The sequence below is a fragment of the Aricia agestis genome, chromosome Z, assembly GCF_905147365.1.
Source record: "Aricia agestis chromosome Z, ilAriAges1.1, whole genome shotgun sequence".
NCBI classification, from domain to species: Eukaryota; Metazoa; Arthropoda; class Insecta; order Lepidoptera; family Lycaenidae; genus Aricia; species Aricia agestis.
Genome location: NC_056428.1, coordinates 30,413,825 through 30,558,003, shown reverse-complemented (window position 1 = coordinate 30,558,003; position 144,179 = coordinate 30,413,825). Strand labels below are relative to the sequence as shown.

The window sequence follows — 144,179 nt, the reverse complement described above, 5'->3', positions numbered from 1 at the left end:
TTCATCAGGTCACCACTTTTGTGAATATAGTGCCAAATTGGGATGACTATACCTACTTACACTAAAAGAAAATTTTTGAATATCGGTTCACAAACGGTTGAATATAAAAAAAAAATAACATAGCACCTCCCCTATTATGAAAGTCGATTAAAATTTTAGCCTATAGTTAATATTAGACCAAACTAGATTTAAAATAACAAATTATAAGCCACGTCACAATCGATAAAATTATCCATGTGTTTTTCCCACCATAGATTATATTATTATATTATGCCTTTCTTGTCAAACTATTTTTTTTTTCTTTTGTATTTTAATTGGCAATAATCTTAGTTCTTATGCTTGTACACCTGTCACGTATCTTTATTTATAGTAAGTGAGTAATAAGTTATTTCTTTGTTCTTTCTTTTTTCTGTCTATTATTTTTACTGTTGTAGCTGTTGTAGTCATAATTATTTATTGTTTATCCCTGCATGTTATGTTGTGAAGTCACTCTTTGGCTCCTGCAGAATACCAGTGCAGCAAGCTTGCTTGCTGCGGATAGCTGAGCTGGGGCCAATTTTTGACATCACATAACATATACCTATAATTATAATTGTACATAGCTTAAGTCCTTTTTACTTTTTATTTTCTATTCTGTATATGTTGTGTGTTGGAAAAAATAAACGTATTCTATTCTATTCTATTCTATTATTCTGATGTACTTATATGCTATATTATTGTAAAATTTAATTAAAATCCATTCAGTTTTTTTTGCATAAAAGAGTACCAAACATCCGTACATACATCGATACATACAAACTTTCGCCTTTATAATATTAGTAGGATACATCCAAGGTTTTGAACTACATTAGGTCAGTTCCTTAGTCACCGCATAGCCCTCGATGAACTCATCACCGCCCGCCATGACAAACTTAGTATTCAGTGTAGCCAGTTAATTAATTATTAATTAGAAAGTTACATAATCCGGCTAACCCCAATTGCGAGTCTAAACTAAGTAACGCAAGGATTTACCTTCGTTATGTAATATTGTATTCGCATCTTTATTGCCCATTATTTAATCGCTATTTTCATATTTAAAAACGTGGTATAATGGAAACGCTTTGATGCGAATAGCAGGAGATCGGTCATCTTGGCGTTCATTGAGAGAGGCCTATGTCCAGCAATGGACGACTATAGGCTGATATTATGATGAATATAAACAGCCCCGGCCGGGGCCTTATACAGAAAACTTATAAACTATAGCTAATTAATAAATAACTTAATTAAGAAAATAATTAGGTGATACTTTTCATGTATTTTACCCGACTCTCCTATATTATATTGGCGACAAAACAAGATAATATAGGAAGACTTTCTGCGTCGCAGAAGAGTAGCGTGCCTTAGTCGAGCCCCATATAAAATGTGTTTCGGGGCTCTTAAGAAAGGCTGCCTTTTTAGGGTTGCGTAGCCAAATGGCAAAAAACGGAACCCTTATAGATTCGTCATGTCTGTCTGTCTGTCTGTCTGTCTGTCCGTCCGTATGTCACAGCCACTTTCATCCGAAACTATAAGAGCTATACTATTGAAAATTGGTAAGTAGATGTAGTCTGTAAACCGCATTAAGATTTTGATACAAAAATTGAAAAATTATTAAAAATTTTAGGGGTCCCCATAGGTACAACTGAAACATAAAAAAAAAATTCATCTAACCTATACGTGTGGGGCATCTATGGATAGGTCTTCAAAAATCATATTGAGGTTTCTCATGTCATTTTTTTCTAACCTGAATAGTTTCCGAGAGAGACTCTCCCAAAGTGGTAAAATGTGCGCCCCCCCCCCCCCCCCCCTCTAACTTCTAAAGTAGGGGCATGATAAGTCTAAAAATAATATATGATGTACATTACTATAAAAACTACCAACAAAAATTATCTAGCAAGTAGTTTTTTTTATACGTCATAAATGGTAAACCTTAAACCAATTAAAAAAAAAAATTTCATCTAACCTATGCGTGTGGGGTACTTATCTATGGATAGGTCTTTAAAAATCATATTGAAGTTTCTTCTATAATCTTTTTGTAACATGAATAGTTTGCGAGAGAGACTCTTCCAAAGTGGAAAAATTTGTGTCGCCCCCCCTCTAACTTCTAAAGTAGCTACTACATCTAGTACGCCACAAATCCACTTCAAAGCTTGCGTTTACATTGCGTGCGCTGCATCAAGATAAGGACATTACGCTGTGTTATTTAATATTACGTTTTGACCGTAATACCGACGTCAGTATTATTGTCATGAGCTAAAATGGTTTCCCTTGTTCTTAAAACTGTCGTTAAAAAAACTGTCGTTACACTTTTGGGCCTTTCCACACGACGTATTTTTTGCGCACTGACGATGCGCGTTTCTGATGCGTTCCTGCGTGTTTTCATCGCGTTTTGGCAGATATAAAATTTAAAACGTGTCGGCTTCCTTCCGTTTGTTGAGCGCTCAATTTGAGTTTCTATCGATGCAAAGGAGCGTAAAAAAACGTCGTGTGGAAGGGCAGTTAAGGAGAGAAATTGGGGAAAAAATTTAATACCTAATTTTATTACATAATCATAATGAGATTCTCTCCTTAAATATTGATCATGTCTCACCAGTCATGCTGTATGGCTATAGCCTACCCCCGGGGTGCGTCAGCCAGCTGAGGCACATCCCCGACCCGGGGCACCCATGATAGGTTTCCCCTGCGCATCAAAAAAAGAAAAGGTTATAAAATGGCATTCACAAGACCTTAGAGTAATGACTAGGCATTAAAATAATATTTTATCTCTTACACTGACTTCGTCATCGCTGCTAGTTTTGTTGAAACCAAGAGTATTTTTAAACGCAATACAAGAACCCTCTCAGGTCCTTAATTACCCTTGCATAAAGCATAGGGCCTACTTTTAACATTCCCTGCAATGCCTGCCCAATACATGCGATACATGGATAATCTCCCTTGACAGACAATTAGTAGGCCTACTACGATTTACGAAACTGAAGGTCTACTACGAAACTGTTTTGAGACTCTAACAATCGGACGAGAATGCCGCGTCCTGCTCTAACAACGTCTTTCACATTTGTTAGGGTTGATTCAGACTGCAACGCGACGCGTAGATGCATTTCTAAATTAGTATAGATTTGACAGATTCGCAAGACGTATGACGCAATTGAAATCTGTCAAATCCATACAAATTTAGAAATGCATCTACGCGTCGCGTTGCGTTCTGAATTGACCCTTAGAGTAGGATGCAGCATTATCGTCCGATTGTTTGAGTCTCAAAATAGTTTCATGGTACAAGGCCAGGCGATTACTTAATGGGCCCATATTTTCGTAGTTCGAATCTAAATAGTTTTATAGTTAGTGTCGGTTCACGCGTACAATGACATTTCAGTGCCTATGAGAATGAATGCACGTCCATAGTGCGCTAAGTGCTGCCATCATTTGACGTGAAAAAGTCAAGTATAATTTGTAATCACATGAGTTATCTGCCTCTAAGGGCGCCGTTACGATGCAATACAAATCTCACTTATGTAGTGACAAAATCACACGAAATTCGAATTACAAGAATTGAGTACCTGATGTAATTTTCCAAATCAGCACAAACAAGCATACCTTATGCGAGTTTCACAAACCTTAGTGAAAGGTTCGTATGTTATTTAATTTAACAAAATCTTTCCACTCTACATAAGTACATAACTCTTGTTTCGTTTTAAAATTCAATTATAAGAGAGCATTGCACATTATAATATTATACTTAGTTCTAATTAAATAAATTTTGGGATCCAATAGTTTAAGAAATAAGGGATGGAAATCATTCATAAATTTATAAATATATACAGGGTGTAACAAAAATAAGTGATAATACTTTAGGGTGTGTACGTGTTCCTTGTAGAGAGTTCACTGTGAAAGTAGCAGCGCTGAAAGACCAAAAAATTTTTTCACTTTTGTATGGGCAAGGGTCCGAGCGTCACGAGTTTCCCCATACAAAAGTGAAAAAATTTTTTGGTCTTTCAGCGCTGCTACTTTCACAGTGAACTCTCTACAAGGAACACGTACATATTTATATATGCGTACCCCATATATATTTATAAATACGCACATAATTACTGTTTTCTCTACGAAATGTCCTCAAGAAAGAATCAGCAAAATACGCTATAAGTATTAGTACAATTTTATTGATTCTCAACCGGGTACCTATTACATTCAAACCAATTCATCTAAAGCTCTCTATGTGCTGGTGCTGGTTTGATCTCTTCGCTGTAAAATGTACGCCTCACTTATCGCGTTCAAAACCACGAGCAACATTTTAGTCAGGTACAAGATGGAAGCCGGCTACATAAGTTGCAGCAGACGACGTGTCGTCGCGACACTACTGGTTTCTATGTATTTCTATGAATAAGTGTCGCTAGCTTCGTTTTGCTAGCTGCGCAAGGTACCTATTTCATAGAAATACATAGAAACCAGTAGTGTCGCGACGACACGTCGTCTGCGGTTGCTTCATGTCGTTCGCTGCCAGCAGGCACCTTAATATTTTACATATTAAGTATGATAGCATAACATGGAAGTTTGACAATAAAACACGTGACAAGATGGAAGTTTGACAATAAAGCACGTGACAAGATGTAGTAAGACAGGAAGGAAAGGAGTGAATATGTCGTGTTCATCTCGTCATCATCATCATACTATTGCTGGCCTGAACATGCAACGAGCACCAAGTTCGCCGAGATCTTGGGCAGCTCTCATCCATCCACCAGCACTTACAGCCCAGCACTTTCAACTCTTAAAAAAAATTATGGACTCTAAATTAAACTTATGTTGTCTATTCTGACATCACATAACATATACTTAGTAAGTATACTTACCATAATAGTTATAATTTAAGTTAAGTTCTTTTTACTTTTTTTAAATTTATTTTCTGTATTGTATATGTTGTGTGCTGAGAAAATAAACGTATTCTATTTTATTCATTGTAAATAAACTTTTAAGTTTTACATTAAACAAAGTGTTAATACAATTATTAATACAATAATTAGCGACACTGAAAGAGTTATTTTGATTTTTTTTTTCTATGGCCCAACATCATGAATTTGCCCATTGCCCATACAATAATTAAAAAAAAAACATTTTTTTTTAAATTATTAAACACACTTTCAGTGAACTAACAAGGTACACACCACACTCTAGAATATAATTGCTTCTTAATTTTACACTTAGTTTAAAAGTCTGTCTGCGACCGGCAAAGAAAAGCAATAATATTAAAAATCTCCATCTAATTCTTATCACCAAAATAGCTGTTTAATTATCTACCTGTTAAAATACCGAAAATACAAAATCGGTCAAGCCAATTCGGATTTCGGAGTGGTTTTTTTAACAGCTACATTCAAAATTCCTATCTATGATTAAAATTAATCATATAGTTTTACGTTATATATTCAAAGAAAATATGAGATATTTAAAATTCAAGCAATCATTATCTAAAATATGTAAGTAATCTTAAGTGAAATCGAAATAAATAATAGTTAAAAAAATAAAAATAACACACTTTTTCATTAGTATTTATTAATTTTAACAATTAATTATTGCATTGTCATTGGCTCTTAATATGTGTACAAAGTTTCAAATTAATTAGACGAGACAGGTAAAAATCGTGATCAAAGATTCCGTTACATATCCTAGGATGTATGCCCACGCTTATTATTATAGCGTGTTAATAAAAGAAGCCATAAAAAAATTGGGCCCACTATTGGTAATTCCCCAAACCCTTGCATAAACTGAATCCTTAGTAAAAGGTAAACAAGTTAAGGTTATAAAACAAATCATGTTATATGACCAAAATAAACGATATATACATTCGGAACTCCCCTTTAATTATGCAGGAACGGAATCCTTAGCCGTCGGTAAACAAGTGAAATGGACCTTTGAACCGCCTACAGTCACGACGGGGTCGTCACGAGGCATCCTGTTCGTAGAGAGGGGCTCGCGGATAAATACACAAGCAGAGGCAGACTTGCCGCAGTCGCAGCGTTAACCAACTCCCAAAATGAGGACGCTGGCGATCACGGTGGGTGTTGTGATGTGCAGTGCTTGTGTATTTAAAAACGGATTAATAAAATAATCGTGAAAAATAAATCGATTCGAAATAAGAAAATCAGAGTAAAGTCACAGTGCATACGATTTTTTCGTATAGATTGATATTGTTTAAAATGTGGAGCTTTTAACATGTAGAGCTTTTAAAAAGCTAGTGAAAATAGATGAAAATTAAATCAAATCTATATTCAGTCAATACTTTTATCAAAACAATATAGTGGTCTTTAGTTAATTTGCTTTGCGTAACACTAAAATATTAATAAATAAAAAAATAATAAATTATTGTTTGTTATTAATTAATAACACTCCATTAATAAAAATTTTACATAATTTTGATTGAGGTTAGATTTAATTAAGCTTCGTTTAGGGTGTTATGTAACTTAAAATATTCCACATTGTTATAAAAATTGCTGTGAGCCAAATTACAAAGAATTTAAATATTAATTAAATAAGTGGGTAAATTTTATAGTGGCTTAATGGTAATTTCTTTTTTCTTTTCAGGTCCTATTGGCGCTAGCCGTTGCGGCTACATTAGCCGTACCAGTTCCGGAAACGGAAATAAGTGAAAACAATCGAGAAAAACGATCACCTGGCTGGCACTCGGAACCTGAAGGCGTCTGGGAGAAGAAACTCGTGTGGAAAGAAGATTGGAAGAAAGTGTGGAAAACTGAAAAGAAACTCATATGGAAAACTGAATGGAAAAAAGAAAAGGTACCAGCATGGAAAACTGAACAAGTGTCACAATGGAAAGAAGAGCAAGTTCCGGCATGGAAAGTAGTACAAAAACCCATTTGGAAGGAAATTCAAGTACCCGTGTGGAAGGAAGTGCAAGTTCCAGATTGGAAGAAAGTATGGAAACCAGTGTGGAAAGAAATCCAGGTACCAGTCACCAAAACTATTCAAGTACCAGAATGGAAACAGAACTTCGTCCCCGAATGGGTTAAAGAGGGAGTTCCCGGCGAGAAATATTTAGGTAAGGACCACCATGGATGGGAATACACCAGCCACGACTTATGGAGAAAGAAGCTGATCTGGAAACCTGTATGGAAGAAGATCTGGAGAACGGAACACAAGCAGGAGTGGGTGACTGAAAAGAAGCTGGAATGGAAAGAGGAGTGGAAGCAGGTCTGGAAGACCGTGAAGAAACAAGCCTGGGTGACCGAGAAGAAACAGGAATGGATCGACGAGAAAGTTCAAGTATGGAAGACGGTGAAGAAGGAAGTCTGGGTGCCAGTCCAGAAAAAGATTTGGGTCGAAAAATGGAAGCAGATTCAAGTACCAGTATGGAAGACGATAGAGGTCCCAGCATGGAAAAAGGTCTGGAAACCTGTTTGGCAAAAAGTTTGGGTACCAATCCATCATGAGCACCACGAGCACCACGAACACCACGAACACCACGGATGGGATTAAGTTTAGGTAATTGTTTACTTATTTGTACATATAGCATAATAAATAGTCATTTGTTAATTATTTGTTACCAGAAAACCCAAGATATCTTGAGTTATTGTTTTTTTTGTTACTTTTGTAAGTATATAAAAATCATCAGCAAATATATTGGTGCTGGTGAGTTTTTGCCAAGCAAATATATCTAAGACGAGTGCAAAGGCGATTTTATATCAGTAATACAATGTATTCTATATTATTGGCTAGCGAATTTGTGTAATGTTGTGTGTCTGTTGTCGTAGAAAAACTAAAGTCCAATTTAAAAATCGGACTGTTTAATGAACTGCTAAACCGTTTACGACAGATACAAAACAATATTTTTGTTTAGTCACCATTTTGTGATCGATTTTACTCAGTTATAATCGTAAGAGGCTATTAGTGTAGGCAGTATTAGGAAAGAAATCTGAATGTCATTGCCTATTTCTACTAAAAAAATAACGCTGCATATCTTATGAAACTAAATAAATTCGAAGGTGTAGTTTCATTTTAGATGATGCTAGATTGAAACAGTGTTTTCAGATTATTTTTTCAGTAGTAAAAGGCCGTACTTCAGGTTTATGCAAAAGGATATTAGCTGACCAAATAGGTGATATTATTTTAAGTGCATCGGACGTTAACATTTTTCACTATTTTTGTTTTTGCGTTTGTTTCTTAACCAAAAATATAACATGTATAATATCTATTGATTACGAATTTAGGGATATGAATGAACGTATGATAGTGCAAAGTTTAATAAAAATATATTAATGTAGTGAAAATAAACGAAAGATGAATATTTTACTTGTTTTTGTTTTCATCTCTCTACTTATTATCTTTTCATCATTTAATTTACCGACTTTTCTTTCATTATTTTTCTTATTAGTTCTTATCTTCATTCAGTATTATCTTAACAATCAAGACTCTAAGTCGCTTGCGCTTCTTTTGTTTTGATGGTATCTAGACCAACAACAAAAGCGCGTTGTGAGTGGTTAGCGAACCCTGTAGAGAAATTGGCCTGACTATACCTAGTCAAAGTAGTTAAGAGGACTCCACACCGCCCTTTTTTCCATACAAACGTTGTCCCCTGTTTCCTCCCTGGATAATGCTAGTAGAGTTATAATTTTTTTCCTAAATATCTAAGGCCACTAAAACAATGTCCCTATGTTTTCTTTTTTTTTCATAATTTAATTATTAAATAAATTATGAACGTTCAAAAACCCAAAAAAATGGCCAGATTTTCCGCTGTGTTCAAACATCCAGAACACAGATTTGGCTAGATTATACAAAAAAAAATAAAACATAGGAACACAAATCAAGCTTTTCTTTAATCTTTATTGAAAAAGTACTTAAATCGGTTAAGTTTTGGAGAAGTAATCAGGGGATAACGAATCGTTGATTTTCTGCAGTTGTCTCTATCGCGTTCTGCGATATAGGCTTGAGGTAAGGGAGACAGCAGCTATAGATATTACACGTACTTTTTTTTCATTTTTCTAGCCCCTGGTGTATCCTCTTAAGCATACGAGATGTCAGCTAGCGATTACATAAACTGGCCTGGTATGACGATACACTTGTCGCCGCTTGGCCCTTTGGGTTCGAATCCCAAAAGACAATGTAGTAATTCTAGTAACACTTGGTTTTCTATTTTATTACTATTAGAAATAGAAAACCTAGTGCACCTAAGGTAATAATAATTATCAAACAAAAAATAACTTAATTGCTCTGATGCAGCCAGCACCATTCTTACGGCTAAGTATCTAGTTTCTAGGTACACACATTGGACAAGCCGTATTTTAGACTGTATGACCCCAAAATAACATTTTTCTGGGGTAGTCAGGTAAAAATAAAATATATCTTTTAAAACGTTGGTTCTTCATTTTATTAGAATATAAGAATAGAGGTGCATTTGTGACAAGCAGCCGGGTGGTTAAAAGGTAAAGTAAAACGAAAAGGTATGTCATAATATTACGATGAACCAGAATGAAGTATTTTAATGTCTATATAGTACATTATAATAATAAACAGAATATAATCGATCTTTTTCCGAAATGGTTTTGTGGCATTTTATAAAGTCGAAAGTTATGAATATTATTATGTATGTTTGTTACTTCTTCATCCTATGCCTCCGTGGTCTAGCGCGGCTCTTGACTCGGAGCTCGTGGGTTCGATTCCCGCGTTGGAAACATGTTATTTCCAAGTTTGATTAGGACAATACAGGCTGATCACCTGATTGTCTGACAAGTATGATGATCCATGCGTCGGATGGGCATGTAAAAAGTTGGTCCTGCCGTTGATCTCTCGCCGGTCGTGTTGGTCTTCCGTCTTACTGGGCTATGACAGTAAAGGAGTAGAGAGTGCTCTTGTGTACTGCGCACACACTTGGGCACAATAAAATTACTCCTGCGTAGCTGGCCTGGAATGAAACCGGCCACCGTCACCGAAACCGGTGTGGGAGCTATTATTATATTATTATTACTTCTTCATCCTATGCGGAACCATGGTTCATATTAATAAATAGTATACAATTCATTACCATAATCAAATATTATAATTATATTTTATAATTTATTATATAAGTACTGAAAAAAACAGCACGTAACGTAGAACGTACAGAATACAGATGCATTAATATAATAATGGTACGCTGGTACCAAAAATTCTGTACTCACAATAATTTATTATCCACACATGAGAGGATTAAAGCAAAAATATTACCACCTATTATAAAATCATAATATAACCACCGAAGTACAAGCTTTTTGAATTTCATTAAAGTAAGTAAAATTAAGATAATGGAAATATGTTATGAACATACTTCCTGAAATAAGATCCGATCGATACCTATAGAATCAAGGTATTGGTTTCTACGGTGTCTAGTTTTCTAGGGTTTTAGATTTCTCTATTTACGGTCGGCAAAGCTAGTCCCATTACATAATAGTAGTAACTGGAATACTATGTTTTATTCGCTGCTTAATTATTTATTATACGATAAATAAAATAAAAAAGAAAATATAATATAAAATGATTAAAAGAAAAATAATCGCAGAAGGCGGGCTGCAGCTATTCACACCACACTTTTATGGGCCCAGTAGTTTTCCCTTAATTTTCCTGCCCAACTAGATAGTGTTAGTTAGTTAGTAACTGCCACACTCAGGGACACCTTATGATGAATATTTTTTTTTTTTTTATGAAATAAGGGGGCAAACGAGCAAACGGGTCACCTGATGGAAAGCAACTTCCGTCGCCCATGGACACTCGCAGCATCAGAAAAGCTGCAAGTGCGTTGCCGGCCTTTTAAGAGGGAATAGGGTAATAGGGGAGGGTAGGGAAGGGAAGGGAAGGGAATAGTTGAGGGTAGGGAAGGGAATAGGGTAGGGGTTAGGGGATTGGGCCTCCGGTAAACTCACTCACTCGGCGAAACACAGCGCAAGCGCTGTTTCACGCCGGTTTTCTGTGAGAAGGTGGTATTTATCCGGTCGAGCCGGCCCGTTCGTGCCGAAGCATGGCTCTCCCATGTATAATTAAATATTCTTAATTACGTACAGTTTTGAGTTGGTTTTATCTTTACTACTATTATAAAACATAATAGCACTATGTCAGATAATGTTACGTGGATAATATATTTTAACCGATCGCATTCGCGATAGGCAAACTACATAATTTATTTGTATATGGACGATGAAAAGACATTTATAGCTTTATAATATTCGCACCATTATGCCATTAAGTTTATTGTATCTTTATTCGTTCCTTATTTGTTACCGTATTGATTGAGAATTTTGAAATTTTAGATTTTTTGCGCTATATAAATATTGTGGTGAGTCTGATTGACATAGTGATCTATCAACGCACAGCCCAAACCACTGGACGGATTGGGCTGGGCCTGCAGGTAAATGTTATGACGAAGGTATCCGCTAAGAAGGATTTTGATTAATAGTACACCCAAGGGGATAAAATAGGGGGTAAAAGTTTGTATGAAACTTTGTACCGATCGGTCTGAGACTTTGAAGCGAAGCCGCCGCCAAAAGCTAGTTAGATTATAAACCTATTCTGTTACAGTTAGACAGACGAATCGAGAAATATTTCACTGCTCCCTTTTGAGGACTCGTTGTTCCGTGAGTAAGTTCATGAGATACAATATGCCTCCCAAGCCTTTCCACACGAAAATAGCGCCGTGACAATTCACAAAAGCAATGCAAAAATGATATACAAGCAGAACAACGTATGTGGTACATTGAAGATGATGACGCTAATGAGTACATGCGCTCAATTCGATAGATGCGATATGGAGATGATTACTGTAATAACCATAAAGTTAATATATAATATAATATATTATATATTAACTTTATGGTATTATGAGCTCGCTGTACACATTGGACCAGCGTGTAGAGTACGAAATGTCGCTGTAAACATTAGCCAAGTTGGCCAAATGCGGCCAATGTATACACTGTACAACCAGCTTAAATTATAAAATATATTCGTGTCTGGTAGACCAAGCTTTGCTCCAAGTTTAAGTATTTACCAACTCAAAAATCGGTTCCCGAGAGAAAAACCCAGACCTAAGATATTTGCATAGTACTAACTTACTTTGTTCTAGATTTTAAGATATAAATAAAAATTACTATAAGATAAAAATTATAGTAATTTTTATTTAAAAAAAATAACCCTTGCTTAATTTAGAGACCATAAACATTACATAATTGGTTTAGCTGTTCAAGGCTTTCGTATTATTTATTAAGCCAGCTAGCCAACTTATATAAAGAAAAAAATAATTTTCGCTCGCAAAAAACATTAGCTGCAAAAACTTCCGTTACACAGTCGTTGCATATTTAAAAAGAAACGTGAACATTTGTTTGTTCAATTAAGCTCAATTAATTATTTAGGGTTAAATTAGGTAGGTGCCAAATACAAAATTAGCAATAATATTATATACAGGTAAATATGATAATGTAACAATTAAAAAGTAACAAAAAAAGGTTGATACATTATTCATTGGTCAGATAACTGTTGCGACTTGCTCTCCGCAAACAATCTTGTAATTTACAGTTTTTGTATGAAAATAACGTCAAAGTGTCAATTTTTTTTATACTTACTACAGTTTGCCCAATGGTCGAACCTTAGTTTCAAGGACATTAGGGCTACCTATATTTTGTAAAAGAATATTGACATTATCATTTTTTTTCAACTCTTCTCTCTGGGACCCAGCTGATCTCAAACTGGCCGTATAAGCATCGTCTTATTATAGTATCTAAGATTCAATGAAAAAAACTATAATCCATTTTCTTCATCCATTGACTTCAACCATAAATAAAACAGTATAATTCGTATAGTACATATAGGTTTGTCACTCAAAAAACTGTCATTTTGCTAGTGTGTGTGTTGTAGTATGTAATGTTTTTTTATGCGTCCTCCCAATCGCGCGGCTTGGCGGTTTCACACCGAAATCACAAGCATTTGTATATTATACTAGATGTTCCGCGCTGCTTCGCCCGCGTAATTTGGGAATGTCACGGAAACCGTATATTTTTCCGCAAAAAAAGAAACCTATGTCCTTTCACGTGGTCTATTCTTCATGTGAGCCAAATAACATAAAAATTGCTCCAGTAGTTTCTTATGATAATAACTCATAAGCAATTTTAAATAATTTCCTCCGTTTTTTTCCACATTTTCCTCTATTTCTTCGCTCCTATTAGTCTAAGCGTCATAAAATATAACCTATAGCCTTCCTCGATAAAAGGGGTGTCTAACACTGATATAATTTTTCAAATCGGACCAGTAGTTCCTGAGGTTAGCGCGTCAAATATGTCCTTTAAAAAATTTCCCCCGTTTTTCCACACTTTCCTCTATTTCTTCGCTACTATTAGTATTAGCGTGATAAAATATAGCCTATAGCCTTCTTCGATAAATGGGCTATCTAACACTGAAAGATTTTTTCAAATCGGATCAGTACTTCCTGACATTAGCACATTCAGACAAACAAACTAACAAACTCTTGTGTTTTATAATATTAGTATATGATTTGAAAACGCGACCGCGCTGCGCCTATATTTAAATAAATCGTTCCGTGCTTGCTTGTGATCTCGCTGTGTAGAGGCCAAATCACTCGTTCGTGCGGATTTAAATCCAGCCAGATAATAAAAAATAGTCGTGCTGCGAGCGTAGTCGCTTGCAATACTTAGTCAATACAAACACTGGTGAATATTTGTCAAGTTCTTATCCTAGTTTCATTATGCGGGTTACGTAATTATTTATGTCACGTTTAGGCCATCAATAGAAATCTAGACTTAGAAATCTAAGTTTGTATACGAAGCATCTTCTTACTTTCACTCATCCTATAAGATACATAATACTCCTGCCATGAGTAGTGATTAGTATCTTATGTTTGAAACTAGTTACAGAGAGTATACAATGTAAGGTATACACAGTAGACCACGTACGTAAGCTGCAGTAACAAAAAGATGCAATGTTATGTCGCTCGTGTATAGCCAGCTTCATTTCAAGGACACGGCTGAACTAGTAGTCGGCATGGGCGTATATAACGGGGGGGGGGGGGGGGGGGTCCTGGGGGTCCGGACCCCCCCATTAGTCATTACTATCCATCTTACTTGTGAAAATAATTAAGTAATATTATACTGTCGAGCGTATTACTTTTTTTCAATAAATACATCAATATTCCGATATATATTGTACATACGCCCGCAGTGGTAGTCGGAAATATCGGTTGATTAATGTTAATGCAAATTGCAATTTTCTTTCAACTTTAATTCTTATTTACGTGATTAGTTTACATTGCAATTTGCAAATATTTTTAAGGCCCGATTCGACCAAACTTGAAGTTACACGAGTATAACTATCATGAGAATAATTTTACTCCTTTAATTTACTCTAGGATATTATCGTTTGCATTTTACCAAGTTACTCAAAGAGTATGAAATAAAATGTCAATTATAGTTCACAATGACACCGACCGTGACAGTTGAACCCTGTTGTGCAACTATTCTCAGTTTAATATTTACTCCACCAAAATAGCCCGTGTAAATATTTACTCCCGTGTAATTACCTCATTCTTGGATTAGAAGTTGGAAAAACGCAAAACCAGCTTACTCTTAGATTAGGAGACCGTTATACTCGAGTAAAATTTTACTCCAGTTTGGTCGAATCCGACCTAAGAGAGCCAACTAAATTCTGAACTTTATTTACTACACCCTAGACTAGAAGATTGATTTTCACAAAACTTTTACTAGATACCTACCATAGAGTGCCCTAGAAGATCGATTTTCACAAAACTGCCGTCTTGATATTGGGCTGTTTTTTAGGGTTGCGTAGTCAACAAGGAACCCTTATAATTTCGGTCTGTCCGTCCGTCTGCCTGTCCGTCTGTTTGTCTGTCTGTCCGCGGTTTTGCTCAGAGACTATATAGGACCTACAAAGCTGTAACTTGGCATGAATGCACATATTAACCCTTAACCACTGACGTGCAATTAAGTTACATTACCACTGACGCGACGTACGTATGGGATAGGTATGAAAGTGGTAATGATGCCGACAAAATGGTACATAAAATCTTTATTTCTTTTTTTATGGTACCTTCCCTACACATCAAGCGGGGATGAAATTTTTCGCGTCCACTCCATCGTGTGGGATGACGTTGGATAGGTTTTTTTAAATTAATATTATGAGTATTCATAGATCATTTTCTGATATAGGGATCCGTTTGTGAAATATTAAGTTTTAAAATTGCAAAAATGTTAGAGTCGGGGACACTGGACTCTAACATTTTTGCATTCTACCAGCTAAACGGTTGCTTCTGGAAATGTGAAAAAAATCACGGGAGTAGGAAATATGCTGAATTTAAAAGAAAAACTATGACGGCTAAGAAGACTTCATAAGTTATAGAGTAATAGTCGATCAACTAAAAAAAATGTATTGGGCGAAGTATAAACACAGAATAGATAATAGTACAAGTAGTTTATAGGAACTTTTCGTTCAAATTCCTTTGATAGTAACTGAGATGATGTTGTTAGTAGTGTAAGACACGTTATAATTAATATACATTCATTGACCATACAAAAATAAAAATAAAAACTAGCGGTACTACCGAACCCTATATTGCGCGTGGCCCGACTCGTACTTGGCCGGTTATTTTTCAGTTTTGGCTCATTTAATTTGATCATTGCCTTGTACCATTACAGTGTGAACTAACCTTCATAGTTTTTATTACGTTACGGAACCGAGAGTCGTATTTCCTGAACTCTTGACACCTCCGTGTGTGATATGATAATATCTATCAATTCCGTATGTCGCGTACAAATCATCACCATCTTACTTTCTATTGTTCCAGATCTGAGAACCAGGGCTTCGATTCTCACACCTCGAATACCAATTCGATCACAGCAATTCTAGGGCACCCTACGGATAGACGATAGACGGACAGACTAGCAGTTGGTAGATGGTCGAACTGACGCAAACACAGAAATGCAAAAAAAATCGGCCAAGTGCGAGTCAGACTCGCGCACGAAGGGTTCCGTACCGTTATAGAGCGAAGGTATGGAAAAAATTGTGTTTTTTGTGTTTTTTTGTTTATAATTATTATTAATTTTATTATGAAATATTAAGGGGCCGGATGCCATCGAAATTCTTATACATACGTAATACCAAAATCATTTTCTCATACGAAAATATTTAACATGTTTGAGTTTTCAGCTTAAAATAGTAATTATCTAGGTTCCTGCACAAACATTTACTACAAAATATTTAAATACTAAAGAATATAGTAAAACACTAAAAATATATAAATAAAATTAGTAAATTTAACACAAAATATTTAAACTTTAAAATATATTGTTTAGTATTTATATATTTTGTAATAAATGTACTATATATTTATATATATTTTTAGTGTTTTACTATATTTTTTAGTGTTTAAATATTTTGTAGTAAATTTTTATGCAAGAACCTAGGTAATTGCTATAATTTTAAGCTGAAAAATAACTCAAACATGTTAAATATTTTCGTATGAGAAAATGATTTTGATATAAGTTATGTATGAGAATTTAGATGGCACCCGGCCTTTTAAAGTAGGTACACGTATAATTGAGGATTTTTTGAAAATTTCAAGTGTCTACATGTAGCCATTATGGATTACGAGCCAAAAAGGCCAAAAAATTACGTTTGCTGTATGGGTTAATCCCGATTATGATCTTTATTTTGTTTTTAATATTAATTGTTGTTATAGCGGCACCAGAAATACATAACCAGTAAAATTTTCAGGTGCCCAGGACAGCCCACACACAGCCTGGAGACATACAGACAGATGGACAGACATTGAAGTCAGTAATAGGGTCCCGTTTTACCCTTTGGATACGGAACCTTAAAAACTATTCGATCAGCCTTCCCTTCCTGTACATGAGGCCTATATAACACTTACGCGTGACTCACAGCCTGCAGTCAAAGCGAATTTCGAGCTATCATGAGAATCAGCCCCCGTTGCTACGAGTACAATTTTGTGTTCTTTTAATTAAATTATGAAAACCAGTTATGTGAAATGTTGACGGTTTTGAGACGAATTACATAAAATTGCAAAACATTTTAACATCCTGAGTTTGGAAATATTTAGTATTTATAGTTTTTATTATTCGTAGGTATTTACATAATAATATAGACTTAGGATATACTAGTTTCAAATATCCGTCTATTTTTAAAATTAAATTAAAAACACTCCTAATTTTGTTAACTACAGCGGGGCTAAAATGGCAAATAAAAAAGAAATATCACTTTTAACAGACTTCCAAAAAACGAGAAGGTTATATTCGGCTTTGGATATTTTTTTTTAGTAATTCCTCTCAATGAACTACTTATTTAATATTATAAAGCTGAAAGTTTGTTTGGATGTGTGGATGTATGGATACATAGATGTTTGTTACGCTTTCACGCAAAAACTACTCTACGGATTTTAATGAAACTTTACAATAATATAGCTTATATATAAGAATAACATATAGGAACAGAATATAATATACTAGCTGTTGCCCGCGACTTCGTCCGCGTGGACTTCAGTTTATAGCGCGCGATGTCAACAAAATTGGTGTCAAAAGCTTTTATAAAAAAAACCCTGGTACCCCTTAAATCAAAACAGCTGTGCAGTGTGCACATAATATTTCATTTTTTTTTAATTAAACTTTATATATTATGCCAAATTTTAAAGCTTATTTAGCCCCCCAATTACACAACTTTACCCATAAACTATTTAATATTTATCATTGATAGGTTTAAGGTTACGTCACTGTATATAATATAAAGTACTGACTTATTAAATAACGTAAAATAGTAATAACAATCGAAAAAAATCGAAACTCGAATGTATAATGATACCACCTCTTATAGAAAGATGTTGGGCAAGCGTTAGCGCGATGTAAGAGACGCACGGCGCCATAGTATGAATTTTTGGAACTAACTTAATTTGAACAAATTTTCTTATTTTCACCCCCTTACAACCCTTTTTTCCAGTAAAAAAGTAGCCTATGTCCTTTCTCAGGCTTTAGACTATCTGTATACAAAATTTCATTACAATCGGTTCGGTAGTTGGCGTGAAAGCGAGACAGACAGACAGACAGAGATACTTTCGCATTTATAATATTAGTATAGATTAACATAGGCTACGATTTTCGAAATGGAGCAGGCGTTATGTTCGTTTTCTTATGTTCAACGATTACTCCGCCGTTTGTGAACCGATTTTCAAAATTTTTCTTTTGGTGTTTAGGTTATCATCCCAATTTGGTACCGTATTTATAAAATTGGTGACCTAAAGAAGGGTTCCATAAGTAATCGAGGGAAATCCTCAAAATTTATATGGAAACATGTGGTGATTTTGGTTTCGTGAGCAGGATTCTAAGCATATGCTACCAACAAGTAAGATTTTGCACCAAGGTATGCCATGGTTCGGAAGGTGCTGAGAGAACTCCTGACTCTTTATAAATACAAGTTTGGTAGTTTTGACGTTTTTGCTATTGCTGACGTTGATGCTACTATGCAAGTTACATTCATCATCATCATCACTATCATAAACCATTATAGAACCATGTATCGTCCCGTTTTGGTTCTATTATTGGTACTTTTCATAGTCTTTTATCATAAACCGCAAGTAATACCGCGGGGCTAGGGAATGCAATCTTGGACCAAGATTGACTACTCAAGATCAGGGCTCGGAACCGGTTTGAAAATACCGGTTTATTTCGGTTAAAAACCGGTAAATATATCGTTCTTTTATTTACCGGTTAAACAAGCGAACGGTTTTTACGTAACCCAAATGGTAAAGGTTACCGGTTACTTAACACACAAACGATTCTGAAAACCCAAATTAACCGGTTAATTTCACAATTATTTTCACCTATGTTTTTTTAATTTTAGAATGTTTTATTGTTTTTATTTTAATTTTTAATTTAAAAATAAATGTTAGATTTGACGTATAGCGATCTAAGGGCCGGGACACAAAAACACAATACGACGTCGTGTCGTACCACGACGCGGCATCATTTCACGATGCGACGTCGTGTCGTGAGAATTCACGACGAGCATCGCAAAAAACTACGATGCGACATCGTGACGTGCCACGATATACGGCACGGCATCGTGTCGTGTTTTTGTGTCCCGGCCCGTACGCCGTAATTTAACGGCCGTAATAGGCCTCCGCGCGGCATTTTTAGGTAGCGCGCACGGCTTTAAAACCGAGCACGTTACACTGATAATTTTTTTAAGGTAAGTATTAAATATTAATTTCAAATTTAAAAAAGTTATGGTGTATTCCGAACACTTCAAAGAATTTTTTCCCTTTGGAAATTTAACTTAAAGTTAATTTTTCAACAAATTGGACAAATGTTAACTAACGAAATTTTCTCGAACTTCCGTCCTCATTGTACATTAAAACAATGTTTTAATAATTTTCGTTAAAAAAATTCAGTTCGTGGAGCCCTTTTTATAAACATACTTAACAAGATCACGCCATAAAAGTTTAAAAAAATCAATACTTTGTTTATAATAATTTTATAACTTAAACAAAAAAAATAGAGATGTTCCGATCATGACTTTGGCCGTTTAGCCGACTAGCCAATTAGTCGGTTGCAAAGAAGCTGACTAATCGGCCGACTAGTCGGCCAACTTTTCTTAATTTATGTAATATCAATAATAGTAAAATAATAAAAAGCCGGATAGTCGGCGCTTCTTGCCGACTAGTCGGCGACTAGTCGGCACATCTCTAAAAAATAGAAATCCAAGTAATATAGTCAAAAAAATGTTGTTTCATTTATCATTACTGAATAATTGTTTTTGTATCAAAATTGAAAGGCATGTATTACCTAAAAAAAAATAATCCGCCATTTGTTTATAAAAAAATATAAACAAATGAACTATTTCGATGCTTTTAAAAATTCCTTTTTATTAACTTTATGCTCTTGAAAATATTATGATTTTTAGAAACAATTTTTTTTCTTAATAACAATATTTAATTGTTTATAATCGTTTTTTTTTATTTCTATTGTTTAAATTATTAGTTAAGAAAAATTTTTCCTCTTAAAAATCATAATTGACCGTCCTCAATATGATTAAGAAAACAAAAAAATATTTTATCAACAATTTCATTGTTTTTTAACTTAACAATTTGTTATAGATAAATTCTGAACTTTTTTATATTCTTTTTCTGAAACTCCTAAAAAATACAAAAATAGCGATGTACAACAAAGTACAGAATTTTTTTTAAGTGCAATAAAAAATCGAAAAAAATAATTTATTTATTGTACATCGCTATTTTTGTATTTTTTAGGAGTTTCAGAAAAAGAATATAAAAAAAGTTAAGAATTTATTTATACTTTACAAATTGCTAAATTAATAAACAATATATTTTTTTTGTTTTTTTATCCATATTTAGGACGGTCATTATGATTTTAAGAGGAAATTTTTTTCTTAACTCTTAATTTTAAGAATAGAAGTAATAAAAAAACGATTATAAACAATTAAAATATATTGTTATTATGAAAAAAAAATGTTTCTAAAAATCATAATATTTTCAAAAACATAAAGTTAAGAAAAAAAAATAAAACCATCGAAATAGTCCATTTGCTTATAATACATTTTTTTATAAACAAATGGCAGATTTTTTTTAGTGAATACATGTCTTTTATTTATATAAGAACAGTTATGTGATGATAAATGAAACAAAATTTTTTTTGACAATATTACTTGGATTTATAGTTTTTTGTTCAAGTTAAAAAATTATTATAAACAAAGTATTAAATTTTTTAAAACTTTTATGGCGTGATCTTGTTAAGTATGTTTATATAATATGTTTAAGGGCTCCACGAAGTGAAAAATTTTTACGAAAATTATTTAAACATTTTTTTTATGTATAGTTCTTGCAATCTACGAGTGCGCGTAGCCTTTATTTGTAGTTGTAATTGTAATATAGACATTTTCGTTAGTGTGCGTACCTGACGGAGCAGTCAGTAGCGAGCGAGCCATGTACGCGTGTGTAGATATATTATGGGCACTCACACAACTAAGGGCGCCGCGCGAAAATCTTACTTTTCGCTTGCGCACGGGGTGGCAACATCGCGCGCGGCAAATTACCGGTTAATTTTCAATACCAAAACCGAAATTAAAGAAAAACCGGTATTCTGCGTTTACCGGTTTTTACCGGTAAAATGCAACCTTTAACCGAAATCGATTTCGGTTTGGGGTCAATGACCAAAACCGGTTTTGTTCTGCAACCGCTTTCCGAGCCCTGCTCAAGATCTTGGCCTCTTTTTTCTGAATCAAGATTGGTCAGTTCGAGATCTTGTTGAGATTCAGGTCGAGATTTTGGTCGCGAATCATGATTTTCAGGATTTCCGAGATTGAGCAGAATAATTGAAAAATGTATGCGTTTTTTTGCTGCAAATTGATAGTAACCAGTATTTTAATATTAAGTAATATATTATGTAATGTTTCAAAAAATTTCTTTTTGAGAAAATTGGGTATTGTTGTACATAAAAACTAAACATTACAAACTCAGTTTTTACAAATTTAAGTTTTTTGGAACATAAAAATCAGCGCAGCCCAGACGACAGACTATCTGTGACGCACTTTTTAGTCCGTGGAAATAGAAGCCAAATTATATGCAGTAACGCACACGACGCACAGCGCAGACGTGTGCGTTATTATTTTCACGGACTAAAAAGTGCGTCACGGATAGTCTGTCGTCTGCGCTTATCAGTCTACTATATATAAGACATAAGTACCCTAATCTGTGGTTCGCGCTTTGCAGTGCTATAAGGTATGAACAATCTGAAAATCTCGAAATCTTGTTACAATCTTGGACTATTTTGTCAAGATCGCGAACAGGATTTCGAAATTCAGGATTGATGGCTTTCAAGATTGAATCTTGGAAAATAACTCAAGATCTTGGTGGAATCTTGATCTTGCAAGATCAATATTGCATTCCCTACGCGGGGCACAGCTAGTAATATATAAAAAAACGGCTCAATCGATTTCAATGAAATTATAAGCTTATTTATAAGCTTTTCAATGTATATGATTTGAAATAAATGAATTATTATGATTTTATTTAATTTTATATTTAGACACATTCGTTAGGCCTGAGAACAAGGTTTTTATCTACTTTTTATATTAATACAAGAAATAATTTATATGGTGAAACAACGTTTGCTGGGTCAGCTAGTATTAACATAAAAATATGCAAAGATGTAACATCGAAAGGTATGGGTTACAGGTATTGAATTAAAATTTACGGCAACGTCGTAAAAAGCGAAAAAGCGATACTTTCGTAAACGTATGTAAGCCAACGGAGAATTTACGATCGCCTAAATGTTACCACACACGACCACAACATGTTTACTTTGCTCCATTCTTTTGTCCAGCCTTTAACGACAAGACTACCTATTATTACATACTTTAAGGTAGAGGCTTTTAGTTACCTAGTTCGAGTATTTAGTAATATGTGGTAGAGAGTTCTCTATCCATACTTCCATATTATATTGTACTCGGCGAAACAAGGTAGCGGTCATTGACTCCCCGTCATTAAACTTGTCATTTTCTATATAAACTGCGATTGACAATGGACTAGGAAAATCTGACACTTCATTATCAATCGTGGTTTATATAGAAAATGACAAGTTTTTGACAGGGATCAGGGAGTCAATGACCGCTACCGCCATGTTTCGCCGAGTAGCTACAGTATAGTCTATACTAAAATAAATGCGAAAGTATCTCTGTCTGCCTATCTCGCTTTCACGCCAAAACTACCAAACCGATTGTAATGAAATATCTTTGTATACAGATAGTCTAAAGCCTGAGAAAGGACATAGGCTACTTTTTTACTGGAAAAAATGGTTGTAAGGGGGTAAAAATGCGTAAATCTGTTTAAATTAAGTTGGTTCCAAAAATTCATAATAGATGGCGCCGTGCATCTCCTACATCGCGCTGATGCTTGCTCAAAAGTCTTTCTATTAGAGGTGGTATCATCTTACATTCAAGTTTCGATTTTTTTTTAATGATATTAAATAGTTTATGGGTAAAGTTGTGTAATTGGGGGGCTAAATAAGCTTTAAAATTTGGCATAAAATATTATAAAGTTTAATTAAAAAAAAAAATTATGTGCACACTGCACAGCAGACGCTGTTTTGATTTAAGGGGTACCAGGGTTTTTTATAAAAGGTTTTGACACCAATTTTGTTGACATCGCGCGCTATAAACTGAAGTCCACGCGGACGAGGTCGCGGGCAACAGCTAGTAATATTATAGGTATTTATCCTGAAAAAATGTACAGTTCTCGCTCAATAAACGAATTATGGCGCAACGGAGTTGCGGGAGTCCGCGCCATTTAGTATTAGATACAATAAATTAATATTATTCTTGTGTGGTTAATGCCAAATTACTTTGAAATGGCTATGTAGACCGACTATACATAATATTGTAATTTATTTTGCTGCTGGTAGGTCTGAGATGATTTTCATAGAAATCATCCCTAAAAAGATAGTAATTAGTAATATAGTACAGACAGTCATCTAGTATTACCGTGATTAAGTAATTATTTTTACTAGGTCTGCCATCGTTATGTTGTTGTCGGATATCGTTCTATCGCGTCGACGCCATGTTTTTGTGAAAAGTAAAATAACTATGAATGATAGCTATGTGTATTGTGAACAGGCTGTAACACAATATAAATGTATACAGTAACTTAGTCTTTGAAATCAAACTCACTCAATAAGAAAAGAGAATGCAACAATAAATTTTGTGAGTAGGTACTATTTCACAATAAAAAAATGTCAATGTAAGATAATTTATTTGCCAAAATATTAACACACCATATTCAGATTTCTCAGATTAATGTTTGATAGAATCGGATATCGGGCAGGATTAAGGCTGCGTTTCCACCAAAGCTGAGCGGAGCTGTGTTGCGAGCAGGGATGTTGCGGATCCCGATTTTTTCACATCCGCGGATGTGAATGCGGATGCGGATTTTAATGGGCTCACATGCGCAGATGTTTCGGATCCTATATAAATATACTATACTAGCTGGCCCGACGGACGACGTCCCGTCATAATCATAACTCATATCTATGAAGTTTAAATTGTCAAATTCGTAATGACATAATTCTATACGGTGGTAAAGAATTCTTAATTTTCCTAACTATCCACGATTTTTTTAAACCGTATTGTGAATCTAAAACATTCTCGAACCTATTAATTAAAACACAAAAAAAATCATCAGAATCGGTCCAGCCGTTTAGGAAGAGTTCAATTACAAACACACGTACAGAAGATTTTTATATATATTACTAGCGACCCGCCCCGGCTTCGTACGGGTATAAAATATATTATAACCTATAAGTATAACTCACAGAAAAAATTATTAAAATCGATTCATTCAGATCTATATTAAATCAATAATGTATTTAAAGTATTTAATTGAATAAGGATTACTGCTGTATTGGTTAAAATCGCTTCAAAAAGTAGCTATTATTTGAAATTAAAAGTAAATGACAAAAAAATATTATTGTGGGATATCCATAAGAGATAGACATAATATTCCATCGCGGAGTTTTCTGTAGACCTTTTCATAGTGTACAATAATTATACTTAAAACATTATTTAGATAAATATCGTAGGGCTCAGCCTGTGGTTGCAATGTAAGCGGAAAAAATGTAATTATTTACGACATCACATTAGAAACCCCAAAATCAACAATATTTCTCTACTATTTAATTAATGTTATTATACTTATGAACCTTTCTCTTTATTCACTCTTTCTATTAAAGAAAACCGCATCAAAATCCGTTGCGTAGTTTTAAAGATTAAAGGGAACAAAGGGACATAAGGGGAAAAAAGCGACGAAAAAATATATTATGTAGTGAAGATAAATAAAGCATTAATACTTCGATCACTTATTAATACAATGAAAAAGTATGTCTATCATTTTTATTTATATGTGTTACTAATTTGTTTTATCATACTTTTGTGATCCAGAAAGAATTATTTGTAAATGAAAATTAAATTAAATTAATTTCCCTGTTTTTAACTTCACGAACTTTTTTATTAATACTCGAAGTTAAAAATAGGAGCATTATATTTAATAAATAGTAAAATTGCCGCTTTTTCCGAGTCAAGGTAATTACGCAGAGGTTCGTAAATCAAACCTTTTCTTTCTTGTCGCAACTCGTATGACATCCGCATCCGCATGAAAATCCGCATTGATTTAATGCGGATGCAGATGCAGATGTCCAAATTTGCGCGGATGCTCCGCATTTGCGGATGCGGATGCGAATATTCGCAACATCCCTAGTTGCGAGGAAAAAACAGCTCTGCTCAGCTCTGGTGGAAACGCAGCCTTAAGCTATATTAGTAACGAATTGAAGAAGCAGAATATTAAGGTTTTTCGTCCAGGTGACGTGATTCTACAAAACGAAAAACATTTGGAAACGCGCTTATGCGTGTGCGTGCATACAAACTTATACGGGCATACTACACAGTAAAGTGTAGATCTTTGTGTTCTACGGTTTTATACTGTGGCTGTGTACAAAAACTTAATCCATCAATACGTTTGTCTAAATAACGTGGGTAAATGTAGTGTTAATTCGCTTTTGTTACTTTGTCTGATATTCCAGACGAACAATGCACAGGAAGCGGAATAAACTACTTTATGTATTTGCTGTGATAAAACATACATAATATTGGCTGTGAACAGTAATTAGAATTTTGATGAGGCTTCTTGACTGACTTCCCAAATAGAAGAATTTAAATTTATCTATTTAAGATACCTTTAATAGGATACCAGCTTTCAGCTCATAATGAAACGAGGCACTGCAGAGATGTGCTTTGGCAATTCTTAACACGTTCGCTGCGGCACCCGATCCATATATAGTCTGTCATTTTTCCTAGTGTGTGTGTTGTAGTATGTGTAATGTTTTATTTGTTAAAAAAATGTATGATAAAAGCATAATTTCAAAATAATATTAGCTCGATGCACTCCTTCACCACATAAACTATAACAGTGCAAAATTTCATTCACCTATGTTTCCCTATTTTTCGTCAAAAGGGATACAAAGTTTTAGGCTCACGTATTAATATATATATTGTATACCGGACAAATCAGTCTTGTTTCGCACTACAAAACTTTTTTTTCACAGATTGTGTATATCTGTTGCCGCTATAACAACAAATACTGAAAACAAAATAACTTACTAAACTTTGAGAAATAAATGTCTTAAACCACAAAATAAAATTAAATTTTAAGGGGGGCTCCCATACAACAAACGTGTTTTTTTCGGCCTTTTTGCTCTATATCAATAATGGCAAGAGGTAGGCACTTGAATTTTTCACACATTCTTTTGTTATATGTGTTCTTTAATATTCAATAATAATATTTAAATAAAATTAAAATGTATGGAGGGCTCCCGTACAAAAAACACAATTTTTAGCCTATTTTTGCTCTGTATCGGTACGGAACCCTTTGTGCGCGAGTCCGACTCGCACTTGGCCAGTTTTTTCTTTTAGTTATCTTAGTTCAAAATTGACACTAAAAAATCAAACGGGGAATATGTAGCAAATGAAATTGTCTATCCATTGTCGTGTGTTTCAAATAATAGTAATAACACTAGGGAGATTCTAAAGTACGCTTGAATTTTAATAAATTGGTATTACTTTGGAAGTTGGAAGCTAATATTATCATGAGTAAGTATAGTAAACAATAATTGTAAGTTAACTATTAACTATATTGTATACTGAAGATTATCGCTGTATTTTTATTATATTTTTTTAGTTTTGAAATTATGAGATAATATAATATATTATACTATTTTAGAGTATGAAATGCAATACCAACGTTCAAATGATACTTAGCGTGTGCTCTAAGCAAGGAAGTGCGGAGAAAGGTCAATCGTTAGAGAGATGACGCGCACATAAAGTACTTATTATGTTATGTAACACTTGATAAAGTGTTTCCATGAAGTATTCAACATGTTGGTTGGGCAATGGACATTTTCCGATCCGTGCATGTAGGTGGATTGGGCAACTGCTCGGCTGATTCCGATCAAGTGGCCAATTATTTAATTGCCTCTAAGCGTTTACGTGTCTGGTGCACACTGATTTTCTCACGCGATACACTGCATTTTGGTTTATTTTTTTTAATCTTACGTTGTTTTTTTTTTCGTTGTTACATTATTTCAGAATTTTTAGTGGGCTAGTTGTTTTTAAATATACTTTATACGGATTTCCCGTAAAAAACTGTTTAAAGACGCCTTTTCCGGGATGGGTAGCCGTTTGCGATCAACTACAAGTTTTACCTGCTATGAAGAGGTAGATATATTATTTAGTTAATTATTATAATATTAATGTCAGTCTAAGAATTGTAGTAACGATAAAATATGATGATTGACAACCAAACTTGTTACTTCTACACAGCGGACCCCTAGTGTGAACGAGGCTTAAGTTACTCGTAACGCATGCCGATGTCAAATATTTTGACATGATGTTTTTATATCACTGTAATCATCATATTTAATCAATATAATATATATAACAAAGGTAGTTACATAAAGCATTATAAACCACATGCGTGCGATAAAAATCTCAAAATTAATAGAAACACACGAGATTAGCATAATAGGCGTTTTATGTAAAAAATATTCTATTGTAAAAGATACTGTTTTGTTATTATGGAAATGTTAAATATTTTTAGAAAGTAGATGGGATGTTGGAATTTTTTAAACGTTCAGTCGATGCAATGAAGTATAATTTTGTAATTAATTTTACCAAAATCGTCAATACGAATTAATAAATTCTAGTCTATTTATTTAGGTCTCAAACTAAACTTTAGGTTATTAATTATTAATGTTTCTTTCAATAAGGTTTTGTAAAGAAAATAATTTTAATCTCATTTATTAAAATATAAAATTATGTAAAATACATTATTTTTTAATTATGTAATAAAAATAACTGTGGTGCTACTTAATTTAAATTGAATATTTAGTATTTACGTAATGGAAACGCTCGTCCTTAAAAATTTTAGTAAGAGAGAAATATCCCACTCTCTATATATTTTGTGAAAATATAAAATGCCTGCACCTACTCTTTTCTCTTCTGCGGACTTTCCTGTAGTGCTGTTTTTTTCGTTGATGATAATATTGCACAAACGACGTGTAAATAATTTAGAAAGATAGTATATGCAAAATTTTTAATAGTTCGGTTGCGCAATTAATTACAAGGCAAGGCATTCCGACGGTTGTGATAAAATCGCGATGGTGTCCCAGTTACGTGGTGACCTCTCACACGCTTTCCGCGACTCACCATTAGGTTCACTTCCTAGTGGTTTGCCGAGCAATTGTAAAAAGTACGCTCTTTTGTTTATTGCGGTAACAAAGTCAGTTTATCTTAGCTATATAGTAGTAAGTAATTTTAAGGCTTTTCGGACTAGTATGGTGAAATAAAGAGCAACCAAGTGCGTGTCGGGCCACGCGCATAATAGGGTTCCGTAGTACCGCTAGTTTTTGATATGATGATCAATGAATGTACATTTATATGCATTATCAACATCATCTCAGTTATGTTTAAAGGAATTTGAAGGAAAAGTGCCTTTATATTTCGCCGAATACATTTTTTTAATTGATCGACTATTACTCAATAACTTATGAAGTCTTCTTAGCCGTGATAGTTTTCTTTTTCAATTCAGCAAAATATTTCCTACTCCAGTGATTTTTCTTACATTTCCATAAGCAACCGTTTAGACTTTAGCTGGTAGAAGGGGGGACTCTGGACTCAGACTTTTTTTCATTTAAAACTTCATATTTCACAAACAGATCCCTAAATCTAAAAATGATATTTGAATACTCATAACATTTTTAAAAAGCCTATCCAACGACACCCCATGCGGTATGAGCGAAACCGCGGAAAGACAGCCGGATGGACGGATAGACGGACGGACGGACAGACAAACGGGCGGACAGACCGAAACCGTAAGGGTTCCTTGTTGACTACGGAACCCTAAAAAGTCCCCAATACTAAACCAGATTGTATAAATTAAAAATTATTCATCTTCAACATCTTCATCTCAAAAACAAGAGACATAAACCACAAACATATTTTGAAGTAATACAATTTTGGTTTCCAGTGGTTTATTGCAATGTTAGAGTGCTGTTAGAGCAAGCAGTCTATTAAAACTCTGGAATAGTAAGTTTAGGGTTCTTCTATTTCTAAGGCTCTTTGATATTCTCTGCTTTTTCATACCAATCATCATATTCTTGATAACATTGTCAACCTTAGGTTATATCGCAGTGCTCCAGTTTTTCGTGAGTTTTTAGGATCAGGGTCTTCCTAGCGGCTACAGCAGGCAAGCCAACAATAGATTCATCGTTACTCGTTACATTTTGGGACTTTAATCACATGGAAGGTGAGTGAGACCAGGAGGCCCAAATATAACACAGGGCGTGGCAAATATTTGACCATACCATCCTATGGTATTTCTATGTATTAATACTTAGGTAAGTATATTTTTACCAGGCTAGGTAACTAATATTTTTTCTAGGTCCTGAGCCTTCAACCCAATAGATAGAATCAAAAAGTTAATAAGAATTTAATATAGTGTATCAAATTGCATAGATCCCATCGAACAATAGTTTACGAAGAACTTAATCATTTGTGGGAACTCTACAAGGTCACATACTACATTAAAGTACAATAACAATATTAATTTCATAACTCTTTAATTTCTATAAACGTTACAATGAGGTTGAAACATCGAATGTATCATCATTTCGAAACTGTGGTATCCACTGGCTGCAAAGTTAGCAGCAGAAAATCCTTATTTGCTCCTGTGTGTAAAATATTAAAATATCTAATTGACAGATATAAGGACATGAATTATTAACATAATTATGTGTGTTTCATTGTTTATTTGTCCTTCCTTTACATCCAAACGTAGCAACCAATTGACTTGATTTTGGCATAGACTTAGTTAAAAGGATGGAGAGTAACATAGGCTACTTTTGGTCTTATTATCATGATCTCAAAGGAGGCTTACGCGATTTTTGAATTTCACGCGAGCGAAGCCACGGGCAAAATCTAGTTATTTATAAACGTATAAATGGTAGAACTACTACGACCGAAAAAAATGTGATTCCAGACTCCATCCTACTTGTCTGATTTTAGGATGCTGTTAAAAAGAATATATTATTTAATAGAATATACTATTTAATATACTCAAATATTTTAACTTCTGTTGTATTTTATAACTTAAAATACCGTGCTCGTGTCGTCTTTTGCCCAGACAATTCGTTTGCTGACTCTACGTACGTATGTAGAGTGAAAGTGTTAAGCCATTGTTATTCTGTTATTCGAGGTACTATGTCGTGAGATCCAATTTTGTAACTTTTTACATAATTTTTTTGTTTGTCATTGACATTCGTAGGAAACAAAACAATGATAATATATCTTTTATTATGACGTCATTTCTTTTTAATCACTTGCACACATCATAAGTCTTTTGAACGTTGTTCTGGTAATAATTAATAAAAATATAAATATGTTGACAACATTTTTAGTCGCTTACAAAAGAAAAATACAAACTTAATAAGTACATAATAATAACATTTCTACATAAATTCAAGATTTAAAAAAGTATACTACTTATTATATTACACTAACAGGAAGTATTTTATAAGTTAAGGATAGTAAAGATTATGTTTCAAAGTCTACCTAAATTTAAGTTACAGTACTTTAATCATTTATACCCCTAATACTTGTATAATTTTACTATTTAAAAAATCGGAGTTTAACACTCCGTTTTTTTATTTGACCTCAATGTAAATCCCTTGTGTTTGTGTAAACACCGTTATCCTTGAAACCATCAAATGAGACCGTCAAAATGAACAACTTTTTCTATGAGAACAATGCTGGGAACTCAAAAAAAATGCCGTCTTCATACCCATACGGATGCCCGGATCGGCAATTTGCGTATTGAAAATGTGTGCACATTTTTGATAGTACACAATATTGTAGAACATGTTTTTTGACGGAGTTACTTTTCTTTAGTTTTTATTATCCTTAAATCAAAAATAATCAAAACGGAGTATAGCCTCATGACAAAAAGCGCCATCTATTACTTATAGAGCTAACTAACTTCGTCTACCAGTTGGCTTGGTGCACTGAACAGAAAGTCTCGGGTCATGACTCTCGAGTCTCGATATACAGCAAGTTCTCTATATTGCTAAGAGATAGCAGTAATATGCACATTTTTGTAAACAATATAAAAATACATAATGTAATTTTTATTAAGTAGGTTATATAAAGATAATCATTTTCATGTAATGTTTTAAAATATAATATCATGTATTTAAGTGCGTGTAAATATATTTTTTAATTTAATTAAGTAAGTAATATGAATTGATTTATCTGAAAATTTTGTTTGTAATATTTTTCCTATTTATTGCATCATAATAATATTATACAGCATGTATTTTCAAAAAATGTTATTTTTTTTTCTTTTTAAATGTTAGGAATTCTAACGTAGTGAATTGTAAGATATTATTACTAAATATATGTCTATTGTAGCAAAATCAGCTTGGAAGAGGCAGCTGCGAAACAGGAATTCCCGAATACAATCCAAAGCCACCCTTTGTGTGAAGTTGGCGATTGTACTCTAGCCAACTTCACTCACTTGTCACTGTCTTCGATCGTAACAGTAACACCCCTGGAGCCGGTCGTGGAAACGTTGTTTACTAATGTACAGTGTATTCATAATTCAATTTAGCTATTAGTGTCACGACATTACACACTACAGTTCGGACTGAAACTTCAAGTACCATGTGAATAATTTTGTAAGGTAAGTAAAAAAATAAACACGCCGGTTGTGCGAAAAAAAGTATTTTTATTTACGTGTTCAAGGTTTTATCTGATGTTATTTATACCCTGTGTGCTCGCGAACTTTTTAATAACGCCTTGTTTACGAATTTGCTAACGTCAGCAGCTCGATATCGAGCTTTTTAGGGTTCCGTAGGTAAATGGCAAAAAACGGAACTCTTGTAGATTCGTCATGTCTGTCGTCTGTCCGTCTGTAAGTACGTTTGTCACAGCCACTTTTCTCCGAAACTAGATAAAGATATACTATCAAAACTTGGTATTAGTAGATGTCGTCTGTGAACCGCATTAAGATTTTGATACAAATATGGAAAAAATATTAAAAATTTTAGGGGTCCCCATAGGTGCAACTGAAACAAAAACATTTTTTTATCTAACCTTTGCATTTGGATAGGTCTTCAAAAATCATATTGAGGTTTCAAAATATAACTATATTTTTTTCGAACCTGAATAGTTTGCGAGAGAGACTCTTCCAAAGTGGTAAAACGTGTCCCGCTCCCCCCCCCCCCCCCCCCCCCCCCCTCTCTTCTTCTTCTAAAGTATGACAAGTCTAAAAAAATATATTATGATGTACGGTACACTACAATATAAAATTAAATTAAGAAATTTAAAAAACCCCCTCTAAACAACTTTAAAAAGTAATAAAATAATATATTTTACTGACTTTAAGTTTAAATAATTCCTAAGTGTAAAGTGATATTTTAGTCCATAATTGTTGCCACGGTGTGTCGGGGGACCGCCAACAGTGTCTTTTGCATTTTGTATCGCCATGTCACTGATTGTCTCGATTTGGTTCGCTGAAAACTGATCCTTAAACTATAATGTTATGGGAAATCAAACATCTACATTAGTGGTCCCCCGACACACCTTGACAACAATTATGGGCTAAAATATCACTTTACACTTAGGAATTATTTAAACTTAAAGTCAGTAAAATATATTATTTTATTACTTTTTTTTAAATTTCTTAATTTAATTTTATTTCATACTTTTTAAACTTGTGTTGGTTATAGTGCAGAATAATTCCTATCAACAGGATCATATTATATCTCAATGAAGACCATCTAGGTATGTCCTTTTGGATGAGGCCGTCAATATGAGTCCAAATATGAAACCTCAACTTTGGGTTCATATCGAGCTCGGCTCCTATAGAATCCAGGTGATGCTGCAGCAGCAGCATGCAAAAATTTATTGGTTATCTACGTCTTGCTAGTTGTCGCAATTAAAATGAGCCCAAACACGAAACCATTGCTCAAAGTTGGTGAGGAGTTGGGTATCATATTGATTACCAGGTGATGCTGCAGCACCAGGTCTACTTTCCATTAATGTGTAAATATTCATAAATGTCACGAACTAGAATGCAATAAAGCCCAGCCAACGACTGCAAGTTGCTAATCGGCCCTTCACGAACCAGATGAACCGCGATTTTTCGGCACGGAGCAGGCTAATGATGATGAACTATAGCTAAGAACACTCTCAAATAAGTCAGCTTTCAAACAAAATAAACTAGATCAAAATCGGTCCATCCGTTTGGATGCTACGATGCCACAGACAGACAGACAGACCGACAGACAGACACGTCAAACTTATAACACCCCTTGTTTTTGTCGGGGGTTAAAAAATTGGTTTGAATGAGATCTACCAAGTAGTTTTTTTATAAGTAAGTACGTCATAAATTGTTAACCTTAATTTAACTTTCAAAAACTTACATGAAATATTTATAAAAAATAAATCAAATAGGTACCTTTTAATTTCGTAAAAATAAACATTGCTGCTGCGGAACCCTTAATGGGCGAGTCCAACTGGCACTTGGCCGATTTTTTTATAAAACACTTTTTCCTGTTTGTTACGGTTTTTTATATACATATATTTTTGTCTTTAGGTACATACTTTAAGCAGACCGTAAATGTTTTCAATTTTCATGAAGCAATAAGGGCAACGTGGATTATTTTGAGGTTAAACTACGGAATCTTAAAAGAAACAATTTAATAAGCCCCTGGCTATAGCAAAAATATGCTTTATGTTTTTCTTTCCAGGTCATTGATGGTATCCAGGTCATAGGTAAATAAATATCCATTATTTGATTTATCTATGACCTGGAAAAGAAATGGATAATATTATAATTTTATGATAAAAACGAGCTTTTGCCCGCGGCTTCGCTCGCGTTAAGAAGTATTATTATATTACAAACTTTCATCCCCTATTTGAACCCCTTGGGGTTGGAATTTATCAAAATCCTTTCTTAGCGGATGCCAACGTTATAACATCTATCTGCATGCCTCAGCCCGATCCGTCCAGTTATTTGGGCTGTGCGTTGATAGATCACTATGTCAATCAGTCAGTCACCTTTGAGTTTTATATATATAGATATCCTGGCGAAAAAAAATTCGAGAAAAAAGAAAAAAAAAAACAAATTGTGCCAAAAACCACAAAACACCCTAAATCTCACATTATATTACTCGCCGCAAGGCAGCCTTGTCATGTGAGATTTAGGTTGTTTTGAATCGTGTTTTTTGGCACAATTTGTTTTTTTATTTTTTCTCGCATTAGATAGCATTTTATCTATAGATTATATCTGTCGTTTTCTTTTTATGAATTACAGTTCCAAGTTGCCGAAATTAACAGCAATTATTTGCCCATTTTCTCAAAAATTTTGACGAGTTACATATTTTTTTACTCAACTATTTCATATTAAAGTGGTAAAAAGTAATTCCAACATTGTAAAGACGACTTTCTCAATAGTACATTGTATTTTTTTCATACCGTTAAGACTTCAATACAATCCATAAACAGGTGATATTCTCAACCCTTTACAGCAAAAATCACAAAACTGTCGCGGGTTTTAGTTGGATTATTTAAAATACTTTAAAAAAAATCTAGCTCCAACATTAGATTATAATTGAAATGATCTTACATGTTGTGCACTAAAACTTATAGAAATACTGTATTTTAACTGTTAAATCACGTCTGTTAAATCAGCGAAATCGGCACTTACCTCAATTCCAAAACGATAACCTTGCACACAACCGAAGTCGTATAAGTACACATCGCAATAAGATTCATTTTAGCTTAGCATAAAATTGTAGTTTCGAAGGGCGGATCTTCTCTATCTTATTTTTCATGTGTTTTTAAATATCTTTGGAAATAAATATTAAGAAAAAAATTTTTTCGGTTCAGATTTCAGACGTTTTTAATATAGATTCACTAACAATTTATTCAAATAAAATGTATGTTATCCTAGTTCAGGGGTCACCAAATGGCGGACCGCGGTCCACATCCAGACCGCCGCGCCCACCCATTGTGTGCGGACCGAGCATGTTCGAAGATGATCTTCGTTCATCTTAGGACTTCAACATCTCCAGGATTTAATGTCAATATCTATAGCTTGCACCAATATTTCACTCTAAACTTCAGAGAGATAATTAGCTACAAAAAATGGTTACTTTTCTCATTGATATCTAAAAATACCTTTGTAATTTCCGTAATTAAGTTCCTTTCTTTAGTATTTAAAAAAAAAAATGTGTGAACGGCTAAGGTCATTTCATGTCTTAAAACGGACTCCGAGCGAAACTAATTGGTGACCCCTGTCCTAGTTAATACTTATATTCCGATGATAAAGATTTTTGTCGGAGGTGGGTTTGTAAATTAATTACAGCCAAAGTATTACGTTTTATTAAAATGTTTATGATTTAAACCCTTTTAAATATTGTGCTTTATATCTCATATTTTTTAACACTTCGTTATTATATTGGAACTAGGTAAACCGGGAGTCAATAAATAACAACAAAATGGGGTTTGTCCTCGCCTTAGTTATACAGTATACACACTTTTGGATATTCTTTCACTATAACGGTTTTACTAGTATAACGATAGCATTAAATACGACACGGAACATCTCTGGTTAACATTATTTCAATCTACTGATCCAATTCAGTGCTAGTTTGCTACTAGAATAATGTAAACTGGTAGGTACTCGAATGCACTGGAATACACTCAATTACTTTCCAGTGCAAGTTTACACTATTCCAGCAGCAATCCAGCGCTGGATTAGATCACTGGATTGAAATAATGAAAACCAGCCATCAGTCAACAACTTTGAAAGTTACGTCAATACAAAATACAAACATTATAAATAACAAAAATAGCCCGAAAATGTAATTAAGTAAATTAATAAAAGCCCCTTAGGATTAATTAAAATACCAATTAGTGTCTGGGTTACAAAAGCATTCAACAATCAACAACAAAATAATGTAGACTACAAACACGAGGAAAACAACAAAATAGTTAATAATCGGCCAAGTGCGAGTAGGACTCGCGCACGAAGGGTTCCGTACCGTTACAAAAATAGGCCAAAAATTGTGTTTTTGTAAGGGAGCCCCCTTTAAATTTTTTTTTTTTAATATTATTATTAAGTATATTGTCGAATCAGGTAGTAGGTTTATTTTAATAAAATGTATTTAAAATAAAAGTTATTACTAAGTAATATTGTTTTAGAATGCGCCTATTGAACATTCTCATCATCACCCTAAGGTTTGCTGGTAGAGAATGCCACTAGGCATTAAGCCCGCCTATGTAAATATTTGCATGAAGTGTTTTTTTTTTTATATAAAAAAGCAAACGAGCAAACGGGTCACCTGATGGAAAGCAACTTCCGACGCCCATGGACACACGCAGCATCAAAAGAGCTGCAGGTGCGTTGTTGGTAGGGATGGGAAGGGAAGGGAAAGGAATAGGGGAGAGTAGGGAAGGGAATAGGGTAGGGGAGTGGGCCTCCGGTAAACTCACTCACTCGGCGAAACACAGCGCAAGGCGCTGTTTCACGCCGGTTTTCTGTGAGAACGTGGTATTTCTCCGGTCGAGCCGGCCCATTCTTGCCAAAGCATGGCTCTGCCACGTATAAATAAATAAATAAATTACACATATATTTAAGGCCTTTGTGAAAATTTCAAGTTGTCATTATGATTTTGAGCAAAAAGGCCAAAAAAAAAAAACGTTTGTTGTATGGGAGCCGCGCTTTAATATTAATATTATTTTGTTTTTAGTATTTGTTGGTATAGCGACAACAAATATACACAAACTGTTAAAATTTGAGAAGTCTATCTGTAGCGGTTCTTGAGATACAGCTTGGTGGCATACAGACGGATAGACAGACGAACAGACGGACAGACAACGAAGTCTTAGTAATAGGGTCCCGTTTTTACCCTTTGGGTTCGAAACTCCAAAAATCGGCAAAGTGGAAATCAAACTCGTGCAAAAAGTGTACGTTCCTTCCTAAAATCCATAACCTTTTTGACGCTCTCAGATATTAATATTAATTACTTTACTGTAATTAAACGAAGATTTTGACATAACCCGCATAATGAATCTTACAAACTGTCCATTTAATTACAGTTAAGTAATTAATGTTCGTCACTGAGTGCGGCAGTTACAGCTCTATAATAGCCAAGTTTCTAGTTGGAGGTCTACACTTTTTAAGTACTTAAATGATGATGGGCAAAAATGTATGGGCTCTGGTACTGATTTTAAGTTGAGGGATTTATGTTCTTAATACAATTTATACACTTATACACTCTTATGTCTACACACTAGTCTTATCTTCTATTTAAATTTTCTGTTGTGTCATCGTTACCTGCTCCGCCATCCAAGGGTGAGCAGTATGAGGGAGGGGTCTAACTACTACTATGAGCGTAAATCTAAGGTGTACTGTCTAAGACAAGACATGTGTAACCTTTCTAAGCGCAAATAAATCTTACCACATAGACGACAAAAACTATGTCGGTAACGCCGGCCTTGTACGTTGACTGTACATTATTTCAAAAAGTACAGTTGCTAGGGGCTGGGCCCCATATAACTTTTATACCTACTCAGTACTCACTAAGAGCTTTCTAATGGCATATATTTTATCTCTATTGAGACTTATACCAAAATGCCCATGATCCTTTTATTGAATCTTTATTCCAGTATCTGGTGATCATAAAATCATTCATAACAAATCATATCAAAACTGAAAAAATATCAGTTAGGTAAATGTTGTTTAATGTTTCATCTCATTTTTATTTTACTTATCTGATATCTTTAAACGAGCAATTATATATTTATTAATGTATATATACATTAATAAATATATAATTGGAATATATACAATTCTTGTATATATTCCAATTATATATACATATATATAATTGGAATCTCGGAATCGGCTTTCATGAAATTTAGTATATAGGGGGTTTCGGGGGCGATAAATCGATCTAGCTAGGAATCATTTTTAGAAAATGTCATTTTATTCGTGTTCTATCGAATACCGAGCAAAGCTCGGTTAGTAGTACTATGGCCACAAACACACACAATACAGGCAGGTCTCAGCATAGTATCGCATTTTACTCTCTGATTACGGAACCATAAAAGGTAAAACAAGATAGCACTGAAAAATTGAGAATAATTGGGACTTGGAGTGCTTAAAAAATTTGTACAAAATAATTTCGTAGGAATTTCTACACTGCAAGTCCTATTATATTCACTCGGGCTTAACGTACAAATCATTACCGTGGAAGTTTACTACAGAGCGTGGACACAATGCTCTGATGCGGTGCGTGGCCCATCTTACATTACAGTAACTACAATACCTGTGTCACCAGTTACCAGTGAAAATCAACCACGAAAAACACTTTGATAATCATGTCAGGACTACCCGAGAGACACGTAACTTCGCAAAGAAATTAAATAAAAGAAAGAAAGGAGATCTTCCAATTGTCCATCGTCCGGCTTGCTGAGTTAGTAATGAGACTCTCTGGAACGGTACGGCATAGTATGCCACATGTTGCGACAACGCAGGACAATACAATTTATTATTTAAGATTTAAGACAGTATCAGCGCAGCATGTCATGCACTCTCCCACTCCCTCTCGTGTCTGTTATTTCGTCAATACACAGCGTCCAACGACGCAATGCATTAAGAGGGCGACTGACGCAAAAAATCAAACATCGTCCTTCTCTCTTCTCACTCACGCCCGTCTTTCATATGTAGCATATCATAAAATATGTGTGTACAGCCGCTTACACAGTGCACACGTCATCTGAACCCGTCTCCTGCTAAAGTAGGGATCGACGTGTAGAGGCCTTTTTTTTGAAAGGGTCTAAGCTACTGGTCTGGTTAAGACCATAGTAGTTTAATCGTGGCTATAACTAGTCTGTTGCTAGTTGGTTTGAATAAAAACAATGGCCTGGCCTGGCTATGATAAAACCTGACCCCCTCCCCTAAAGTCACACGTGTGACATTCTAATCGGGCAATATTGGGGTGTAGAGGCTGCTTTTAGCGTTAATTCGGCGAGACACCGCAACGCAACGAAGCAACGCGGACGTGGCTTCGCTTTAAGGCCCTGTTCAGTACAAAAATTATCTGAAAATTCCAAATAATTTGGACATAGTATGGCAATTTCGTTAAATGAAGAGGTAACTTTGGGATTTTTTCTATCTAGTGAAGTTCATGATATAGTGTAATGGAACTTAACTAACACATATATTTTTTCAGAATTTAAATTAAGACTATATTTTTATGTCTCCTGTCACTTTTCAATCTTGAAAATCGTCCGTTTCTAGGAATACAGGGCTTTTAGGTCCACGTCTTGTTAAGTTTATTTGCATCGGTTCCTATCATGATCGCAAAGTGTCACTTGGAATCGGAACTTCATGGAAAATAACAAAGGAGTAGACATTCTCGTTGTTATTCTGCTATAGTGAATAATGTTTATGGTAGAATAACTAACGCTTTTAACATTACCTATTTCAAAGGTATCAAGGAAGACAGTAGATTATCAATTCTAACTTTAAACAATATTCTAATATGGGACACGCACCAAAGGACAACTTCCGCTGGGAAATTTACAGATGAATTAAGAAATCAAAGAGTGCCATCAAATAAATTGATTCACATGTAGATAATTTATGTCATTTAGTTAGGTTTTATCAAGAAGGTACAGCTCATAGATCATAACATAATATTATGTTGACTTTACTGGCCCTTAGTTTATGAGTTTTATGACCCACTACAGTCGTCTTAAGTTTATTATTATTTATTTAAAAAAAATGACATTTTATTCGTGTTTTATCGAATACCGAGCAAAGCTCGGTCAAATAGCTAGTTTCAGCTTAAATGACCATATAGCTGACACAATTAGTTCGGATCGCAAACACATTAATTGATATGATCTGTCAATATCTAATTGGCACGAGAATTATTGGAAATATCGCTTATAAGGCTGAATACTTATGATCACAAAGTTAGAAATTGCTGATATTCAGCAAATACGAAAAGGAAACTACTAACTTTCCACGTTCGCACATAATTGCCATCACGATTGCGAAGTTCTCTATAGAATGTATAGTAAAATGGGACATAACAATTTTGTACATGCCAATATGATTGAGAAGTTACAATCTACTCCAGGGTTTCTTAAAGTGTGCGCGGTGCGCACGTCGTAGAAAGGTTAGAGGGGCCGCAGGCGCCGTGAGTCGATCCTCCATATTATCATTATCCGAAACCACAAATGTTATGAGACAAAATTATAATAAAAGCAGGCAGATTTTCTTGCTTAACCTAATTGTAATCATTTAAGGTTCTTTATGTATATTTTTGTAATAGGTAAAGTAGGGCGCCGTGACAAAATATTGAGACGTGTAACTGCGCCGCAGGCTAAAAAAGATTGGGAACCCCTGGCATAGACATTGCAACATGATAAGATTTACAATAATTGTTATAAAACTACGTAAAAACTAAACAACAATTTAAAAATCGAACAGTTATTTGAAATTCATAACTAAGTACACAATTTCGACCGCGCCGGGCAGCTTTGAATATTGTAACAAGCAGGTGCTAGTAGACCTTATGCTTTGGTGTTAGGGATTATATGGATGGTCCATTATAACCGCACCAACCTTTGCCTACATATTTCATTATACAGAGGCAGCAGTAGGATATTCCGTTTGACATCACTCGAATATGTTTTCGTGAACATCAAAGCTTTGTGGCACTCTCGGCTCGAAATGATCATATTTATGAATAGAAAACATTTTGGTGTAGTTTATTTAGTTTAAAACTGCCAGAATTTAAGGTGTAAATGTTTGGAGGTGTTTGTGTAACTTTTATACTTATTAAATTTTGTAGATATTAACCAGACCTTTGCATCCGTTGTGGATGATTTATACAGTAAGAGCTTTTGCCCCGGCTTCGCTCGCGTTAAGAAGTATTATTATACTTATACAAATTTTCATCCAGTATTTGGACCCCTTGGGGTTGGAATTTATTAAAATCCTTTCTTAGCGGATGCCTACGCCATAACATCTACCTGCATGCCAAATTTGAACCCGATCCGTCAAGTGGTTTGGGCTGTGCGTTGATAGATCACCATGTCAGTCAGTCACCTTTGAGTTTTATATATAACGAGCTTTTGCCCGCGGCTTCGCTCGCGTTAAAAAGTATTATTATACACAAACTTTCATCCCCTATTTTAACCTCTTGGGGTTGGAATTTATTTAATTTAATAATCAAAATCGGTTTGGCATTAAATTTTAAACTTGAAACTTTTTTTTTCTTATCATGGTGTCAGCCAGTGTCGAGTAAATTATGGCGGGAAAACATTACTCTATACTTAATTAAAATTATTTTCATCATCGGTTTTCTAAATCGTCATGTCTGTCAGGTCTAAAGTCTAGTCAATGTCTAAGTATAAAGTCAATATAGTTAAGAAGTCAAGTCAGTCGATTCAATTCTTCGTCGATCGTCGATTAAAAAAATTCAAGTGGTAGACGCTTTACTGAAACTTTTGATGGAGTTTTGGAGGGAACAAAAAATATCACGTTTCTGCGTATTGCATCACTTTCCTACACTTGTGCACGATAAGGAATAATATCTAATGGTTTATATCCTACCAATATTACACATTAAAACCATAGATAAAGTATTAGGTATAGTATAGATGTAGTCAGCCCGTCATCGCGTGGCCATTTTGTGCTATTTTCATACAAGTAGTGTGCGTTTATTTTCTTGAATATTTCTATTTGTCGATTAAGTATTTCGAAGCACATTATGATACAGGAAAGAAAGTCAATTAGTTCATGATACTACTCCATAGACTTGAACTATAGTTAATCGAACTATAGTTCAAATGATGAGAATCCGTATACACATGTAAAAAGCCATGCAATTTTTATAGCCAAATTATTAATTGATGTGACATTTTTAGGACTAATGCCTTATATAGCACAAATAAGGGATTAATAAACTTATAAATTATCTTTTTAGCTTACAAAAATAGCGATTGAAAAGCCCAAAAAACGTTATTCAAAACTTACGTATTTAATGTTAAATCTACGTGTTTGAGGCATTCTTTGACCATTCTTATAAGAATAAGAATCATTTATTCAATTTATCGCAACAAAAACACCACCATTATAAAATACACAGAAGAATAACAAAAAAAGAACTTAGGAATAGAAAATAAAATATTCTAAAAGAAACAAAACATGTGTTGTGAAAAAACAAGAATAATATGTACAAAAATAGCAGTGCATTGCTACGAAAAAAAGAAAAGGTGATCACTCAGGTTTTGACAGCGACAGACGCCGCTGTCCCTGGTCTTCCGTGACCACCTGTCCCCGTAAGTTATTTAAAACAAAGTGAAACAATGCTTCACGCGCATATGGATATAACATTATTATTGTCTGTTTAATACTAAAATATCTTAAACATAACATTATAATAATTATTGATGCGTATAATTTATAAATAATAGAACATAAGTAGGTGTGAAATTTGTGATATAATATAATTTAAACAATAAGTCAATATGATAAAATATATAATAATATGTACGTTGAATATATTAATATAGTACTTACATGCTGTAACATAATGATATACAATAATTAACGTAGCTGACTATTATTATCAGTCTATTGCTGTAATAGACTGAGTTTATATTTAAGTTTCAAAGTTTCAAAAAACTTCAGAGCACGTAGCGGCGGCAACAAATGGTTCCAGACCTTGTTACGTGTCTGAAGCTTCCTCTGAAAGCAGCTGAGTGGTGTGACTGAGACATTAATAAATAACTACAGCCTCTGGTAGTCATTGATAGGTGTTTGTCTCCAGCCCACTGCAGCTTGCTGTAAAGGTAGGGAGGAGATTTAAGCTTTACCACTCCTAATAAAAGCGAAGCAAAATAAAGCTGCCGTCGACTCTCCATGTTTAGCCATCGCTCGCTATTTATATACGCTATATGTATAAATAATCTTATGGTTTATCATTTAGCGGAACCACAAAACTCAACAATATCTAGCATTAATTGTTCATTAAAAACCTTTTTAACACTTTATTACATGAAATATGCAGATCGACTCCTTTGTTATGTCCTAGTAAGTAGGACATAGCATTACACGCTTTTGACGCTTATACACCGATATAAGACTCTCTCCAGTCTATAATACCTCAATGTTAAAAACCCAGTTAACACAATTTTAGGAAAATAATGAAAAAATACAACATCTCTTTCACTTTCCCGGCAAAATTCAGCTTGAAACTTGTTAACCAACTCAGAGTTTTGATTAATATTTAAACATTAATATGACATTTTATAATGAAGGCAGCTGTCAGCATATTCGTTTTCTTTTGAAGATAATAATATGAATAGAGCATAAACCGTAATAAATATGCGAAAACTTTTAGCATTTTGAATGTTAAATTTCAAACGCGATACGTGACACCTGGTAAAGAAAAAGTTTGAGGAAAGTTAAATGCGATATCCAGTTTCCCAATGCCTGCTCTCGTACCTCGTACGCTCAGTTTCCTACCTCAGACGTAGATTCTGCTAAATAATCTTACTATAATACAGTTTCGATATTATAGTCTCGACGTAATGAAACTACAAATAAATTTTAATAAGGTCAAACTATAAGGCATAGACTACACGCTCGCTACATACACAATATGAGCTACACGCTCAGTTTCTCATCAGTTAAGTCCATCAAACGGCTGAACGGATTGGGCTAATTTTAGTCTTAAAATATTCGTAGAAGTCCAGGGAAGGTTTTAAAGTGACAGGAAGTTCACTGGGACAGCTAGTTTAAACTATGTCAAATATTAAGTTCTGATAGTCAATAAATAAAAATGACTCCACATACTGTATGCAATATTATATTATAAGTCTATGACTCCACATGATATTGTGGCACTTGGTTGACATTGTCATTAGAGTATTTCAACTTTGCATATTGGCAACTCACTGAGTCGGCCATTTGTAAAGAAGAAGTATAGCAGCTGTCTCTTATGAGCTTATGACACTGTACAATGTACATAGCGGCATATTTAGTTCCCATAAACTTATTTATATACTGTCGTTAAGTTCCAAAAAACGTATCTAAAGAACCTTTATTTATTAATTTATTAAAAATAATATTACAATATCATTGTGATCCAGGCTCGATAAAAGCTGAATAAGTGTTGTTTAAAATAACAGAATTTGGTGCTGCTCCCGTGCCATGTTAAATATTGGCCGGGATAGAAGTTTTATAATTGCTTCAGTTTACAGATTCACACATACCTCGTTATCAACTACATAGTCCGCTGACTGAACTAGAGATAAAAAAGGACCTTTTTAGAGTTTTGTAGCTCTTAATATTTTCTCCGACTTGTAAAACGGTATTTTTAGGGCTTAACAGTTAACAGCGTAGGCTTGGGATCTTAAGTAAAGTTCATGATATTGTTTTGAATGAGTGCCTTAGAGTACACTAGCTGTGCCCCGCGGTGTTACCCGCGATTTATTAGGTAAACTAAATTGTGTTTTAATAGGTAAATAGTTATTGGAAATTAGAGACAAAATGAATTATGGTAATATGAAACATAAATTTTTGATGACTGATAGATGGAAGTTGATTATCCTGTCATATGCTATTGTTTTTAACCGACTTACAAAACGAGGGAGATAAATATATTTTATGTTCGGATGTGATTTTTTTATAATTTATGATTAACTTCGCTGTCTGTGAAACGATTTCCAACATTTCGTAGTGTAAAGGACTGTGAGACGGAGGACGGGACGAACGGGCGGCACATCTATACTTATATTATAAAGCTGAAGAGTTTGTTTGTTTAAACGCGCTAATCTCATTAACTGCTGATCCAATTAAAAAAAATCTTAACCCATTTACCCAGGAAGGCTATATTCTAGTGTATCAGGAGTTTCCAATCTTTTTGAGGCTGCAGCGCAGTTAAACGTAGGAGACGGGACGAAAGCCTAATAATCATATGACACTCGAAATCTGTATGTTTAGTTAGTCTGGCGTAGCCCCCGCAAGCAGGAGACAGGGCGAAAGCCTATTAATTAATCAAATGACACTCGAAATCCGTATGTTTAGTTCAGGTTAGAATAAATTCACTTTTATAATTAATTACTTGGTTTGTTTCTAAAGAGGATATTTAAAACTCAGCACTAACGACGCGATATCATTTCGTTAAAAGCAACAGTTCCAGGAGGGGTGGGGGGGTTTGGGGGGGGGGGGGTAAATTTAAAAAATTAGCATAACACCTTCTCCGTTCCGGAAGTCGGTTAAAAATGTAGACCATGTGTTAATCCAGGACATCAGCTAACGGCATGTAAATTTTTGTTGAAATCGGCTCACAAACAGCGGAGTAATCGTTGAACAAAAAAAATCTAATGAAAAAAAATATTTCATCTCCTCCATTTCAAAAGTCGGTTAAAATGTAGCCTATGTGTTAATCCAGGATATCAGCTACCTCCATGTAAAATTTTGTCGAAATCGGTCCAGCCGTTTAAGCGTGAAGAAGTAACAAACATACAAACTCACATGCTTTCGGTTTTATTATATTAGTAGGTATTACTATATTTTTATAGGTATTACTTAATTTGTTTGTAAAAAGGATAATTAAAACTCAGCACTAACGACGCCATACCATTTCGTTAACAGCAAGAGTGTCAGGAGTGAGGTGGGGGGGGGCGCAGGACCCCCAAGCAGAAGATATGGCTTTGCCATTAATCAATTTAAAAATGAGCATAACACCTCCTCCGTTCCGGAAGTCGGTTAAAAATGTAGACCATGTGTTAATCCAGGATATCAGCTAACGGCTTGTAACACAAACAAACATTATATCTTCTCCATTTCGAAGTCAGTTAAAAATGTAGCCTATGTGTTAAGAGGATACACCAGGGGCGAGAGAAATTGAAAATAGGTATTTGAAAATGTATTGCTGTCTCACCAATCTCAGGTATCCCACCGCATAGCGCAATAGAGACAATACGACAAAAGTTCTAATAAAAGAACAGAAAATCTTCGATTCGTTGTCCGCTAATTCCTTCTCCAAAACTTAACCGATTTAAGTACTTTTTTCATTAAAGGCTTGATCTGTGTTCCTATGTTTTATTTTTTTTGTATATTTTAGCCAGCTTTGTTTTCTGGGTGTTTGAACACAGAGGAAAATCTTGCCATTTTTTTGGGTTTTTGGACGTTCTTATCCTTTTTAATATTAAAATTATGAAAAAAAAGAAAACATAGGGACATGATAATAGTGGCCATAGATATTCAGGAAAAAAATCATAACTCCACCGGCATTATCCAGGGAGGAAACAGGGGACAGCGTTTGTATGGAAAAACGGCGGTGTGGACTCCTCTTAATCCAGGATGTCAGCTACCTCCATGTAAAGTTTTGTCGAAATCGGTCCAGCCGTTTAAGCGTGAAGAAGTAACAAACATACAAACTCACAAACTCACACACTCACAAACTCACATACTTTCGGCTTTATAATATAAGTAGGATTATTACGAATACGAAACAGTTGCGCAGACATACATTTTTTACCTGCGTAAAAACTTTGCTTGACGTTTAATAATTATTGTTTTAAAACAATACTCTATTTTAGCACGACGTTTAAATTGTGTGGCTGGTAAACCTGAAAATTCATTATATTACAATATGAATACATAATATTATTATGTGTCTGTAAACTGAGTACAATAGGAACTCGATTAACCGGACTAATTGTTGTAAGGCATTCGAATTATCGGATATCCGGATAATCGAACGTATGAAAGAAATGATGCTTAAATAATACAGTAAATATGACGGGTTTATTAAAAAAAAACCACTGAAAATCAATATTTATTAGATTTTTTTTTAATGAAATAAGGGGACAAACGAGCATACGGGTCACCTGATGGAAAGCAACTTCCGTCGCCCATGGACACTCGCAGCATCAGAAGAGCTGCATGTGCGTTGCCGGCCTTTTAAGAGGGAATAGGGTAATAGGGGAGGGTAGGGAAGGGAAGGGAATAGGGGAGGGTAGGAAAGGGAATAGGGTAATCATTCACTCGGCGAAACACAGCGCAAGCGCTGTTTCACGCCGGTTTTCTGTGAGAACGTGGTATTTATTCGGTCGACCCGGCCCATTCGTGCCGAAGCATGGCTCTCCCACGTATAGAAAATATACTAAGACATTTTTAAAAGCTTTTATTTTAATCCACCGACCATAAAACAAATTTAAAAATTCTTTAAGAATTGAAAATAAAAACGTAGAGGCATAGACTCACTCTTCCTGAAGATATTAAAAAAAATTAGATAGTCTCTATTTTGAAGGAGGAATACCTTACCTCGATTTACTGTATCTGTCTCTATCACAATTCACAATACACGTGCGGGATGGCAAAAGTTTCTTCGTTTAAATTCTACTGCACCCGCGTTCCCTCTTAATAGTTTTCATGTCAACAGAGCGACAATCTCTTCTCCCGTCGATGTTTGGAGATTATAATGGCAATTATAATGATTACCCCCATGTGTTGTTCTTTGAGTACTTGTAAGAACAAGTTCTAAAAAAAATGCAGCACGAAGCCAGTGGGTTTAGATTAATTTAAAAAATCTTAGGTAATAACTAGGGCATGTAAATTGTAATGCCCCGCGCCGCGCGCCGCTACTTTGCGGTAAAAATCTTCTTTACTATTTTCTTTTAAATCTTTTTTACAACATCATTACTAATATTATCACTCTAATATTTTAAAGGCGAAAGTTTGTGAGTGTATTATGTTTGTTACTTCTTCACATCTAAACGGCTGGAGCGATTTCAATAAAACTGGTATGGAGTTATTTGATACCCAGTGGTTACTTTTTACTGTAGGAAAGTTTCACAATTTATTTTCCCTAATAAATCCGAGTAACACCGCAGGTATACACCGCAGTAACACAGCTAGTCAATGCTACAGTCTGCCTGTCTGTCGGCTACCTCTTCATACTTAACATGTAGGGATACTTTAATTCTTCAAGCCCCATAATAGCACCGGTGAATAGCAATAGCATTTCCTGGAATCCGCGATCGAAGTATTAAGAGAAAAGAAAGGACATAGGATATTTTTGCAGTTTTTGTACATGCAAAAATTTTATTAAATCAACTCTTTTACGAATGCCTGGTGCTGGGTGCATTCGTAGAAGATTTGATTTGATAAAAATGCTGGCTAATATTTCCATTCAATTCAGATGAATTCTGCGAACAATATTCCTAAACAAGACTTCGTGGAATTGGCAATTTTAGTCCAGGCCGGTTTCAGTGTATTCCCAGAATCTTGTTTCGTGTGCATATTAATTGATTGTACGTCTAGAATTACACCGGTAAGTAATTTCAACCACTATTGAGATGAATGGAGGTATTATATGTGGCATATAATTATACCTCCATTCATCTCATAGTGGTTGAAATTACTTACCGGTGTAATTCTAGACGTACACGATCAATTTGTCATCAATCTGGATTCAATCTGAGATTGACGCCAGATTGATAATTATAAAAAGTACATAGGTAATAAAAAAAATATCAGTCCATCAATCCGTAAGTTAGACGATCGGTTTCGCGTCAATCTTTACCAGATTGATGGATCAGATTGATGAAAAACTGATCATGTAACCTACGTACGAGTGTATCTGGGTGCACGGTAGTACATGACGAGCCAAGCGAAGCGCAAGGGCAACTACCTACCTTTTTCTAGAATTATCGTTTAGTGAAAATGTTTGCCCACAAAACCCATGAAATGTAGAGACCCTTGGCGTTGCACTCAAAATTTTTTGGACCATGTGGGTCAATTTGTGACCCGTAACCATTATCCCATCAAAACATGCTGTAAAAAAACCAAGTCCCGCAAGTGTCGCAACTGAGTTTTTAACCGACTTCCAAAAAACGAGGAGGTTATATATTCGGCTGTAGAGTTTTTTTGTACGTTTATACCGTAAATTTTTTTGACAGATTCTCCTATCCTGACCTGTCAAGTTAAGTGGTGGATAGTCTATCAGGCACTTATCAGGAATTGGTGAAACTTTTATTAGCAGCATGATGCTGGATTTTTTTAAAACCGTATTATATTAATCAATTAAAAGTGTTTACATGCCTTGAATTCTTGCGAAGTTTCTATCAGCTTATTAAAATTTACTGTTATCTCTCCGCAGGCGTTTAAATATTATTTGAGTTTTATTTTAATTATGGGCAAAAAGTTTGTAGGCAAAATAATTTACAACAAATTATGATTTTACAATTTTTTGTGATATCGCGAAAATAATGTTGTCACCCCTTTTTCCAAGATGGCGGCTGGAGGACAAGGGTAGCGACCGCACAAACTTGAGGTTTCCCATACATTTTTGACATATAACTTCGTTATCGATACGCACCGCAAGCGCCATGACACCTAGCGATGCGCTGAGTCAAATTCCATATAGTAGGGGAGGGGAGGGTGCTATTTTTGTAGTCACTCGAGCGTCATGGAGACCCAGTGGGTTTTTTTTTTATATTAGGAAACAGTGATAAAAAAATAAGAGCGTTTTTTTATTTTAGCGGTGGGTTCAGAAACTGCAGCCATTTTAAAGTTTTGAAAAAGAAAATATATGCAGAAAATTGCTGAAGTATAATATAAATATAGGTAAGTAAATTATAAATATATTTTACAAAAAGGACTAAATCTTTCAGTTTAGTGCAAAATAAAATTTCTGCGAAGCTTAGCTTGGAAAATATGTAGCTTTATTTTTTTATACTTTAAAATTTCCCTACAGGCTTAGTGCTTACCTAACCTTTGAACCGTCAGTGCTTTATATGGAAGCTTCTTTGGGGTATAATAAACATCTCCTATCTTAATCTGACAGATCTGATGACATTTTAATATTAAAAAAAAAATCCATTACGTGAGAAATCTGATTTCTATACCATGATAACTAGACATAATATTATGTGGACAGCCTATATAAGCTAAATCTGACACGCTCGAGCTAGTCCCGAAATCCCCTCTTCCCATCCCCAACTATTACGTTTTTGACACAATAATCTTATACAGGCTGTAACAAAAATAAGTGATAATACTTTAGGGTGTGTACGTATTCTTTGTAGAGAGTTCACTGTGAAAGTAGCAGCGCTGAAAGACCAAAATTTTTTTTTCACTTTTGTATGGGGAAACTCGTGACGCTCAGGCCCTTACCCATACAAAAGTGAAAAAAAAATTCTTCTGTCAGAGCTGCTACTTTCACAGTGAACTCTCCACAAGGAACACGTACACACCCTAAAATATTATCACTTATTTTTGTTACACACTGTATATAAAATTCTCGTGTCACAATGTTAGGCCGCGTACTTCTCCGAAACGGCTTTACTGATTTTAACCTATATGCATATTCAGTGGGTCTGAGAATCGGCTACTGGCTACCTACTTATTATATTGATCAGTGCATATTTTGTTGAATAAATAATAGTAAATTATTACAACTCGAGACTGACGGCGACCATTGTTTGTGGGATGGGATAGCGATGGACGTTGTCATGGTAACATACTTATTTAGTCACTTCAATAAAATAATATGGGTGAAATACTTAATTTCTATTATGGCAAAGCAACGTTTGCCGGGGCAGCTAGAACAGCTAGAACTTGATTAAACAGGCGAATTCATTTTGACTTGGGGCTCACCTAGTACCTACATAAAGCTTATGTCAGGATACAAAGTGGCGTTGGGACATATCTCACGCAGCCTGTGGAGAAACGAGAGTTCGTGAAAACAACGTCGGGTGTTAATTGAAAACCATAATCAGAAACAGCGAAGCCACATTGTGAAATCCCTGTAGCATAGACACATCTTCCTGTCAGTCAGGTGTAATTTTGCGTGAGGATTGTGGCCTCTTGGGCCTTGCCCTATGGGCGTGCTTTATTCCTCTGTTAAGTGAAGCCAACATTTCAACTGATTAGAGCTATTTGCCATGCAACGATGTTGGTGAAATCAATCGCGTAATCTCAAGCTCTTACAGCCGATCATCTGTAAGAAGCCTAAAATGTAGAAATCGGCTTCTGTCTACATTAATAAAAAAGCCAAAAACAAAAAAAAAAACCACAGCCGAACATAATATAACCTCCTCCTTTTTGGAAGTCGGCTAAAAAATTACCCTCACTTAAGCAATCTAATCTGTTTCGTTTGAAATAATAGGTATATCGTAAACAAATTTCCTAACCCCATTACATATTTTGTAGCAAAATAGTGCATCGTCTTATATCAATATTTTATGAAGTTCCAAATTCAATAATTAAATATCATACCACAACTTCGTTGCGCCAAAATTCGTTATTTCGCGCGAGGACCTACATTTTTCCGGGATAAAAAGTATCCTATTTCCCGGAGTTAGTGTCTAAACATACTATGCCGAATTTCCGCGGCGGAAGTTCGGCTTGATTCCGCCTGCAATATTTTAAATTACCGATGACACACCATGCAAAAATTCCATCGCGTTATATTGTATGCGTTTTTTTTATGAAATAAGGGGGCAAACGAGCAAACGGGTCACCTGATGGAAAGCAACTTCCGTCGCCCATGGACACTTGCAACATCAGAAGAGCTGCAGGTGCGTTGACGACCTTTTAAGAGGGAATAGGATTACAGGATAGAGGAGGTAAGGAAGGGAATAGAGAAGGGAAGGGTAGGGAATTCGGCCTCTGGTAAACTCACTCACTCGGCGAAACACAGCGCAAGCGCTGTTTCACGCCGGTTTTCTGTGAGCCCGTGGTATTTCTCCGGTAGAGCCGGCCCATTCGTGCCGAAGCATGGTTCTACCACGTAAGCTTACGACAATGCTGACGTAATCATGCGGAATTTCCGTCGCGGAAATTCGTGTTGTCGCGGAAAGTGTGTTAAAGTATCTCCATACCAAATTTTAGCAATTTAATCGGTTCAGCGGCGCAGCGTTAACAGACAGACAGACACACTTTCGCATTAGTAATATTAGCACAGTATAATTTTTTTTATAGTTAAACATAAACAATCAATAATTAATTATTCATATTTCGTGGTAAATCACTTTCAGTTATAACGTTCTTTCCTCAACTTTTTAACCCCCATTAGCGTATCCGCTGCTTATTAGGAAATAAAACGAACGCACCGTAATTAATCAGAATAGCGTAACTTACATGCGCTGGAATTATCTTGGGATTTTGAGTGATCAAGTTGTGCACGCATGCGCTTGTGCATCCAGTGCAGTTTGCACACAGTCGTCGTGTATCCGTCGGACGCGACATCTCGCCTCTATGATCGTCCGCGTCGTCGCCCGCCTTCTCCGCATATTCTTCGGCCCAAGAAATGACAGCAGGTAAGATTTTGGCGGTGGTTTTTTTTGCTATAAAAAATATAAGTACTTAATTTTCAATAATAATTAATAATACAATAATTATAATGTTACAAGTTTCTGTCACTCTGTATTAAACTTAATGTTAACTTTTGACGCTTGTGCAGCTTAGCCGACTTTAAAAAAATGTATCGATATAATTTCAGTTCAAAATATGAATAGTAAAAAAGTGCGCAATCGTTGCAACAAAGTGGCGAATAGATTTTTGTATTTTTGGATCGTGAAAAATATTTTGTAAGAGCATTTTTTTGTCAAAGTTTCACGATTGTAAAAATATTTTTATCGTAGAATTGTTACTAGTAGTACTACATGTAACACCTAGTAGAAATAATAAATTAATAATTATTATGCAAAGCGATATCTAATGCTTGTATTTATGATTCATTTACTACTTCTTGATTTCAGACAGCGAAAATTAATTCGAAAGCCCTAAAACTGATATTATAGTTATATTTGACTTCTAAACTTAAGGCGATGCGAATGATTTGTAACAAGCGATGCATGGTTATTGGTATTATCGTACAAATAAAATATTTTTACACATTTCTAACAAAAATAAAAGTTACAAACATTTATCTACCAAACTCTCTATTTATCCATTGATTTATAATTACATTATTGTTTCTAAAATGAACTAGAAATTAGTTCATTTTAGAAACAATAATGTAATTATAAATCAAAAGGTTTTGTATTTTGTTTTAATTGTCTAACTGTCGCACTCAGAGTGGAACATTAATTACTTAATTGTAATTAATTCAAAATGTTGACATTAGCCCCATATTTATCTGTCAAACTCTTCATTAAATTGAAGGTTAATCGTAATTAAATGTCTCTGAGTACGGCGGTTAGTAGGCTCTATTATGCCAATTGAATATTATAATATTACTATTCTTTTTACAATTCTATTTCCTTATTTTGGAAATCAAATAGAAAATATTTCATAATATACAACCACCACAAAATTTTTGACATAGCTGTACCTATGTCAAAAATTTTATGAAGGTTGTTTTAACACTGGCCTAGGGGCAATAGTTTGCCAATAACTCAACGATGCATGTTGAACTATTGGTCAGACACAAACATTTAATATTTACACACACAACATTTTTTAAATATTTTACGTTATTCTACGAAATTGTACAAAGCGCATACGTTTGCTCGGAATTTGGAAGCAGATATTATCAATTTCAATAGTTTTTAACCCCCGACAAAAAAGAGGGGTGTTTATTGCTTTATTGTTCAAATTCGACGTATTAAAAAATTTATATTTTGCGTGCATTTTCTACCTGAACTTTCACGGTAGGTGGAAATGACATTGTCTTCAATTTACGTTTTTTCACAAAATATGTTTTCCTTATTTTTATATTTAGTTCTGTGGCAAAAGGAGTTTACAAGATAATTGAGGGTCATTTCACAGTGATACCACAGTATAGCAATATTAGTCCCTAATATGTCATATTGCTATACTGTGGTGATACTAAACGACATGAGGTGCGAGCCGGCTATAACAATACCAGAGTAGACAATGTCTATTGTGACAATACCAAATTGAAAATATATAAAACTAGCTGTTGCCCGCGACTTCGTCCGCGTGGACTTCAGTTTATAGCGCGCGATGTAAACAAAATTGGTGTCAAAAGCTTTTATAAAAAAACCCTGGTACCCCTTAAATCAATACAGCTGTGCAGTGTGCAAACAATAAGTACTTCATTTTTGTATGTTAAACTTTATATATTATGCCAAATTTTAAAGCTTATTTAGCCCCCCAATTACACAACTTTACCCATAAACTATTTATCATTGATAGGTTTAGCCCCAATTTCACCAACGTCTGTTAGTGTTAACAGCTTGTTAAAATATCCTGTCTTCTCTTTCATTCATATGAAAAACAAAACAGCTAACGTGATACTAATTCGAGCATTAACTTTAACAGTCGTTGGTGAAATTTGGTCTTAAGGTTACGTCACTGCCTGCACAGATAAAGTACTGAGTTATTTAATACCGTAGAATAGATATAACAATCGAAAAAAATCGAGATTTAAATGTAGGATATATACCACCTCTTATAGAAAGACTTTTGAGCAAGCGTCAGCGCGATGTAGAAGACGCACGGCGCCATCTATTATGAATTTTTTGAACAAATTTACGACCCTTACAACCCTTTTTTCCAGTAAAAAAGTAGCCTATGTCCTTTCTCAGGCTTTAGACTATCAGTATACAAAATTTCATTACAATCGGTTCGGTAGTTTTGGCGTTTGGCGTGAAAGCGAGACTGACAGACAGACAGACAGACAGAGATACTTTCGCATTCATAATATTAGTACAGATTATGTGCACACTGCACAGCTGTTTTTGGGTATTTTGATTAATTAAGGGCCGCGGTACACCGGAATGGCAGCGGCGAGGCAAGCACTTTCAGCGCTGCCATTCCGGTGTAGCGCGGCCCTAAGAGGGGTACCACTTACCAGGGTTTTAAAAAGTTTTTAAATTTGACACAAATTTTGTTGACACCGCGCGCTATAAACTAAAGTCCACGCGGACGAAGTCGCGGGCAACAGCTAGTTATGAATAAAAACAATAATATATAATAAAGTAGGTACCGTATGATTAGTTCTGTTATAATAATGAAGTAAAAAATAAAGCGCCATCTGTTTTCATATATTAGAATTAAAATGTTGATTGCATTGATATATTTTTTGGATGGAATATAGGCCAACACAACACACTCGAACTCCTTAGAAATGCAGTAGGAGTTCTATAAGATAAGATAGATTGATTATTATTATAGCAAGTGATAATATTATTAAACATAATATTCTAACGTATTAAAAACTATAAACAAAAACATAATAACTAATAAGTATGATTAGTTTTATGTTCCAACGAAGTAAAAAAAGCGCCATCTGTTGAATCGTATTAGAACTAAAATGTTCATTGCATCGCGTCGATATATTTCTGGATTTTTTATAATATTATACATAAAATATATTTAAGATTTTTGAAATATTATTTTAATACACATCCAAGATCCAGGAACATTGAAAACTTTTTGTTCCGCCTGCGGGACTCGAACCCAGGACCCCCGGGATGAGCGCTGGCCACGCGCAATGCGAATTCATTTTCATCGATATTGTCATGGAAATAAGATACTTTCCCACATCAAAATGTAGCCTATGTCCTTTCTCAGACTCTAGAATAACTGTGTACAAAATTTCATTGCAATCGGTTCAGTAGTTTTGGCGTGAAAGCGAGACAGACAGACAGACAGACAGACAGACAGACAGACAGACAGAGATACTTTCGCATTTATAATATTAGTTTTTGGCGTGAAAGTGAGACAGACAGACAGACAGACAGACAGAGATACTTTCGCATTTATAATATTAGTATGGATTAGTATAGAAGTATAGATACATAAAATATATTTAAGTAAAAAATAAAACGCCATCTGTTGAATCGTATTAGAACTAAAATAAAATAAAACGCCATCTGTTGAATCGTATTAGAACTAAATTGCATCGATATATTTCTGGATTTTTTATAATATTATACATAAAATATATTTAAGATTTTTGAAATATTATTTTAATACACATCCAAGACCCAGGAACATTGAAAACTTGTTCCGCCTGCGGGACTCGAACCCAGGACCCCCGGGATGAGCGCTGGCCTGCGCAATGCGAATAAATTTTCATCGATATTTTCATGGAAATAAGATATTTTCCCACATCAAAATGTAGCCTATGTCCTTTCTCAGGCTCTAGAATAACTGTGTACAAAATTTCATTGCAATCGGTTCAGTAGTTTTGGCGTGAAAGCGAGACAGACAGACAGACAGACAGACAGACAGACAGACAGACAGAGATACTTTCGCATTTATAATATTAGTATAGATAACGTTTAATTACTTACTAGAGATCGCCCAATGGTCGAAATTCGACCTTACTCTCAACAACATTAGGGCTATTACCTACATTTTGTAAAAAAATATTATATTTTTGATTTCTTAATAATGTTGAGCTTAACTGTACTTTTGGAATATGTGATAATAGAAATATCTACACTGCGGTTCGAATCCACTAATTCAAAAAGAGGTCTTCTCTGTTTCGAACCGCGGTATGAATTGTAGGAATCGGGCAATTCAAAAAGGCATGTATTTAAATCAATATCTGTATATTCCCTTTTCTCGATCAAAATATTTGAAAGTTTCACCAAAAATACTGACTTGCACACTAATTATGCACCCTAAATAATGCGAATTCAGCATACTATTTAAAGTTATTTGCGAAACTGTTTTACTGAACGAATAACTATTATTAAAATAGTATATCTAACAATTCCTTAGTTCAACAAACATACTACAACTTTTTAAAGGAAAACCATCACCTAAATTACTTTTAGGAACATCATTTATTTTATTCTAAATAAAACCCAATTTAATCTGTTATGTTCATATAATTAAGACCATATAAAAATCATCAAGTGCTAACTTAACATGGACTAAACTTTGGCACAGTGAATGGTAACTCAGTTTATAAACAATAATAATAAACAATCGGCAAAGAGCAAGTCGGATTCGCGCACAAAAGGGAGGATACCGATATATTGCAAAATAATAGGAATTGCACTCTAGGGGTTGACAAGCTACTAAAGAAAAAAAAAAGAAAAATACAACTGGCTTCAATTATGAGTCGACGGAGCCCTGCTACGCGGAGCTCCTACTTCTGGGTGGTTCTAAATAGAAGTCTTTGACAATATGTACAGTACATCCCGGACAATATTGTCACACCGAGTAAATTTGGCGTGCCGCTTTGTATTAGCAAAACATAGAAGGAGTTTTAGGGGTTTGGGGTTAAAAAAGGGCTTGTAAAATTTAAGGAATTAACTTAATGCCTCACAAATTCACAATATTAAAATAATTTTCTAGACGAGCCTAAAAATTTGTTTTTATTTAAGTATACGGTTTTTAAAAAATTGTATAATAGCGCACGCAATTGTTAAAATTAAGTATCAATATTCTTAGTTGCTTAGCGTGGCTATTTACGATTAAATGATTCTATTCTGGTGTAGACAGTGGTAAACGCGGGACCCCGGGGCGCGCGGAGTGTATGGCTCCACGTCCCCACGCTGCCGCCAAGAAGCTGGTAGATTCTGGGCGGCTGCAGGTAGACTGGGTCATGACGAGGGTAGTGCTGCGGGCCGCGCGACCAATGCGGTGCTACCGTTGTCTAGACGCCGACCACTTAGCGCCGAACTGCCAGTCTCCGGTGAACCGTAGTGGGAATTGTTTCCGCTGTGGTAAGCCGGGGCACAAGGCCGCCGACTGCGCGGAAGAACCGAGCTGCTTTTTCTGCGCCGAGCTCGGCAAAGCGAGTAACCACGTGCTGGGGACTAACGGCTGCCTAACAGTGGCCAAGCAAGTCACCCGGCACGAGGAAGAAGAGCAGGGCTCCCTTCAAAGCTCGGCCACGTAAGCGGCCTGGAGCCGACGAGGCGAGGGCGAGTCAAAACGCCCCCACCATGGAGGTGGAAGCCTAGGCCTGTGGGCGGTAGACCGGGGGATCACCGCCCACAACATAGGCCCCGATGAGTAAGGCTCCCTCGGTGCCCGGGGAGCCTCTCGGTGCAATTAGGCGGCGGCTAACTAAAGGCTGCAGCAGCCAAAGAGATGCCGGAAGCGGCAAGCGCTGCGGAGGACGCGGTGCAATTTCTCTGCGGAGGGAGTCCGACATACCCCTGCCCCTTCCCCGGAGGGGGCGGGGAATGCGTAATGCATTTCCCCTCAAAAAAAGGTAAACGCTGGACGCCCAAAAAGTAATTTATCGCGCCGTAATAAAGAATTAAATCGAATACCCTTTTCTGTAACTAGCTAAAAGCCGAAGCCGGAATAACGGAGTTGCAGGCGCCATATGGTACTCTAACATTAATAACTTCATTCCCTTCGATCGATGTAACAGTAATCAATCATGAGAATACTAAATTCATCGATATTTTTTTTGCGGCGTTAGGGGAGGGGGAGCGACGCTGGGCGACCGCCCTGGAGGGCGCCGAAGGCAAATAAAAGGGTCGTCTATTTTTTCAGCACTACCAGCACATAATATTATATTATATTATGCTACCAGCACTGGACGCAATATCAAGAAGTAACTAAATCAATGGCTTAATATAATTATAATAATAATCTTATATACTTATATAAAATTCTCGTGTCACCGTACTCCTCCGAAACGGCTTTACTGATTTTTACCAAATTTCATATGCATATTCAGTAGATCTGAGAATCGGCTACTGGGTACTTTTTATATTGATAAGTGCATTTGTTGAATAAATAATAGTAAATTATTACAACTCGAGACTGACAGCGACCATTGTTTGTGCAACGGGATAGCGATGGACGTTACCACGGTGACTACTATATACTTATTTAGTCACTTCAATAAAATAATACCGATTTTGCTGAAATTTGGCATGGTCCATGGAGATACTTCCCATGGAGTCCCGGGAAAGGACATCTCACATAGGATACTTTTTATGCCGGTAAAATGTACGGTACCCATGCGATAAACGATTTTTGGCAGGCGTCATCTAGGTAGTAAGTACCTACTTTATATGGCAAAGAAACGTTTGCCGGGACAGCTAGTTAAATATAGATTACTGATACTGAGTCATTTCGCTTGACGTACATCCGAAACTTTACAGCTAATTACTTGGTACTTTACAATAAAACTTCGTGATCTGCGGGGCTAAAATGATCACATTTAGCAATTCCTCTCAATCAATTCAGCAAATGAATTGTCAAAACTGTCAAACTGACAAAATATGTCAAATCAGTAAAAAATGGCAGAAATGAATTGCAAGCAGAGTTGCATTTTGCGATTAAAAAAATGAATCACATTATGATTCATATCATGATTCTACAAAGCGACCATTTTAACCCCGCAGCTCTGTAATTAACTTAATTGGTCAGAAATAACTTAATTGGTCAGAAATAACTTATAATTAACCAAGTTTAAGTCACAACTGAACTTAATTGCAATGACAATGTCACAGAAGTAAACTCCATCTCCGTTTGTCTTGTAATTTAGAAACTTCAATCCTCGAAGTTTCTAGAATTTGTTTTTTCAATGTTTATGATTTTCATAAAAATAATGAACCAGTAAACGAGCACATACACCACATAATCGTAAGACAAATTCGCCGCCTATGGAATCTCGCAGGACTGGAAGATCTACTCAGCATACCTATAGGCTACTCAGCAACATTACGTCAACTTTTAGGCTTAAATTTAGACGTGAGAGAACTATGCTTTGGCACGAATGGGCCGGCTCGACCGGAGAAATACCACGTTCTCACAGAAAACAGCGCTTGCGCTGTGTTTCGCCGAGTGAGTGAGTTTACCGGAGGCCCAATCCCCTACCCTCCCCTATTTCCTTCCCTTCCCATCCCTACCCTCCCCTATTCCCTCATAAAAGCTGCTGCGAGTGTCCATGGGCGACGGAAGTTGCTTTGCATCAGGTGACCCGTTTGCTCATTTGGCCTCTTATTTCATAAAAAAAATGTAATAATTATGTAACAAATCAAAGACTGGTCTAACGTATATCGATCGACGATTATGGAAGGATAATTGCTCCAAAGTCCTAACTGTTCTGTATATAAATAACTATTACATACCCATTGTTCTACAGCCTTGAAAGGAACAAGTAAAATTTATGTTATTTTCAAGTTTCAGTGGACTTTAGATATAAAATTTTAAATTATACATTTTTTAAAATATTATTATTAGTTAGAAGAACTATTTTACTTGTACAAGCATAAAAAAAATAAAAAAAAATGTTTTATTTCTGAGTAGATTTTAAGAAAATACTTTCAGAATGTTAATATTAGCTACGGTGCCTACCACCGGTTCGGGAACTATCCCGGCGAGAAGAACCGGCGTAAGAAACTCGCATAATGATTGTAGATTGTAGCCAATAACCAACAAAAATCAGAACTAGGACTGCAAGTCTAGAATAACACGAATCTATTAATATGAAGTTCAAATCTTATTCATTTCGGGTTGATAATCTTGCACTGTTTTAATAATTCATAGTTATAATAATCATGGGCATAGTTAGGCAGGGGCCTTAGCCCTTAGGGTCAATTTATACTAGCGCAGAGTCGAAGCGAAGCGAATTCCTAAAAACTGAAAACAGAAAATTCAACCTTAACTCCAAAACGTAACGCATACACTACTCCTGCGAGGCCAATTAGGACCATAGTAAAAGGAGGGGAAGTAAGTTATCTTCATACAAAGGCACCGCGCGCGGCTTGTATGTGTGCGCCATAGTATCAAATATCAATGCGTCGCGCGTCGCCAGGTACGCGGTACGGCACACAACAAAATCTCGGCCAGTTTTATAAGGCTGGCACTGCATCGCCGAGATTTTGTTGTGTGCCGTACGTGGCGACGCATTGATACTATGGCGCACACATACAAGCCGCGCGCGGCGCCTTTGTATTAAGATAACTTACTTCCCTTCATTTTATACTTTGTTAGGGCTAGTGTAGGATTCAAACTATTTCAAACATTCCGTAACTTCGTAGAGCCCATTATAACAAATCCTAACACGATTATAACATGCTTCGAAGTTGCACCGCTGAACTATGGCTGAACTCACCAACTCACGGTAATGCACTTGTTGCACTTACCTCGCGGGCTTCAATCTCTTAAAACACTTTAGGTACTGTACTGACCTTTAGGACTTAGGTCAATAACTATGTGAATTATGCGACGTGAAGGGGCGATGCGATGTATTTTTTTTAAATGATCCGTTTAAAAATGGAATTTACACCTGAAAACCGCGAGCGGTTTTGGGGTGTCTAGCAGCCCAAGTCTGTCAATTCAATGTGTCTTCCTTTGTACTAAATCAACTGTCGCGTAACTTACTGCCGCGCACTGTAAAACTCTGGAACGAACTGTCACCAGCAGTATTTCCGGACCTACACGACCTGCAAACCTTCAAGAAAAGAGCGTATTCTCTCTTAAAAGGCCGGCAATGCATCTGCAGTTCTTCTGATGTTGCGAGTGTCCATGGGCGACGGTAGTTGATTACCATCGGGTGACCCGTTTGCTCGTTTGCCCCCTTATTTAATAAAATAAAAGTTTATTTCTGAAACGCCCACGTTACAACCTACCCTTGTGTAAGGATAGGTCGTAACGTAAGCTTTTCAGAACTCTCTATTTAGGGCTCCCACACAAAACCTGTGAATTCGCATCGCAGCGCATCGTAATGTCATTTTTATTATGAATTTTGTCGCAGATATTTGCGATGCGATGCGAATTCGCAGTTAAGTGTGAGTTGTGACATTACGATGCCATGCGATGAGAATTCGCACTTTTGTGTGGGAGCCCTCCTCCGAGTAAACGACCTTGACCATACATTTGACGCGTTGTCGAGATCGCACCAAAATCCTATTTTTTTACTTATCTTCAATGATATTCTATGATTTTAGAAACTCATTGCTTATCTTAGTTCAAAATTGACATACAAAAATTCAAACGGGGAATATGTAGCAAATAAAATTTGCTATCAATTGTCGTGTGTTTCAAATAAAAGTAATTTATAAATACATATATTTAGATGCTGAAAGTCCGCTTGCATTCTAATAAATTTATATTACTTTGGATGTTAATATCATGATCCCATCAAAAACATTTTCATGTAAACATGTTGCCAAGATGAGAACATATAGTTCGTGGTGTCAAAAAGTAGTGAGATCTCATGTAGAGCCAAGTTTTTAACCTTACATATTCAGCCCTAAATCTAAAAACCTTAATGTTACACTAAAGTCGCGGCAAAATACTTCTTATTATAATGTGTCAGCTGCACGAGGAGCATTTAAAATCTCTACACATAAGTTAAAATGGGTGGCTTGGCCATTTTGTTACAGTAAATATAAAAGTTATTAAGTACAACAGAAAAGTAATATGTTTAATTCAAAGCCCATAGCATAACGAATAACAAAATGGCCAAGCCACCCATTTTAACTTATGTGTAGAGATTTTAAATGCTCCTCGTATAGCTAAGATATAATATAGCCATTTGACTTTCGGGGTAATGTTTCCCGCTTTAAACTAACCGATGTTGTTTACATACTAAAATTCCTAATAATGAATCTATTTTTAATCTACTTCAAGGGTCACCGCAGATATACGCTTTCAAGTTGGCCGACTATCATACTGCGTACAACTAAATTGCGTTGTATCACAATTTAATTGGACAACTTTTTAATTATTGTAATTTGTAGGTAATCGGAAAGGAGTCATGGTTTTAATACGATTGGTGTCCAATTATTATTCAGTTGTACAATTTAGTTGGATGCAATGTGCGAGCTCTCATAAGTCGCTATTATACTTTGGTAGTTGGCCAACTTGAAATTGTATGTCTGCGGTCGCTCTAAGTAAACATAGAGACAGGGAATAAGATGTAGGGTTCACTGTTAGGTCTCCGTTAAACTCACTCACTAGACGAAACACAGCGCAAGCGCTCTTTCACGCCGCCGGTTTTCTGTGAGTCAGTGGTCTCTCATAGCTAACTTTTTATTAGTCACATTCTCGTGACAAATAAAAACGACATTTTATACTATTTTTTATTTTGTATCTAGCTTAAGAAACGGGGATATCTCATACTAACATCCACCCTCTATATCAAGGGGATGGGATAGGTTAGGTTGAGTTTAATAATTTTTTTGTTGTTTCTGTACTAATAGTAGGTTACATACCAAATTTCAGCTCTCTCAGACTTCGGAAAGTACCCTAACAATTTTGATGATCGGTGAGTCAGTGCCAGAATTGTGGGTTTTTGGACACATATAAAATCTAAAGTATAATAGTAACAATATTAAAACTTTGCGGCATTAAAGGCCTTAAAGGGCGTTTTTCCTGTCATGCGTGTTACTGCCTGCGCGTGGATCTGGTTCGCATGTCGTCTGCCGATGACATGTTCCTGGCCGCGCACGTGTTGCCCACATGACAGGAAACACATCTATGAAATTATAGGATGCGGCAACTTTCATGCCAACCAGATCGGCGCACAGGCGATGACAAGCATGACAGGTAGGGTTGCCAACTCAATTGATCAGAAATCCGGGAGATAAAAAAGTAATGAAAATCTAAATAAAATACCACTTCTTTTTTCCGGGATAATCCCGGAATTCCGGGAGAGTTGGCAACCCTAATGACAGGAAAAGTGCCCTAAATATTTGTTGCACTAAGAGTGGAATGCACCAACTTACTTTAACTATAATTATAAGTTTAAATATAACAAGATGTCAAAATATGAACTGTAAAATCTATAGAGCTCGACAAGGCTTTAAATGAACGTGGCGAAAAAAGGAACTAAAGCTGACATCATACAAAAACGACCAATCACCGTTCAGTTCAGACAGTTCATTAAAGCTTTGTCGAGCTCTATAGATTTTTATACAGTTCATTCATCGTGAAACGACGCCACATCGTGGTACGAGTTACGACACCACGTCGTATCGTGTTTTAAATGTGTTCCGACTCCCGGCTCTTAGGGCCGATTCACACCGGAATGGCAACGGCGAGGCGAGCACTTTCAGCGTCATATGATTTTAAACTTTGTCTTCATTATTGTAATACCTAGTATCGCTTGAGACGTCTACGGCCGCCCGTGGGCCGTGGCCGCTCGTGGCCGCGATTTTTCAAGCGATACCATGTATTACATTAAATGAAGAAAAAGTTTACTTGTAAAATCATATGACGCTGAAAGTGCTCGCCTCGCCGCTGCCATTCCGGTGTGAATTGGCCCTTACTCTTGGTACTTGTTGCAGAATAACAATGGCTCCCACCGGGCGCGGTTGCTGTGGGTGTGCGCTGCCCCCGCGCCGGCGGATCACCGCCGGACTGGTCATCTTCTTTGTCGCCATCGTCATCTCCTTCACCATATTTGGATCTGATATGCGTGAGTAGCTATAAGGCTACTTACAGACGCGCGGCACTTGGCTGTCATGGACAAGTGCCGTGTCGTGAGAAGCCTACGACGTTAAAAGCCACCAAAAAAAAGACTTTCCATTAAAGCACGACTCATCGGTGAGCCTCCATTCCTTCCCATTTGTTTAAACTTTAAGCCATAGGGGTCGCTCCTTGAACCATGTTAGAGGTTCAACGAAAACGTTAGTCTACTCACTAGCCAAGAATTAGAGTTATAGAACAAATCGTAAATCGCAGTATAGACAGAATTATTATTTTGACAGGTCTTCCCACATTTTACATTAATAAGAAATAATTATATTCAGGGCAAATTTTAAACACAACGTTTGAAAAATTTAATTTTAAAAACTTTTGAGTATAAACGAAATTAGTGTTATTAGTTTCTACACAACCAGATAGAAGTACTATTAATATAAAAGTAGCACCTCTGTATTTCTACTAAGTTTCATTCAATTTACGGAGCACTATTTATCTTTGAAGCCCCTAAGCCTTTGATCTAACATTCTGCATTTGACACCATGCTAAGGCGTTAACTTAATCCCATAAACGATTGCTCAGATGTGCTCAGAGGTAGAGCCCGTATTTAATAAAGTATAAAATAACTCTCAGTTCTTATACAATGATCTATACTAATAATATTATAAAGCTGAAGAGTTTGTTAGTATTTTTGTTTGAACGTGCTAAACTCTAGAACTACTGGTCTGATTTGAAAAATTCTTTCAGTGTTTGAAAGCCCATTTATCGAGGAAGGCTATAAGGCCGTATCTTATCACGCTTAGATCAATAGGAGCAAAGATACATAGGAAAATGTGAAAAAAACGGTGAAAATTAATAGAACGGGCTTAATATCTTACGGACTACTGGAGCAATTTTTATGTTATTTGGAACAAATATTATATAGTAGACTACATGAGACATGGGTTATTAATTTGCACATTGCACACATTTTTATGGAATTAGAACTATCATAATATTATTAAATTATGTCCTTCTCGGGACTCAAAGCTCTAAAATTAACAAAATTTATCAAATTCGCTTCAACGATTTAAATACACTTTGAGCCCTGGGAAAGGACATAGGATACTTATAATTATTCCCGCGCGATAAACTAATTTTGGCGCAACGGAGTTGCGGGCGTCATCTAGTTTATAATATTAGTAGGTAACATATTCTAGACTAGCGGGGCTAAAAAAATGAATTGTCAAAACTGTCAAACTGACAAATGTCAAATCAGTACAAAAATACAGAAATGAATTGCAAGCAGAGTTGCATTTTGCGGTTTTAGAAAAATGAATCATATTATGATTCATATCATGATTCTTCAAAGCGACCATTTTAGCCCCGCAGGTGTTCCCAAACTTACTTTGTCTACCGCCCACTTTAAGAACAAATTATATTTTAGCGCCCCCATTGTTTCAATTTAAAATGCATCTTGATGAAATAAATCACCCCCCCAGCCCCCCATTTTTTTCTGGGTTCCACACCGCCCCCCTTCAGACCTTCATCGCCCACAAAGGGGTGTTATCGCCCACTTTGGGGCTGTTCTAGACTAACATGGAAACATACGGAATCGCTATGCGAACGAAACCAATTACTGTATGAGACAGTTGATAAGTGCACAAAGCTCGTTAGTATAACTATATCCGTCAATCTGCTACCTACTAGTTCACTAATTGCATTGTTAGGAGCATACTTGATTTATCATGGGTATTGCATTATGTATAGTTATGTATAGTTAGCCAAAATACTGATTACAAAGAGTTGATTTTTTAATAATATAACATTCTTTAAAAATAAAAACAAAACATTTCGTCTAAACGATAAAAAAATTGTTTGGGGTGGATCAGTCCTAAAATGTATAGCGTTATGATAAAATAAATGGTGTGGAAATAGTCACTACCGAACATAGAATCTCTTCCTTTCTTGAAAATCGAAACATAAAATGTTGCCTGTTATAAGGCCTACTACGAAACTGTTTTGAGACTCAATCGGAAGAGAATGCCGTGTCCTGCTCAAACAACGTCATTTCACGTTTGTTAGAGCAGGACGCGGCATTCTCGTCCGATTATTTGAGTCTCAAAACTGTTTCGTGGTACAGCCTCTGATTCTTAAGATGACCCGACTCGCGATTAGCACACAAAATTTCATCAAAAGCAGTTCAGCTGTTTCAGCGGAGTTTGCCTACAAACACCGGACATGAAAACATCGCGATGAGACAGAGAAGTTGATTCATGGTGGACCTACGTAATCCATACTAATATTATAAATACGAAAGTCTGTCTGTTACCTCTTCACGCCTAAACGGCTGAACCGATTGGGCTGAAATTTGGTACAGAGATACTTTGAGTCCCGGGAAAGCGCATAGGATACTTTTTATCCTGGAAAAATGTAAAGTTTCCATGCGATAAACTAATTTTGGCGCAGCGGAGTTGCGGGCGTCATCTAGTTTGTTATATAAAACCCAGGCGACAGATCGCATTGACAGAATAAAAATGACGTAGGTAGATCCGTCAACTGCCTATATGAATCATGTTCTTCGTTGGTACGTTTTCGCCAACGATCTTAATTATGTACGACCTGTAAAACCGGCAGGTATATTAGGTAGGTTTCCATTTCGTCCAGCAAATGTCAAACATAAATATTCTATGAGGCCACGTTACGTATTCAATTGCGGTATAGACTTTTAAAAATCGTATTTTCTCTCTTCTCGTTTAACATCTAAAATAAAAAAATTGGCCAAGTGCGAGTCGGAATCGTGCACGAAGGGTTCCGTGCCCTTATAGAGCAAAAATAGGGAAAAATTGTGTTTTTTTGTTTTATGGGATTATTTATTTATTTTATTTGAATTGTAGGTAGGTAGGTAGGTATTATTAAATATTAAAGTACACACAGAATTGAGGATTTTGTAAAAATTTAAAGTGTCTACATGTTGTTATTATGGATTACGAGCCAAAAAAAAAACAAAAAATTAGGTTTTATGGGAGCCCCCCTTAAATATTAAGTGAATTTATTTTGTTTTAAGTATTTGTTGTTATAGCGCTACCAGAAATACATATTCTGTGAAAATTTCAGAAGTATAGCTATAGCGGTTCTTGAGTTATAGCCAGTACAGTATGTCTGTCTGTCTCCAGGCTATAACTCAAGACACAGACATCGAAGTCTCAGTAATAGGGTCCCCCGTTTTTATCCTAATGGGTACGGAACCGTAAAAACCATCATATGAATCTAAAGCATATTGAATGGGACTACCAAGTTTTAAAAGTCCTCGGATGATTTAAACGCAGAATTATCGTTAAATTTTTAAACCCGGTTTTATTGACAGTGACAAAGGACCGGAAAATCGGAAAGGGTTTACGGAAAACTGCTGTTCAATTGTGTGCTTTTTTTAATTATTATATAATGTAAGCGAGGGTCCTTCCCGTTTCATACCATTTATTTTTACCGCGGTATGAAATAGCGAAGTACTGTTTTTGAATTGCCTGTTTCATATCGGCGTCCGAAACAGCGAAGACCTTTTTTAAATTAGTCGATTCGTACCGCAGCGCAGATTTTAATACAGTCAAGCTCAAAATATCTATAAATAAATAACTAAACGTTTATTCTGCCACAATGTTACACATATGACTTCATATACAGAACCGATATCAACAAGAATAAAATTAGCAAACGGGTCACCTGATGGTAAGCAACTACCATGGACACTCTTTACATCAGAAGAGCTGCAAGAGCTGCCGGCCTTTTAAGAGGGAATACGCTCTTTTCTTGGGTTTGCAGGTCGTATAGGTCCGGAAATACTGCTGGTGACAGTTCGTTCCAGAGTTTTACAGTGCGCGGCAGAAAGTTACGCGAAAAACGCACTGGGGAAGACACCCAAGTGTGCAAAAACGGAGACCACCCAGATTAAGACGACCAAACAGTCGTCCCTGATCTTCCGCGGACCCCTAATTTTCGGGCAGAGGACAAGCAGACGGAAGCTGTATTATAACATAGTAGAAGCTGTATTATATTATCTGTATTATTTCTTTATTAATCAAAAAAATATAATTTTTAGCCGACTTCAGTCTTACGACCAAACTAAACTAGCTCTGTTTTTCATTTCGGTACCTTAAAAACAATAGGGGTGTATTTAGGAAATATATTTATTTTACAGATGTATATTTGTTACACCTTAAATATATAAAAAATACACTCTTATTTAAATAAAAAAAATCATGGCGTCGCTATGACGTCACGGTCCTCCAAACAACAAAAATCTTTGTATGGGTTTGACATCGAAATGTCACTGTCACACACAATGTTTTGGAGATCGTGACGTTACAGTCTGTGATGACTGTTTGCGATCACGTGATATTACGGATTAAATATTTATTTTTTATTAAATAAAATTAAAAATATTATAAAGTTAATGAGTGAAAATATGCCATTTTCGGTAATTATATAATACAAACTCTCAAAAAACAATAATTTGTATTAAGTATATTTCGTTTACTGTCTACACCCCTATTATTATAAAATATACAAGTTAGGTGAATAGTACACAAAAATATTTTTTTTATTTCTTCTTGTTACCACTTTTCTATACGCCAGTGTAAATAAGTGATTAGACTAAAATATTTAATAAAATACGTGGTACGAATCCACCGATACCAAAAAAGAATTATCCGTTTCATACCATTCCAAGCACCGCGGTATGAAACAGGCAATTCAAACACAGTACTTCGCTGTTTCATACCACTGTATGAAAAATAAGTGGTATGAAACGGGAACTACCCGTAAGCGATATATTATATAGATTTTTTATATATATAACTAGCTGTCCCGGCAAATATTGTTATGCCATATAAAGTATTTCGCTCATATTATTTTATCAAAGTGACTAAATATTAAATAAGTAATAATAATAATAATAGCTCCCACACCGGTTTCGGTGACGGTGGCCGGTTTCATTGAAACCAGGCCAGCTACGCAGGAGAAATTTATAGTGTCCTAGTGTGTGCGCAGTACACAAGAGCACTCTCTATTCCTTTACTCTCATAACCCAATGGGACGGACGACCGACACGACTGGCGAGAGATCAGGCGCAGGACCGACTTTTTACATGCCCATCCGACGCATGGATCATCTTACTTGTCAGACAATCAGGTGATCAGCCTGCATTGTCCTAACCAAACTTGGAAATAACATGTTTCCAACGCGGGAATCGAACCCACGACCTCCAAGTCAAGAGCCGCGCTCTATACCACTAGACCACGGAGGCGTTCAATTAAATAAGTACCTATGGCACCATGGCATTTACGATATTTTAGTTATTCACTTCATCCACTTATGTCTTCATTTATTATAATCGAGAATATTTTATTTTAGTAATTAGACGCTGTAAGTAGTAAACTGTAAGTATAGAAGATTCTGCTGAAATTCGTCGTGTAATTAAAAGTACGCCCCTAGAGATATCATTTGCATTGGTGAACGGTTTTTCGAAAATCATCCTAAATTTTAGGGAAGGCTCGCGATTTTCCCCTTTACAATTTCGAGTATTTTTTAATATTTTAGAGTTTCGTTTGGCTCGTTGAATATTTCCGGTGGTTCGGTGTAATATAGCTATTTAAATACTACTCACTTTATGGTAAGTATTTAAAATTATAATATTATAGATAAATACACTTTATTGTGTAATAAAATGTGACATGTGTTTTTGATTACAAGTAAGTAAAATATGCTGCCCTAACTTATATATATTAGCAAAGTTAGATTAAGAAAATAATTTGCTATAATAAACCAAAAATATAGCCATATGGAAAACCCGCAAAGTTATTCGAAAAAGCATATCAACAGATGCTAAAAGATCAGAACTATTCTAATTTTCCGGGTTTATAGCCATCCAAATCCGAGAAGCATTTTAAACTTGAGATAACAGGCATGCTAGCGTACTTTCGCAAGGATTCTGTATTAATTATAACTTTATCATTATAATTATAATGAATAATAAACCCGATAGCTCATTATAGAACTTAAAGACTTCAGCTTTTCTTAATTAAACTATGTTTGAGTATTATGTTCATAGAGAAGTTCGATAGAAGTCTTGTCATAACACAAACTCATGTAGCTGCACTCACACATATGCACGTGACTATGAAATTGAATAGACATTTTCTGAGAATAACTTGACAAGACAAGTACTTTAGCTACTTACGAGTTACGAGCGTTGTACAGTGCATCTTCCAGTTAAAATTTATCAGATACTAGGGAATGTTCCGATTCATTTTTAGGGAATCATAGTTTTTTTTTAATATTGGCCATTTCGTACTAAATGGATTTTTAGAGAAATTTTTCTTTCGGTCTCGGGGAAAGATTTTTCTGTCGGAGGATACTTCCAAGTTTAAACGCTTGCAACTGGGGTTGTCGAGGAAGTGATTATGAGAAAGAGGAGGAGGTACGACAATTTAGAGGATGCGGATGAGGAAGCGGATGAGGAATAGGATGATAGGAAATTATAAATATTAGCGGACCCAACCCAAATGCCTTTGTCCTGTCTGTACATACCTAACTAGGTGCATACGTTACACAAAAAATAATTGAAAGGGCATTTTCCAGTGGAACAAACAATGAATCTAAAGCATTATCAAAATATACACAATAAAGAATCATCAAAATCGGTCCAGCAGTTAAGGAGGAATTCACGTAACATACACGACACACGCACACAAAAAAAGATGAGTGAATAATATAATTCTCGCGCTCTGGCGTGTGCGTTGCCAAGTTTGGATACGCGACGCGCATGCGCAGTGAAATTCCTCATAAATTTCTCATAAATTCCTCTTAAATTTTGAGGAAGCGATAGAGGAAGAGGTTTTTTTTATTTATGAACATGCGGTAATGGTAATTGAGGACCCCAAATATTGCGGAACTCAAAATCCTCAGCAACCTACTTGCAACCATGATCATAGAGGAAAACAAAATATTAAAAACATCTGATAGAATTTGGAGAGAAAAGGGACATACCTATTTGCTTTGCCAGCTTGTCACTTTATTGAAGAAATAAAAGAAAGGAATGTAAAAAAAAACCCTTTTTTTGGTGGCCAATGGCCATGTTGAGCATCAGAGCGAGACATTTTCTAAGAAAATACGTGCAACTAAAATGGTATCTTATAAAGATTAGAGCGGGCTTCTAATTCAAAAAGCTAATACTTAGCAGATGTGTGTCAAGTAGGTCTGAGCAGTGTGTCGCTTTTTGTTCTCTAAAACTGCAATAACTCAAGGGCCTTCTAACCTTTTTAATGGTAATTGTTTCGTATTTCCGCAGTAGGCGGACTTGGACACTTGGTGGAAGGTCCTTATTTTAAAATTTAAACATATCCTGTAACTATATCAGATGTTCTTAGAGAAATTTAACGATTGGACTTTACTTTAATGAAGAGTTTGACAGAGAATTTAATGTTATGACGATAATGTCAAACTCTTTATTAAATTTAAGTTAATTTATAATAACTAAATGTCTCTTAATGTTTATAACATAGTTAGAACCAAAAATTGAGGCTAATTGTTAAGTGCCTGACCAAAGCTTCGATTTCGGTTTCGGTCATTTTCGACGAAAATAATAATTTACAGCCAAATCTTCAGTTTCTTCGAAATCACAGCTGAAACCTTTTTTTTTTTTTTTATGAAATAAGGGGGCAAACGGGTCACCTGATGGAAAGCAACTTCCGTCGCCCATGGACACTTGCAGCATCAGAAGAGCTGCAAGTGCGTTGCCGGCCTTTTAAGAGGGAATAGGGTAATAGGGGTGGGTAGGGAAGGGAAGGGAAGGGAATAGTTGAGGGTAGGGAAGGGAATAGGGTAGGGGTTAGGGGATTGGGCCTCCGGTAAACTCACTCACTCGGCGAAACACAGCGCAAGCTCTGTTTCACGCCGGTTTTCTGTGAGAACGTGGTATTTATCCGGTCGAGCCGGCCCATTCGTGCCGAAGCATGGCTCTCCCACATAAAACCTGAACTATAATTGTTCTTCTCAACTCTAAAATAAGTAACAAATATTTTTTGGTTTTCTACGATTGCAACTTGCAGTTAAATACGTATAATTATAGAGACAAAAACTAAAATCCTTGATTTCAGCTTACGTCAACAAGCAAATCTAATGTTTCTCCTTTAAAGTCTTTTTCTTCCCCCAGGGCTCGTTGTTTGTAAGAGATTATGAATTTAAAAGTGAATTGGCCTTTAAAAGCTTGTTGTTCAAGTTTTTCTTGCATTTTCCTCTTCTCTGTCTACAAATTAGATTCTTTCAGCATTTTCACATCAACATAATTAACAAGTATTCTCTTGAAAAAATTTTAAAACAATAAAAATATGAAAGAAAGACATACAAATTATAAATTTATATGGATTGCATGTAAAGTTTTATATATTTTATTTCACACAGTCTTTTTGGTCGAAACTCAAAATGGGAACAGGTAGCACAACACCTCAAACGTCAAGTAAACTTTGAAGTGTTCGTGTATCTAAAGCTGGGAACACATTATCAGACGCCGCGCCGCGGCTATGCGTCTCACCAATCTGCATTATGCACGTTTGTACTTTGTAGGACAACAGGTCTTCGGACCATGGGGGTGACATAATATTATAATATCTATGCTTATGCTCATGAATATATATCCACGCACGCGTCCCAACGCCCCGTTCAATATTCATACCGTCCGCGGACGCAAAAACATCCAGCCAGCCAGATTCCGTTCGGACGTCCTTACGCTCAAGGTCACGTCCGCGATTTATGACAATATGTAATTGATTGTACTGTCGGTTCTTGGTGGAAATTCATGTTGTACACTAATAAAACACACTTTTCTTGCACTTTTTGCACTATATTATTATAAATATAGTGGAAAAAGTGCAAGAAAAGTGTGTTTTATTGGGGGTGACATAATATTATAATATCTATGCTTATGCTCATGAATATATATCCACGCACGCGTCCCAACGCCCCGTTCAATATTCATACCGTCCGCGGACGCAAAAACATCCAGCCAGCCAGATTCCGTTCGGACTTCCTTACGCTCAAGGTCACGTCCGCGATTTATGACAATATGTAATTGATTGTACTGTCGGTTCTTGGTGGAAATTCATGTTGTACACTAATAAAACACACTTTTCTTGCACTTTTTCCACTATATTATTATAAATATAGTGCAAAAAGTGCAAGAAAAGTGTGTTTTATTAGTGTATTTATGACAATGTTCACAGTTTAGTGTATTTTATAATATTAATCAGATATAAACAAGCCACGTCCATTATCCGCGACTTACGGACGCGTTCCCAGCTTTATGTACTTTAATAAAGTTCAAATTTCAATCGTTCATTCAAGGGTGAATTCAGACCGCAACGCGACGCGTAGATGCATTTCTAAAGTATGGATTTGACAGACTTCAATTGCGTGAGACATCATGCAAGTCTGACAAATCCATATTACGCGTCGTGCGGTCTGAATTGAGCCTGAGAGTGCATTGCTCAGCCACGATGCAATGCACAATGTGAACTGACCCGATGTGATGTGCCAGTTTCGTGTGGTTACAATCTCATTGTAGTTTGTAAAGATCGTTAGAATCTTACGCGTTTCGACTTGTTCTCATCTTTACTTCTAAGATAGTTCCTCGATTTTACTAAAATTATGGAATATTAATGCAGCGTGTCTTCTCCTCTCTAGACCTATTTCAACCTAACGAACTAAACATTATTTTTCATAAAAATATTATGTAACGCGGACTGAATTGAACAAATTATGAAACTGCATGTGGGTATTCAATATTCATACTCATATTATAAATACGAATGTGTGTCTCTCTGTTTGTTATCACTTCACGCCCAAACCATTGAACTGATTTTGTTAAAATTTGGTATGAAGATAATTTGAGTCCCGTCAAAAATATAAGATATTTTTATCCCGAAAAAATGTACGGTTCCCGCGCGATAAGAGTTTTGATTTATATTCATTGCTAGCAGTCCCGATAAAGTTCGTGTCACTTTAAAACCTTCCCTGGACTTCTACGAATATTTAAAGATTAAAATTAGCCCAACCCGTTCAGCCGTTTTCGAGTTTTAGCGTTACTAACATAATTGAAAATCCATTTTTATATATTTGACTTTTAAGTATTATCACAAATCTTTTGTATGGGAGTAAGTATAGAAAAGTGTTGTTTTTAGACCTTTTCAGGATTTTTTTTTGAATTTTTCTCTCCGTAAGAATCATCCTCGTACTTCAAGGAATATTTAAAAAAAAGAATTAGCGAAATCGGTCCAACCGTTCTCGAGTTTTGCGCTTAGCAACACATTCAGCGACTCATTTTTATATTATAGATAGATTATACCGGTGCCCGTGGCTCCGCCCGCTGAAAAAAGCATACCCAGGAAAGACTCGGTTAGCAAAATGATTGCCAGGTCAATTCACAGACTCCGACGTACACTAACATCGACGACGCAGTCATCACAGATTAACTTCCTCCCGCACGCGGGAAAGCGAAATCGGTCCCACCGTTCTCGAGTTTTGCGCTTAGCAACACATTCAGCGACTCATTTTTATGTTATAGATAGATTATACCGGTGCCCGTGGCTCCGCCCGCTGAAAAAAGCATACCCAGGAAAGACTCGGTTAGCAAAATGATTGCCAGGTCAATTCACAGACTCCGCCGCGACGAACACTAACATCGACGTCGCAGATGTACAGATTAACTTCCTCCCGCACGCGGCACGCGCACCCGCCTTGGTGACGCCCACTATCGTAATATTTTAATTTCGCCATAACTTCTAAGCCAAACGTCCAATTTTAATCATTCAAAGACCAAATATTATCTACATAAACTGTACTTAGTGATGAAATAATTTATTTTGATTAGGTTTATTAGCACGAATAAAATAAATGCGTTTAAATGTAGTCCAAAAAAAAACAAGGATTTTTAAACAAAACAATGGTTGTTGTGCCTCACTTGACATAGATAGGTATAGTGTATTGCGGACATTTTTCTAGATATTTATAAGATCTATATTTACTTAGAACATTGTATGGTTCTATCTTTTATAGTTTAGGCAGCGTACGCAAAATAACTAAATTTTCTGGTTGTTTCCGAAAAACTGAAATATCTTACGGAACCCTATAGTTTCCAAAATAAAAACTAGCCTATATTACTCGTAAATAATGTAGCTTTCGAATGGTGAAAGAATTTTTAAAATCGGTCCAGGAGTTTTTGAGCCTATTCATTACAATTAAACAAACAAACAAAGTTTACCTCTTTATAATATTATAGTATAGTATAGACGAGTTTGAATGAAAATGAATAAAAAAATATTTATTGTTCTCACCACAATACACAATACTATTACAATTAATTTTAGATATACTTAGTACAGTGATTTTGTGGGAGACTGGTGCCTAAGCTAGGCATAGCCTGTATTTCAGGACACCAGACCTCCATCTTTCATTACAAAAAACAAACACAAAACACAGTATACTGTAATATACAGTGTGTAACAAAAATAAGTGATAATACTTTAGGGTGTGTACGTGTTCCTTGTAGAGAGTTCAGTGTGAAAGTGCGGCTCTGAAAGACGAAAATTTTTTTTCACATTTGTATGGGCAAATGCCCGAGCGTCACGAGTTTCCCCATACAAAAGTGAAAAAAAATGTTGGTCTTTCAGCGCTGCTACTTTTACAGTATACTCTCTACAAGGAACACGTACACACCCTAAAGTATTATCACTTATTTTTGTTACACCCTGTATAACAGAGTATACTAAGTGAAGAATACCCAAATCTATAAGTCAGCTACAGGACTTAATAGCGCGGTTGCAGTTGGTGTTAACTATCCTAAGGTTTCAAGTTTTATTGTAAGGATTTTTAAATTATATTACTAATTATAAAGATTATTTTAAGGTTTAAAAATTAACATTGCCACCCCTGGAATAGACTATACCCATTAGATATTAGATCTAGGTATTTCTGTTTCTCGGAAGGCTCTCATATTTTATTTTCATAAGAGTGGATCAACAAAATTATCTATATTCTATACTGAAACACAATATGCATAGACAAAATAATTTATGTGTAGGTTCATGAAAAATCTCATCGTGAAAGAAATATTCCAGTTGATTAACTTTTTAAATTTTAAATTTCGAATAGAATCTACCTTTAATATTTGAAATTTTCTTGCAGCGCGCCTCCCCAGGGAGGATGAGATGGAGGAGCATATTGCGGAAATGCAATCGCACCTGATGTATTTGGAGTCAATGTACCGGAACCGCCAGGAGGACATACTGGCTTTGCAGGTGAGTTATATTTAGAAGCTTCCCAATCTGGGGTCACGTTTGGGGGTCGCAGCTGAGATGACTGGCGATTTTAACACGCTTTTATTAGATTGGGCTGTATATGTAACGGAATCTTTGAGTACGATTTTTACCTATCTCCAGTAGTCTAATTAATTCGAAAAACATACGAAGAGACAACGATAATGCAATAATTTGTTGTAAAATAATGCCTTTGAAAAAAAAATAGCAACAAAGTTATTTTTAAAACGTCTGGCAGTAGTTTTAGTTATTGAAAAGTGTCTTACACTACATGATACTAGTTCAAAACAATAATCTACAAATTATATATAAATATTAGCCATTTAAAAATAAGTAAAGTAAGACTCATTTTTAGTCCACTTTGGTTCCTGGTACCTGACCAGGTGTCACACTTAGAGCTACACAAATTCGCAGGTATTCTAAGTACACGAGGCACTACTAATAACCTATGGTTTCATCCATCAGAGAGTAAGTTATATCTTATCCTTCTGGGATCCAGGTCTATACAGGTTAAACCATTCAGAAGTAAAAGTGGTAATGATACCTAAACAGAACAATTCACTTTACAACTGTTTACTTAAAATTGGTCAAAGGCCACAGCTGGTCACGGCGTGTGTTTATTGTCTGAACACTATTTTTTGCAAGCATCAGATTTAAATTGTGTATTGTGGATCGGTATTTTGGTAGATTATTAAAAAAAAATGTAAAGAAATATACCTAATTGCATCACAAACAATATAAACTAGTTCTTAAAACGCGCTTTATTATAAAGTGTTTTTAATTTATTATATTTAAAATTGATCTGCTAATCAAACTATTAACAATTTAAATCATTAAAAAAATTATTATCCGATGGGGGATAAACAGGTTGGGAAGGAATGCCCTAGGGACTTTGCTGTCGGTCAACTGAAACGCTGCTAAGGCTTTCACGGCTGAATAAGCTTCGACATAATTTGGTTGCTATTAGTGCTGTTGCCTGTTAGTAATAGCACAAAATAGCTATTTGGTTATAGCACTAATTCCATGTAATACTCATGATTATGATCCGATATAAGTTATTAAATTAGATAATAACTTATAAGTATCCAAATTATTGTAACTAGAGATCGCCCAATGGTCGGAATTCCACCTTTTAATTATCTCCTTCTTTTGGCACCCCGTTTAAAGTATTGACTATTTCAGATTTAACCCTCAATGCACTAGGTGAAATGTACTAACGTAATTAAGTTCTATGAGTCCCTGGCACTCACATATTTTAGATGTATGTTTTTATGAAATAAAACAAATTTCATCAACATTTTGTTAAACAATCTTCTTAAGTACTTAGTAAAATATAAGAATAAATAACAAAACTAACCGAACTTCTGAGATCCTCTTGTAAATTAAAGAACAAGCAGTTATCAATATTTTTAAACCATGATAATTTTAAGGTTTCTGTAAAATAAAAAATATTCTAAGAATTAAAAAGAACTGGGCGTTTTTAAACCAATAAAGGTACACAAAATAAAATTAAATAAAGTACACTTATGTATGTTTCAATACAAAGAAAAAAAAAACGTGCAGTGGGTTTCTACCACTATCTAAAAGCTACACCGCCATATATTTTTTGAGCAAGTAGGTAAAACATATCGGCTTCAGACATTTTGTGAACAGATGAGCAGTTTTTGTTCTCTTTTTGTAGCGGCATAAATAGTAATACATTCCCTTAAAATTTTGATGTGAGTCCCTGGGATTCAGGAAGTGAATTAAGGGTTAATAAAAAAATCTGTTAGCTATAGAAAGCACTATCTTTCGAGATTTTTTGCTGATAAAATAATTGTTGTTCGTCTTTAATCAAAATGAAGCTACTCTCAAAAAATTAGCTTGATGGTAATAAAAAAAAATTGTTCCAAACCCTGACTATATTTTGTTCCGTGCTCTGTTATGAAATAAAAATAGAGCGCAGGGAAAACAATTATGAAGATTAAATGGATGGTCGTTTGACCGGATATTAGACTTGTAATAATAGGAAATCAGGTCATTTTTATTGTGTCATTGTTATTTTTATTATGTGTCATTGTTATTTTTCTAGCTAGATCAGTACATAATACATACAGGGTTTTCCACTTTTGTTGGATAATCCTTTGTGTGTGCAGGGAGGGGTGACGAGGTCACTTTCATCAATCTCGTAGTTGTGTGTTCAGTTCACATTGCAATTTGCAACGTGTCAATGCAATTCGATGTTTTTTTTAATATTGTGAATGGACCCATATTACAAAATGTTCTTACCCTAGCTAGAACAGAGATGATGAGATAATGGTACGCGTGCGACCAGTCTGGCACGTTACATAAAATTTGTAGCACGCTATTGGTCACAACTATATAAAACTAGTATCGAAATAATTATTTAACCATCAATGAAGGTTAGCCCTCTGCATAGTGAGCACCCTCATTTGGCAAATTTTGAAATACACATCGGATCACAAAAAAATTGAATGGCATGTTTGTCACTTCTTCAGAAAGATTTCTTCAAATAAGGTCACGTTGATACGAAAAGGTTCGCCATCCCTGCCCTAGCACATACAATTCAAGGTGTTTTGCTAACGAGTTCTTAGCTATGCTTGGCAAACTGACCGCTTGCCTGAGCTGCTGCTTTTTGAGTAAAATCTCACTTTTTTTTCTAGGCCAAAGTAAGTGGTCGCAACTTCACTCGGATCCGCGGAACATTCGGTCGCCAGGACAAGGAGACTCCAGTCCCGCCTCATATTACTGCGCTTATCAAGAACCTTAACGGTCAGTAACATGTTCAGTACAAGCTATTTACTTTCACCTGGCCGGTTGCAATGGTTTGACCTACTCCCTGAATTTGAATTTTGATGTGTACAGAGTTTAACAAAACTACGTTATAATGCTTTTACCTAATGGTAACTTTAGTGCATTTTAAGGTGATCGCACATTTATCAGCACGTAGGCGCCGTACGCGCTACATTTATTTAGTTAGATGTGGAACCTCACACATTCGTCCGCATCGTACACGCCTCAATAAATTATTGTGTACCATCAACCATGCGGTGCGTTCGACGAGTACGGCACGTACGAAGCTGACAAATGTGCGACCAGCTAATAGATATAAAATTCACTGTGAAAGTATTAGCTCTGAAAGAGTAACTTTTGATTTCTATGTTTCTAAGAGCCAGTCCACTCGGCGCGTTGCGTCAGCGTTGCGTCGACGCAGCGTTGCCATTGCGTTGTTTTACATACAAATAACCAAGGTGTACACACGATGACACGGCGCGCTGCGTCATCGCAACGCACGTGCATGACGGACAGCAGCCCCCGAGACGAAGCGGGAGGGGGTGTTGACGTTAAGACTGCTTCGTAATAACGCTGTGATGGCGCAGCGCCCATCACCCATGTGGCCGGCTATGCGTCAAAATGTTTGCGTTGCGACGACGCAACACAACACAACACAACGCGCCGCGCTCTAGTAACGTAATGAACGTGACGTCCTAAAATATTGGCATTGAGTTTCATTACACGGTAAGGTGTGGATAAATCAACGATGGATATTTTGAGAAAATTGGATATTTTTAAAAGAAATGTAAGGGTGCTTATGCTGTCTTGTCCGTTTGGTCCGCATGCAAGTTACCCGCATCATATTATGTAACCTACAACATAGACTTATTTATATACTGTCGTAAGTTTATGAACCTACAATTTCATAATTTATGTAATGCGGGCAACACGTGGTCAGGAGTATGTTTTACCCGCATGCGGACCAGATCTCCACGCTTTACAACTTACATGACAGGAAAAGCGCCCTAATGGTCGTACTCGAAAAGAATTATCCGACTTAGGTGGAATAAAAAGTCAGTGAACTGTTTAAATCCGCCTGGGCTTTGTGGAACACGCACGGGGTGGTTGACACAGATAATAATACCACATCAAAGGATTACCGCTAAACATGCCGCGCTCAAGTCACTGCAACGCGAATTTTAGTATTGCTAGTTTTGCGGTATGGCTAGTTTTTTTTTATTGGGGTGTGTATTAACATTGTGAGTGTCTCATGTACCATTACAGAAATTGAGTCATATGCAAGTGTCAAACCTACATTATTTGGTCGGTTTATGTCAATAAAAATGTTTAAGTCAATAAAAATGGCAGCGCTACTTTATTTGCTACTTGTAGTAAAAAGGCATCCACTGCTAAGCGAATTATAACGATATAAAGCAACTATTAAATCTTAAAAGATTTCTTCCTTCAAAAATACGTCGAAACGTTTCCAGAAAAGGTAGGTAGTGCCCTTGCGCTTCGCTTGGCTCGTCTTGGCGGGGGCACTACCGTGCCCCAGTATTCATTCATTGGATCCTTACAATAATATTATGAGAGACAATGACAAACCTTGTATAGCTATCCATTGTATAACTCTTTTTATTAGTAAGGTTTTACAGGTATGAAACATAATAATTATAATACTGCTTGCGAATTATGTTAATAAGCAGCAATAAATTAATCTACCCATATCCAAATATTCCTACAAATGTGAATTAAATTCTGGAATTCTGGACACAAGGGTGCTTCATGGAATTGAGCTTCGTTTCTGCTGGAGAATGGACATGAATCGATCGGTAATCTAATAGCTTGGGGCGATGATTGCTTGACACCAACTCTGACATAGCTTGTTTCTCGAAATTAATATCGTTTGAAACCCGATGCCTTTAAATGTTCGATACCTGATACATTTTAGTTCTAGGAGAACAAATGAACTTTAAAGATGGTTTGCGTATGTAAAATCTATTATACCAGCTCGGACCAAATAAAAAGTCTACGAGGTACAAAAATATTTTTACAGTTTTTTAAAGTAAGGGCTCCATTCCACCGCGGCGCACGGAGAGACTACGCACGTGCGTCAAGCTTCGGTTTGTAAGAAAATATAATATGTGACTGTGTTCACTGCAACCCACGAACACGCTACGCACGAATATGCAATATGGTGCACACGCAGTTCAACGCTGGCCAGGCTACGCATGTTATAGATCAATCAACTAAAGCTGGCACGTTCCCAGTGCTTACACTTATGCAATTTTACTATACAGTATGTTTAAAAATATAATATGTTTGCATCATGATAAAAATTATCGTATAATCTGCGTACGATAATAATATGCTATCGTACATCGTACGTACGCACAAAATTATCGTATGTGTACGATAACTATCGTACGGTTCCGAACCCTGGCCGCGCGCCGATCACACGTTACCGACTTGTAACATCACGCTGTATTTATAAACAGTAGCATAAGAAAAACAATAACTGTCCCCTTCACGATCATAAGATAGACCGCGCGCGAGAGAGACGGGCAGACTTTTTATGACGCGTATGCAGTACGACGTCACGCCACTCGCTTATTCACAGACACTACACATTACACAAGCGCAATGTTTAAATGTGTTGATCGTGCCAGCTCTTGTTAACTGACCTGTATGCACGGGAAGCGTGTACTTAGTCACGTGTTTGTATAGCGTGAGCTGCAGTGGAAACGTTGACCCACGTAGTTAAAGAAATAAATCCGTGCACGTCCACGCGTGCGCGTGGCCGTGCACAGCGTGCGCCGCGGTGGAATGGAGCCTTAATCAAAAACCAGCTTGAAAGATAAGATGTGGTCTGACATTTATATTTAGGCTTTTGTTTTGTAGGTAAGTATTACTAAGAATTAGGATCATCAGTTGATCTGCTTCTACTGGTTCATATGCATATAACTGTTAAAAAATTGGTTCTACTATAAAACATAATTTTAGGTACTCGAGCTGCTACGGGACTGAAAACGAAAAGTCTGACTACCCTCCAGGCGCCGGTAGCTTACCGTTTGTTACCACATCTCATGAACGACGTCAACAGCCTCAAACCAGCCTACCACATGAAGAGCAGCAGACTCTACACGGAATACGTGATCGGTATACCAACTGTCAAACGAGACAAGGAAAGCTACTTGCTTATCTGCTTGACGGTAAGTTTTTGAAAGGTACCCACTATCAGAGAAATAGGGAATTTTATAATCGGAGCAGAGGGCGCCACATAGGAATAATAGTTATTACCAAATAGTAGTGTCCGGCAGAAGCTTCGGCTTCGGCTTCGGCGGCCGAAGCTTCGGCCAAAAAAATCACCTTCGGCTTCGTTCTAAAACTCGGCCGAAGCCGAAGCTTTGCCGAAGGTCCGAGCAACCGTCAAAATTGAACGAAAGACTGAGTGAGTCCTGAAAGAGCGACGGATCGGTCGTGTATGCGGAGGCCACTGGGAGTCACTGTCAAATACAATAAACAAACACTAACTAATTAATAAATCATTTAATTTTTTATTAAGAAGTTAGTGATTGTTTATTTTATTTTTTAGTCTAGTTTCGGTCTAGTCGAGTTAAACAAAGACTGATTGATTGGTCTAATTATTGTTATTTGTGAAATAATAAAGAAATTATTATTTTTTACAATAGTACAGTCAATAAAGTAGTTGTTGAATGCGTGAGCGCCTGAGCGGGAACCTAAGAGATTTCTGCTGGAACTTATTCAGGGTGCTTAGGAATAAAACATACCAAAAGTCCTTAAGTCTAGGAGGTGAGCAGGAGTGAGGGGAGGGAGACAAAAGTCTAAATTTTTGGTTTTTGGCTAATAACTAAAATACGATGCGTTGTAGCAAAAATGTTCTACAATGAAAAAAAAATTAACTATCTATAATTTTGATTCTACACACTTTTTCCGAATTTTCATCCGTTTTCTACACACACTCAGGAAAACCACATATACTACACGCTCAGGAAAAGTGAAAATAAAAAGTGTTTTATTTTTAAATCTTCCTTTCTAATTCTGGTTGAATAGTAGCTTTACCGCTTCTATGCAGCGTTCAGTAAATCCCCCCACACGGGATGTGTGGGGGGATTTACTGAACGCTCCCATCCCCTCATTACACCCCTTGACACGGCAACGCACCAGTAGCACTCTGGTGTTGCAGACGACGCAAGGCATTACGGTAACCAGGTTCCATCAGTTGAAACATACACTAATTATTGTTAGCCTGCTTAGTTAAATGTATAAAAAACATTCGGGAATGAGCTGACCCCTCAAGAGAAGGGGTGGAAAAATGTAGATAATTTCTTGACGCCAAGGACAATAGGCGGCTTGCCAGCGCCTGAGGCTTCACTAAAACAATAATATATAACTTTTAGATAAACTCGATAGACTGCAGAATGTTTGCATCAGATTTGTCTATGGCCTAAGGAAATATGATCACGTCACAGAATTTCGCAGGAAACTTCGCTGGCTTCCTATCCGCTTGCGTCGAGATTGTCACGTTCTCTCCCTCTTGTACAGCTTGTTTGTTCCGTCCTCTCCTTCCTACCTTAAAAACCGCTTTAAATTCTTGCATGACACTCACCAATTAACATTACGCTCTTCAAGCAATCTCACTCTTGAGATCCCTCTGCACTCTACTTCCTTATATTCCAAATCTTTTGCTGTTCGCGCTGCTACTCTTTGGAACTCTTTGCCTCTCGATATTCGTCAATCCGGTTCGATAAATATTTTTAAACGAAAACTTTAATTTTATTACCTGACATATTCAGGTAATAAAATTTAATTTCTGATAAAGCGATGCCTTTTCATCAACATAGTTAACTGCCGATTACTTTTACTACTATATATATAGGTATACAGTGTGTAACAAAAATAAGTGATAATACTTGAGGGTGTGTACGTGTTCCTTGTAGAGACTTCACTGTGAAAGTAGCAGCGATGAAAGACCAAGGGCCCGAGCGTCACGAGTTTCCCCATACAAAAGTGAAAAAAAATGTTGGTCTTTCAGCGCTGCTACTTTCACAGTGAACTCTCTACAAGGAACACGTACACACCCTAAAATATTATCACTTATTTTTGTTACACACTGTATACTTCATATGAGTAACGTACATAAATTGTCCTACTTCTAGTAATTATATTTTAGTTATAGTTTAGTTACAGTTAGATTAGTTTGTGCACCTACACGATTTTCTTGTATCTCTATTTTAAATCTTATCTACAAAAGGTTGACTGGTAGAGATTGCTTAGTAGCAATAAGTTCGCCTTTTGTACATCAATAAGTATAATATTTGTTAAAGTATATTAATTCATATTGTATCTGTATTTTGGTGTGCAATAAAGAGTTTTATTATTATTATTATTATTGTCACTGCACCAGGTCAGGTAGATGCCTGAGAGCAATTCTGAAACTTCCAGAGCGTGTAGTTAAAAAAACGGATCAGAATTTGGAAAAACTACATAAAATCACATAGCTATAGAGAATTGAATAAGCTTTTATTTCGTTATAGAACTTTATTGCCACAACGCATCGTTTTTAAGGTATTAGCCAAAAACTAAAAATTCAGACTTTTGTCACCCTCCCTTCCCTCCGGCTCACCTCCTAGACGTCAGGAGTGTCAGGACTTTTAGTATGTTTAAAGCACCCTTAATAAGCTCCAGTAGAAATCGCTTAGGTTCCCGCTCACGCACTCAATACCCTCCTTTGAGTCATCCCTTAACCAGACTACAAATAATTAATAAATAAATTACAAAATCACAAGCTTTTAGTACTATTTCTAAATCAACTTCTACATGAAACAGTCAATATAGAGGTAAACCTTCAATATTGAAGTTTTGAAATAATTTTAATATTCATTGTAGCTTATAAATAGACAATTTTAAACAAAATTAATTACTGAGAGTCGAGATTAAGATTATTACAAACCTTCGGCTTCGGCTTCGGCCGAAGGTTGTGGCGATTGCCGCTTAATCGGCTTCGGCTTCGGCTTCGGCCAAAAATAGACCTTCGGTCGGACACTACCAAATAGGTAATGAGTATTGGCGCCACATACATTAGGAATATAAGCAAAGTATGAGTACGTGTGCACTGTGCAGCATATTGACAGAAACGTTTCCAAACATTAAAAAAAAAACTTGTGTTTATTGTCTTACTAACATTTTACAACATAACTTTATCATCTAACTATACACAGAATCCACCTTTATTGATATTAAATAATTTTCCCGGTCCTATGAGAGCCTCCATTAATCCAAAAAAATCGGCCAAGTGCGATTCGGACTTTTGCACGAAGGGTTCCGTACCGTTATAGATAAGAACAGAAATAGGCAAAGAAATGTGTTTTTTTGTATGGGAGCATTAAATATTAATATTATTTTGTTTTAGTAGATGTACACAATCTGTCAAAATTTCAGAAATATAGCGGTTCTTGAGATACAGCAGGCGACAGATAGACAGACAGACAGACGGACGACAACGAAGTCTTAGTAATAGGGTCCGTTTTTACCATTTGGGTACGGAACCCTAATTCCCGGCAAAAATTACGAGAAAATTCTCCATCTTCTTGCAAATAAAATATTTTGGGAATGTTATTACTTATTAACACCTTAACTGCAAGATAAATTTTTTGTACGTAGAATACCATGCGATACCAGGTATTTTCGATCTGGTAGTAAGTTTTCATCGTATGCGAACGAGGTTTTAATGGCCTGGTTAAAGTCGTTCATAGAAATATGAACCCAGGATCAACAAGGCTAGGATTGAATGAATGAAAGTGTATAAAGTTCATTAGTGGACCTCTTTGAAACTGTATTTAAAAAAAATGTATTACAATTTTAATGCTTACACGACCGCTTTGGACAAAATCATCAATCCTCACCTGATGATAATTTTGTCGAAGCGGTCGTGTAAAACATTAAAATTATAATAAAAAATAAATTAATATAAAGTGGAATAAGTGCATGAAAAGTAATATCTATTAGGTACTGTGAAACATGAAGTTCCACCAAGAAGTTACCGTTCGTTCAATATCATAACAAGCTATGGTCCAAACTAGCAAAAGCCACGAAATACAATATTTAATTCTGAGGTCTGACTCGTCTCGTGGTTCGGACGCCTCGTCTTGTCTAATTTCAACCCTTAACTGACAGCGTTTAATACCGTGGAAATAGAAAAAGAACCGACAAACGTAATCGTATAAAGTGCTTGCATAAGACAGTTTATATGATGTAAGCGACACTTAAAAATAAACGGCATATAACAGATGGTAATAGGATTAATGGTGTAAACCTACGCGACGTTACAACTTACATTCTAATATGATAAATATAGAGCTTGTGAGTTTGTTACATCGTTCGGAGTATTCTCTGGATCAATAAGACCGACTTAAAAACTTGTTTTATCAAAATAGACAGCCAAGTTATGTGGCAAGTGTCCAGCTCAAAATTGTTAAGAAAAAAACATTTGCTCTGTCTATCACACTGAATCCGTATTGCGTAATTTTTTTTGTATTATCAGGAGTCAGGACTCAGATCTTCATACAAAATTTCACCAAATTCTGTGCAACTGATATTAGATGGATCAACAGATGGATAAGGATGTTGTAAGAAGAACAGTTTAAGTAAAAGTTAAAACATGTTTTCCGTAATATGTAGATCTATGTCTTTTTTATCTTTTTTATGAAATAAGGGGGCAAACGAGTAAACGGGTCACCTGATGGAAAGCAACTTCCGTCGCCCATGGACACTCGCAGCATCAAAACAGCTGCAAGTGCGTTGCCGGCCTTTTAAGAGGGAATAGGGTAATAGGGGAGGGTAGGCAAGGGAAGGGAATAGGGGACGGTAGGGAAGGGAATAGGGTAGGGGATAGGGCCTCCGGTTTTCTGTGAGAACGTGGTATTTCTCCGGTCGAGCCGGCCCATTCGTGCCGAAGCTAAAGAAAGAAACCGCTTAAAGCGGTAAGACCGGAAAGCGCTTTACCAAGTTTTTCTTATTTTGTATTTTTATCATAAAAATACAAAAAAAAAGAAAAAAAGGGGTTTATTATTAACACACTTTTATTAGCTCCTATAATATTAGATATAAAAACACACGAAACATTCTTTAAAAGACTTTTCAATATCATTAGCGCTAGCACGGCGACCAGCGGAAATGCAAAAGTATGGACAAACTGTGGAAATAAACCTAAGGTGCCGTTCCGATCTTTTTTCATTCCGAAAAATTCAATTAAAATGCCACTTTACGAGTGGAAAAATGTACGGTTACCGAGCAATAAACGAATTTTAACGGCAGGGAGTTGCGGCCGTCAACTAGTTTAGTGGATATGGCAAAATAATACTTGTGAATATTTATGACAGACTATAGTCACAAACTGTGGATATAAACTTAAGGTGCCGTTCCGATCTTTTTTAGTTCCTAATAATTCAATTAAAAAGCCACTTTATGACAGACTACTGTTCTAAAAATTCAAATAATATCCTACATTATGACATATACTATAGAGTGTTATAAAGTGGCATTTTAATTGAATTTTTCGGAACGAAAAAAGATCGGAACGGCACCTTAGGTTTATTTCCACAGTTTGTCCATACTTTCGCATTTCCGCTGGTCGCCGTGCTAGCGCTACAGGTTTCACCACGTTTCACGGGAAACTTACTCGATTTAAAATCAACGAAAATACTTCGCTTTATTCAAATTTCGCGTCGGTGGTGCATTATGTTCCCATAATAGACGACGTCTTTGTTCTCCAACAAAACGTTTCAAGTACATGTAATCCTATATTGTTGCAACAAATACGCCTTTGTACTCCATCACGTGAAAGTGATACATATGTATTATCTTGTAACATCAGCTTTTACACCTCCGGGGCTAAAATGGTCGCTTTGGAGAATCATATTGTGAATCATAATATATTTTTTTTTTAAATCGCTAAATGCAAGTCTGCTTGCATTCATGTCTAGTAATTCGTACTAATTTTGCTGCTGCTAATTCATTTGCTGAATTGATTGAGAGGAATTGCTAAATGTGACAATTTTAGCCCCGCTGAAAAGCTGATGGAATTCTAAATAAGAACCGACTTCGCTATATTCATCCTCTTGTTAAATTATATACGGTTAGATAAACTCCGAAACTACTAAATCTATTTTGACGAAAATAGTCGTATGGGACTTTTAAATGTGTGAAAATTAAGAATGTATGATTACCACGGAACTTCACTATGCTCAAATGAGCGAGACGTCAGATAAATCTCAGATAATTAAACATTGATTCAAGCCACGAGAACAGAATTTACAAAATTTCATACAATGGTTCGATAAATTTGAAAATTACAATCCGGCTTTACGCATTCGTTTTAGGGTTCTGTAATCAAGAAAACTTGGTTGAATACGGAACCCTAAAACGGAAACCTAACCAGCTGAATTTTTGCATATTGATAGGTTATCAATCCATACTAATATTATAAATGCGAAAGTGTGTCTGTCTGTCTGTCCGTCTATCTGTCTGTCCGTCTATCGGTCTGTCTGTCTGTCTGTTACCTCTTCACATCCAAACCGCTAAACCGATTTTGCTGAAATTTGGGATGGAGATACTTTGAGTCCCCGGAAAGGACATAGGATACTTATTATCCCGGAAAAATGTACGGTTCCCGCGCGATAAACGAATTTTGGCGCAACGGAGTTGCGGGCGTCATCTAGTAGTTATATAATTTAAGGGTAACATTGTCCTACAAATAGAACAATCCATATTTTAGGACCATCATATCAAAGTATGAAATCCTTTCTATCTCTGTTATACCACTTTCAAAATGTTTGCAAATGAAACTACTCACACAAATTTTCTTGGTGATCAAAAAATAATCTGTTCTAAGGAGCCCTCACTATTTGCTACTAGCTGATTATTTAATAAAACTTCAGACGGTTTTCCAGTCGAATTACCCCAAGCCCTGCCTTTGCTTACTTTCCATAAAAAGACAGCTTGAGTCAACACAGAATAATAAAAGACAGCACAGTCGGTGCCTAACTTTTTCGTCGTAGATATTTTCAAATGTTATTACTATTTTTTAAGGTTCCATACCCAAAGGGTAAAAACGGAACCCTATTACTGAGACTTCGATGTCTGTCCGTCTGTCTCCAGGCTGTATCTCAAGAACCGCTATAGCTAGACTTTTTAAATTTTCACAGATTGTGTATTCCTGTTGCCGCTATAACAACAAACAAAACAAAATTAATATTTAAGTGGGGCTCCCATACAACAAACGTGACTTTTTGGCCTTTTTTGCTCGTAATCAATACTAGCTAAAGATAGGCACTTGAAATACTCAGAGAATTCTTACTCATATTTGTGTTTAAATAATTAATAAAAAAATGAAAAATAAATAAATGTTTAAGTTTATGTCCCATAAAAAATAACACATTTTTTCAACTTTCGCTCTATAACGCTCCGTTCCCTTCGTGCGCGAGTCCAACTCGCACTTGGCCGATTATTTTAACTCTAATTTATTCAACAGCATTTAGTCGGTGGTCTAACAGAAGCAGATGAGAAGAACATTCTTATGATCGTGTTTGTAGGCGAAACGGACCTCGAGTATGTCATCAATACGGCACATCAAATTGAATCCATGTAAGATTTTCAAGTGAAATTTACTTTAATGGGGTTGGGAACTTTTGGGTGGGTTAGAAAATATTAAACTCACGTCAGAACAGTGACTGGTGACAGTTGCAGGTGACTTGATCGAAAAGTCGTTAGACTGAGCCGAATAAAAAAGGAAGAAAATATACGCCCCTTGGCTCTGACTTCTTTGTGGCGCTTTATTTCAGCCGAACTTCAGAGTGCCATGTTTTTTTCATAATCCTTTTAATATAAGAAAATAATTGATGTTACCCTCTTAGGTTCCCGAAGCAAGTGGCAAGTGGTCTCATAGAAGTGATGTCTCCATCCGCCTCTTACTACCCCGACCTGGATGCCATACCACTCAGCTTGGGTGACTCTCAGAAACGAGTCAAATGGAGGACCAAGCAAAACCTGGATGCTATATACCTCATGTCGTACGCGCAATCTAAAGGAACCTTCTACCTCATGTTGGAAGATGATGTTATAGCTCGGAAGAACTATATGCAGGTAGGTATTTTCAGCCAATACTAGAAATGTTTTAAAAGACATAACCACAGATATCAGAAACAATATAATTATACTAAAACCACATGGACAAACTATGGACATAACTAAACCCACAGGAAAAACATCTTGTAAGTCTTGTCGTCGTTGTTACGTATTGCAAATTTTGTATAGTAGGTTATGTAATTAATTCTTTAGGCATCTTTAATTTTGCTTTTTTAGTATTTATGAGTTACACCAATATAAATAATTAAAGAATACACAGAAAGAATAGCAGAATAATAGATTCGAAAACTATGTATATTTCTACTCCTATATTTTATTAGTGTCAAGTGAAGACTCGCAATGAAGCCATGCATTTCCCGATATTTCTGAACCGCAATCACGCCAATTAGGTACTCAGTTAATTTTCAGCTCAGCAATTATATTTTCTGCCCCATCGAATAGGGAAATTTGCAGAAAATACAGCTTTGACTACGTGGCCGCTCGAGTATTTGTATTGTGTAATGTATTGTTGTTTTTCCCTTCAACACAATTTCCGACCACTGCAACTCTAGTTGCGGGATGTGGTGCTATTTAAGATCAAAAAACTTGAGAGGTGTCAAGGGACACCCGAATGTAACGAAGTTATTTCCTTTATTCAACCTGTATGTACATAATATTATACTCAAAAAATTAAAAAAACTCATTGAAAACGCCATCTATTGACTCCCAGAAATACTAACAACGCGTCACTGTTTATTTAAAAAAAACGCCATCTAGTTGACGCACAGGAATACTTACTATCAGCGCTATCTGCCCCTAACATGCATGTACTAATAAAAAAGTGTCGAGGTCAAATCAAGGTCATATATCGTTCTGTCTAGCCTTCAGATTTACGCCGAACGCGCGATAAGGAACTTCGTTCCAACAACCATACCCCACGGAAAACTTTATAGGACTATTGCAGAGAGAATCAAAATAGGGGAGGATCATGCATCCTTATAAGAAAGGGATTACTGTGGAATGAACTGCAAGATAATATATCAAAACAAGCAGTAGAGGGCTCATTTGAATGTTGTGCGGTAGAAATAATAAATCACAATTTAGTTATTGTTTGCTTGTACAGAGTACCTAAGCCATGCAACCTAAGTAGCTTTTTTTAATAAACTAGAACAGCTTCTCACTTATTTGGTAAAAAAGAAAAATAAGTTAGTTGTTATCGCAGGTGACTTTAACATAGATATATTAAAAAACAACTTTGTTACATTAGATCTAGGGTGTACACTATCAAATTATAATTTTAAACTTGCCATTAATGAACCCACAAGAGCCAGTAGCCAAACGTGCCTAGATAATTTTGCACACAATATTACTAGACCATGCAAAACTGAAGTGATTGAATTGGCCCTATCTGATCACTCTGCTCAGATTATACATTGCCCGACAAAGCAAACACCTGTTATAAAATATTGGCGAATAAAACAACGAGATTATTGCCCAGAAAACATAATAAAACTAAAAAATTGCCTAAAAAACTTAAGTTTTAGTGATGTTTATGAAATTGAGGATGCTAATCTTGCTTATGATTGCTTTATGGAGACTTTTCAGCTGTTTTATAATCTTTGTTTTCCATATAAAATAATCAGAATCCCCATTAATAGAAAACCAAAATGGTTGTCCCGTGGAATAAAATTTGGATGTAAAAAGAAAAGAAAATTACTATGGTTATTTAGAAAAGTACCTACCCCCCAAAATAAATCAAATCTCATAAAATACTCAAAATTATTAAAAAGAATCATAAAATTAACTCAAAAATCTCAAAATAGTTATAACATTAAGATGGCCAAAAATAAGTCGAAATCAATTTGGAATATTATAAAACAAACTAAATACAATTTGCCAAAAGAAAATATTTCTGAAATAACGGTAAACGATTGCACATTAACTAATCCTACAGAAATAGCGAATAAATTTAATGACTACTTTATAGATAAAATTGACCCCATCTTGGGTTATGGTAAAAATGTCACAGAGAATATAATACCCTCAGTAAACTCAATGTTTATTCCTCCTAGTATACCTAATGACATTCATAAAATTATAAATAGTTTAAAAAACACTAAAAGTGTAGGTTATGACGAAATTTCAACAAAAATTATAAAATCTGTCGCTAATATTGTTTCAGGTCCTTTGAGCCACATCTTAAATTTATGTATTTTAAATGGTGTGTTTCCAGAAAGACTCAAAATTTCAATAATTACACCTCTTTTTAAGAAAGGTGACAAGAAAATATTAAAAAATTACAGACCGATAGCCCTAACATCAGTCATATCAAAAATTTATGAAAAGTACATTTATAAATATCTCTACAATTATTTTGAAAAGTGTGATTTTTTTTGTAAAGAACAGAAAGGTTTTAGACAGAATATTGGTATAAATAGAGCCATTTTTGATTTTTTGAGTACAGTAATGAATAATATGGATAGCGGGAATCCAGTATGCTCAATATTTTGCAATATGACCCAAGCATTCGATTATATTGATCACAAAATACTCTTAAAAAAACTAGAAGCATATGGTATACGTGGAAACATACTTAGGCTCTTAGAATCATATTTGACAAACAGAAAACAGTATACAGCAATAAAACGGTTAAATTTAAAGACATTACTAGAAGAACTGTATCTATCTGAAATGAGATACCTCATTTACGGTGTGCCACAGGGTATTGTTTTGGGTCCCTTATTATTTTTAATTTATATAAATGACTTTCCTAAATCAATTAAGAAACCATTGACATTATTTGCTGACGATAGTACTGTAACTATACCCTGTGACATTTTAAATAATTATGAAATTGACATTAATAATATATTGACATCTATTATATCTTGGCTTAATAAAAATAACCTAAAAATAAATATTGACAAAACTAATATTATGCACTTTACACAAAGGAAAGCACCACCAGTAGTTCATGTCCACTACAAAAATAATAAAATCAATAATGTAAATAATACAACATTTCTGGGATTGACAATAGACAGCAAACTAAATTGGAAACCACATATAGAGCAATTAGCCAAAAAAATAAGCAGCTGTTCCTTTGCTCTACGTCAATTAAGTTCCATAATAAGTACAGATGGAATATTATCTGCGTATCACGGTATGGTTGGTTCACTACTACGATATGGCATAATTTTCTGGGGTAACTCCTCTGATAAGGACCTTATTTTCAAAATGCAAAAGCGATGCATCAGGGCAATGTTTAGCCTGGGAGTGTTTGAAAGCTGCAAACCATATTTTACCAAATATAAGATACTGTCACTTCCATCACTATACATATTGGAAATACTACTGTTTGTTTATAAAAATCAAGATCTGTTTCCCAAAAATTGTGATTATATAAAAAGAAACAGACGTGATGATAATAAGTTATTTACCAACTGCTATAAAACATCACTAGTGTGCAAAAGTATACTGGGTATGTCAACAAAATTATATAACAAACTACCTGTATCTATAAGAAAAAATGGTGATAGTAATATTCCTACTTTTAGAAAAACTGTCAAAGATCTGCTTATGCAAAAGTGTTATTATAGTGTTGAAGAATATCTGAATGATAATAATATTGACATGCAATTGAAATTAAATTAATTGACTCCTGTGTTATCAGACTTTTACAGTTTATATGGCGGTAGATTCCATACCAATTGACTTAATGAAATTAATGACATATTGCTTAGACTATTTTAAATTTATAAAATTTGACTTATTTTATTTTATGACATTTTTATTTTTACATAACTAAAACTTTACCTTTATGACATTACTTTCATTATGTACTTAATTTTGCATGCCCACAGAGGCCTATGTGTTGAACTTGATATAAGTAAAATATTTTAAGACCTATTATTGTAACACACATATGCAAAAATAAATGAATTTGAATTTGAATTTGAAAATTTCTAAGTTGGCCCTTAAATGCTGAAAATGTAGATTAACAAAATGTACTTGACTACCTGTGATTGTGAAGACGTCTATTTTCTATGATTGACATTTGACATAATACATATCGATTCTGTACCATCGCATCGTGAGTTTCTACGACGCGACGTCGTATCGTGCCACGGCCCACGCACGTTACGATGTCGCGACTTATTTTTTTACGATGGTCGTCGTAGATTCCCACGACGCGACGTCGCATCGTGGTACGACACAACGTTGTATCGTTTTTATGTGTCCCGGCCCTAAGGATTTATCTATACATATAAATAAAACTATACATCTATACATATAAATAAAATTGGAGTGTCTGTTTGTAATATTAAAAGAATATTTTTTTACTAGATGTATATAGGGTAGGTACCAAAACAACCTTTTTTTCAATTTTTGTCTGTATGTCTGTCTGTCTGTCTGTCTGTTTGTTCCGGCTAATCTCTGAAATGGCTGGAGCGATTTTGACGGGATTTTTTTTGGCAGATAGCTGATGTAGTAAGGAATAACTTAGGCTACTTTTTAACCGACTTCCGAAAAGGAGGAGGATATATTTTACTTTTTTTGTATTTGTTCTCGAACGTCTACGTCATTTGTGGACCGATTTTCAAAATTTAACTAAAGTTCACGCGGACGAAGTCGCGGGCAAAAGCTCGTCTAATATAATATGTATAACAAATTCCGTAGTTAAAGCATGTTCCGCACGGCGTTAACTGAGCATACAAGATTTCATTATTTTGCCCCCAAAATTACACCCGGGGGCGTCGGTAATTCAATGCTGTATCGCGGTGTTTCTAACGCTAAAATGTAGGGTATATTTTACCTGAATTATGCGTTAAGAGGATTCCACACCGCCCTTTTTTCCATACAAACGTTGTCCCCTGTTTCCTCCCTGGATAATGCTAGTAGAGTTATATTTTTTTTCCTGAATATCTACGGCCACTAATACAATGTCCCTATGTTTTCTTTTTTTTCATAATTTAATTATTAAATAAGATATGAACGTTCAAAAACCCAAAAAAATGGCCAGATTTTCCACTGTGTTCAAACGTCCAGAAAACAGATTTGGCTAGATTATACAAAAAAAGCAAAACATAGGAACACAGCTCAAGCCTTTTTTAAATCTTTAATGAAAAAAGTACTTAAATCAGTTAAGTTTTGGAGAAGGAATCAGGGGACAACGAATCGTTGATTTTCTGGATTTTCTGCAGTTGTCTCTATCGCGTTCTGCGGTATAGGCTTGAGGTAAGGGAGACAGCTATAGATATTACACGTACTTTTTTTTCATTTCTCTAGCCCCTGTTGTATCCTCTTAACTGTATATTGCCCGTAATTTTGTGTCTAAAGGTGGCTTTCGGATCTTTGCCGCGAGCGACCGCGACCAGTGAAAATTCAAATAAAATGCTACTTTATGATATGAAATATAAGTGTCATTTTCTACTGACATTTTGGTGGCGACCCACGCTGCCGCCGGCGGCGACGTAAAAGCTAGTAGGTAGAGTAAAATGAAACCTATCGCCTAAGTCATAAAGTGGCATTTCGTTTGAATTTTCATCGGTCGCGGTCGCTCGCGGCAAAGACCCGAAAGCCACCTTAAGAGGAGTCCACACCTCTGTTTTTCCATACAAACGTTGTCCCCTGTTTCCTCCCTGGATAATGACGGTATAGTTATGATTTTTTTCCTGAATATCTATGGCCACTATTAGCATGTCCCTATGTTTTCTTTTTTTTCATAATAAATCTTTCTTAATTTCTTATCTTTTTTAATTTCAAAATAATTAAAAAAGATAAGAACGTCTAAAAACCCAAAAAAATGGCCAAATTTTCCTCTGTGTTCAAACACCCAGAAAACAAAACTGGCTAAAATATACAAAAAAAAATAAAACATAGGAACACAGCTCAAGCCTTGTTTTAATTCTTAATGAAAAAAGTACTTAAATCGGTTAAGTTTTGGAGAAGGAATCAGCGGACAACGAATCGAAGATTTTCTGTTCTATTATTAGAACTTTTGTCGTGTTGTCTCTATCGGTGAGACAGCAATACATTTTCAAATACCTATTTTCAATTTCTCTCGCACCTGGTGTATCCTCTTAAGAGGTTACGTATAGGTAACCTCTTGGGGTTAGGTTGACGTTTCAGCTATTGCCGGGTCCCGTCTAATTTCGGTTTATACTGACTAATTGACTATTCCGAATCCAATGCTCCGATTCTTGAAGCTTACTAACTTAAAGTTACATTCTCCTGAATTTCAACACATTTTAGGATTAAAATGTATTTTAATTCAGGAGAATTAATTTCAAACTAAATTCTAAAGCATCAATTACCTTTCGAGGAATACAGTCATGTGAAAAGAAGTAGCTAATACAAATGCATAATTTTTTTTTTTTTGAAGTATGGGGCAAACGAGCAAACGGGTCATTTGATGGAAAGCAACTTCCGTCGCCCATGGACACTCGCAACATCAGAAGAGCTGCAGGTGCGTTGGCGACCTTTTAAGAGGGAATAGGATTACAGGATAGAGGAGGTAAGGAAGGGAATAGGGAAGGGAAGGGTAGGGAATTCGGCCTCCGGTAAACTCACTCACTCGGCGAAACACAGCGCAAGCGCTGTTTCACGCCGGTTTTCTGTGAGCCCGGGGTATTTCTCCGGTAGAGCCGGCCCATTCGTGCCGAAGTATGGCTCTACCACGTAAGCTTACGACAATGCTGACGTAATCATGCGGAATATCCGCCGCGGAAATTCGGCACAGTGTGTTAAATTATCTCCATACCAAATTTTTGCAATTTAATCGTTAACAGACAGACAGACACACTTTCGCATTAATAATATTAGCACTGTATTAATTTTTTAATAGTTAAAGATAAACAATCAATAATTAATTATTCATATTTGCAGCAGCATCAGAAGAGCTGCAGGTGCGTTGCCGGCCTGTTAAGAGGGAATAGGGTAATAGTGGAGGGTAGGGAAGGGAATAGGGGAGGATAGGGAAGGAAATAGGGGAGGGTAGGGAAGGGAAAAGGATAGGGGATTGGGCTTCCGGTAAACTCACTCACTCTTCGAAACACAGCTCAAAGCGCTGTTTCACGCCGGTTTTCTGTAAGCCCGTGGCATTTCTCCGGTCGAGCCGGCCCATTCGTGCCGAAGCATGGTTCTCCCACGTCAAAATAATAAGTATAATATTATACATTTTTACTTTACAAAATCTTCATATTTTCCAACTAACACGGAAGCACTTACTCTCAGTCACAATGTGAATGAAATTATTTGAGAGTGCTTTTAACGACCACAAAACCGGAATATACATAACCTTCATACAATTTTATACATCAGCATTAATTAATATTAAATAACTTCAATAATTAATGATACTTTCATAATACGTTTATCAATCAATTGTCAATTTGTTTATTTTAACGAGTTTGTGGTAATTCGAAATTCTGAATTCAAAATTTCGGCGTCATTGAAAATAGCTATTTCATGAATGGGTAAATTTTAATACATAGGCAAATCAAGGCACAATACATTTTAATATTATTATTATTATCGATCGATAAAACACGATTAAAATGATATTTTCTAAAAATGATTCCTAGCTAGATCGATTTATCGCCCCCGAAACCCCCTATCAACTAAATTTCATCAAAATCGTTGGAACCGATTCCGAGATTCCAATTATATATACTGTGTGTAACAAAAATAAGTGATAATACTTTAGGGTGTGTACGTGTTCCTTGTAGAGAGTTCACTGTGAAAGTAGCAGCGCTAAAAGACCAATTTTTTTTTCACTTTTGTATGGGGAAACTCGTGACGTTCGGGCCCTTGCCCATACAAAAGTTAAAAAAATATTTCGTCTTTCAGTGCTGCAACTTTCACAGTGAACTCTCTACAAGGAACACGTACACACCCTAAAGTATTATCACTTATTTTTGTTACACGCTCTATACAAGAATTGCTCGTTTAAAGATATAAGATAAAACATCCATATAAAAAGAACTGTGCTATCGTTATTTTGATTCTACATCTTACATTCATGAATATTTTAAGTAACACTTATTTGAAGATTAGATTAGGCACCCCTTACAGTAATTAGAATGTTTCAAAAACATAACTTTCTGTTTACACCTACCTTATGTACAGATGAATTACATAAAGTCCGTAAGTAAATATTTAAGTAAGTTGAAAAGCAGAACATTTTTATTCCCGCTTCAGTTGGTCCGGCTACTCCTCTACAGCAAATTTATTTTAATAAACACCGTCTGGAGCTTATTACAGCAAAACGGCTTATTATCCTAGTAGGGCTACCACAAGACAAGATAATGGAAATAAGACCAATTACCAGATTCTACTGATTTAATGCAACAACAATGGCGTTTCGGTATGGTTTGAGTGAATATAAAAAATGTTTTATCTTTTATTGAACAAATTTTAAATAATGTTCTTAATCACAATTAATCAATATATTTTTAGAATTGTTCTTATTGTTGACTTACCACTGGTTCAGGAACTAGCATGGCGAGAAACCGTAATAAGTTACGTCCAGGATAATTTCTTAGCAAACAATTAAAAAAATGGTATTTAGAAAATATATAATATAATGTTACTTCATCTTTTTAAAATAATACTAAATTGATTTCAACATAGAAACATAATAAATAAATAAAGTTAATCATGAATAATTGGAATTTGCAAGTATCCATCCTATTTCCCAACGGTGCCATCATTTAGATACCAAACGCTCCAGTTTTTATGAAAGTTGGCAACCCTAACTTACAGGCTACAGCATAGCAAATTTATTACATTCTTGTAGAATTTAATACTTATTTACTAGCAAGCGTTGTAAATCAAAATTTTAAAGGTATGATCGTGATAATGATGTTAGGGAAAATGGAACAGTGTTTTCGTTGTATCTCGGGGATTCACTAGAGGAACATTCTTTTTTGCAGATCTAAATGTTTACAACTCTTGTAAATATTTATTGATTGAAAGAATTAAGTGTGTGAGCTATAAGAAAAACGTTTTCATCTTTAAGAACAATCCTAAGATTCAAAATTGCATCTAAAGAGGAAAAAGCGTTTTTGCTGGTCGATATCCATAGCGCGAAGGTAATATACGATGCCCATGGACACTTGCAGCACTGAAGAAATTGCAAGTACCAGCTTTCCTGGTTCCTTTATCTGATAAGTCTACAACTTTTTATAAAACTTAGAACTTAGAAGTTTCTCTTTGAAACTGTTGCCTTAAACTCCGCCTAAACTGGCCCATTCGAGTAGTATTCGGTTTATTAAACTAGCTAAAAGCCGAGCTTTGTGAGGGTTCGCATCGTTGTTCTGCGTGGTAATAATCTTCAATACAATTTTAACCAAATCTTGACTGACGGATGATGATAGCACATGATCTACATATAAATAAAAATTACTACGAGTATGTTAACGCACAATTAATCAATAGGCGTGATAGTTTTTCCGCGTAGCGTACGGTCTACCACAAAAGTGTGGTTCAGGTTGTGGGATACCAGGGCTTGCTTCACTCGCCCTGATTACGTTCAATAAAAATATTTTACGACAACATTATTATCATGACCTTATATAATACCTACTCCAAGGTTAGGCCTTTTGATAAACTGTAATTAATCACATAGCCATCACGTGAGTAATATAATTAATAATTACGTGTATGGTCTTATGGGAATTATTGGTACGCATAATTGTTATAATCCACCTAAAATTGTTATTTTTTTAATGGGGTAAGACTGCAGGTTTTTTAATTTCAACCATTGTTGTAGGACGTTAAGAAGTTCACTGCAGCGACGACGGTAACTACACCGAAATGGTTCATTCTGAGCTTCTGCAACGTCGGCGGCATCGGCAAGTTGTTCCGGTCCTCCGACCTAGTCCACTTCATCTACTACATGGAGCTGTTCTACGGAAACATGCCTATAGACTGGCTGATCGAGAGCTTCCTCGCCGACCGCATATGCAGCATGGATAAGTCATCGGTAAGTGAATGGTTGAATACTGAAGAAAGTGTTTCATTCACTATGTGGATTATGGAGCTGTTCTACAGCAACATGCCCGTAGACTGGCTGATCGAGAGCTTCCTCGCCGACCGCTTATGCAGCATGGATAAGTCATCGGTAAGTGAATGGTTGAATACTGTAGAAAGTGTCTCATTTACAATGTGGATTGTGGAGCTGTTCTACAGCAACATGTCTATAGACTGGCTGATCGAGAGCTTCCTCGCCGACCGCATATGCAGCATGGATAAGTCATCGGTAAGTGAATGGTTGAATACTGAAGAAAGTGTTTCATTCACTATGTGGATTATGGAGCTGTTCTACAGCAACATGCCCGTAGACTGGCTGATCAAGAGCTTCCTCGCCGACCGCTTCTGCAGCATGGATAAGTCATCGGTAAGTGAATGGTTGAATACTGTAGAAAGTGTCTCATTTACAATGTGGATTGTGGAGCTGTTTTACAGCAACATGTCTACAGACTGGCTGATCGAGAGCTTCCTAGCCGACCGCATATGCAGCATGGATAAGTCATCGGTAAGTGAATGGTTGAATACTGTAGAAAGTGTATCATTTACAATGTGGATTGTGGAGCTGTTCTACAGCAACATGCCTGTAGACTGGCTGATCGGGATCTTCCTCGCCGACCGCTTATGCAGCATGGATAAGTCATCGGTAAGTGAATAGTTGAATACTGTAGAAAGTGTCTCATTTACAATGTGGATTGTGGAGCTGTTCTACAGCGACATGCCTATAGACTGGCTGATCGTGAGCTTCTTAGCGAGCGCATATGCAGCATGGATAAGTCATCGGTAGTGAAATGTAAATGAATAAATATTGTAGAAAGTATTCCATCTTCAGCATGGAGTTATTCTACGGCAACCTACGAATAATAAAAACTAAGGAAACGTAACTCCAATACTGCTGTCCTTACGATAAGTGCAGTAAGTTGAATTTTTTGGCAAAATTAATTTAGACCTTATGACTGAATTCAACTTACTGCATTTATCGTAAGGACAAAAAATTCAACTTACTGCACTTATCGTAAGGATGGCAGCATACTATTACCGTTTTAAAGGTTCCTTTTGATCTGTCATGTAACGTCAGCCTAGTACCGTTCAAGGTCACCCATAAAGTTAATATACCTAGCGGAATAGAGGAACAATCTCGAGCTGTCAAACGAAACCGAAATTGATTTCATCTGTGTGTAAAATATAATGTGTACGTATACACTTACACAAGCATGATTGAACATGCTTTCTATGAGATTAAATTGTCAACGTGCGGCACGTGCGGACTGGACGTCAAAAAAAGAGTGCTGCTGTCATGTATCACACGTCTCTTTTTTCCACAGTGTTACTGATAGTGACATCTCTCTTGCTCTTGCCATTGTTTCTCTATTCCGCTAGGTATATTAACTTTATGAGGTCATCTAAATATTGCAAATGTATTGAAATTTGTACCTAAGGTACATTTTTTTGACAAGTATAATTATTGTGGAGCATGTTTTTTGACGGAGTTACTTTTCCTTAGTTTTTGTTATTCGTAGACGGCAACATACATTGGTATGTATGTATGTAATTGGTATGTTATAATATTATGATAGCCTAATTTTCTGATATTCTTTGGTATCATGCAGATCTTGGTATTCAGATGATTTGGTCGGGTTATTATATTTATGTCAATTTAAGTAACAACATAATTTTATCAGAGATAATCCCTGATAACCACTTTTTTTTCAAAATATAAACATTTAGTTTGGATGTATCTATAATTTTAACCTAAGCTAAATGATTTGTTGGCAGTAATTATTCAGCATTGTTATAATTCATGGTTGAAACGTCCAATGATGGTACACAGTATTCGGTGATTGAAATTCTAACTGAAGTTTGGATATTTGGATCTGAATTTTCAAAGCGCAATTCGCTATTCGGCGCTTCAATAATTTAGTTTCTATTTGAGATATGTAATGAGTAATGACTATATAATGAGTGGCATATTATTATGTTTGTTCTATTGAATATTTAGATATTTGAACTTAATTTTTTTAACTGCTTATCTAATATTGATAAACTAAAATGTGTTTTAAACAGACTTCAAAATAATAATCGCCCAAGTGCGAGTCGCCCAAATGCCACTTTATGACATAGGTTTCATTTTACTACCTTACCGAAAGCAGCCGAAAGCCACCTTATGGGGGTCTTGCGTAGGTTTTTTAAGTTAAGTTAGTTCCAAAAATTCATAATAGATGTCGGTGAACGTCACCTACATCGCGCAAGTGGTATTTATTCGTGTTTCAATAAGAGGTAAGATTTCATACTGACGCTTGGAAGAGAAGAGGAAGCGGTTGTTGAAGTTTGAATTTCCTTGTAATATTTGATATCCGCGAATGGGGATATAGTAAGAAGCTCACAAGTCACAATGCTCACATCTGCGGACTCAGATACAAAGGTAAATTCTGCGGGGCTAAAATGGTCACATTAATTAGCAATTCCTCTCAATCAATTCAGCAAAAGTATTGTCAAAACTATCAAACTGACGAATGTCAATTTAGTACGTATTAGGCGCTTTGCATAGGACGGGGCGGGGCGGGCTTTTTGTCCGCGGACATGCTGCAAAACGCCTAGACATTGAATTGAATAGAATTGCAAGCAGAGTGACCATTTTGCGATTTAAAAAATCATATTTATTATGAAGCTATGATTCATAATATTATTATGATTCTCCAAAGCGACGATTTTAGCCCGCGACGCGTAGAATGTAGATGCATTTTAAATTTGTATGGATTTGACAGATTTGCAAGACGTCTCACGCAATTGAAAACTGTCAATTCAGTACAAATTTAGAAATGCATCTACGCGTCGCGTTGTGGTCTGAGTTGATTCTTATAGCTGCTGCCTGATACCTTTCCGGTTGCGTAGCCAAATGACAAAAAACGGAACCCTTATAGCTATTCGTCATGTCTGTCTGTCTGTCTGTCCATATGTTACAGCTACTATTGAAACCCAGTAAGTAGATTTTTAAAAATTTTTGGGGTCCCCATGGGTAGGTACAACTGAAAGTTGTTTGCTTGCTAGACAAAGGAATGGAACAGCAAGAAATGGAAAGGGCGCAAGCGACAAAATGGCTTTTGTCGCGTAATTAAAAAATCATAAATATATTTCATATAAGCTATGGGCAAATTAAAGTATATGCTTGAACCTACGCTTGAACCAATTTTTGTACAAATTTTGGAAGCTTAAATCACTCTCCTCTGTTGGCAAAATTAGAATCCCTTTTTACAGAGGTCTATTTGATTGATTATTCTGTGTTATAAAAGTTGACCAATCGTGTTATGCTATGGGTAATTCAAAGACAAAGACATGATGAATACTGACAATGACTTTAATTTCTTAGCTTTAGTCAGAAAAATCGATATCGCTAGCCAAATTATCAAGGCGTCGCGGTAAATCACTCTCCATTGCATGTTGGCAAAATTAGAATCCCTGTTTATATGGAGGTATTTTTGACCTTTATTTTCTGTACCTCGTAAGTCGTAAGGCATTACTTTCTATGTTTGTTTTAGGAACACTGCGGCAAGAGTAAGCTGCAAATTCGACCCCGATACAAGACACCCCTGTTCCAACACATCGGCCTCTACTCATCGTTGAAAGGAAAAATCCAGAAGGTTAAGGTAAGTAAAGTCATAAGACCGTGTTTTTCAACCTGTGGGTCGCGATTAGTACATTACTTGATAAAAATGCAAGGAGAGGTCGCGCAATATTTTAAGCTATTGTATAGCTTTTATCGCGGCGACTGAATCAAGAAATTCCGTAACGAAAATACCTAACACCCACCACTTCGACCGGCACGATGTTTGTGTACGTACGACTAAGACGTATGCGAATTATAATTGCGTAAGTTGATAAAAAATGCTGTGCAAATAGCTTAATACCGGGGCAGTCCCTGAGTACCACACGTATTTATTATTTAACCGACTTCCAAAAAGGAGGAGGTTATATTATGTTCGGTTGTGGATATTTTTTTATACTGGGGGTCGATCGCATCATAAAAAAGATTTAAAAGTACTAGTTTAGGCTGTGTTAACATACCTTTTTAAGTACAACCTTTTGCAATGGGTAAAAAACTAAAAATTTTAAACTTTAACGTTAGTCATTCAACTCTCTTTACCACGCGCACGCCACGTGGCGAAAATGTATGCCTTAGCTTGCTCTTTCGTTTTCACTTCAGCTGACACTTTGCATTCAATATACATAATATTACATACTTACATTTATACTTATAAAGCTAAAATTATTACTCCTTATTCAGCAAGTAAAAATGTAAGCCCCACAAATGTTATTACATAAGTTCGTCGTCGACCATAGGTCACGTCCCAACTCCCAAGTCTCAATTCCATTTCCAAGGATCGGCTGCAATCATTATGGAAATATCGAGTGTAGTTGTTTTTGGCTGAAGCCGAAGCCGGTTAATAATTTTTATTGTTATTAAGTAATCAAATTTTTCAATCAAAAAATTTGCCGGTTAAACAATCCGTTATTCAAATGCGATTTTTTCGATAGCAAAATTAGAATAATATATTGTAAGATGGCAACACCAACTGCAGCATGGCAACACGGACGATGCGGGCCGAGCGAATACGAGCCTCGCATCGGGGCCAATCGTGTCCCGACAATTCCCGACAAATCCCGACGGAACGACGCAGGCGCGCTTCGCGGTGACTCGGGCAGTGTTGTAAAAGTTACCGATTTATCGGTATAGATCTCTTTAAAAAAGATATAAGTATATTAAGATCTAAAAAATGATTTCCAATAAACGGCTTTTTATTTCAATAATTCCTGTTGATCCCAAGATTCCCAAGGAGTGCAACTTGCAAGTGCACCACCTGGCACCCCCTGCCGGCGCCCATGTATATCTCATAAGTCATAGCACAAGAATATCGCGCACCATACATTGTTATGGACACGTTCACACTGTAGTACTGAACTATACAGTGTGTTTGTGTAAACACCGTTATCCTTGAAGCCATCAAATGAGCCTGTCAAAATGAACAACTTTTTCTATAAGAACAATGCTGGGACCTAAAAAAAAATGTCTTCATACCCTTACGGATGCCCGGATCGGCAATTTGTATATAGGTATGAAGACGGATTTTTCCAGTTCCCAGCATTGTTCTCATAGAAAAAGTTGTTAATTTTGACGGGCTCATTTGATAGTTTCAAGAATAACGGTGTTCACACTAACATCTTGTATATAGGCTTGCTACATATAACGCTATGTATGGTGCGCGATATTCTTGTGCTATGGGCTATATTATAGTATATAATTATGCTATTATAATATTATAGCGTAGTCTAGCGATGTGTTTTGTCAAATGCCATACATTTTTGATAATCAAACTTGGCTATACATACTTAGCATGTTTGTTTTTTATTTAGAAAATATTTTTTTATTTGGCCAAAACCGAGGTAAAAGTTCCACAAGCCATGTTGCCAAATAGTGGAGTTGGCCAAACGTTACAATGGATAATGGCGGTGTGGACAGGCTCTAACTCTAGAAATCTATATCTAGACTAATATTATAATTCTGCAGAGTTTGTTTGTTTGTTTGAACGCGCTAATCTCAAGAACTACTGGTCCGATTTGAAAAATTCTTTTACTGTTGAATAGCCCATTGATTGAGGAAGGCTATAGGCTACATTTTATCACGCTAAGACTAATAGGAGGGAAGAAATAGAGGAAAATGTGGAAAAAAGGGGGAAATTGTATGAAAGTACTTATTTGAACGCGCTAATCTCAGGAACTACTGGTCCAATTTGAAAAATTCTTTCAGTGTTAGATAGCCCATTGATTGAGGGAGGCTATAGGCTATATTTTATTATGCTAAGACTAATAGTAGCGAATAAATAGAAGAAAATGTTGAAAAAACGGGGGAAATTATATGAAAGGGCTTATTTGAACGCGCTAATCTCAGGAACTACTGGTCCGATTTGAAAAATTATTTCAGTGTTAGGTTGCCCATTTATCGATAATATTATCTTGGGGAGATAAAATATAGGCTATATTTTATCTCCCTAAGACTTAACTTAATAGGAGCTAAGAAATAGAGGACAATGTGGAAAAAACGTGGGAAATTATATGAAAGGGCTTATTTGAACGCGCTAATCTCAGGAACTACTGGTCCGATTTGAAAAATTCTTTCAATGTTAGATAGCCCATTCATCGAGGAAGGCTATAGTCTATATTTTATCACGCTAAGACTAATAGGAGCAAAGAAATAGAGGAAAATGTGGAAAAAACGGAGGAAAATTATTTGAAATTGCTTATTATCCTAAGAACTACTGGAGCAATTTTTATGTTATTTGGCAAACATGAAGAATAGACCACGTGCAGGAACAAAGGCTATTTTTTGCGGAAAAATGTACGGTTGCGTGAAATTCCTAAATTACGCAAGCAAAGCCGCGCGGAACATCTATATATAATAAAATCGTAGGAAAGTCAATTCTGTACATTGAATATTTTTGTACAATAAATAATACTTGGGATGTGATCTAGTATGCTAACGCGGACGAAGTCGCGGGCAACAGCTAGTATTTTAATAGTTTAATTAACGCTAACTTGAAGACTGCATTTTTTTCTCCAATCTAGAGAAAATAAGAATTCTTTTCCAAGGAATTCCTATAGTAATAATTATTAATTACAGTCTTACTTGTAATAACTTTGAATTCAAAGTAAAGGGAATTTTTAATTTATATCGTAACTTGATTTAGATGGACGAGTATTTGTATTTCTTGGGTAGGTTAGATCAATTTATAATTTAACTAGATGACGCCCGCGATACCGTTGCGCCAAAATTGGTTTATCGGGCGGGAATCGTACATTTTTCCGGGATAAAAAACTATCCCTTCCCGAGAATCAAAGTATCTCCATACCAAATTTCAGTTCGGTTCAGCGGTTTGGCCGTGAAGGGGTAACAGACAGACAGACAGATGGACAGGCAGATAGACAGACAGACACACTTTCGCATTTATAATAATATTAGTGTGGATGTTTTATTTCAGGCTACATAAATAGAAAAAACCAATTAGTGGTTTATTATCGTTATCTTAAAACGATAATATTCTTCTATAAAAAGTTCAAAAAATACCCTCAAATCTTTTTTGTCATAAGACTCAAACTTTAAGCTCCAAAGCTTTTAAAGCTCAAAGTACAACGTCACGTGCGGCGCGTCACGTCGCCAATAGTTCAGACTTCGAGCTTTTAAGTTGAATTTTTCTACCGCCTTCTACTAACTAGGCCGAAACGTGACAGACCAACTTATTATTCTTAAGTTTTCTTTAATTCTTATATATAAAATCTGTCATTTCAACAAGGTTTTTCATAGTATGTGTCATCATCAGTCAGTCAAGGTGTGATGACGCGAACCCTCACAAAGCTAGGCTTTATATTTATATATTATGCATATTTAATGATCCAGAATCGAAATGAATTTTTTTTTTTTAATATTTTTAATCGTTCAACGTCCGTTTATAGTGCTTTCACGTATGGATTGATCCTTTAATCGAATAAATGGAATTTTATTTAGTAAACTCCGTTTTTCTACTGAAAAACCACTCAGCCTGTAACACTTCGTTAAAGGATTACCGTCAGTGTCACAATATAAATTACATACAGTATACCATCCAAAGACATGAATATGAATATATGAATTTGTAGAATATTGTGACATTTAAATTATTGGTTATATTTGACATCTGATTGAGATTTAAATTAATTTGCTTCTAGATTTGTTGTTATAATAATTGACACGCAGAAAACTTTTTATAATAATTATTTTTTATGTAAACTCAATAAGTACTGTATGGAATTCAATAAGCCTTTATTTATTTACTTATTTTTATACCATCCAAGCAAATACTATGTTCCGATCGAACACATAATATTATTATGCTTTCGGGTATTTTCAGATAACATTATGTAACAAAGCAGTATAATTAATAATTATATACGTCGCACGCACAGCGCGTTTATTTTTATCTAATTTTCTATTTGCGATATATATGTATTCCGTGAATTGAATGTCGAAGAAATCTCTTGTGGAGCGAATTTCATTTCAAGGACTCGACTTTGCTCTACTGTATTACATTTATACTGTGAAAGTGTCGAGCCGTTTGTTTAGAGTGTAGACTTTGAGATAAAAAATCTCTGTTTGAGCTTTGAACTCAAAGCTTTTGCATGCTTGCGCAAACATTTGGATAATTAAATCAGACAGTGCCTGCAGTGTTAAAAGCTTTATGAACCTATGAAATATTTATGATTTTACCTTTGAGGTCACGTCAATATAATAGTAATTGTCTACGTCTTATAATATTGAAAAAATTGATTTAGTCTGCCGTGTTTTTCCCAGTACGTGGGAGAGCCATGCTTTGGCACGAACGGGCCGGCTCGACCGGGGAAATACCACGTCCTCACAGAAAACCGGCGTCAAACAGCGCTTGCGCTGTGTTTCGCCGAGTGAGTGAGTTTACCGGAGGCCCAATCCCCTACCCCATTCCCTTCCCTACCCTCCCCTATTCCCTTCCCTTCCCTACCCTCCACTATTACCCTATTCCCTCTTAAAAGACCGGCAACGCACCTGCAGCTTTTCTGATGCTGCGAGTGTCCCCGAGGTGACGGAAGTTGCTTTCCAGCAGGTGACCCGTTTGCTCGTTTGCCCCCTTATTTCATATTTAAAAAAAATTTTGCATTCAATCAGTGTGTCACATAAAGTTAATATACCTAGCAACAATCTGGAGCTGTCAAACGAAACCGAAATTGGTTTTCATCTGTGTGAAAAATATGGGTACGTATACACTTACACAAGCATGATTGGACATGATTTCTATGAGATTAAATTGTCAACGTGCGGCGCGTGCCGACTGGACGTCAACAAAAGAGTGCTGCTGTCATGTATCACACGTCTCTTCTTACCACGCAGTGTTAGTGATAGTGACATATCTCTTGCTCAGGCCTTTGTTTCTCTATTCCGCTAGGTATATTAACTTTATGGTGTATCATTGAATTTAAAATTATATTTGTCAAGTATAAGAAGCGTTTACAACGTCGGTCAGAAATAAAATAGAATTTCAGTCATGTCCGATTGTTGTTGGTCCTCCAGAAAGTGAGGCATGGACCCTAAGTAATATTTTCTTCTGTATGAAATCATAATATGAGTTTCTTTGTTTAGCTAGTTCCCGAACCGGTTGTAGGCACCGTAGTTTCTACGTTCTTTGCGACATTGAAAAAGAGCATTCATAATACCTATTTTGAATAAAAATATATATTTTTTTATTTGCTTAATTTTATTGTCAATACCATGATTTGCAAATAAACGTTCTTATTCTTCTCCTTATTCTTATCTAATTGTTAATTATCCAGGACCCCAGCTACGGAACCCTGCCAGCACACTACGCTCACGACAATCCGCCCCTAAGGGCGATCCACTCCAACATCATGGAGCACGCTGACCACACTGCTAAAAGGGCTTACGAGGGACATACCTTCTTCTGGGGTGTGAAGCCGAAGAAGGGAGACGTCCTGGAGTTCTGGTTTGAGAAACCTACGGAGATTTCTAGGTGAGTAAATACTAAATAGATAGTTTTCAACAGCCTTTGTCAACTTCTCAACATACTAGGTAACTAGGTAACGCCCTCAACTCCGTCAAACTTCGTTTATCGCGCGGGAACCGTGCATTTTTTCGGGATAAAAGTAACCTATGCCCTTTTCCGGAACTCGAAGTATCCCCATATGAATGTACCAAATTTCCAAAAAAAAAAAACCGGCCAAGTGCGAGTCGGACTCGCGCACTGAGGGTTCCGTACAAAAAGTAATAAGTTTATATTTATTAAAAAATATATATTTTGTAATGTAACTAAAAATTTAAGGTTTTCGGAATTTTTCCTTTATGTGTGCTATAAAACGTTGCTTTATGCCAAATTTCAAGATTCTAGGTCGACTGGTACCCTTTAGGTTTTGATTCCCTTGCGAGTACTTGCGAGTTTCAAAATATGCAGCTTAAATTGCTGTTTCTTTTGATTGCGTTGACATAGAAGTTTGATTTTGTTACAGTTTAAAGGTATTATAGACCTGAGTATTTGGTATGAATTTCAATTTAATACCTCTACGCGTTTATGAGGAAATGGGTAGTAAGTTTAAAATTATTAAAAAAAAAATATTATGTGATGTAACTAAAAATGTATGGTTTTCGTAATTTTTCCTTTATCTATGCTATAAGACGTTGCTTCGTACCAAATTTCAAGATTCTGAGTTCACGGGAAGCACCCTGTAGGTTTTGATTCCCTTGCAAGTGTCGAAAATTTGCGGCATAAACGGCTGTATCTTTTGATTGCGTTGGCTTAGAAGTTTGATTTTTTTCACAGCTTCAAGGGACAGTAGACCTGAGTAATTGATATAAATTTCAGCTTCATACCTCCACGCGTTCCTGAGAAAAAGGGTCTTGACAGACGGACGGACGGACAGACGGACAACAAAGTGATCCTATAAGGGTTCCGTTTTCTCCTTTTGAGGTACGGAACCCTAAAAAACGGTTCAGGGACTTAGGCGTGAAGAGGTAACAGACAGACATACACATTTATTAGATGGACAGACAGACAGACACACTTTTAAAATATATTTTAGTGATACAATACGAGTACTTACCTATTATGATCAAGAAAATTAACAATAAATCATCATTAAGAAATTAACGTCTTATCAAAATAGGTTTCCCACAACAAACGGTTAGGAATCTTGGGTAATGGGCAGCCCTCATCCAACCGCTTCCATCCAACAAACGTCTCGTTTTGTGTCGGATTGAACGTGATTTCAAATATTATGATTTCGAAATTAAAAGATTATAATATAGACACAAACAAAAAAGTTCCTATCACAATATTATAAGTGCTTAACCGAATTAAAAACATGGCAAAAATTATTTGAAGAAGATGCCAAAAAAAATCTTATGGACCATAACCTATATATGTCAATCACAAAATTTCACAAAATACATTATATAGCTGACGTTTGGTCACTGGAATCGTGACTTAGACCAACTTCTGTAGCGACCTTAGATGGCGGTAGAGATGTTACTATCAGAGGAGTTGATTCCTATGCAAATCGGGGACCTAAGTAGTTTGGTTGCGTTACGTCAAACCCAGCTGACAGATCACAATTAACATTGAATTGACATATTCGACCAAATAACGTTGGTCTGTCAATTGCATAGGAATCAACTTTCTCTATGGTACATAGAGGCGGCAAAATTAATGTGGCCTAGATAGATACTCATAAAAAATATAAATCCACCCCTGATTGTGAGCTAACACATTGACAAAACCTTTTTCAGCTTCCTATTCCGGAGTAGCAACTTTCTGCATCCGTTTGACAAGTTCTACGAATCCGTGGTGGAGGTGTTGCCAGTTGCTTTCGGGTCCAACTTCACCATGGTGCACTCTTTCGACGAGTTTGGCCTGGCTGATGGTGAGCTCAAGCGGTCCATGGGTCCCTTCTCTGCTATACGCATCCGCGTGAATAAGGATAGCCCGTACTGGGTGCTTCTTAGCGAGGTGAATGTTTTAATAAACTAATCCATATGAAAATTATTAAAGACAATTTTGTTATTACAAACTCGATACTTTCAAAAGAAGTGGAGATTTTTTACGAACGTAGTTGATCAAGTGCTCTGATTTTCAAAGATATTTTTTAAGGTTTTGGAATTTACGTATTGAAATATTATTCAAGAATGATCATCCTTGAATTATTAGCTCTTTGCTACATACTTACTGGGCCTAAAATAAACATCTGTATCTACTACTACTACTAGTACTAATTACTAATATTATTACTAATTGCTAATATTACGAATTACTAATTTACTAATATTATTATAAAGCGGAAGACTTTGTTTGAACGCGCTAATCTCGGGAACTACTGGTCCGCTTTGAAAAATTCTTTCAGTTTTAGATGGCCTATTTATCGAGGAAGGATATATTTTATTACGCTAAGACTAATAGGAGCGAAGGAATAGAGGAAAATGTGTAAAAAACGGGGGAAATGATTTGAAAGGGCTAATCTCACGAAATACTGGAGAATTTTTTCTGTTATTTGGCACAGATAAGAAGTAGACCACGTGGAGGATCATAGGCTATTTTTTGTGGGCTAATTTGTATTTGAAATATCTAATTTACGCGGGCGAAGCCACGCGGAACGTCTAGTTTACTAATATTTTTATGGGTTGAAGCCTGAAATAAACATATTTTACTTTTATTTGCAATGTCAAATCTCACATCGTTTCACACATTAAAGCCCCATTTAGTTTAGAGGCCGGTGCTGTTGCAGCTTTGAGCCGGTGCCAAATATCTCTGAAGGCAATCGATATCTAAAGGTCCATCCAGACATAATATCGAATCCCGAGAGAGAGATGTGAGAATTCCATTGGAATATTTGGGGTTTTCGGAACACCATTCTACTGTTTTGAAATTTCTAAATTCTAGTATATAATACAATGTGTCCCGACACCGGTGTCCGATCCTTAAATGTCATGATCTATGGCATATTTGATCGACAAATTGGCTCTCAAATTTTTTCTGTCTCTGACGGTTGTAAAATGGCAGCCATTTTAGTTTTTCTCGGGCTTTCACACTAATCTGACCAATACTTCTCATGTATATACCCTATGAAGATAAAAAAGTACTACAGGCAATCCGTTGTGAATTTCGTGGAATCAAACAAAGAAAAACCAAAGTTTAAGAAAAAAAAAAGGTTTATTTTTTTATAAATGGCTTTTTGTGGAAAATCTAACGCATTAAACTAGTTATTTTTTTATTTTAAAAGATAGAAGAGGTTTTCATGCTAAATAAATTCCTTTACTTCTATTCTGTAAGTCAGATGGTTCAGAAGTTATAACGATTTTCTTAAATTATGAAGTATTGGTCAGATTGTAGTCAGATTAGTATGAGAGTCAGAGATTTTTTTTTTTCAAAGGTTAGAGAAAAAAAAATAGGCAATGTGTCAATAATCGGCCAAGTGCGAGTCAGACGTACCGTGTCTCAGTGTTCCGTACCGGTATAGAGCGAAAGTAGATAAAAAACTGTATGGGAAATAAATATTTATTTTATTTTATTAATTATTATAGTACAAATATAATTAAGGATTTTGTGGAAATTGCAAGTGCTTAGCTTTTACCATTATTGATAACGAGCAGAAAATAGCAAAAAAAGCGTCTGTTGTATGGGAGCCCCCTTTAAATATTTAATTTAGTTTTTTTTTTAGTATTTGTTGTTAAAGCGGCAACAGATTATATACACAATCTGTAAAAAATTCAGAAATATAGCTATAGCGGTTCTTGAGTTACAACAGCCTGGAGACACACAGACAGACGGACAGACGGATTATTTATTTATATTGTATCTTTTTGTAATAGCTAGGTAGAGTAGGGTCAAAGAATATATCACCGCGCCGTAACAATATACTGTGACGTGTAACTGCGCCGCGGGCTGAAAAAGATTGGGAACCACTGGTATAAAACAAAGTCACTACCTGCCCCAACAGATATTAAAACTTCGCAACGGATTTCCATGCGTTTTTCCTGTTAGAGTAATTCAAGAGGAAGGTTTTTAAATGCTAGAGTATAACATGGAAAAACAACGAACGTTTGTCGGGTCTAGTAGGCAATAATATCGAGCCGTCATAAAATAGTAGAGGCTATTTGAGTGCGATGACAAGTGAAGTTTATTACTCAATAAAACCCGCCTGTGCTACTTGAAAAGGCTGTAACTGGAATTTTTTGACCTGATTCATGAATTATGTCACTGTTTGCTAATGCGTTTTTCTAGGGAAGAATCGATCACCGAGCACGTTAACTAGGAGTTTTGGGTCTAATGGTAGAAGTACTGCCGTCATCACATCATAATGTTGGTTGGAACTTGGCACACTGAATTATATCGTGTGTGCGATTTTCAGCTATATTGAATAGGCGCAGAGTGCTATGAACTTTTTTCAGCGTACCAAACCAGAGACATAGATCTAGATCCAAATACAAAATATCAGCCACTACATGTTGACCATGATTTAAGAATTACCTTATATAATATTATCGATATGTAACTATCGTACCTAATAATAGATTTTTATCACTTTCAGATCGAGGTAAAGACTTTCGACAAGAAGAGTACGAGTTGACCAGACAATACTCCCTGGGAGAGATTTTACAAAAAGGCTACCAAAAGTCCCCACGTAACTCATCTTATCCCTATGATAAGGGTCTAAATACTTTTGCACTTTTGCTCTTGTGTCGTCTTGGCAAACAATCTACTTTGTTCATATTTCCTATCATTGAAAGTTTTCTGCGGACCTACAAGATCTTGTGGCGCTTGGACATTGTTAAAGGAAAAAAATGACATTATCATTTAAAGCTGACACTAAAAATGACACTTAACTAATAACGGTTTTTTTTTCATTGCAATTGCAGGTCACATTCATATTGTTACTAGGATGACATTGATAGGATGATCGCGTGACACTTTACAGTACCTATGGCGGTGTTAGTTCTAATTTGGCCAAGCACCACAGCCTTGTAGAACTGTTTACTTAATATGGCATAAGACCGGCAGAATTCTCACTAGTTGTGTTGTTTTATATTTTATAATAATTTTAAGACAACACTTTAAACAAATTAATGCAAACCTATTTTTAAGGCATTATAAAATTCATTATTAAGAAAGCATCTGTAAATAGGTACGTGCACCTTGTGAAGTAATTTGTTAATCCAAATATTATAAATCCAAAGAGTACGATAATTTACTTAGGTATTTCAAGATAAATTATATTTATTGAGAATGTAAATAAAATTATAAGTAGTTGTAATAGGTTAAGATAGTTAGGTATTTATTTAAAATTTAAAGTGTTTTACGTATGTACCTTGTTTATTCATAAAGGACCCCAGAATAATTATTATATCCTTAATATTTTCATAGCATTATACCCAAACCTATAAAAATATAATATTGATGTTGTGAATCATAAAAACGTGTTCGACCACGACCAAAAAAAATTGATGTTAGATTATATTATGTACTTATAGTCAGTATAGAAATATAACGTGTATGTAAAAGTAGGTACCGAATTAACATTTTAACAAAACCAAATCCCTTACTAAGTGTCTGTATAGCTGTCCAAGAATAAGTTGTATTTTATTACACTGCGCCTGCGAATATAGGAGGTTGTAGAAAAAAAGGTTTTAAAACATTAAACTAAAATATTATGTTTTGAAAACTTCCTGATTAATTTTAATACCTATAAGGATAAAGTGATAGTTTCATGGCATTTTATTGGATAGTATAGTACTTATATCACTTAAATGACACCAGTGTTAGCTTTCGACCACATGCAAAATGTTACTTGGATGACAATATCGAGAAAGTGAAAGTATCTCTGAGTCTGAAGTTTCAACTGTCAAGTGACACTATACAAAATAGTGTCGTTAGCTCTTGATCTTCTCTTTAAATTAAGGTGCAATTCTAGGATGTATTAAAATGTATAATAATGTACCACCAAAACCCCGATCCCACGTATAATAATAAGTGTATAATTTAAAAACGGAATCAGATCGCTTTACTAGATTGTAATGTTGTAATATAAAATATTATTAATAATTTTAGTCCTTTGAAGTATTCAACACATGATAAAATTATATTTTAGCTTTCCTACTTATAAAAATTATAATATATAAATGGTGTATAAATATTCTTGTCTTTGTCTGTCATATGACTTCTCCGATATGCCAGACGATAATACCTTGTACAATAATTAATTATTATTCACTGTGTGATTGTAAATACTTTTATTACTTAGTAACTGCAGGAGATTAATTAAGAAAATTATAACAACTTCATGTACCTATAATAAGAATACAGGTTGATTATAATATTTAAATATTAAAGTAATGAATAATATAGATCTTAGTTTCTAGTCGATACCTGCTTAGTTGATAGTATTTAACTTTTAGTTATAAATCTGTAATAGTAATAATATAATTATATTACCTACCGGTTTATCTGATAGTGTCTCAAAAGTGTTTTCATTCAACAATAGTCATAATCACGTATACTTTATTTTATTTTATTATTCATATGAGTACATTTTATTACCTATAACTATTAATTGATTTCCCTTTGCCATAATATATTTTATAATAGTCCATACTTTCTTGATTACATAATAATATAATTATTTAAAATATAATGTAAGCAATTAATCTATACTAATATTATAAAGAGGTAAACTTTGTTTGTTTGTTTGTTTATTTGTTTGTTTGTTTGTTTAATTGTAATGAATAGGCTCAAAAACTACTGGACCGATTTTAAAAATTCTTCCACCATTCGAAAGCTACATTATTTACGAGCAACATAGGCTACTTTTTATTTTGGAAAATATAGGGTTCCGTAAAATATTTCAATTTTTCGGAAACAACCAGAAAATTTACTTATTTTGCGTACGCTGCCTAAACTATAAAAGATAGAACCATACAATGTTCTAAGTAAATGTAGATCTTATAAATAGCTGCAAAAATGTCCGCGACGTACTATACCTATCTATGTCAAGTGAGGCACAACAACCATTTTTTATTTAAAAATCCTGTTTTTTCTTTGGACTACATTTAAACGCATTTATTTTACTCATGCTAATAATCCTTATTAAAGTAAATTATTCCATCACTAAGTACAGTTTATGTAAATTATATTTGTTCTTTGAATGATTATCGCGGGAGGGGTATCACTACTCATTATTTAATATTATTATTATAGATATTACTAGCTGTCCCAGCAAACGTTGTTTTGCCAAATTAAATTATTTCGCCATTATTATTATTTTATTGAAGTGACTAAATAAGTATAGCACCATGGCAACGTCCATAGCTATCCCGTCGCACAAACAATGGTTTTTTTAAAAATGATAATAAGGGGGCAAACGAGCACGGGTCTCCTGATGGAAAGCAACTTCCGTCGCCCATGGACACTCGCAGCATCAGAAGAGCTGCAGGTGCGTTGCCGGCCTTTCAATAGGGTAATGGGGGAGGGTAGGGAAGGGAATAGGGTAGGGGATTGGGCCTCCGGTAAACTCACTCACTCGGCGAAACACAGCGCAAGCGCTGTTTCACGCCGGTTTTCTGTGAGAACGTGGTATTTCTCCGGTCGAGCCGGCCCATTCGTGTCGAAGCATGGCTCTCCCACGTATAAATTGGTTGCCGTCAATCTCAAGATTTATCAAAATAATGTACCAAGTATTGTATTGTACACATTGAAAAGGTCTACAGAAAACTCCGCGATGGTATATGTATATCTCAGGATATCCCACAATAATATTTTTTTGGTTGTCATTTAAGTAAGTACTATTAACTTCAAATAATGGCTAATTTTTGAAGCGATTTTAACCAATACGGCAATAATATTTATTCAATTAAATACTTTAAATACATTATTGATTATGTCCCTTTACTGCATATTATGATTAAAATTTTAAATAAATATTTTCGAAGATAGGTATTACAGATTTAAAAATTGCGTAGCTTTTGCGGCAGTACCGACCAATGCCGGCCACGGGTAGTAATGAATATAAATTATTTAAAATCAAAACTACTGAGTCGATTTTAATCATTTTTTCAGTGACATAGACTATAATTATATATTTTATACCCGTGCGAAGCCGGGGCGGGTCGCTAGTATAAGTATAAAATAATATTAATAAATGGATTATACTTAAAATTGTAATACAAAATTAACGTTATATTACCAAATTGGGTAGGTTAAGTAAAACTAAACTTAAAAATATTTATAATTATAGGTAAACTATAAAGTGGTATTAAATTATAGCTTTCTACACGACTCAGAGTTCAAAACTACAACGTTTATTTTCTTAGGCATCAATAATTTTTGATTCTAAGAAATATAAAAAGTAACCTTTAAAAAAACGTAAGAAATGTAAACAAGTTAAAAATTTTTTTGCCGTGATAATATTATAAGAGGCTCGTCGTACGGCAAATAAATATATTTTCTACATGAAGGTTTTACTTTCGTCACGATTCATATTAATGAATAAAATAATAATAATGTAATACTATGCTGATTAAAATAATAAATGATAATAATATTTATTTAAATCCAAATCCCACGATGATACTCCAAACTGTAATTGGCACACGATTTTGTTATTGCTTTTTTAATTATTTGGCGTCACCTATAAGTGCCATTGTAACATTTATTTTTGGGCAACCATAGGGCAGTCCGAGCCCTTCACTATAAAAACCTACAGGGATAATCGTGGTGGATATATTTTTAGAATAACGACTGAATGTAGGAGGAATAGACTGGTTTTAGATAGAAGGATCGAATGGTTTCCAACCCAAGGGTTCATCCAACGTCACAACGAAAACTTTATAATTAAGTACTAAAATTTGCTTCAAATCGAGGGCAGGGATTAAAAAAATCGACATTTTGCGTGACGCATTTAATATATGGATGTCCTAGTTAAATCAACGAGCAAGATTATTATTGGCAAAACGTCACTCCGCAACATTGCCTGTGTTTTTGTGTTTAAGGTGTAACTAGCTACTTGACGAGCTTTTCTCGGTATTCGATAAAACAAGAATAAAATGACATTTTCTAAAAATGATTCCTAGCTAGATCGATTTATCGCCCCCGAAACCTATATACTGAATTTCATGAAAATCGCGTTGGAGCCGATTCCGAGATTCCAATTATATATTTATGTATATGTACAAGAATTGCTCGTTTAAAGATATAAGATAACATTTTGAAACTGTCACTATCCACATTATCTTTATTTAGTCACTAATTTTAACAACATAAACAAGACAAACTTAAAACTCGAAAGATAAACTGAACACTCGAAAAAGAAAATTCAAAATATTCTTGAATATAATTATAGCGCTTATGCATAGGCGATATTCAAGGGCGTCGCCAGCCGATGGCGCAGGGGGGGGGCAAGTTGACTTTACCTACTACAGTCTACAATTATTTATACTTTACTCACTCTCTATAAATGAGAAAAGTAGGTATGAATTGTGGGTAAAGTCGCCAGCACATGAAGCTTTTCACTTGTACTACGAGCCTTACATCTATTACCAGATTTTAATACTATAGTGGTCGTTGTTTGCATTATATTTGGCAACTTTTTTAGAGTCTCTAGGGGGGGGCAGCTGCCCCTCCCTGTCCCCCCCTGGCGACGCCCTTGGCGATATTGTAGTTAAAATAATTTTAAATAAAGTTTTAAAAATTACTTCTATATGTCCTAAGGCTACATTTCCACCAGAGCTGAGTGGAGCTGTGTTGCGAGGAATGTGTTTTTGAGAACCAATAGAATTGCCGCGCTGAGCGATGTCACGGCAAAGTCATGTCATTGAAGCGATTCTATTGGTTTTAAAAAAAGCATTCCTCGCAACACAGCTCCGCTCAGCTCTGGTGGAAAGGCAGCTTTAAATAGTTACCTGGTACCTACCAAACCATGGTAACATAGAATGATGAATGCGAAACTATATTGCACTGTATTTAGAATATTAATTTATTTTATTTTGACTGCCATGCTTCGATTAAAATGTGTCTTTATAACAATTGTATTAATTTTATGTTTTACTAGTTTCTTCATAGTATTAAAATTATGTTACGAATATGTACAAAAAATAAGTAAAATTGTGCAAGTTTGTTTTCTGTATTTATTTTCAAGATTTATTGGATAAGTAAATCAAATATATTATTGTGAAATATGTTTGGACAAAAAAATTAGTCGTGAACTAGCGGCTGGTTTTGACGCAACCAAATTACGAAGGTCCGCCATCTGCCTATGAATCAACTTCTCTTATAGTACATCCTTTGGAAGATATTTAGATCTTTTATTCTTAGATGCATAGCCTTTACCGCAGATTAGTAATAATTTATAAGTAAAAGCTATTGTACTGCGAGATGTTCATGATAATAAATGTGTGAAGACATAAATGGATGAACCGGGTAACTAACATTTTACAACATAAGAGCAATTATTACTCTATTTTTCCCTTATATTTTGAACTAACCTTGTATTTTACTTTCTTCAGTTATACATATTAAACTTCTTTTATTTCAAATCATTTTTCCGATACAGTTTTCAAATTGTTACCCGCTTCATCCACCCATGTCTTTTTCTTGCTAGTCTTGCCACCTATTGAATGTTGTGTGCATCCCACTTTTTATATAAATTTACACACGTTTCTACATTACCTAAATTCTAACTACCTAGTCGCTCCCAAATACATATTGGAACCATTTTGATTTATAAGGAATTGTTATTGAAACCAAAATTAATGTATATTTAGAATAGAATTTTATTTTTAGTGTTTCCTTTATTTAAAGATAATTTAGTACAATAATTTAAATATTCGGTCCATCGATTTTTATTGTCAGCTTGGTTGTTTTGTTAAAAGTTTTGCGTACTGTTGTAACAATTTAACAAATACTTATTGTAATATTATTGTGATCTGTATGTCTTAATGTCAACCTGTTATAGGGACTTACCCCGCTTCGATGTTATTATTGGTGTTCATAATATATTGTAACGTCAAAATATGTGTTTCATTTTCCAACAAGTGAATTTTTGTTTTTAAAACACTGTTTTACCCTTTTCGCCTAGCTATCAAATTAATCTTAGGGGAGAGCTGTGAGAGAAGTGAAACAACCACCACTTTCTATTCAATATATCCTAAGTGATAACAACAAGTATAGGTAATAAACAGGAGTAATAATATGCAACAAATAAAATACAATATTGACCTTAAATACGTTAAATGACTTCTAACCGGTTTCTGAATTTTTTGACAGGACCGGCTTACGAGCGCTTTTGACTATCGTTAAAGTAGTAACCAATCGACAGCGCTGTTGAATAGAAAACTCCTCTCAGGAATCCTCAGAAACTGCTGCCTTACTCCCGACAGGATCAAGATCGAATCAGCTCGATCTTAGCTTTTGCTACACAATTCGGAAATCAGTTCCAAATTGAGCAGCGGCTCAATTTGGAACTGATACGATATCAACGGCTTTTCCCACTCCTCACAGCTATACTAGCGCACGATCGTCCTGCGGCTCAATTTGGAACTAATCAGACTCGTAATCAAAATCGTATCAGTGGGAGTAAGACTGCTGACTATAACAATAATATCTACTTTACATTAACTCTAGGTATTATCAAAGCTTTGAATGGCGCTGCAGATGGCGTGGCACCATCGACGTGATCCAGAGACGGCATAGGTTCTCCCGGAGCCGGCAGTATGGAGAAACTTTGTAGCAAAGATGTAGTAAACAAGAAGATATTACATTTTGCTAGCACATCCCCCAAACACCTGTGCTTGCTGATACCGAAGGGGAAGTAGTGGTCAGGCAAGGAAATCTTCCCGTCAACGAGGAATCGTTCAGGCTTGAAGGCGTACGGATCGGGGTAGAGAACTGGATCCAGCAGGATGTTGGTGTAGTTGCTCAACACCATTGTTTCCTGGAATAAAAAAAAACTCTTTTTAATACATTATTCTCATATTGCTCAATTCTGTCCATAGCGGTCATTGAGCCCCTGTCAAAAAACTTGTATTTAATCGTTTTCTGTACAACCACGATTGACGATGAACAGATGTTTCTAGTCTGGGCGATATCGTAGAATTATTTAGACCGATGTGGACTGAGTAAGTATACAATAATTCGAACTCATACAATATACTTAGTTGGAGATTATCAATCTAAGAGTCACCAAGAGGTTTTTCGATCAATCAACAATATTATATTATATATTTATAGTTAGTTTATTTTTTTTCTTTAGTTGACAGAATGCAGTGCGAGCATTTTTCACATTGCTCCTAGACTAAAAAGGTTAATGATTTGTGGTCCCTAAAATTATATTCACTGAACGACTTATTAATCAAAATAATGACTTTAGAATCTAGATGACTAGGCTTGCGCTCATCATAGCATCAATACAAACGTGTAGCTTATATTTCCATTACGAGCTAGGAGACCTAGGACTTGCAGATTTAATCAATCTGGATGAATTAAAATGGGTTTAAAATGAAAAAAAAAGACTTTTCTCGAGATGAGTAAATCTGAACCGACTACCAACTATAATTATTGCTACATTCCTTAAACAGTTATTAATCTTGATGGCTTACGATTCTCCGTTTTGTGATGATCTTAGTAATTAAAGACGTGAGTGGTACACGATAAGTAACAGTAAAAAACTTAACCTTAACTATATATTTGCCGTTTTTTGCATAAATTGAGGCTTTTGGGCCGGAAAATTTTTTGGAAATAAAATAACTGTATCTCGTTGAAATCAAATAACTCATTTTATATGTAGTCAGATATAAGCGAGTTGATGATGTAGATAAGTTACAAGGTTTGTTCAAATTATATGGGAAAAAATGGGTAAATATCCCTATGTTACAAAATGTTAGTTATCGTGTTCGTCAACTCACGTTCAGTTATGGTTCAATACTTACAGCAGGTATGTTGTATCCAGCAAGCGTAGTGTCCCTCAGAGCTCTATGAGGCACTCCAAACGTTCTGCCCATGAAATGGCGCACACACTCGTGCATTATGGCTTCGTTGTACGGCATACTGTAATGCAAATTTTAATTTATCATTTACCAACAACTAGCATATTCCTGTAGACTCTTATTTGTACAATAGTATATAGACCAGGCATATATGCCTGTAAACTTTATCTCTTATTTAATCGCTAGGCCCTAGCCTCTTCCAGGATTTTCAAAATTCTTCCCGAAGGTAAAGGAAGTTACTAGCTCGAAAGGCGACAGTGCGTTGTTCTTGACGCGGGACGTGGGCACAGTATAGCAATATGACATAGGAACTAATATTGTTATACTGTGACGTGGGAAATAATAATTACTGTAGAATTTTTATTAATTTTAATTGACTCTAAACTTAGAACTCCTTCCCTCCTTCATAACGAATTTGTAATTAAAATATAATATTCCAGTGCGTACTTAATTTTAGTAATGGCTTTATTGTCTAAGATTTCACGGAAATTTTCAGAAAAGTAATAAGAAATAAATCATTTCTGGAATGTAAAAAATAAATATTAATTAAAAGTAATTGCATAGCTGTCAGAAAGAAATTATTTATAGTTTTTATTATTCGTAGATTGCCAATTACTCGAAAATTTTATATGAAAATCTTTACAATAAATCAAAGTTTACAATCTATGAGAAAATCTATACTAATATTATAAATGTGAAGTCTGTCCGTCTGTTAGTCTGTCCGTCTGTCCGTCTTTCTGTCTGTCTATATGTTACCTCTTCCCTCCCAAACCGCTGAGCCGATTTGGCTGTTGGTATGGAGATACTTTGAGTCCCGGGAAAGGACATAGGATACTTTTTATTCCGAAAAAATGTACGGTTCCGCACGATACACGAATTTTGGCGCAACGTAGTTGCGGGCGTCATATCTAGTGCCTAGTGGAAAATATATTATTATCATGCCCAATTAATAAAGGTCAATTAATACTTAATATATTCATAACAAGAGGAAAAAGAGATCCAATATTATTATAACATTTCATTAATAACAACCTTTAACATGTATCGGTAAAATTGGCATTACTTACTTTGGTCTATCATCCAGCTGAGGTTTTCTGCCTCTTCCCACAACTCTGTCAATTTCCTCCTGAGCTTTCTTCTGTACTTCTTGCTCCCTCACGAGGTAACTAAAACAAAAGCTCATACTTTTACTGGTCGTCTCCGTACCGGCCATGAACATGTCCATGCAGATAGCCACTAGCTGACCCTCCGAGTACGTGTTGATCTCTCCATGCTCTTTCAGCACTCTAATATAAGCGTCCATAAAATCTTTATCTTCGTTGTTAAAGTCGAAACGGTTTTTGTGCCTCGCTATCTCGTCGCGAAGGAACTTCCAAATCCTCTTATGCGTTTTCATGAAGTAGTTGTATCCGGAGGCGTTCGGTGCGAGGAGGCACAGAATCGGGAAGTGGCTGAACGGACAGCCACACATGTCGATCGATGCGAACAGATCGAACAACAGATTTTGAAGGATTATCATGTTGGGGTCGTCCGGCTTGTACCGCAGTCCCGCCATCATCGTCCAAAGAGTGTTCAGGATGTACGTGTTGAAGAAATTGTGCATTTCCATAACGACTGGCCCGCCGTTCTTGCTGATCGCCTCGTTCATGTCCTCGACCATGAAGCCGGCCTCGCGGAACGCGATATTCCCCATCCCCTGTCTTCCGAAGCCGAATTCTCGCAGGTGCTTCATCAGAAACTTCCTCTGCTCCTTCCATAGCTCGCCGTCGGTAAGAAGCAGCCCTCTCCTTTCGCCCCAAGTACGTGTCTGATAGAATATTCCCTTGGGCCTGCCGTCGATATCTTCGTTATAAAGCATCTCTCTGTTCGCTTCCAAAGAGTTGACCATAACGATGCGATCCTTGCCAATCTTTATACCGATGACTGGTCCGTTATCGCAATACTTTTCTGACAGGATTTTCACAGCTTTGTACAGGTACCCAGTTTTGGTTCGAACCTTATTGACTTCGTATGCGCTGCCCAATATGGGAAGCCATTTCGGTCCGGGTGGAAATTTTTTTGGTTTTACCGTGTTCAGGAAAAGGAAGAGGCAGACTAGGGCTACTGCTATAAACACTGTAATCCACATCTGAAACAGAGAAAACATATTTTATTAGAATGGTATTATTTAAACTAAGTAAATTAGAAAGATAATGCACAACATCATTATGCTATCCTTTCTCTACGTCAACAACTGTTGCTTGCTCTTTAACGCCTCCGTGGTCAAGTGGTCAAGAGCGTGGCTCTTGACTCGGAGTTCGTGGGTTCGATTTCCGCGTTGGAAACATGTTATTTAAGTTTGGTTAGGACAATGCAGGCTGATCACCTGGATGGGTATGTAAAAAAGGCGGTCCTGCGCCTAGTCTCTCGCCAGTCGTGTCGGTCTACCATCCCACTGCACTGGGTTATGAGAGTAAAAGGAATAGAGAGTGCTCTTGTGTACTGCCCACACACTTGGGCACTATAAAATTACTCCTGCGTAACTGGCCTGGTTTCAATGAAACCGGCCACCGACACCGAAACCGGTATGGGAATTATTATTATTTATATTATTTTTATTATTGCTCTAATTCCGATAGTGTTATTTGCCACTTTGATATCAAAGTCCAGGATAGTCTAGGAGTCCTATCAAGTGCGATACTATCACCGACCCGGTACTATGTCTATACGGCTGTTTACATCGCGTGCTACATTCACGCAACTCAAACGAGTTTATTACATAAAAACGAAAGTCATATTTGCTTAACAACCAAGAAATACGATGATTGTTATTATAAATTGACACAAATGTAACATTCCTTATCCTTCTTCAAAAAAAAATATATTTGACCCAATATTTAAAAGAAATATTTTATTATCTTAGGCTTAATATTATTAGTAGTAGAAGTAATACATACCTTGTACTATTATGTATTCTGTGTCCATACTAATATTATAAATGCGAAAGTGTGTCTGTCTGTCTGTCTGTTACCTCTTCACGCCCAAACCGCTGAACCGATTTTGCTGAAATTTAGCATGGAGATACTTTGAGTCCCGGGAAAGGATATAGGATACTTTTTATCCCGGAAAAATGTACGGTTCCCACGCGATAAACGAGTTTTGGCACAACGGAGTTACGGGTGTCATCTAGTAGATAATTTAATTGAATCAACTTTATCATTGTTTATTCAGTCATTTGTTTCTTAAACTCTCCATTATAAAGTTTTAAGAATAAACCAAATGAAGATGAAAAGAAAGTATAATTCACACTAATAGTAGAAATCGCAAAGCATTTAGTAGGTCATCATTCGCTAAAAGTTATATAAACGTTTATGCAAAAAAAAAAACAGTGACTAGATTTCTAACAAGAAATACTAGTTTTCGCCCAGCGTTTTTAATAACATTATGAAACTATGTGTATTCACTTTTCTATTCACTAAAAATAAATTTAAAACTTTAAAATTTGATTAAAAGAGTAAAAAAAATACTTAATTATCGTTCTTTTTTCTGGTCAAATTAACAAAAAAGAAATATTTTGGACACGATAAAATTGGCAGCATAAAAAGGTGAAGAAAATAATAATACCTTGCTGTTTTGCCGGTTGCGTGGATCAGTACATTGCTCGTTCACAGTGGCTCCGAGTGGACTGTCTGCTCACTAGTGGCGCAGTGGTGGGAGATGCTCTCGGTTTCGAAATATCTAAGAGAAAATATTGACATCTCGTCGGAGATATTATACGAAAGTCGCCTCTATTATGTATACCCATAACTTCAAGATTATTCCGAAGTAAGTTGTGAAAGATTGTTTTGTTGGTACAGATTCGTTTATCGCACGGTAATTGGATATTTATTCATGATATAAATTATCCTTTGTCCTTTAGCGGAACTCAAACAAATAACAAATTTTATCAAAACAAGTTCAGCGGTGAGAACTGCGAGTATGCCTATGCGGGTAGTGGAGCACCATGGGGTTTTTGTGGGTAGTTCCTCGGGGAGTCCCACATAGCCCGGCCGATGTCCTCAATCTGCCAGGGATGCGCAATGCAATTCCATATGAAAAAAAGCGGCCAAGTGCGTGTCGGGCCACGCGCAATATGGGGTTCCGTAGTACATACCGCTAGTTTTTGATAATTTTTAAATTTCTGAATTTGTAATATATTTCCTACTCCCGTGAAATTTTTCACATTGCCAGAAGCAACCGTTTAGCTGGTGGAAAGGGGTAGGTACACTGGACTCTTAACGATTTTTTTCCACTTTAAAACTTCAAATTTCACAAATGGATCCCTAAATTGGAAAATGATCTGTGAATACTCATAATATTTTTAATAAAAAACCTATCCAACGACACAATACACGATGGGGTGGACGCGAGAAAAACATCTTCCCCCGCTTGATGTGTAGCCGTAGCGGAGGTACCTACTTACCATAAAAATATATTTTTTAAGATCGACATCATTGATATGTGAATTCATGGCAAATTAAAGCTTTGTAGGTCCTATAGCCTCTGAACTAAACCGCGGACAAACAGACGGACAGACCAAAACTTTAGGGTTCCTTTTTGACTACGGAACCCTTAGGGAGATCGCAGACTACAGACTTTTTATGCGATCGAGTCTGCGGCGCCCATACAGTCGGCATGGCGCGGCTAATAGTGGTAAGGTAAGACTCATAAGAGCGACCAGCAACTATGGGGTATTATAGTTGTCATACTTACCTCTATAGGGATCTCTGGCTGTCACTGCCTCTTGGGCCAAGGCAGCTCTTAAAAAATAGTTTTTAAATATCAAGAAATCTTTTGTTATTTTTTTCTACAAATATTTTAAAACTACTATAAATCGCTGCGCGCAAAGCAATTCATATTGCTTTGCGCGCAGCTGCTGCGGGCTGGGGCGCAGCGCAGCGCAAAATGCGCTATAGCGCACTATTATCGGGGCGGGTCGCATCGCATTGATGGATTTTAAGGCTAACTATGTCAGGGCGTGCCGGGGCGGGTCGGCGCGCAATGCATTGACGGATTTTGAGCCGAGGCTTGCCTCCCATCACAACCGCGCGCCGCTTGCTATAGCACACTGTTGCCGCCTGCCGGGGCGTAGGTGGTCTTGTCGGGCCGTGTCGCATTGTCGGAAATCTGCTGAGCAAAAATCCGCGCCAAGCGCCCCGGCACAGTGTGCGATACGCGCATCCGCTTCCATACAAATTGTATGGAGGCAGATTTTTGCGATGCGCTCCGGCACGCTGAGCCCCGGCACGGCCCGTCTCAGTGTGCTCACTCTTTAAAGGCAAGGAATCTCCGATATCCATATTTTTTTAAGCTTTTTACATTAATTTTGATCTATTAAACAAAAATAATTAAAAATCTGCAAAGTGCGAGTCGGACTCGCGCGCGAAGGTTTCCGTACCATTATAGAGCAAAATCAGACCAAAAGACTATAAAAAAATACGGCCTATAGAAAATTACCCCTCGTCCTACAGCAAAGTGATGTACCTCAAAAGATATTAAAAAAATAATATAAGAATATGGCATACTTCCGAACGCCATCCTTACTGTCTGACATAGAAAAAAGGCTATGAAAATTCTTTCAGGCGCAATTTAATGAACTTAAATACTAATAAAACTAATAAGTAATAATAATAATATAATAAATAATGACATTAAAATAAGAAATAAAATATGTACACTAGCCCATAGAAATTACCCTACATTCTAAAAAAAAAATGAAGAACTTTAAAACATAATAAAAAGAAAAAATGCTATGAATATTGTTTCAGGTGCAATATAATATACCTTAATACTAATAAAACTAAATATATGATAAATGACATTTAAAAAAGGAAATATAAGATCAATCCATACTAATATTATAAATGCGAAAGTGTGTCTGTCTGTCTGTCTGTTACCTCTTCACGCGTGAACCGCTGAACCGATTTTGCTGAAATTTGGCATGGAGATACTTTGAGTCCCGAGAATGGACATAGGATAGTTTTTATCCCGGAAAATGTACAGTTCCCGCCCGATAAACGAATTTTGGCGCAACGGAGTTGCGGGCGTCATCTAGTAAAAATATAAATAGAAGTTTTATACTAAGACTGGTTTATTAAATACGTTTTAGGGTTCCGTAGTTTACAGTTCCTTAATACTAGTAATGTATGTGTTTAACCCGTCAAGCCCCATAAGGACACCGGTGACTGCGACAACAATAGAATACAATAGCATTTCCAAGAATCCCCGATCGAGGGATTTATATTATGTAATATAGAACGTATTTATCAAAATCACTTTCAATAGTTAGAAATTCTCAGACTGTGGTAGCTATTACACAATAACAATTCATTTATTCGATGATCGAGTGCCATAATCCAATACTTAATAAGCCTCCGTGGTCTAGTGGTTAAGAGCGTGGCTCTCGACTCGGAGGTCGTGGGTTCGATTCCCACATTAGAAACATGTTATTTCCAAGTTTGGTTAAAAACAATACAGGCTGATCACCTGATTGTCTGACAAGTAAGATGATCCATGCATCGGATGGGCATGTAAAAATTCCTCCCTGTAAAAGGTCCTGCGCCTGATCTCACGCCAGTCTTGTCCGTCTTCCGTCCCACTGGGTTATGAGAGTGAAAGAATAGAGAGTGCTCTTGTGAACTGCGCACACATTTGGGCACTATAAAATTACTCCTACGTAACTGGGCCTGGTTTCAATGAAACTGGCCACCGTCACGGAAATCGGTGTGCGGTGTATTACTATTACCATAATCCAAGTCGAGCCAAGAACCAAGCGTTTGTTCTTATTGTGGTATATTTTATAGGTATTTTTAGCAATGTGCATGTACACGCCTGACAACATCCATAGTCAAACGGACGTCATGAAATAGAACATATTAGTTATATTGCGCCTGAAAGAATTTTCATAGCATTTTTTTGTATGTCAGACAGTAAGGCTATGTTCACACGTGCGCGTTTCCTGCGCGCGCGGATTCAGCGCGCGTCGCGTGTTTTCCCAAACGTTAAAGCAGTTTGAGGTTCTATGCTAATTACATAAAGCTTATTTTCAAATATTTCCACAAAAACCGCGTACGCGCAGCGAACGTGCAGCGACCGCGCAGCGTACGCTCAGCCACCGCACAGCCTACGCGCAGCGACAGAGCAGTCTACGATCACCGCCCGCGCGGCTAGTGTGTCTGTCATTACTCATTTCCCTTTGAGTTCGCGCGACTGATGCCCGTTGCCTTTGTGCGATGTCGTCAGAGTTATCAATTTCGTTAATAGAAGAAAGGGATGTCTTGTGGGACAAGACTCTCGAAATATACAAAGACAAACGTAAAACTTTACAAGCGTGGCATGAAATATGTACTATATTAATAGAAGGTTTTGAGACAATGCCAGATGCAAAACAAAATAAACAAAGTAAATTTCTTTTGATTTGATGTTCAATCATGCTTGTGTAAGTGTATACGTACACATATTTCGGTTTCGTTTGACAGCTCGAGATTGTTGCTCTATTTCGCTAGGTATATTAACTTTATGGTTCTCTGACAAAATAGGTTACATTTGAAACTTTTGAAACTGGCACCGACTGCAAAATTATGAAGATTGAGTACAGAAATAGTTGAATTTATGGATACCCTAGCAATCGAATGGACGGTGCGTGGTGGCTGCGCGGTCGCTGCGCAGCAGCTGCGTGTACGCGGTGAAAAGACGGTTGCTGTGTGTATGCGGATTGTGCGCGTAGTCATATGAACACGCCCTAAGGATGGCGTTCGGAAGTATGCCATATTTTTATATTATTTTTTTATTATCTTTTGAGGTACATCGCTTTTCTGTAGGACGTGGGGCAATTTTAATCCTTCTTCTTTGTGTTTTTTGTATGGGAGCCCCCCTTAAATTTTTATTTTATTTTAATACTATTATTAACTATAGAAGTACATAAATAATTACGGACTTCGTGAAAATTTCAAGTCCCTACCTGTTGTCATTATTGATATCGAGCAAAAAAAGCCAAAAAATCACGTTTGTTGTATAGGAGCGTCCATTGAATATTAATTTTATTTTGTTTTTAGTATTTGTTGTTATAGCGGCAACAGATATACATAATCTGTGAAAATTTCAACTCTCTAGCTGTTACCGTTCTTGAGTTACAGCCTGGAGACAGACAGACAGACAGACAGACAGACAGACAGACAGACAGACAGACAGACTGACAGACAACGAAGTCTTAGTAATAGGGTCCCGATTTTATCGTTTGGGTCCCTAAAAATTGCCTGAGTAATTGCCAGCCTAGAAAAATCAGTTTTCTTTATTTCTATCGTATTTACTAAACTGTATATTTTATGGCCTTTTATTTGGTCGAGTTATTTTTTTACATATTTTAAATCAAAATTTAACTAATAAAAGTAGATCCCTGTAATATCTATAATAATAATATTATTATATTAGTATCATAGTAAGATTACTAATAGACTAAAAATTAAAGAGGTATCTGTCGGAAAATCCACGTACTATTTTTAAGAGAACGCTGTGACCACAAACATAAAGTACGATACCTCGCTCCTTCATTATTAAATCGTAACTGCAAGAGTTTCCGCATACGACCACCGAGTTGCTATGGCGCTTTAGTGAATATTGTTCAATGTTCATGAAATTATTACGATGAGAGTTCAGAGCATAGAATTTAAAGGAGTGCAAACTAATTAAATAGCTAATTAATAAAACGCGTGCAAATTGAACAACTTGAAAATGGAGCTCAGATTTTGTTTTTTAGCCGTTGTGAGCAAGTGCCGTAAAAATCAATGCCATGTCAAATTTCAAGTCCACTGTCCATTGGAACTTAGTATTTGCTGCCCGTGCAAAGTTCGTAAACAGAAAATTTCTATGCCAATAGGATTCCGATGTAAAAAAAACGTAACTCTATTGTTTCGAACGTCAGTCATTTAAAAATAGAACGCGAGGGATTTTTCGGCAACATCCAATATAGATCATTCATTTTAGCGCCCCTCACACATCGCCTCCGGATTGGCTATCAAATCCTGTAAAATGCAAATTCCTAGCTCGTTTCAGTGATACGGAATTAAAAACCGGCCGAGTACAAGGTAGTTTCGTGAAAGAGGGTAAAAGGGTTCCGTACAAAACGGTTAACATTCTTTTAGTGTATTAGAGGCACATCGAAATACTGGGGTCCTTCACACAATATGTTTCATTCCGCGATATGAAACAGCGAAGGACTCTTTTTGAAATGCCGATTCATCGGCATGGCGGTTCGAAACAGCCAAGATCTATTTTGAATTAGGTACTAGGTAGTCAATTCGGACTGCAGTGTAGATTATAGTACAGTCAAGCTTAAAAATTTGGTTGGGGAAAAAGTTTCTTCCCATTTTACTTATATAAAAATTCAAAAGGTTTTTTTATAAAGTTTATTTACAATTGACCAAAGTATAATATATAGGTGCCATTTTGTTCGATAACTTTTTGCCATCTTGTTGGGATCATGCCCCTACATGATCCCATTGCTATAAAAATGTTGGGGCTTCTGATGAAAAAACTGCAACAAGTGGTTTTGGCAGTCCTCTTGTGATGTCAACCTGACACTGCCTAAGTAATTCTGCAGCGACCGAAACAGGTGAAAATCTGAAGGTGCAAGGTCAGGGCTATACGGCGGATGCATTAACACCTCCCAGCCACTCCCGCAAAATCCCGTAATTTTTGCTGAGTGGCTAAAAATGTGTGAGGTCTAGCGTTATCATGGTGAAAAACCACACCCCTTCTGTTGATTAATTCCGGCCGCTTTCTCTTAACTTCTTGTTTTAATCTCATCAGTTGTTCGCAGTACTGTTCAGAAACGATGGTGCTGCCTGGCGGTAACAGCTCATAATGAATAATGCCCTTCGAATCCCACCACACACACATCATCACCTTGTTGCGAGTTAAGCCGGGTTTCGCTACAGTCTGTGAAGCCTGACCGGCCTTTGACCACGATCTTTTTTGCACGTTCTTGTCGTACGTGATCCATTTTTCATCATCAGTTATCAGCTTCTTCAAAAATGGCTCGGTTTCGTTATGTCGTAATAAGGAATCACAAATGAGTACACGGTTCATTAGGTTTCTTTCAATGAGCTCATGAGGCACCAAAATATCGAGCTTTTTGCTGTACCCAGCTTTTTTCAAATGTGCCAAACCCGTTTTGTGGTCAATCCCCAGTTCTTCAGCTACATCGTAACTTCTAATATACGGTACCGATACACTTTTTCAAAAATGGCATCAGTTTTGTCCGTAACAGGGCGACCAGAGCGACGTGCATCTCTGAATTCTCTGATATCGAAATTTCCGAATTGAAAACGCTTAAACCAGCGCTACTCTCACAGATACTGCATTAGGTCCATAAACACCACAATTTTTTTTCGCGGCTTGTGTTGCATTTTTACCTTTTTTGTAATAAAATTTTAAATGTATCGAATTTCTTCTTCAGAATCTATATTTTTAAAACAATAAAATAAAAACAAATGAAAATCTCACATTTACTCATAGACTTAATATATACATTAACTTCCCTAATTTGAATTTGGAATTGTCTTCTGTAAAATTAAAACTTTTTAATGATACCAAAATCAGCCAGATACAATTATTATAGCCGTAGGTATAGCTCAAGAGATTTTATGACAAGCTCATATTGTATAGTGTATAACTACAATGATGAAAAACTCAAATAGAATATCATTGGTATACTATCGAAAACAACGCAAAGGACTATTCACTTTTGACCCTTCAGTAATTCGTTTACTGTTTTGTTAGAGGCTTTTAATATTCGTACTTTTGTTAGGCTTTCGCGGATTTAGAATATTTTGTTAGCATATTTCTATTTCAATTTTCAATAGATGACGCCCGCGGCTCCGTTTTGCCGTTTTGCCAAAATTTGTTTATCGCGCGGGCACCGCACATTTTCCGGGATAAAAAAGGAGGACCAGGGGGGTGAGCCAAAATCTTGTCTAAATAGAATCGCCGATGAAAATGTGGGCAATTTAAAAAAAACGTGTACGGGTATAAAATTTCATTATATACCCGTACACGTTTTTACGTACCACGATATAATAATTTTGATTAAGCACTCCAAAGTCTAACCGCCGTACTCAGAGACATTAAATTATATTAACTCAGAGACATTAAATTAGATTAAAAATCTTCATAAAATTGCTTTTTATGAAGAGTTTGACAGATAATGTATGAGGCTTATGTCAAAATTTTAAATTAATTACATTTAGGGCCTATTTCACCACTTCCTGATAAGTGACGAATAGGGTATCAACTAATTAACTTGACAGATCAAGTATGGAGAATCTGTCAAAAAAGTTGTGATTAATTCGGAACTTTATCAGAAAGTGATGAAACAGGCCCTTAATTGATTAATGTTCCACTCTGACTTAGGCAGTTAAATACATACGGGTCAAATTAATAATTTAAGGTCGGTTAAAAATATTTCTAAGGATTAATATTAAATAAAAGAATTATTCTCAATTCATAGGCTATCATTGAAGTAAGTACAGGCTATCCCGTCCAATTAGTCTCGACTTACAAAATGGCAGACCCTTCAGATTGAGAGGAGAAATAACAGACAGACAGACAGACAGACAGACAGACAGACATACATGACGAATCTATAAGGGTTCCATTTTTGCCATTTGGCTACGGAACCCTAAAAGCGTGTTAAAAATATAGTATTTTTAACACGCTTTTAGGGTTCCGTAGCCAAATGGCAAAAATGGAACCCTTATAGATTCGTCATGTATGTCTGTCTGTCTGTCTGTCTGTCTGTCTGTTATTTCTCCTCTCAATCTGAAGGTTTTGCCTAGCTGTACTATACTGTATAGTGTATACGGTATTCCGCACAGTCCACAGTAGGACGTATTGCTTTAGAATCTTTAGATAATAACCATCCTCAATCCAATTTTAAAACATTGAAACTGAAAGCTTATGCTATATCACGAAACTGTTAAAAGCCTGCAAATCTGTAAAACCTATCTGAAAATTTTAATTGAATTTGCATTGGAATTTAGAGATCCAATTTATTTTTTCTATTCTTTCTATTATGTGGAGTGCCTAGAGCTTATAAATCGTGCAAACCTCCGATTTTTGTAATAGTGGATGAAAATTGAAAAGAATAAAAGGATTGTGTAGCTAATAACATAAATAATAAAGTTTACCTATTGAAAAGTTGTGCTTTTGATTTTTAAATTATTCTCTTCCACTTCAAGTAAATTCATAAACTGTAAAATTTTGAAGAAAATCTGCATTAGTTTCTTTCACCTATGTAGCAAAATAATAAAACACTAGCTATTTGACCGAGCTTTGCTCGGTATTCGATAAAACACGAATAAAATGACATTTTCTAAAAATGATTCCTAGCTAGATCGATTTATCGCCCCCGAAACCCCCTTTATACTAAATTTCATGAAAATCGTTGGAGCCGATTCCGAGAATCCAATTATATAAGTATATAAGTACAAGAATTGCTCATTTAAATATATAAGATAAGATATTATTATTATTTTTATTTATATCGTTGCTTATATTCCAAAAAAAAGAAAATAAGTTGAAAAAAGATATAATTTAGGTTTCAAAATTAACATTTTTGTATCTAGGCGAGCATACCTCAAAATAAACTTGTATGCCTTGGAAGTAAGTAAGACGTAATTACCTGATAAAAGGTGCTCCTTCTTTTTTTGGTTTTAAATTCCTATTTAAAAGGAGGTTTAAAATTATTTCTTAGGCTTAACAAAGCCTTCTATTTGTTAATGCGTATAACTTTTTAGCTCTTACGTTATTAAGGGTGGGTTGCACCAGAGGCGTAGTTATAGTTTAGGTTATGGTCAAATATTATGTTATATGGCGTCCATTATGGACTTTTACTAGAGATTTGACAGTTCATTTGACATTTTGTTAAGGTTAAAGTTATAGTTAAAGTAAGTTGGTGCAACCCACCCTTCATTTTCCGAAAATGTAGCACAAATTTTTCACGTACTTATATTTCGAAGAAAATCTGTACTTTATTTCTTTTTGTTAGCTGTTACAGATAATTTTTTATTATTGAGCAATTCTTGTATATATATTATATATATATATATATATATATATATATATATATATATATATATATATATATATATATATATATATATATATATATATATATATATATATATATATATATATATATATATATATATATATATATATATATATATATATATATATATATATATATATATATCGATTTATCGCCCCCGAAACCCCCTATATACTAAATTTCATGAAAATCGTTGGAGCCGATTCCGAGATTCCAATTTTATATACTTAAATTGGAATATAAAATTGGAATCTCGGAATCGGCTCCAACGATTTTCATGAAATTTAGTATATAGGGGGTTTCGGGGGCGATAAATCGATCTAGCTAGGAATCATTCTCAGAAAATATCTTTTTATTCGTGTTTTATCGATAATCGATAAACTGAAAAATATGACTCTTCCTGACATCTATTGGCCAATAATAATACTATTATGTGAGCAACTAATTGTTTTAACTACCAGCAGATGGCGTTATTAAGTAACACGAAGTCAATGAGTGTTTGCTATACCGAGCAAAGCTCGGTCATCCAGGTACTGCTTCTTTAAACAACGCTGAAACTCTCTAACATGTATAAGGATTAAGGAGATGGCGTTATTAAGTAACACGAAGTCAATGAGTGTTTGCTATACCGAGCAAAGCTCGGTCATCCACATGAAGCTAATACAGAGAGGAGCTGGCCTAAGCAACTGTGCACTGTGATTTTCAACTAGGTCCTGACGTCATCATTGTGGGCGGGGCTTAAGTCAGTACACTTTCAGCGTTTGTCAGGTGCACACGTAACGAAACTCCCTTCCTAAATTGGTGTTTTTTGCGTTTTTAACAAGGAAAGGATGAAGTATTGTGTTTTACAATGTCGAAAACACTCAGACAGACGTTCTGATAATATAAATACCATCACATTTCATTTGGAAATAATTTTAAATGTAATTTAAATATAAAAGTTATAGAACATTTCAGCTTTCAGCGTTAATTATACTACTTGACACTAGATGGCCAAACCTTTGAAAGATAATACAGACGTAAATACGTATAATTTTGCATAAGTTTATTACAATAATCATACTTGAATACTGAAAACCGTTATACACTTAGTCTTAAACAAATTTAAATAGCTAAAACCGTGATTATATAGCTTTTATTATGATATTACTTATAAACCGCCATCTGTCGTCATCTATGATAACTATTTGAATCGTAACAAAATATCCAGGGCAGTAGTACGTACCATAATATTTAAGACAAAATGACATCTTGTGTAAGATAGTTGAACTACGTAGTAACATCAACATCAACCTAAGCTAGTAGTTTTGCTTTTAGCCGATAGATGAAATATTGAGAAGTGGGCGGAGCTTTACATCCCCTCACCCCGCAAATTGCCACGCGTCGTTTCATAAGGAAACTTGATTACAACACCTCCTCTTAGTATTAGCTCCGTGGTCATCCAGGTACTGCTTCTTTAAACAACGCTAAAACTCTCTAACATGTATAAGGATTAAGGAGTCTGAAGTTCTGTTTAGTACCTTCGGAAGTATACCACGGGGTTTATAACTGTGCAGTGGTGCAAAATCTTACTTTTTGGTAACTGAAAAAAGGTAGTTAAGGTAAAGCTAAGGTAGATGAAAATGCATCACAAAAAACTAAAATATCCACAGCCGAACATATAACCTTCACCTTTGGAAGTTGGTTAAGAAGTCGAATGTTCAAATATATAATCTCAAGATTATAATTATTTATTTTTAAAATTTGTGTATCGCCACTGGAACCTAGCGTTTTACGCATTTTCACCGGTTCCCATTTTGAGTGCCAGCGCCGGTAGCCGTTGTTTTAAAAATCTCGGCCGCCGGCAGTATACTTACCGCCGGTTCCCATCCTACTTCCTACTAATATTATAAAGGCGAAAGTTTGTTTGGATGTATGGATGTTTGTTACTCTTTCACGCAAAAACTACTGAACGGATTTTAATGAAACTTTACAATAACATAGCTTATAGACCAGAAAACACATAGGCTACAATTTTAACCGACTTTCAAAATGGGGGAGGTGTCATGTTCGTTTTCTTAATATGTTCAACGATTACTCCGCCGTTTATTAACCGATTTTCAAAATTTTTCTTTTGGTATATAGGGTATCATCCCAATTTGGTATTATATTTACAAAAGTGGTGATCTGATGAAGGATCCATAAGTAATCGATGGAACTCCTCAAAATTTATAGGGAAACATGTGGTGACTTCGGTTTCGTGAGAAGTATTTGTCATAGCTTCACTAAAATTTGTCCCTTACTTACTTGAAAAATTATATCTTGCATATAATTTTTCAAGTAAGAAGATATTTTTGGCACCCACTCAAAAAGTATTATCCGTAAAAGTTCAAGGTTTCCTATAAAGTTTTAGTGTTTTAGCTAAACCTTTAGGTAGGTATACACATTTAATGCGGTCAATTTTAGATAGCTGGCATAAAGGATGACAATACTCTCCTGGCTGCAAATGAAATCGAGATGCAAGAACTGTTTTAGATTTTTTCGCTTACTGAGCGTTTCGGTCTTTGAGCTTAACACAATATATAAAATGAATTTCAGCAAAATTGTTTCAGCGGGTTGGGCGTGAGACACAGCACAGACATGCCTGTCTGTGCTGTGTCTCACACCTGTTTGTAATATTAGTATGGATTATCTGAAAGTCCTGAATCAGACCCTAACTAAGAAAATATAATTACGAGGTTAAATCACAATATTTTCTGCCGTAGTAATATTATGAGTCAAGAATATTTAATGTTTGTAGTGGCACTCAAAAGATTATGTCAAGAGCTGTTAGTGGCAGCCTGCAGGTAACTGAAAATACAGGTTTATTCTTGAAAGCACTCACTCCATAATTATTGAAATTCTAACGTACTTTAATACTATATTTTACAAGCCTAATAGTTCTTAATAATTATAAAAAGGATAAGTTTTTTTCTCTGTACCGAGTTTGGTTTGAAATTATTATATGGCTATTTAGTATATTATATATATATATATATATATATATATATATATATATATATATATATATATATATATATATATATATATTGTTACGTGCTAGGGTTCCAAGGATTCGGAGACTCTGCTGACTCTCTTGAAGACTTTATTAACACTAGGTCACACACACAAAGCACTAAGGTCCAAAACACTAAGCACTATCACTGTCCTAGGTCGTTGCCGAGTCGTAGGTTCACTGGTTCACTCACTATAGATCACCTGTTTTCACTCCGAAGTCGCCTCGAAGATCGCTCAGACGAAACTGAATTATCGGGCCTATGCGTAAACAAGTATGAGATATTTCTAGAAAATACTCGTAGGTACACCTAACGCCATCTAGTATCGAGTAGGGGATTTATGTTGTCTGTGTTCCCCTGATCAGTTTCGCTGGTCCGACGCTAGATGGCTCTATGTGTCCGTAACAATATTAAATAGACTGTAGATTCATTACGGGGTACTAAGGATTACGGGGTAGCGTTGCCAGACGTCTCGATTTTGGCAGGACATCCCGATTTTTCATCAAAATTAAATGTCCTGCGCGGAACAGGCCCCGTCTCGCTTTTCGGGGAAAGCCCTAACGTACGTGCAGCGTGCTGATAAAGAAAGGTGCGTAATAAAGATAAGAGTGTGGGAGATAGAGCCTAGAGGAGAAGATTTTCTTTGGCTACTTTAGCTATGTATTTTAATGTAAACGTTATTTTAACGCAAATAAAGGATAAAAATTCAAAAAACTTTTGATTTTATACCTTTTTTTTACTTTGTCCCGCTTTTGACCGAAGAATCTAGGTTTTTCAATCAAAAAGTACCAAAGTCCCGAGTCCCGACTCCCGACATGGCACAAACAAATCTGGCAACGCTGGTACTAGGGCACAAAGGATTATCTTTCTCGTGAGAAAATGTAGGACTACCGTGGGATTCTGTTTTAAGGAGACACAGTCGCGTGCAACTTTTAATGTCAAGATAATGTATTATATTATGTAATATTGCATCTAAATGGAAAATATAACTTCTGACAAGTTAGCTAGTGTAAGTGCTATCATACTAGAATATTATAAATTCGAAAGTTTGTGAGTTTGTATGTTTGTTAGGTACTTCTTCATGTCTCAACGGCTGTAGAGATTTTAATGAAAGGGATTGATTTTATCCTGCATTTACACATAGGCTACATTTTACTGCGCAAAACATAATATTATGGGAACACACAAAAAAATTATTTTTACTTTTAAACAGCGGGGGTAGCACCGCGGGGCAAAGCTAGTAATACTTGAAAATGAAAATTGTATTGATTTATAAAGCAGCAGTCAGTTAGAAAATGTATCATTTGTTACTAGCATTTATTTGTAATATTTGATTAAAATTATATAATACAACCAAAGAAATATGGAACAATACGTGGCACAACAAAAGCTTAACAAAACCGAACGAACAAACGAACCGAAGCTCGATAACGTCATAAGGCCGTTTGTCCACAATCGTCACCGGGACGCCGGACGTCACCAACAAAAATTCAAATAAAATGCTACTTTGTAATGGCCTAGGCTTAATTGTCAACCTACATTAATTATTGTCTACTGTCTAGTGATCTACGCGTACGGCGCCGCTGCTTTGTAGTGAAAGCAAAATGATACCTCAATTCGGACGACAACGCGACGCGAAGATGCATTTCTAAATTTGTATTTAAAATGCATCTACGCGTCACGTTGCGGTCTGAATTGACCCTCGGGGTTAATTCAGACCGCAAGGCGACGCGTAGATGCATTTCTAAATTTGTATGCATTTGACAGATTCGCAAGACGTCTCACGCAATTGAAAATTGTCAAATCCGTACTTTATGCCGCGTCACGCCTCGCCTCGCCTCGTCGCGTTGCGGTCTAAATTGACCTTGATGCCTCAACGTCATTTTATTTAAATTTTTGTCGTCGGTGACGTTCCGGTGACGACGCCTGTGAAAAAACGGCCCAACTCGCATTTCAAACAATTTAATTATCTATTGCTACGAATTGAAATTCAATATTGGTCCGGAGATAATATTATAAAAGATTACACGATTTCGAGACATTTACCGAGATAGTTACCGTTTTTTGCCCAAAACATTATAATTATTGGTGTTACAAACAATACTAAGCGATAAATGATATTATGTAATTTACGGCCGGACTCAGAGATATTTAATGGTGATTAAACTTCAGTTTAATGAACAGTTCGACAGAAAAAATATATGGGGCTTACGTCAAAATCTTAATTTAATTAGTAAGTACAGTTATGTCATTAACATTTGTCTCTGAGTGCCGCAGTTTCGCAGAATCATCTCTTAGGGCGGTATAAATAGTCAGTACTCACTTGGACCAATCACAGAGCCGAACCCCCTCTTGAGACCAGAGGGGTTAGTGCGAGTTTTGTTCGATCCGACGCATCGAGCAGTAGCTCTACCATGAGTTTAAAGCTATAGTATTTTTTGATTGTAAATTTTAGTACGGCAAATTTCAAAGCGCCTCTAGCGGTTACTTGTGGAACTAAAATCACCATACAAAAAATTTACGTAGTCGGTATCGAGTATCGACAAATACTATAGCTTCAAACTCATGGTTGAGCTACCGGACGAGCACGTTAACGTGAATTTATATGGGATAAAAGCAGTATCCTCGTTAGCCAGTAGATGGCGCTACTTTGATTCCATATAAATTCGCGTTAACGTGCTCGATGCGTATGATCGAAAAAAACTCGCACTAACCCCTCGGGTCGCATCTTAAGTATTGACTATTTATACCGGCCTTTGGCTTCGTTGTGGTCGGGACAAAGACCAAGTGACTTTTCTTTACCGCTACCATTCAATTTAGACCTGTCGTAGATTTTTCGTACAACAAAGCTTTGACTGTTAGACAATTCGATCTAGTCTTTGGCATTCTATCTGGGTTTGCGGTTTGCAGGCCCAAAACAACGGCTGCTAACTGTAACTTAATGATGTTTTTGTGTCGTTTTAGTCAAAACCTCCATCAAATTAAAGTTCTTAAGAGGGCGACTAATCCAAAAAATCAAACATCGTCCTTCTCTCTTTATACTCACGCCCGTCTTTCATAATATGCCAGATGAATGAAATTAAGTAACCCCCCCAAAATAAATTTAAAAAGTAATAAAATAATATTTACTGACTTTGTCGAGGGACCGACAAGTAAACTAGGACAACAGCGACTTTTGCTTTTGTATCGCCAAGTCGCTGATTATCTCGATTCGGTTCGCTGTGAAGTTAACCCATAAGCTATAATGTTATGTGAAAAAATCAAACATGTACAGTGGCGGTCTCCCGACACACCTTGATATCAATTATGGACTAAAATATAACTTTACACTTAGGAATAATTAAACTTAAAGTCAGTACTTAAATATTATTTCATTACTTACTTTTTAAACTTTTTTGGCGGGGTTTTTGTTTATTTCTTAATTTAATTTTATTTCATGCTTTTTAAACTTTTGTTGGTTATTAGTCGTATATATAATTATAAATGTCCTCTTGGACGAGCCCGTCAATATAAGCCCAAACATGAAACCTCTACTTTCGGTTCATACGAAGCTCGGCTCCTATAGAATCCAGGTGATGCTGCTGCTGGCAGCAGTTATAGCATGCCAATATTTACTGTTTATCTACGTCTTATTGTTGCAATTAAAAATGAGCGCAAACACGAAACCTCTGCTCTAAGTTGCTGAGGAGTAAGGTATCCTATAGTTTACCAGATGATGCTGCAGATCAACTTTCCATTAATGTGCATGTTATTCATAAATATCACGAACCAGAATGCAAAATAAATATAAAACTCATCAAACGACTACAAGTTGCCAACGGCTTTTCACGAACCAGATAAACCGCGATTTTCCAGCACTGAGCAGGTTGATGATGTTGAATTATAGCTAAGAACACTCACGATCACGTCAGCTTTCAAACAAAAAAAAAACTAGATCAAAATCGGTCCACCCGTTTTTATGCTACGATGCCACGAACAGATACACACACAGACAAACAGACAGACAGACAGATACGTCAAACTTATAACACCCCCCTTTTTTGTCGGGGGTTAAAAAGGACGACTCGGATTCATCGCCAAATTAGTTTTTTCTCTATAACTCGATAAATATGCCTACATCATTTTAAAAATCCGCAAGGTCAGATTCTCAATACAGTATTCTCAATACAATATATACAGCATCACCTGTACTATCATCCGCATAGCAATGAATGCCGTTGGTCTGTAACATGTCATTGATATGCAGTATGAATAAGGTAGGCGATAGCACACAGCCCTGAGGGACACCAGCATCAACAGACTGAGTTTCCGAGCATTCGCCGTCAACTACGACCTTTATGCTTCTGTCTGCTAAGAAACTTTTTTGTGATTTGCATGGGCAAGCGCCCTGGCGTAAAGAGTTTCCCCATACAAAAACGAAAAAAAAAATGTTATCTTTCAGCGCTACTACTTTAACAGTAAACTTAATACACGGGACTCATACACAGTACATACACTAAAATATTATTACTTAGTTTTGTTATACCTTGTATATTAATATTATGAAGCTGAAGTGTTTGTGTGTTTGAAA

At 35.9% G+C, this 144,179-nt stretch overlaps 3 protein-coding genes across 4 annotated transcripts; 2 read left to right on the top strand and 1 right to left on the bottom strand.

Moving 5' to 3' along the window:
- Positions 1-5,882: 5,882 nt before the first annotated feature.
- LOC121739246 (golgin subfamily A member 6-like protein 6) lies at positions 5,883-8,305 on the top strand. Its single transcript, XM_042131604.1, has 2 exons — positions 5,883-6,058; positions 6,586-8,305. Exons 1-2 carry the CDS (start codon positions 6,038-6,040, stop codon positions 7,492-7,494), a joined length of 930 nt encoding a protein of 309 aa, XP_041987538.1. The 5' UTR covers positions 5,883-6,037; the 3' UTR covers positions 7,495-8,305.
- A 23,444-nt stretch (positions 8,306-31,749) lies between these two features.
- Positions 31,750-115,642, top strand: LOC121739013 (alpha-1,3-mannosyl-glycoprotein 4-beta-N-acetylglucosaminyltransferase A). Of its 2 annotated transcripts, none has more exons than XM_042131319.1 (12): positions 31,750-31,867; positions 64,426-64,556; positions 76,775-76,887; positions 79,569-79,677; positions 82,684-82,892; positions 90,233-90,345; positions 90,615-90,843; positions 100,601-100,813; positions 104,394-104,501; positions 110,245-110,441; positions 112,211-112,430; positions 115,006-115,642. In XM_042131319.1, exons 2-12 carry the CDS (start codon positions 64,433-64,435, stop codon positions 115,042-115,044), a joined length of 1,674 nt encoding a protein of 557 aa, XP_041987253.1. In that variant the 5' UTR covers positions 31,750-31,867; positions 64,426-64,432; the 3' UTR covers positions 115,045-115,642. The 2 variants fall into 2 exon arrangements, with proteins under 2 accessions (XP_041987253.1, XP_041987252.1); XM_042131318.1 differs by lacking the exon at positions 31,750-31,867 and adding an exon at positions 52,475-52,554.
- LOC121739014 (probable cytochrome P450 303a1) lies at positions 100,098-127,100 on the bottom strand. Its single transcript, XM_042131320.1, has 6 exons — positions 127,052-127,100; positions 124,516-125,576; positions 123,392-123,509; positions 122,083-122,397; positions 109,606-109,616; positions 100,098-100,108 (listed from the first exon to the last, which is right to left on the bottom strand). The coding sequence occupies exons 2-6, from the start codon at positions 125,574-125,576 to the stop codon at positions 100,105-100,107; spliced, it is 1,509 nt and encodes a 502-aa protein (XP_041987254.1). The 5' UTR covers positions 127,052-127,100; the 3' UTR covers positions 100,098-100,104.
- Positions 127,101-144,179: the final 17,079 nt, after the last annotated feature.

Bases quoted from the DNA above. Each gene is read 5' to 3' on its own strand.
- LOC121739246 (XM_042131604.1), top strand. From the start codon at position 6,038: ATGAGGACGCTGGCGATCACG. The intron at 6,059-6,585 runs GTGGGTGTTGTG...TTTTCTTTTCAG, and splicing joins TGAGGACGCTGGCGATCACG to GTCCTATTGGCGCTAGCCGT.
- LOC121739014 (XM_042131320.1), bottom strand. From the start codon at position 125,576: ATGTGGATTACAGTGTTTATAGCAGTAGCCCTAGTCTGCCTCTTCCTT. The intron at 123,510-124,515 runs GTAAGTAATGCC...TTTGCATTACAG, and splicing joins CAGCTGGATGATAGACCAAA to TATGCCGTACAACGAAGCCA. The intron at 122,398-123,391 runs GTAAGTATTGAA...TTTTTATTCCAG, and splicing joins CTGGATACAACATACCTGCT to GAAACAATGGTGTTGAGCAA.
- LOC121739013 (XM_042131318.1), top strand. From the start codon at position 52,493: ATGATCGTCCGCGTCGTCGCCCGCCTTCTCCGCATATTCTTCGGCCCA. The intron at 64,557-76,774 runs GTGAGTAGCTAT...ATTTTCTTGCAG, and splicing joins CATATTTGGATCTGATATGC to CGCGCCTCCCCAGGGAGGAT. The intron at 90,844-100,600 runs GTAGGTATTTTC...CCATTGTTGTAG, and splicing joins CTCGGAAGAACTATATGCAG to GACGTTAAGAAGTTCACTGC.